Source organism: Prosopis cineraria, unplaced genomic scaffold (assembly GCF_029017545.1).
Source record: "Prosopis cineraria cultivar Desert tree isolate PC_DT_omini unplaced genomic scaffold, ASM2901754v1 PC6, whole genome shotgun sequence".
In the NCBI taxonomy this organism is placed as follows: Eukaryota; Viridiplantae; Streptophyta; class Magnoliopsida; order Fabales; family Fabaceae; genus Prosopis; species Prosopis cineraria.
In genome coordinates, this window is record NW_026555337.1 from 5,268,069 (window position 1) to 5,412,247 (window position 144,179).

The window sequence follows — 144,179 nt, forward strand, 5'->3', positions numbered from 1 at the left end:
GTTTTCTTAACGGTGATTCTTTCTCTAAAACCCTGAACACCCTAACTTGCTGCATCGCATACATTACATTTTGTTCAGAATGGCTAGGCTTGGTTTGATTTTTCTTCTGTTGGCTCAGATGTTGGTGCTTCAATCCGTGGCAGAGCTGAAGCCATTGCAGCTTAAAACCCAGACACAAGTTCAGCCTCATGAGAAGAACGGGCATGAAGTAGCAGAGCAGCCAGTCTCTGGGAGTAAGGTTTCGTCGGAGTATGAAGGAGCGGAAGCTCCCGAGTATAGGAGGCTCGGGAAGCATCGTTCCACTGACAAGTCCGTGGCGGGTGGTGGTGTCATAATAGGTGGTCTTGTTACTGCTATTTTCGCTGCTGTTTTTTGCTACATTCGGGTCACTAGGAAAAGGGATCCTAGTTACTGAATGTTCATTTACGAGTGTTTTTCAATTTCCAGTTCATCTAGGAAAGTGAAACGGAAAGATTGAGATTGTAGTTACAGTGTAAGTGCGACTATGATAATTATTTATGAGTATATAGTCAATATGATTATTAGATTGGAGCTCCCTGTTTCTCTGAATTTTCCTCCCTCCTTGATTCCTTTTGTTTTGTTTGGAATCACTTTGGATCACTGCCTCGTCCTGTCCTGTCTTAAAAAAACGAAAAAAGGGGGATGTGGCTAATATACCAAAACTAGTTGAAACCTCGTCCGTGTTTTTCTACAAGACGGTAAACCTGTGTTTTCCGTCAAGTAGTTTTTTTTTTCCCCGAATCTTTTTGTTTTATTTTGCCTTCTCCATTCTTGTCATAAAACTGCCTCAAGACTTAAAGAATAAGAATCAAACTGCAAAGCTTCAAGTCATGATTATGCGTTGTGCCTCAATTTCATTGGCTCCCGCGAAGCATGTTTCTAGTCATGAAACTTAATGAAAGTAAAAATTTTAAGGGGAAGCATGTAACATACTTTCAATACCAAAACAGCCAAAAGTAATTAAAAATAATTTTACTGGGTCTACAACAAATTTTAAAGAGCAAGTTCAAGAATTCCTGGTCTAATAAGATGGCCCGTCAGATATTTCAAATCTGTGGGGCTCAGAGCTGCACGAGGTTTGGTTAAAAGTTGGGAACTTGATACTTTTACCAGAAAAAAAAAATTGGAAACTTGATTTGCCTTTTGGTAGTTGGAAACCTAACACTAGTACTCTCTCGTTTCTTAAATGTAAGAATTAATTGAAAGGTTAATTTTGATTTTAAATGAAAAAATTCAAATTCATTTTATCTTCTGGATTTATTATCTTTTCCCCAAACTACTACCAGAAGAACAAAGAAATGTAACAATAATTCAAATGTAACCATGTATTTTCCTGAGGTATTTTGGAGAAATCCAACCACATTTTTACTATTGACTAATTCATTCAACTTCTTTAATTTATATGAATTTTCACTAAATCTATAAAAATTAATCAACTAGCAGCTCTATTTAGCATTGGGATGAGAGTATAATGTTACAGAGTTGACATATCATCAAATATCAAACCATGAATTTTTTTTTCTGGGGTAACAAATGCGGCTGAGCCCACTTAAAAGAAAACATTAATACACAAGACAAGGGTCCAAAACCCCACAACGTCTTGATACAACAAAGAGACAATCTCCTTTAGAGATGTCTCAATAATATTAAAGTTATCAGCACTATCTACACTCTTCTTAGTAGGCCAATCAACACGTTTGTTGCCTTCATGAAGCATATGCTTAACCAAAATTTCAATATCACTCTCCAAAGCGTTAACTCCATGTTTGATTTGCCAATAATCAGATTGTCATGAGTTGAGGACGGCTTGAAGTTGTTGGCAGATAGTTGTTGAGTCACTCTCTACAATCAATTTCTTAAAATTCAAATCTTTTGCAATGACGAGACCATGATAGATGCTCTAAAGCCCAATTTCTAGGGGAGAACGGCGGCCCATAAAACCAGCAATCCACATCCTTTGCTCATTGCAAAATAGCCCCGCACATTTTGCATGTCCAAGCTGACCTTGCACCGACCCATCCACATTTAGTTTTGTTCATCCACAAGGTGGGCATTCCCACTTAGCCTCGACTTGAGACAATGAAAGACCAGTAGAGACAGTCTCTGTCAAGCAATTATAAAATAATCTTGCATTAGCTAGTAATTTGTTTAACCAAATGATTCGATCATTATGATGTTTCTACAAACCAAAGCATGAACTTAATATCAACTAACACCAACATTATGAGTTTACAGGACTTGCAGTGAGAATAAATAAAACGAATCATTACTTCAATGTCAAAACAGCAGAGTCTGGCTGCTTAATGAAAATGATTCCACTACTTGATAACCACCATTTCCTCCGTCCTTAACAACTATATCACTTCTTATTTTTTTCTACAAAAACAAATACCATTATCTGCTTTCTTCCCGAACTTGTAATTCATCTGAAAGGGTTTTAATCAGTTAAATGTCTCACTTCACCAGAGGGGCCGTGCCCAGCAGATGGCACATTACACCACATCCCAATTTACACAATAACGGCATATCTTAAACATCAAATTAGTATTCGTAATTTATATATTTTAGATTCAACCAATGAAGCTTAAAACTTATCAGTAATTCCTTTGATGGGGATGGGGGTAAAACATCATGCTCAAGAGCAATAGAACACGAATACATCTTCCCCAGCAGCTAACCATGATAGACACCCAAGATCCTATTACGGAAAAGCTGAGAACTTACAAGCCCCAAACAACTGACAAAGTAAATTAAGACATGCAACCCGATCTAATACAACAGCCCGTCTAGATCTAGATCTAGATCTAGTTGTAGGCAAGGGCATAGTCCGTACAATATGCAATCTCTTTTAGCACCACTTCCAAATGTGAAAAACTTTACATGAATCTAGTCTACACTAACCGCTGGAAACAGTAGTAATACCTAATGCAGGAGCGCTTCATTCAATTTAAAGCATCATCGAATTTACAGGGGTATAACCAACGAATGAAATGTAGAGTACTTGAAAATAAAAAATTTAACCAATGGTCATCAAGAATTTCTTGTTTTCATAATAATACTCGTCCTTTTTAATCGAATAAGAGTAACATTATTTGAGCTAATGAATCTTGAATTCCTAAACAAGCCCGCAATCTCCTTCACCTCATCATCCCCACATTCCTCAACTACAAGCACACATACCCCCCCGGCCTCAACCGCCCTTTCCATCTCGGACGCAAATCGTGATGGGAACAATGCCTCGGCAAAATGGGCAGTGAAAGCAAAATCAAACGAATTGGTAAAGAAGGGCAGGTTATGCGGATCAGCCCGAGCCACCAGTGGCGGTGATTCGATCAACTCGACTCCAGTAACGTCGAGCACGCCCATGTTGGTGAGAGCCCTGACCTCGTGTCCGGCTCCGGCGGAAACACAGAGGGCTCTGGAATTCTTCTGGAGAAGACCTAGATCTTGAATGGATATGAAGAATTTAACATAGGAATCGACCTTCTTGAGCCATTCTCTGGAGGACCAGAGGCGTTTGTTCTTCTTGTCGATGGGAACGTAGACACGAGGGGAGAAATCGCAGGAAGATTTGGGGAATCGGAGGTGAGGCTTGGAGGGTGCGTCTGGAGGAACACAGGTGTCAGGGGTTTGAAGGAAGAGAAGGAGAACGGTGAAGGAAGCAACGGTGATGCAAGCCCATGAGAGGTTCCTCAGAGAAACCTGTATTTGCCTATCCATTTCCCCCATCGGATGTTTCTATTGCATCGTCTTCACTCTTACCTTCAAAGGTCATGAAAAGCGATTGGACCGAAGGCTTATGGAATGTTCGAAAGTATACAATGAAATGAAAAGGAACAATCGCTACTGGAATGGAATGCGCTATTGGAATGGAACGGAAAGGAACGACCGCTAATGGAATGGAATATGCTAATGGAATGGAATGTGATGAAATAGGATGGAGTGAAATGAAAGGAAATATTTTGAAATTATTTAAAATTATTTTTATTTTATTATTTTGAGTTCTGTAGAATATATTTTAAGAATAAAAAAATAATAAAAATAAATATTTTTTTATTTTTTTAATTTTTAGAACAATAATCACAAAATACTTAAAAGTTGTTTTTATTTTTCTATTTTTCAGAATAATATTTTATTTTTTTATTTTTTAAAATACTTTTTAAAAATACATTACCAATCGAATTTTTTTATTTTTTTTGTTTTGGAAAACAGAAAACTGTTCTCAGGACAAGTTTCTAAACACTTTTATTGTTTGAGAGTTTTATTAACAAAATAAATAATTTTATTTAATTATTATTTAAGAATAAATATAAAATTAATATATTTGAATAAGATATAATTATATTTTTTAATTTTAAGATAAAGGGGAGTAGAAGAAAGAGAGGGAGTGAGAAAGATAAAGATAATTTTGTAAATAATATTTATATCATATCATTTCATTCTTTACCTTTCAAATTAAGAGGTTAAAAAAATGAGTTTAGAATGACAAGTGATGGTTTAAAAAGTCTCTCCAAGTCATTCCATCCTCTTTTAAATTTTTCTTTTAAATAATGGCACAAAGCTTCTAACCATTTTATTTCACTTCATCTTAAAAAAAACTCATAAACATTACTTTAATTTTAGATGCAGGCAAGGGATTATGAAGGCAATGCCATATTAAAATGAGACCAAAAGTTAAGCCATAAAAAAAGTGATAAATGCATCTGCATTTCGTGATGAGTATCGAATTCTCATTAGAATAAGCAATAATTTTAACCCTTTATTTCAGTTTTATTTGATCTTGTGGTTCATTTAAATTAATTTTTTTAAATTTTTTTAATATTATATTTAATAAAATAAAAAATAGAAAAATTTTAATATTAAATTTGGATTATTTAGAGTATGTTTTAATGATCAATTTATAAATTTTTTATATTTTTTAATATTAAACTAGGTCATCTAAATTATATCTGAACTGTATAGAGTTTATCTGTGTAGTCAGATAGTAAAATTGTAAATTTTTTAATATTAAATTGAATTACTAGATTAAATATGTACTGGTCAGATTGGTAATAAACAGATATATTAAAATTTAAAACTTTTTATATCAATAAATATAATATTAAAAATATTTTAAAAAATTAATTTAAATGAATGGCAAAGATTAAATAAGGCTGAAATGAAAGGTTAGAATTGCTCTTGGTCTTGATGAGCATGCAGTACAATTCTATGATAAATATTTTTATTTTTTTTGGATTACCTACCTGATATCTAGAGTTTTGTCTTGACTAAACCAAATTCGACCTATACAAAACTTGAGTTCTTGCTTAAACAAACTTGAGCCGTTGTCCACTCGGATCAACCCTCATTAATATAAAAAAAAAAAGTGATAAATATTAAATACAGCACGAGATGAAGAGTCTGCAAATGAATTGTTACAAAAAGGGGGGGGGGGGGGGGAAGAGGGCATGGATACTTTTGGGCTTCAGGCGACATAGAATGGGCAATTGAGCAAACTTTGACTTTATCCATATTTCGGCCACGGCCACAACTTGGACTAGAACAATGTGGGTCGAACCTTTATTAAATAGGTTCCACATGCCAGGTCAGCTCTTTGAAAGCTTACCGTTTCCGGAAGAATTTTAAGCTCCTGAATCCAAATCGGTCAACATAATTTTTTTAAGAATAAATATTATTAAAATGTTAAGATTAATTATTTATGTTATTATGTTTGCATTAGTGAGAATTTAAATTTAAATTTGACTTAAATTCATTATTTAAATACATAAAATTTAATAAATTCAGATTTGATCCAAATCCTAGTTAATTTTAAACACCTGTCCTATTCACATGTCATACAAGTAGGATAATTCTTTTTTATTGGTGGAATTTTATTATATAAATATATGTTTTAAATGTGATATTTTAAATTTAAAATCTATACCTAAAGTCATCTATGCAAACTTCAACTAACAGGATTGCCTGAATTTCAATAACAACTTGAATTATTTACAATGAGACTTCTAGTCACAACCACGATGCAAAATTAAATATATTCAGGCGTATAAAAATCTATCTATTATTGAATGAGTTGAACTTCGCCGATGACAAATTGCCTGAGCGGGAATGCTACCTTTTTACAAATTTGAGGTCCAATGTTTGAACCTTGACACTTGGGTGTTAGAGTTGTGTGTTTAATTGATCCCTTCAAAAGAAAAAAAAATGAGTTGAACTGGGGGTTCATTTTTTTTCCAATTAAAATAAATGACAAAAAAGAGGTTACATGCGGTTTGACTTGTCGGCCAAGAAGGGCTACTTTGATTTTTGAAATATAGTGTTTCCATGAAAGTTCCAAGCACACTTGCATTGAACTCCATTCACTATAAGATTTATGCTTCAAATCGTACGAAAGATTCAATTTCATGTACTGTAGTGTTTTACAGCTGTGTTTTGTTCATACCCTGTTATGGAGTAGCCAGCTTTTATTCTAACAAATTTCAAGTTCCTTCGTTAAGAGATCGATTATTTCTCATAATTCAGAACAAACATGAATAGTTATTGAAGCTGAAGATCGGAGTGTAGAGCATATTTTCATATATCATGATTCACAATGATCAGATAAAGCTCTGACAAGAAGGAAAATGAAACTAGGAAACAAGAGAAACAATGAATATTGAAGAATCATTTGGAAGAGAAGTGATCGAGTTCATCTTGGAGAGCCTGTTGGAGCCAAACCCAAGAGTGATTCATCAAATCAGGGCTTAATCTGAACATGAGGACGCAGAACTCCATCTGAGACAGAGCACCGTCGCCGTCGAGATCGCCTTCCTTCATCATGCTCAATAGCTCATCCTCCTTCAAGTCCTGAAGACCCAGAAGAGCAGAGTTTCTCCTCAAGCTGTCCAGAGTGATCACTCCTCTGTCTTTGTCCATCAGCAACTCAAACCCATTACACAGCTCCTTTATCAGACCTTCTCCTCCAAGCTTATTTGCCATCACAGGCAGCAAGTCTTCAAACCCAATCTTCCCCGCCATGGACGACTCTCTCTGGAAGGTGTTGTTATAGGAATAATGTGTAGAGAGATTTTGTGTTGGTCAATTTGCGGGTGAAGGCCGGAAGGTGGTGAGTGATATATAAATAGAACAAGGCATGGGAAAGAGGGGTCTAATTAACGTCTCAGGAAGGGTTTCAACTTTCAAGGAAGGAGAGAAAAGTAGAGTCAGTCCATGAACGTAAGTTTATTTATTAGCTGATGACAGACTTTTGATTCGTATTCGCCACACATGATGGCAATTGCCTCCCTCCTTCCGAGAAGCTTGTCAGGCTAACAGCCCTCCTATAAAAGCTCACGTACGTAATTGCATTCCTTTTATCTAAGCAAAAATTCATTAATTTATATTCCTTTCATTCTTATATATAATTTTTTTATTTTTAAATATAAAAAATTATTAATATATTTTTTAATGAATAGACTATTATATTTTTATTAAATTAAAAATAAAAAATATAAGTATTCTCATTAATTTATTTTGAGAAAAGAGATTTTTTTTATTTATAATAATTAGGGGCAAAATTAAAAAATTATTGTGCTTTTAATTAAATAACTAAATTTTATTAAATTATATAATTGAGTTAAAAACATCTTATATATAAAAATGGTAGAGTAAGTAAGGTTTTTTTTTGCCAACATTAATTTATAAGTAAGTTAAAAGATTAAAATTCTACCAAAAAGATATATTAAAATCACCATAATTTATAAAATGAAGCCGGCATGATATTTATGGATGAATGCTTAATTTTTTTTAAATAAATTGACGGAGTGTTTTACTCATCCACTCTCTTTTCCCCAAGATACATAAAATATTCCTAGTTGCACACCACATCATGTATACCCCGTGTCTGTGACAGTTGACTTTGAGCTGTTAAGACCTTTGGCAACAGCATAACAATGCTTTTGTTGTGGTCCGGAAAAAAAAAAAAAAAAAAAGCCAACAAGAAGAAAGCGGAATTGCCGATTGCGGGTACAAAAATGTGAACACTCACGGGGACCAAAAAGGACCTGGTCAAGGAATTGTCAAATGCTTAGTTGGGAGGGAAATTGCGAATTTCTTCTCTACTGGAAACACCCAACCACTTTCCCCTCAACTACTTGTTAAAGCTAACATACAACATTCCACACAAATCTCTCTCCCTCTCTCTCTGGCCTCCATTGTGATCTTCCTCCCTGCTATAGTGTCGGGAATAATTATAAATAATGTGACTTACGCAATATGAACACAAAGCTCCGCATCACATTACCATCTATGAAGGGGCATGCACCTTCCCTACACCTATCATGATTTGACACGTTAAAAGAGATGAAGGACGGTGACATATTTAGGAAACCCAATTACGGCATCACTCTAAATTTATGGGCAACTTCCACACTTGATACCCAACAGTATTCAAATCACCTTGTTATACTTGGAGTTATAAATAATTACCGAGTTTAAAAATTTTATTTAAATAAAAGTTTGAATTTTAAAAATTATTATTTTTTAAATAATTAAGTTTGAGGACCTGACCTTAATAAACCTTATGAAAAATAGTATGGGCCTGGGTGGCCCTTCAAGCTTTAATAAGCTTGAAGCAATCAAATATTATTACTCAGTGATTGATCATTTGAATTACTACAAGAAAGTTAATAATATCAAGTAAAAATTGTATTCTATTTTTGATCAATACAAAGATATAAGTGAATCTTTAATTAATCTTATATCAAGTTCAACTTTAATACAAAGTCAAATAAGCACAAGTAGAAGGATGGCAGAGAAGAAAAAGGAGCCGATCATGTCTTAGACTCAACTTTATAGTGCAAATTTTCATTTGTGTAATTCACTTTATCTCATGGTTGTTGGTTTATAATTGCTTGTTTGATACTTTTAGATTTTTTTAAATGTAGAATTTTCTTAATTTCAAAAGTAGGGATGTTTCTTCTATTGAAAAATCTAAATTAGATTATTATTTAAAAAAAGTTTTCTTTGATGGCTATCAGTTTCCAAAATTAGATATATTGCATTAGTAGAAGACTCATCAACAAATATTTCTCAATCTTTCAAGAATGACATGCGATATTTTAAGTACTCTGATCATTACAATAGCTAGAAAATCATCTTTTAGTATGGGCTCTCATGTTTTAACAAAATATTATTTTCACCCCTTCCAAACAATGTGCAAGCATTAATTTGTACTCGCAATTGGTTAAATGGTTTTATATCATTTTATAGTAATTTTTATATTTTGTCTTTTGATACATACATACATACATTTAATTGATAATGATACAATTTATTTAATATTTATTGTAGGTGATGAAGAAGAAGTTGTAGAGATAATTGACATTAAATCTCTACCTCCGTCTTCAATAAGTTGACCTTCATTTGAAGGATTTAGTATTTTATTTTTTGCTGATGATGAGGAGAATTTAAATTTACATTGATTTTTATTTTAAATTAAATTTTAAAATATTTTATTTAAATTAAAATATTAAATTTTTTAAAAAAAGAGGGCCAAAGGGCTTGGCTTTGAGCCTTTTAAATAGGGATCAAGCCTTAAAATTATATATATAAGGGCCCTGAGTCCTTTTATATCTTGTGTTGCAATTGCTGCAAATAAAGCTTTTTCTTTGCATACAAGTTAGGGGATTTACATTTATGGATTTCAAGTTTGGGAAGGGTTTCTCTTAGTAGACGAGAAGATGCCCTGTCCTTCCTCATGTGGGTGATGGAGAAAACAACTACAGTTAAATAATGTATTCGCAATTATTAAACGATAATTTTGAGTGGAATCTGGGTAACAATAGCAGACCAAGGCAAGTAATAATATGCTTTATGGTACCTTGTCTTCTTGAATAAGAGGACACCATGAATGAAGCTCGCACTTCATCAAGCTTCCATGTCCGACAGATCTCATTTCAATCTTTTATAAATACTTGTTCCAGCCTTTCAAGAACTTGACATACAGAGAGGGTGTGCTTGTAGATACTTAAAAGTTTTTAACCTCATGTGTTGACGTTAAATTGCAAGATCAGAGCATTTTTCGAAAGCTCCCAGGAGACTGGCACGGAGGCCAACTTGACATTTTCATCTATGTGGAGAATAATAAACGATGTCTATCAGGATCAAATTAAGAAAATCCTTGTATGTATTATCGTGAATCAAAACGAGGCTTAGATCTTGACGTAACATTTATCGTTATGCAATTTTAGGATATGTTTGGATAATTCACTTTTAACTTTTAAGAAGTGCTTTCTTATTTTTTAAATGTGGGATGTTGTTTGGAAAAAAAAAAAGGAAATAAAAGTGCGCTCTTAAAGTACTTTCAAAATGTCATGGAAAATGAATTTGGTGAACAGAAGAGGCTAAAGCTTTTGAAAAGTTAAATATTATTTGATCATGTTATTCTAAAGTTAATTTATTATTCTTTTATTTAAAAAACATTGTTAATTCAATAAAAAAATATAATAATCATTTATAGGGTTAATGAATATCTTAGACTCTAAACTATTATTTAAATAGTATTTTAAATTCTAAACTTTGAAATTCTAGAATAATGAAAAATTGGAAACTCAATTAGGGCAAATTACCCCTCAGCCATGTATCAGTACAATGTTGATCATTATGGATAAGATGGTTTGATCAAAAGTTGCCCAATTGAAATGCCACATGTGAAAGTTGTGTCAGGCAATGTTTTAAAATTCAGACCAGACATCAAATTAAAAAGAGTAATGGGTTATGATTCTCATAGTTTAATTGGTTACATTAGTAGTTGAACCGATAATATAAAAATTAAATAAAAATATTATGAGTAAATTAGTCTAATTTTTTTTGTTGCTTTGAATCGGGTTAATCCACTCTACTTTTCGGGGTCAAATCCTATTCTCTTAAAACCGCTTGGGTCAATGCAGGTTCAAATGCAAAAGTGGTCCAAATGGTTAAACCAAGCCATTTTGTTGACCGATGGACAGTCGAACCGTCTGATCTAGTCTAGGTTTCAAAACACTGGTGTTAGGACACATTAGGTTTGATTGGGCCTTACAAAGTTAAAAGTAATGACAGTTATATATAACTTAACGATGAAGGATAATTTGCTCAAAATTTATAAATTTAAGAGAATTTTTGCTCATTTTAAGAGTTTATGGTTTGGAGTGCTATTAGACTAATAGTCTAGGATTCAAGATCTCATTAACCCTCATTTAAATAATAATAATAATAATAATAATAATAATAATGGATCAAGTTTTTAGTATTATAGATTGAATAATTAATCATATCAATTTTTACCATTGGTGTATATTCAACTATTTATAAATTTTTTGTCCAATATATCAAATTTATATTTCATACTTTTATTATTTAATATATCAAATTTATGTTATTTAAAGTTATTACTAACTGACAAAAGGTTTATCCACTTGGTTAAATTTTTTTGAATAAAAATTGAAATAAATTTATCATATATATATTTTTTGAATCATGTTAATTTTCAATATTAATGTATGTTAAGATATTTATTATATAATTTTTTTAATATATCAAACTATATATTTTTTATTTTTATTATTTAGAAAATCAACTTTTATGCTATTTAAAATTTTTATCACATTTTTTAAATATTTTAAAGGGTTAATGAGTGAATAAAACTCTGAACTATTGCTTAAAAATCATCCTAGATCATAAACTCTTGAAATATACAAAATAATTTTAAACTTTTAAATGTATAGCAAAACAAACCATGACCGCTAATTTTTTAACACTATTACTGTTCATATAGAATTGTTTAGGGTTTGTTTTTCTATAAATTTAACTCTAATTGTTATAATACCAATGTAAACAGTAATAATGTTAAAAATTTGGCAGTCAGGGTTTATTTTACTATAAATTTAAAAATTTAAAATTTATTTTATATATTTTAAGAGTTTAGGGTTTAGGGTAATTTTTGAGTAAGAGTTTAGGATTCTATTCACTCATTAACCCTATTTTAAATATATTACATTTGTATTATAAAATTATAAATTATCATAAATTAATATTCTTTTTGATAATTGTACATTCAAAAATATATTTTTTAATTTATCAAATTAATATTTTAAAAAATATATTTAAATATAAATTTTGTTATAATAATTAAGTTTTATTAAATTAATTTTTGTTAAATAAATTTTTGACAAACAAAAAAACAAACACGTACTTAATTCTTAATGTTTGTCACGCCCTTGAATGGTTAGCACTTGAAGCGATTAATTTAATAGGATTTTAGGTAAGTGATTACTATGAGAACAAGCATCTAAGAGACTAGAATGATACTTTAATCACTGCAAAATCCCATAAATGGGTTACCAATAGCACCGTCTCACCATTTTTACTTGGTCAAAACTACGGACGAAGAAGCCAATGTAATTACAGCTTTGAAGGCAAAGACATGAAATGGGTCAAAACGTTGTGGGACAAATTGGCTAAGACCTTTCTCATCATAGGCACGTGAGCATTGTGACAATTTCTGGTTTCCAATTGAATTGAGACAGGAAATTCATCAGTGATTACCTCATCAGCTTGGTCAAAAGCCATCCTAAATACAGGCAGATGACAATGAAAGGGGCGAGAAAAAGATATATTTTAGGGTAAGAAATTTAAGAATCGCAAGTCCTATCTATATTGATCATATATAGCTGGAACACGGGGGCATCACTAACATGGAAGTTGCGCTTAAATAAAGAAGAAGAAACAATATGAGAAGTAACATTGAAAATTCCAAAAAGGAAACCTCTGGATATAATTCATAAATTTTGTCATAACTAAAATTCAAATTAGCTCATTTTCTTCAGTCATCAAATCTCTTTCTTGGATTAGATATCCACATACAAGGATGAAACAAAAGACCATCAACGTTACATTTGGAAGGTTATTAATACAAGATTCAATTGAAAACAAAAATTCAACGCTAAACAAAACCTTGCAGGAATTCTGGGAACAATATTTAGGATAGATAAGCTACCTACCTTTTTCTAAAGTGACAGTCAATTCATTATGTGAACAAGATTCCATTTTACTGGTAGTAGAAGCTCTGCTAGAAGGGCATCTTCTAACAACAAAGGCTGGCTGCTTGGGAGTAGGAAGAGTACTTGAATCACTTCCAAGCATGAAAACTACATTGGACATGGTGGGACGGTCATTTGGATCTTCCTGTACGCATAGCAATCCAACATTCACGCACTTCAAATATTCATCAGTTTTGCCTGTCTGAGATAGTGTCTGATCCATAAAATCCAGCGCTCTTCCTACTTTCCATAAATGCCACGCCTGAAATTCAAGTTCAAGTGTAGATTGAAATTTGTCATCAAGCACGTGATGCTGTACAGATTCTGTTTAGGAAGAATCCTTCTATGGTGCCACAACTGAGAATTCAATTAGAGTGAGATACCTTGCTCAGTGATGGACTGAGCAAAATTTAACCTTCATAGCCGAAATTTTACAAACTGCCACATTTTCTTTTTGTTATCGGTGAAACTACCTTTGTATTAAACCAAACATTCTCTTCAGTCAAATGCAACAAGCAACTGAGAAAACTTGAACAAGAAGGTTCTTCTTTGTATATTTATAATCTATATCTAACTCCATTTGTACAAGTGACTCATTTTTGCTCATGTATGGAAGTTGAGATCGACACATTCGAATGACTTCAGTTAAGTTGAATCTTCTGAATTGCACCACTATTTTGAAGTATTTCAATTTCAACTAACGAAATAACCAAGCAGAAAAGAAAAGAAAACAAGATCCCTACAACAAAAGGATAGGAAATGGGGGGAAATGCTCCATGCGTTTCAATTTACAAGAATACAGAAAATCAACAATCTAATACTGTCAGTTGAAAAGAGTTATGTTTCCCTTAATCAACAAAGGAATAATTATATAACACCTCTATTGTCACCCCCCCACACACACAATACTTCTACCGTTTTGCTCTTCATCAACACCCCAATTGCAGTGATAGTGGTAAAGACGACTTAAGAATACAGTGGTTGGATATGACACATTCTTCATAATGATTCTTTAATCTAAATTTGCATGCAGTCTTTGATTTCAGTTATAATGGGATGGTTCAAGGACACGGAAAAAATTTGAATGCAGCAACTGACAGAAGGGTTATATCATTAATAACTAAATCATGTGGCATGTTATAGAATTTCAGCATTTGTTTGAGTGGGACCTAACATTATTCAATGCGTCTCATACTAATTGCATGGTTAGTTATAGCACCGGTTCCACCAGTGGCATTGTAGAACCATCCAACAAAATGAGGAGGGAAAAAGAGTATGAAAACTTTGTATACTCACATAGCCTAAAAGACTCAATTCATGATCTGCCTGGTAAAATCCTGTGTTCCTTTTTCCACTAAGAATCTCAAGTACCACCACGCCAAAGCTAAACACATCAGACTTGACTGAAAAAAATCCATCAAGTGCATATTCTGGAGACATGTAGCCACTGCATTCCAAAAAAAAAAAACGAGAAGTGCGTGCGTGTGCATGTGTGTGTATATATTAGTTGGAGCAAATCCAGAAGATGGCTGCAACCATTTGTAAAGTAGAAGGAACTACTGCTGCAATCTACTAAAATGGCACACAATTATGCATTTTCATGAAACTTACTAAGTTCCAACCACTCTGTTTGTGTTTGCTGCTGTTTCTTTTCCTCCAAAGATCCTAGCTAAGCCAAAATCAGAGATTTTAGGATTCATTTCTTCATCTAGTAGAATATTGCTTGTTTTCAAGTCTCTATGAATGATTCTTAGCCTTGAGTCTTGATGAAGGTAAAGAAGCCCTCGAGCAATCCCCAAAATAATCTTGAAACGCTTGCCCCAATCTAATACAACACATGATTTCCGGTCTTGGATACCACAGAACAATTGGGAGCATGGCTTTCCATGTTAGTGCTTGTCCAACAAGAATTTCCAAATACAAAAAGTAAGTTAAAAAAAAAATTAGAATGTGTGAAGAAATCTTACCAAATATGAAAAAATCTAGACTTCTATTTGGCATATATTCATACACTAACATCTTTTCATCTCCTTCAACACAATAACCGAGAAGCCTAACCAAGTTTCGATGTTGAAGCTTGGCAATCAACACAACTTCATTTTTGAACTCTTCTAAGCCTTGTCCAGAGCAACTCGAGAGTCTCTTCACAGCTATCTCTTGTCCTCCTTGAAACTTCCCCTGATAGTTTATCGAACATGGTCCTTTCTCATCAATAATGCGTTTAATATGAAAAATCAAAGGGTATTAGAGAAAACTTATCATCACCTTGTAGACAGGACCGAATCCTCCTTGTCCAAGCTTGTTTGCACTTGAAAAGTTAGTGGTAGCGTCAAGTATGCTTTCCAAATGAAAATGTGGGATGTCTATGGCATGTCCATCATCTTCTTTGAACCTACCCGATTCAATCAAATCTTTGACATATCTCTCACTGTCATACAGACTCCTTGCTGAATTTTTCTTAATATACACCTTGATTTCTGAAGTTAAACAGATGAACTATGTGTTTTAGTAACAGAAAAGTTGTTGAATTAACGTTAAATATCAAGAATGTTAACAGCAAAGGAAAGGAATGACAAAATCTTATTGCACAAGTATATCAAGGTACAGATGAGGATATATATGTATATAGGTCCCTTGGCCTTCAACTAACAGCTTCTAACCACCATAACTAGTACCTACTATTATTACCACACAACAGAGAAAAACCTTCCCCCCCTAGAGATTCAGAGGAAATTGATTTACCTTTTGCCTTGGTCAGCCTTCTCCTCCGAAAGTAAACATAGGTTACAGTACTTGATGGGAGAATTAACACACTCACAATAGTGAAAGTGACTGCAATAATCAAAGGAACAGACAAACGCCTGCCTGTTTGATTGCTATGGCTGCCTTCTGCAAAGAGTTGTAAAGGGCACTTCTTACAGAAAGAAACACAAAATCATTTTTCTTTCATGGTAGTGAATTTATAACACAAACTTATTCTAATTACAAAATCGATGGTCAAGTTGGATTCTCGTGTCATCCACATTTGATTTAAAAACACCTAAAAAGTTGCAATGCTGAATTGAATCCAGATTTGGGATCATGCTGTGACAATATTGACAACTCTTTGAAATGAAACCAAAGCTGAAATTCGCTTACTAACTGTTAAAGCCAGGCAAGAAAAGGTACATATTTTTTCAGAACTGAGTTCCCACAGGTAATATTAGGCCGCTAAATTACATAAATAAAGCCATTCAGTAATTCACCAAGTCCTTACCAAAGGTACAATTTAAAATCAAGCCATCCCAAAGAAAGTTTGTTTTGCAAAGACATCTCTTTTCCCCATCTCTGGAAGTATTGCAAATTGAGTTTGGCCAGTCCTTACAGTCTGAAAAAGAACGACAAAGCGGCTCTAATGGTGGATCCCAGCTCATTTCTATTTCCCCACCAAGTTTGGCAGGAGCAATAGGATTAAGGGTGCTTGGTTCAGCGTTACACCTGCCAGTTAGATGAAAAGGAGATGACTGGTTTGGACGCAGAAGCTTGTCCCTCAAACTTTGACCCTCACAATCAATTATGTCTCTGCTGCGAATCATGAATTTTTGCGTTTCAGGTGTTATGCTTATCACTTGATAAGCGCCCCCAGGAGTTTCAAAGCTAAGCTCTCCTGTAGTGACGTTACAGTGGAAACTGAGGTACATGGGATCGCCACAACGTGCTCCTGTGCTAAGTGGATATGGAATGAAGTTTGTACCACAAGTCCTACAGGTCCTGCAATTGGATGCTGCAAAAAGAGAACTCCGGCGGTTTAGAAAATAGTATTACTCAAAATAACATGGTAAATGAAAATCAATTTGCTTACTTTATTCATTGATGAAGTTGGTATACATTCAGCGTACATGAGTGGAGAATAAACTGAATACATACAACTAACTACCAGACTAACTAATTAAGTTAAAATAACTAATACAACTACTAATAGAAACAATCATTTCCAATCATCAGTTAATCTTCCATTTTGCGTGCCATAACTAACAATTTTATGACCCCTTTTTTTCTCCTGAAGCTTGCTATATTACAGGGTGATTCAACCCTTATTCTGTCTGATTTTCTCTTTAAAAAAAAAACAAGAAAAAGAAAACAGCAAGATAAAACGGAGCCAAAACCTTGAAGAAAGGAATATGAACCTTCTTTTCTATCAGCCGTCAAATAAGAGCCAGCTAAATAGCAGAGAATTTAAGAGGGGAATAAAGAAAAGTTTTACCTATATCATAATATGCCACGCGCACATGGAGATCACATCCATGCTCATACTCCTCTTGAAGATTGTTCAAGTCTTCAGTCCAAATCCAGCACACTGCATCACCACTAGCACCCCGCCCTGTGATTGCAGGATCTTGATATGAATATGCATAGCATTGGCAATTGTTAAGACATTCTAAATTGCATTCCATTTCATTCTTAGCATTAAATTGAGCATCCGGGCTCCCTACTTTCATCATTTTTAAACTCAAAAATGTGTCACTCTCAGCGTTCTCTCTGCACACATTTGTTTTCCTGCTGCATCCACCAGAGAAGTCACCGGAATCCCAATTTTCCGGAGAGTTCGGCGAGAACCCTGGTAAACACTTGCACATAGAATCATACTTACTATTGCAGCTGCCAAAGGTACCACAAGCATTATACACGCTGCATCTATCTCGTGGCTCTGCCCAAACCAAGGACCAAACTTTCTGTGAATCCATCTTCAAATACTGAAGCTGACCAGAGTAAGTCATAACCAGCCTTGTGTCGCCATACAGAGATGAAGTCAGAAAGGGTACAGAGTTATTTGGAGATATTCTCTGGGTGAAATTCGACAGCAAGTAAGATATTACAGAAGACATTTCACCTGACCCAGAAAACGTACCGGTCGCACTGCTTATCCAATACCTGATAGATCTTTTCCATATGATATATTGGTTCTCTCCTTGATCTTGCCGAAATGAGAAGTTCCCTGGCGCTGGATCATCATGACTTCTCCAAGAAGTAAGCACAAAATTCTCATCCATTTTCATGCCTGGGAGAAATGTATCTGTTGGATTTGCAAAACTCTGCCAGACGATCTTCACCGAGTGACTTCCTTGTTCTTCATCACTCATGATAAGATTTCCATTATCCATTAGCTTAGCAGTCCTGTGCTCTGACGATGACATTTCAAGATTTGTACCCCAGTAAGATCTCCGACTTCCATCCAAAACTCTGAGATTGCCGTCCTCAGCTATGATAAGAACACCACCAGCATCAGAAAGCGGATTGTCTCGGTTAGCAACCCACACAACTGTGGGTGGATTTGACTCGTAGTACCATATTCCCACATATTTTCCACCACCAGAGCTTCCATTAAGGGTGAAGAATCCTAGTTCAAATCTTTCTCCAGCGGAAATAAGAGTATCCCCTTCCCTTTCACTCAAGGAATTGTTAATGCTTATGGTATCCCTAGCAGAGCAATGCATAAAAGTGAAAAACAATGCATGCAAAAAGAATACTGGCAGCATGTGATTTGCAGACTGGTTGAGCATTATTTTCCTTCTGATCTTTATCCCTGTGTTTCCCATAGGACAGACTGCAAAAAGCTAGTTTTGCTTTCTCAAGTACTGGGTAGTGATGACTGATCTTCCAATTTTCAGAGTTACCCTACTAATTGAAATAAGGAACCTTCCTGTCTCCGGAAACCCTCTTTATGCATGTCCTAACATAAGAATGTCACTTTAGTAAAGTTTTGTTAGGGGGCAATAGTAGGCTTTAGGACTTCATTGGTTGAGCAATTGACGCATATTTGGGTCGGATGTTTTTAGAATCCACTCAAAGTGTCTGACATTTAAAATGTCGTCCAAATCACACTAGGGGAAATGATGCGCTTTAATTAAATATGCATGATTTTGGAGGTAGTTCAACAAACTGTCATGTTTAGGGCCATATGAAATCCGTGTCCAAAACCACGTCATAAGTATTTACTTGAAGTTGAAACTAAGAATGTTCAACGTTTTTCCCCCAGGAACTTTACCAGGAATACTGGTGTTATCCGTCCCTTATCAGAAGGCACAAAGCCATCTTAGGTCAAATATAGCCCGGTTCCCTGCGAGCAATGAGCATAACCGGTAGCAGGGAAGCCGAAAGTCTGTCGTTGGTCTATCTGCTAGTGCCATGCTATAGTAATTCGTAGTGTGATTGGTACGTTATGGCCAAAGTTAAATAATTGATGGAAAAGGCGAGCTGAGTAGTGCTGTCAAGGTCACCCCATTCTGTCAATTTTATCCTCCTTTATATGGGCCCCCTTGGCTTACTTTTTTGTTCATCCTGTTTGAGCTTTTAAAGAAATTGAGCGGGGTTATCTTTAATCAAGCATTGTATGACTCTTGGCTTACTGCTTATATGATGTAATAATCAAGTAATTGTCCATGTACAGCCTTGATAAGTGTGGTTGATGGATGTGGTCTTCATGACGCAAACAGACCAATACCAGCCTGCCTAGTCGCTCTGCCATTAGAAAGGGGTCATGAAAGGAAAGAAAACAGTCATCCAATCCTAGTAAATAATGTTGCAACAACCTCTTAAATAAACATGATCTCTCAAAAGCAATTAAACTAATGTTATGTTTGAAGGCGTAAGGATTTAGATTTAAATTAAATTTATTATTTAGATTTATGAAAATTTATGGATCTGATCCAAACTTAAATTTATAAATTTTAATTCACATTCAATCACCCTCTGCCATCACCACTTGATAATCCATCCGCGATATGTTTACCTTCGTCATCCGGCACTAAATGTTGTTGTTAATTAGAAATGGTCTAGTACCAACTGCCACTATAACCCATGACTAGACTGCCAGTATTGGCCAGGATCAGACTGCCAGTGCCAGTACCGACCAGAACCAAACTACCTACTTCAGTTAGGACCAAATCATTGACTTTGACAAGAACTGGATAGCCAATGTCATCCAATTTGCCTTTAAATTCAAACATAGGATTTAAAATTTAAAATTTTACTTAAGATTTAAATAAAACATTTAATATTATAATTTAAAATTTTTTATATCATCAGAATAAAGAATTTTAAATTTATGAATTTCAAATCTAAATTCTTAACTTAAATCCACTCATTTAAACACAACCTAAGTTAATTGTAAGAAAATATTTACATAAGTGTCTCAAATAATGAAATAAATTTGGACATGATTTATTTCTAGCACACACACAATAATAATTAACTTAATTTAATTATTTTTATAGAGCAACCACATCTAAACTTCTATTAGGTTACTTGCAATTTGGACAAGCAAGTCATGCATTTCTTTAGAGATAGATGGATAGATAGAAGGCATGTGGATCCTACCAAAACTGTGGGACCTAGGGAGGCGTACATTTACATTTGCCCTCCCTCCTGTGTAAGTGTGACGTAGGGTACCAATTGGGTAAACAGTCTTTGACATTTGAAAAGTAATTTTGAACTTTTTTAATATTAAAAGTTGTCCTAAAAAATTTTAGCTAAACAAAATGGCTTTTGAGATAGAGATTAAAATACAGTTTGGCAGTGAATTTTGAAACTCTATTATAAGTTGGATTTCAAATGTTAGATGTGAATTGGGCATTTAATGATGAGAATAAACTTATACTTATTTTTTTAATTTATCATGCTGATTTTTGTTTTTAACTTTCGTCATAGAATTCACTTCATAGTCCTCAAATTCTCTTTCATCCCTATTTCTCTCACCACCATCTCCATTCCTTAGATTGAATTTCTCCCATCTCCATCTCCTCACCGCCGGTGCTCCCTCATCCGGTAATGAATGTTAAACTACTATTTATTATATAATTTTTTTTATTGAACTACTATTTATTACATAATTTTTTTTCAACATATTAAACTTCATATTTCTATTCTTATTATTTAACATATTAAATTTTATGTTATTTTAATTTTTTCACATTTTTTAACATTTCTAATATATTTTATTTTTATAACAAAAATTACAATCCATCATAAATCAATATCCTTTTTAATGTATATTCAAAAGCACAAATTATTATCAATTTATTAAATTAACCTTTTAAAAAATATCTAAATATAAATTTTATTATAACAACTAACTTTTGCTGAAATAACTTTTGCCCAATAAACTTTCAATAAATATATTTTTGGCAAATTAAAAACTAAATACACATTTTGTTCTGCCCATCTATTGCGGAGAATTAAGTTGGCTCACCTTGTCAGGAACACTGAACATTTACCGTGACAAGCTTGAGCTATTTTAAGATCAATGTCTCTCCAGGTTCTTAAAAAAGAGAGCTCGGAGCTCAAGGCATGGCCGGCCATAGACTTTGAACTCTAACCAAGATTTTGGAATGACATTGTAGGCAACAGTCAAAAAACACGATCAGATAAAAAGAATAATATTCATTCATTGAACACTCTTATTATAATGAAGCATCTTATATAATTAGATTTGCATCTAATTGTAAATTGTTGGTGTCAAGTCGTTTACTATTTCTAGCAATCATGCGAGGTTTCTTGCCTTACCCTATGGTCTAAACCAATTAAACGAGAGTTTTTACATATCCAAGTTCCTCCTAGTAATGATTTCTCCAAGGGCATCATCTTCTGGACAATGTTTGGAAGATAAATACACAAGCTGATAAACTGAAGTAAATTTTGTTCTTTCCAAAGTAAAACTAAAGTCAGGCCTTCCCTGGTCCAGTGTTTACTACCCCGCCTGTCTTGGTTGACCCACATAGGTTGACTTGTAATTCTTCTCTCATGAACGCACAAATGATCAGCTGATAAAAGTAGAATAGCACCAATCAAAAAAGTACTAAAAGACAATATATACGAAGATGAAAGAAAACGTCTTGGATTTGGATTTTATGCTCGTGAGATCTAGAAGCACTTTAAGCGGATCATAAATCTTACCCAGATGTTTAACATCTAGTAGCCAGCCGCATTATTTTTCAATCATAGTGCAATTGTCACGAGATCAATCCTATTTACGGCCAGCCGACACAGCTCAAGCCTCGAGCAAAGGCACTACACTGGGTTACTTTTGACGTTTCATGACATTTTTGTCTTGTTTAGTTACCTGACAAACTCCTCTTTACTATCATATACCTTCAATTAGGATGAGATATATCATATAACAGCCAATAGTGAATATCTTTATATGATAAACCTCCTAAATTATGTGTGTGGCCAACTGATTCATGAATTTTCAACCTACGAAATTTCTGCTAGATCCTCATATTTCTGTTAGCTGAAGCGTGGTTTCAACTTCCACCGGAAAGAGAGAGACGCACTAATATGCGTATGGCTTAGTAAAATGGAAGGTAAAGAGTTGTCCAAGTCATATATGCTATTCACAAATATGGAGTTTCAACTAAAATTGACACGTAAGACATTCAGATGAAGGAATTGAAGGCAAGGAGGATAGTTGCAAAATATCAGATAAAAATCCAACCCAGGAACTTTGAGTCATCATAAAACCCAAAAATTTTCCATTTTTAGATAACGATATTTGGGGAGGAGTGAGTTCCATAAGAAGGACCGAAATGGTTATAACTGTCATTTGAGCATTTTAGAAACACCAAGAGTTCAAATCAACCTTCTTAATGTAGGAAAATCTTCTGTCAAGCTTTTATATCTTGAGGATTCGACACGAAGAATAAGACGCAGTGGCCAGAAAAAAAAAAGGGGGCGGAGAACAAATGTAATAAAAAAAGGGAACGATGCCAGGTCATGCTGCATCATTAGTGACACATCGTGGCAAAATTAAAGCCCCATTCGGAGTGGCGAACAGCGGAACGGTAAATAGTCAAAGTCGTCGAGCTCTTCCCAATATTTGACTGATGTTTCCATCTACGTTACGTTGTTCTCCAATTCTGTGGAAAACAATAGAAGCGTACAAAATTGGATTCTATCAAATTTCGACGCAACAAAATCAATGATTACCTTTCTGTCTCAGTTGTGCGTCGGAAGGCTGAATTGAGACTTTTTATCGATGTAAATTTGGACTTTTTCCCTATGGTTTGTGAATTGCGATGAGCTCGAAGCCGCTGGCCATTTGAAAACTACGCGTTCCGCGCACCACCGAAAATGGCGGTCGCTATCCCTTGAAAAAGCAAGCATTTTTCACCTTAATCAAACACGAGTGAATCTGCTCGTCGACTTATATTTTTGTTATTAGACTGGCTCACAAATCATCCAAAATGGTCCTGAATGAACTACCAGTGACCTCGATCGATTTCCGAATGGATCACGCAAAGGAGATCAAATTAAGGGTGTGTTCTAGTCTCGACTTTTGAGAAATAGAGTATTTGGAATATGGGATGTTATTTGAGAAAAAAAAAAAAGAAGATAAAAGTTTATCATAAAAGTGTTTTAAAAATGTTATTAAAAATAAATTTAGTAGATGTAAGAGGATGTAATTTTTAAAAAGTGAATTTCACAAGTGAGAATATGAGATATTAATTGATCATATTATCTCAAGTTTAATTTATTATTTTTTATTTAAAAAATTGTTAATTCATTAAAACTATAATCATCATTTAAACACTAATACTAATAATAATAATATTTAGATATTAAGTTTTTAGCATTTCAGATTAAATAATTAATCATGTTAATTTTTAACATTGATGTATATTCAACCATTTATAAAATTTTTCTCCAATAGATCAAATTTATATTTTATACTTTTATTATTTAATATATCAAATTTTATGTTATTTAAAATTTAGTTAAATATAACTTTTAATTTTTTTATTTTACTCGCATTTTGTTTTTGACCCTTACACTTTTTTTGATATTTTAGATTCATATATTTTATTTTTTATTATTTTTGGTCTCTCTAAGAGTAAAATATAGAGATTCTGAAAGGACTTAAAACAATACAAAATTAAAAATATAGGGACTAGAACACCCAAAAAAAAAATATAAAGATTAAAAGCAAAATGTGAATAAAGTACTGGTATCAAAAGTTATATTTATCCTTAAAATTTGTATTAAGCAGCAAAGATTTGTCCAATTGATTAAACTTTTTTAATAAAAAAATTTATCATGTATATTTCTTTAATCATTTTAATTTTCAATATTAAAAAATATTAAACTATTTATTATATGATTTTTTTTAATATATCAAACTTTATTTTTTTATTTCTATTATTTAACATATCAAATTTTATGTCATTTAAAATTTTTATTATATTTTTTAAATATTTTATATTTGTATAATAAAAATTATAAATTATCATAAATTAATATTTTTGTGGTAATTGTGTATTTAAAAACATATTTCACTCTAATAATTCAAATAACTTTTAGCTTATCAAATTAACTTTTAAAAAAATATATCTAAACATAAATTTTATTATAACAACTAATTTTCATTAGATTAACGTTTATCAAATAAACTTTTAATAAATTAACTTTTGACTAACAAAAAATCAAAACACAAATTAAATTTGTTAACTCAAAGATATACTCCGTAATAAATAAGAAACAAGGAGAGAAGAAAATTACACAAACTAATTTTGAGTCTCGCTACCAATCTTTTTGAAAAGCTTAAAGTCCGTTTGGTTGCTAGTTAGAGTAAAAATAAAATGGATTAAAAATATAAAAATAAAAAGTGAAATGATTGAAATATGAAATGAAAATGGGTCAACCATATTTCTAACGAGAAAGAATAATTGAATTCATAAGATTGAGGTAATAATTTATGAAGGGTGTAGTGATTATCACATCCATAATATTATTAAATTTTATCATATTTATCATTTACCATGAGAAAAAGGATAATTTAATTATTTTTATTTTAAATTTTTTAATCCATTCCATTCTCAATTTCTCACCCTCTTTACCAGCCAAATGAATTTCATTTGGGTGAGAGAAAAAAATACGAAGGAAATAAAATCAAGGGAGAGAATTCCTTAAAAAAATTACTATTTTTACAAAATTTTTCTCCTAGATTTTCTTCTCACTTTTCTCTCCATCCAAGCAATTTTCATGTTAATAATGTTTTATAGGTTTTACATCAGCTCACTCCCAATTTATTATTGGGAAAATCACAATTAAGGATCCCTAAAGATAATTAATTACATTGCAGGACCAAATAATTTTAATATTACTTTACAAAATCAAAAGACCTAAATATAATTAAAATTTATTGTGAAAAGATAAAACTTTCCCTCATGTATTTTTATTGTAATGGAAAAATTAATTGTTATTAAAATAGAAATGAAACTCATTTTTTAATGGAGACTTGTTTACTAGATTATAATAATTTTTCTGCCAAATTTATATTTTGTTGTTGTTAATGAATGAATTGATTGTTATTAGAATAAAAATGAAACCCTTTTTTTAAATGAAAACTTGTTCACTGAATCACTACATTTATTCTTCTCCATCACCAAGTTAATTTCTTAAAGTTATTAATTCAAGAATTGGTTGTTAGAATGGAAATGAGACTATTTTTTTTCAATAGAGATTTATTCATCAAATCACAACATTTATTCCTTTCTATCACTAAGTTAATTTTTTCTCCTTGTTAATAAAAAAATTAATTGTTGTTAAAATGTAAATATAACTTTTTTTTTAACAAAGAATTATTGTTAAAAGAGTATATAATATATATATGAAAGATATTTTTGTCTTTTTATAATAAAAGTAGGGTAATATTAAAATCATTTAATTCTGTACCGGAATTAATTGTCTCTAGGGTCCTTCATCGTTGTGAAGTTCCCTTTATTATTTCAGCTAACCTAAATCTTACGTGTACAGAACATTCAACACACGATTAGGCACAGGCAAACTGAAGGGTTTTCTCACAAGCTAACGCATAACTTACCAAAGACTATAATCTTTTCAACAGTGTCAGGAATGCTCTAGGTAAATCGCTCTCCTCAGAATGCTCTTCAGACATTTTCAGTGTACTCGAGCATATTTTGTTCACTGTTTATTTTTCTCCATGTCTTCGATCCCTCTTTTAATATTTTTCACAATGATGACGGTTTGAGTCAAAATTCTTCCATAATTTTTTGATCTTCAAAGTTCTTTTTCCTTTCACATAGACAATGTTTATTTCCCCATAGCTAGGTTCCTCATGAATGATGGAGCATCTGCAGAGCAGCTCTCATATTGCAGGTTTGTTCCTGGCTCACTTGAAGAAGCAGCTTAATCAGAAATACTCTCCTCACAAAATAGCGTTGGTTTTGCAGGACTTGGGAAGCCTGCAATTACACTGCCAACTGTCGAGCATTATCATAACTTTTGACACGGTAGGCCTTTCTCTGGCCTCAATTTGCAGACCAGAGAAATTGATTGGCTTTTATCATTGCAAGTTTCTCTCACAGATTAGTCTTATCTATTAAGATAAGATATTGATAGAAATTCTGTCTAGTTTTTGTCTTCCTCTCCATGCCTGATACAACATTTGATAGAAATTCTGTGAATGGACAGGACCAAATTACATCAGCAACAGAACAACACAAGACGCCCGCATCACCCGATAGGCTAAAATATGATGAGTTCTTTCTAATGATGATTTTAAGTAGAACTACACCAAAAGTGAAAAGGTCAGATTTAACAGGCAAAAATCAATCTATTGCCAACTCTGGACAAATATATTCAGCATAAAAAAAGTTTGTTTGAAAAAGGAATCTTTCGTTTATAGTAGTATATCCTTATGTGTTGTCAAAATAAAAGCTAGAATTATAGAGGCAGTTGAAGGTGGTGATGGTGAACGTTGATTTGATATTCGCATTGATTAAAAGAGAAAATTTCTTAAAAGAACAAACAAGAAGTAGCTCATGGCCCCTGTAGAACTGAGTGCTGTTTCAGACAAGCCTTCACGGCACTAAACATTCTGAATTGCTGGTAAGTTTTTTGACTAACCAGTAGAAGCCATCATTTATGGAACTTCTCAAGCACTATTGACCTTCTTGATAGGTACTCTCAACTGGAATACTTCCTTCAGGTTTACTGGAAGAAGTAGAGCTAGAAAGGCCTCTTGTCTTAAAAAAGGTTGGTTGCTTTGGAGTTGGGAGGCTTGCAGTCTCGCTTTCAAGCATTATCACTATTTGTGACATGGTGGGCCTTTCTCTTGGTTCATCTTGTACGCACAATAAACTCACTTGCACACACCTAATGAATTGATTTAACATCGCAGCTTTCACTCAAAGATGGACCATTACATCCAACAACTTATTATCTGTCCATAGCCTCCATGCCTGCATATTCATGCTCATAAACACCATAATGCAAAAGAACAATAAGCTAAGAGAGGAACGGGATGAAACTTACATAGCCCAAGAGATTGGAAATTAAACTTGCTTCGATTGAAAGAATTTCATGTTCCTTTTTCCACTGATAATTTCAAGTACCACTACGTTGAAACTGAAAACATCTTTTTTTATTGAAAGTAATCCATCAAATGCATGCCCTAGAGTCATATAGCCATTATGAAATAAAAAGTAAAAAAATGTAACTTCCTTTCTTGTAAATGAAGTTAAGGGTCAGTTTCATTATAATTAAATAGATATCTCAAACTAAGTTCCAACTATTCTCTCCATGTTGGCTTCAATTTCTTTGTTTTTAAATATTTTAACCAAACCAAAATTGAAGCATCGAGAAAAATATTACTCATTTTTAAGTCTCTGTGAATTACTCTTAATTTAGAATCTTGTTAAAGATATAACATCCCTCGAGCAACTCAAGAATTATATCAAACTGCAACTGCCAACTAAACTCAGACTTTGTGTAGTATTTGTATCAACATTTTCGTTTTCCTTAAGTCCATCAAGCTTATGCAATGCATAGAAAGCATTAAAAGAATTTGGATCTAGTGATCATTTAGGGAGATGATCATATAAGAACCATGCTCATCTTCCTCATACAATCTAGATTTGGTTTAATTTTTTATTAACTGTTAGAAGATCATGTTTTTCTTTCTGTTATTTCTTGTAAAATAACAGATATCAAAATTTGATCAAATATATAATTTAAAACGTCTAAAGTCTAATTTAGATGGTTTATGTTAAAGATAAGTATAATGCTTATCCTTAGATGTGCACCAAATCCTACAAGATCCTAAAGCAACATCAAATCCAAATATTATCAAAAATTAACGCATCTGAAACCTGACCGAACAAGAATGTGTCCAAGCTCTTGTTTGGCAAGTATTCATAAAGTAAGATTTTTTCATATCCTGTTATGCCATAGCCCACAGTCTGACGAGGTTTCGATGCTATTGTTTGGATGTCAAAATAACTTCATTCTTGAATTCCTTTGAACCTTGTGAGGAAACATTTGAAAGCCTCTTTGCTGCAATATAATGTTCTCCTGGTAATATACCCAAAAGAAAAAGAATATCTCCAAAAGCCATCAGCGAAAATTAAATAGTCAAGCAAGATGAGTCAATTACCCTGTAAACAGGGCCATAACCTCCTCGTCCAAGCTTGTTTGCATCTGAAAAGTTATCTATAGCAGCTAATATGGTTTCAAAATCACAATATGGTACCTCAATGCCTTCAGTATCATTTTCTTCTAATTCTTGCAAGTCTATCAAATCTTTCACTTGTATTTCACTGTCATACATGTGCCCTCGAATTCTCTGAACTCTTCCCCTGTCTGAGTAATAGGAAGAGAGATGTATATTATAACTTATGTTGCTTACAGAGAAGGAGTGAGCAAGCAATCCATAATGCATAACTAAATATATTACCTTTCTTATGGACCATTTTCGTTTTCCATAGATAGGCAAAAACAACCATGCATGCCACGAAAGCCAAACTTAAGAGAGTCACCACAAGAATTATCGTGAGAGGCTCTTTTTTTTCTTCCAGATGGCTCTGGTGACGTGGAAGGGACACCAGCAAAATAAAAATTGATATTGATCAGAGCAATGAAAAACTAGGACTAGAGAGTTGCAAGAGGAACAAAATACAAAAGACTACCTAACTGAGCTGCAATTTGAGTTGAGTTGTTTCAGTAATAGTTTTTATTACAAAGACACCTTTGTTTTCCATCCTTTGAATCATTGTTGCAGGTTGAATGGGGCCAATTGATGCAGTCTACAAAGTTATGACAGAGAGGTTCTATTGGTGGTAGCCAACTAACCTCTATTTCCTCTTGACCCTGGCAAATTAGCACCAGTTGGTTACAATAAATGGTGAGTCAAGCTGAACTCCTTGGTTCTCTTTATCATCACTGATGTATGGACCTTGAATTTGGATCAACTTCCGATCATCTGGATTTATTTTAGCCAACGCGATTCGGTCCAAGTTCAGGCATCGTGAAGTTAACCTCGCCTGTTGATTTGTAGCAATTTAACTTGAAGTACAAGGGATCTCCACAATTTGGCCCAGTGCTCAGTGGATATGGAACTATTGTTGTGCCACAAGGTTCACGGGTTCTGGCGTTTGATGCTACACAAGTGAGAATTTATGAGTATTCCACTTTAGTTTTTGGTGTTTGTAAATCATGCATCTTTTGGGAACAAAAAAGAACATGAGGAAAAACAAATATGTTAATTTTTTCAGTTTACTTTATGCGAACTTCTTTTTCGAAAGTTCATCTAAACATCTTCCAATTTTGATATTTAACGGAATTTGAAGCATGCAGTGATAACATTAGCTTTTGAACCACAATTATGAAATTAAGCATGGTGCATACCACGCACATTCTTTTTTAACACCAAAACAGACAAATAAATAAATCTGACCTTTGTCTGAAATGAGTAACCGACAGAAAAAGAAATGCCTTTTTGAGGGGAATGTTCTTGAAGAGTGGGTAAATCCCGAGCCCAGATAATTCTAGTATTATACGAATATGCCTGGCATTTAGGGCACGTGTCCAGGCATGCAAATTGGCAGTCTGCTTCGCTTTCTACTGCGACTTGCGTGTCCGAGGTTCCAATTTCAATCTTCGTTAAGTTTAAGAATGCAATGTCTTTTCTTTCACACGATGTTGTGTTCTTTAAACAGCTCTCCAGAGGAATTATCTGGTAATGACTTCAGATGAAATCCAGGCAAACACTTGCAGACAGGGAGATTTAGATCATTGCAGCTACAAAAGCTCCCGCAAGCGTCGTGTATCTTACCCTACTGTCCAGACGGTCCAGGGATGCTCTCAGCAGCGTCTGCGTCTCCCTCAGCGTCCCAAATCTCAGCCCTTTAATAAATATCCAATGTGCTGTATTTTGCCACGTCATCTCACATAAAAAAGTTTTGTTTTTTATTTTATTTTCTATTTTCAAAATTTGTTCTAAAAATTTTTTTAAATAAATTTTTATTAAATAAATCAAGTCAGAGTTTGAATAAGTCAGACCATAAATATTTACTTACGATCTAATTTATTCTGTAAATTTTTTAAATAATTTTTTAATAAATAATCATGTCAGCATTTAAATAAGTCAGATTGTAAGCATTTCTTTAGAGTTTAACTTATTCTTTAAATTTTTTTAAACAAATTTTTATTAAATAAGTCAAATTAAATTTGAATAAGTTAGATTATAAATTTTTTTGTAAAAATTGAAGGGTAATTGTTTTGAATGAGTTTTGAAAATAAAAAATAAAATAAAAAATAAAATTATTTTTATGTAAAATGATGTGACAAAATATTAGATATTTATTGAAAGGCTTGGATTTGGGATGCCGAGGGTGACGTTGGTGAAAGGATGTGCATCCGACGGTTCACTCAAGCCCGCCGACCATTCACTACCGAGACTATTGTCGTACCTGTGTAATCCATGATTAGCCTTGTTAGATTATATAAGACTTCCAGGTTTGTATAGTGAAAGAATTTCATCCAAGGACTGTAGAAGTAATTTATCTTTAAGTGATTTTTAAAAAATTTTAAAATATTAGTTCAGTTTTATGAGACTAAACTAAAAATAAATTAAAAATAAAAAAATTAAAATACTCTCAATTTATATATATATATATATATATAAACTACCACTATTGTTGTCAGTAACCGAAGTTTTGTCGGCAACAATAGCCACTGGAACTCAACCTCTGGTTGAACCATCATCATCGAAGCTTCGATCACCAGCTGGACCACTGTCGGCGATGGCTGGAAAATTATGAGAATTAATTTCTCAAAGGTAGTCAAATTAGGTGTAGAATCCAAGACTCCTTAGTTCACCAAAAAATTTTGGATCACTAAACCATTCAACCCATTCAATTATACAATGTATAATATATATATATATATATATATATAATGAGCCTTATTTTTAAACCACTTGATAATTATGTTACTTATTAATCGCGTAACTTTACTTGTTAATAACTTAAAAAGATTTGTTAATTATTTAACTTTTCCTATTAACCCCACGACTCTTACAATAGAAATAAATTACTTGTTAATCATGTAACTATACTTGTTAATACCTCAACGAGACTTGTCAATTACTTAACTCTCCTTATTAAGTTCATGACTCCTACAACAAAGTTGCATTACTTGTTAATCACGTAACTATCATTGTTAATACCTTAATAGGATTAATTAATTACTTGACTTTACTTGTCAAATTTATGACTGCTTCAACTAAACTGCATTACTTATTAATCATGTAACTTTACTTGTTAATTATGTAATAATATTTGTTAATTACCTAGCTTGACTTGTTAATTCCATAACAAGACTTGTTTAACTATTGTTTCGAAAAAAATAACTAAATTTTTTAATTACATAACTTTACTTGTTAATACCTCAACAATACTTATTAATTATCTATTGTTACTTTTTAAATGAATATATAATTTACATAAAAAATTAAATTTGTCAAATAACGAAAACAATGATAGTCAAGTCTCATTTATCAGTATTAAACATACTTGTTAAAATATATTAGGCTTTAATTGTATAATATTTTTCAAACCTCTAGTATGATCAATATTCATCAAACTAGGGCTTTAATTGTATAAAAATTTTCACACCTCTAACTTTAATTATATAACATTTTTCAAACCTCTAATCTGATCAGTATTCATCAAACTAATGCTTTAATAGTACAAGAGTTTACATACCTCTAGCTTCATTGTGTAAGATTTTTCAAACATCTAGTCTAATTAGTATTTAAAGCTAGTGGTTTTCTTTCTTTTTTTTTAATATTGAACTGAGAGCATTTTAATTTTTTTTACTTTTAACTTATCTTCAGTTTAGTTTTATAGGACTAAACTGATATTTTAAATTTTTTTTTAAAAATTATCCGAAAATAAGTTGCTTTTGCCGTCTTTAAATGAAATTGTGCCTTGCATAATTCATAACTAGACTCGTGACGTTGTTAAGTTATTTTTATTCTTCAATTTGGATGGCCTCGTGACACTATTCTTCAACTGGGGGGCTCTGAGTGAAGTTTGTCAACAACAGGCTCGATACCGTCCGAAGTTTGCCAGGGAAGTTGGACTTGGTCTTTCAGAATGATAGAGCTGTTGTCCCCTGCTCGAGCAAGCCGAAGCGCCCAGATGATGGATCATCGAACCTTCTCCAATATGTCAGCTTTATGTTTTTATCCATCTATCTTCTGTTATCATAGTAAACTATAATAGATTTTTACTGTTTTTCAAATCATTTTCTTAAAAAAAAAATTTAACCATAAATTTTTTAAAAGCATGTTTTTAAAATAATTAACAACATAAAAATTTTTTTTAATCATATTTTTATTTTAGCTCTTTTTTTAAATTTTATGAAATTATGTTAGATTTTTTATTTATTTCTTTACATTTTATAAAAGTTTATATAATAATGAATTATAGGATGTGAGAAAAGAGACAATCAACCCAACGAAGTAACATATACATAAAATATATGCATCTAATACATAAAACACATGTATCTTCTATTATTATAGTAAAGTATAATAGATTTTTATTGTAAATGTACAGTAAAATTAAAATGACTGTAAATTTACAGTAAAAAGGAATTATACATAATATTTTTACTTCTTTTCAAATCATTTTTTAAAAATATTTTTAATCATGAATTTTTAAAAATAATTAACAACATAAAAAAATTAATCATATTTTTACTTTAGCTCTTTTTTTGAAGTTTATGAAATTATGTTAGATTTTTTATTTTTAATTTTTTTATTGACTTATAACTATGCATGATGGATATGGCGGTAAATTTTGAGGTATAATATGTTGTTAAAATTTTTAATTTTCATGGGGTTATAAATTACTAAATATGTTTTCGCATAATTGTTAAAATTTTATATTCTTAATATGTAAAATAAAAAAATTATAAAATAAAATAAGTTATTTCTTACATTTCTAACATGCAATTGATAATAAATTTTAAATTGCACCTTGTTATTAATATTTTTAAAAAATATGCATGAAGTTAAAAAATTAAAAAAAATATGATAGTAGGTGTTATTTAAATTTTTGGCATCATTTTAATCTATTATTTGTATTATGATGAGTTTGATTTTAAAAAAGGGGGAAAATATAATTGAAAGCTTTTAATTGATTTTTTTTTCTTCTTATGTTTTCTATTTGGTAAAATGTCATAATTTTCTTTGTCTAAATTTTTAAATTAAATTTAACATCTCTTGTTCCTTCCCTTTTTTTCTCTCAAACTGCATAGAAGATCAATGTCCTCAATGCATTATATGGGATCTAACATATTTTATTGTTTAATTATCATCGTTCAAGTGATATATATATATATATATATATATTTGCTTTCTTATGTTTTTTCAATTTTATAAAAATTTATATAACAATAGACTAAAATATGTAAAATAAAAAATAATTAACTGGGTTAACATATACGTAACATATATACATGTAATACGTAAAATTAAGATTTTAAAAACTAAATCGGTTATTAAACTAGACGAGACGTTATTCACTAATTAATAATTTAACCATGATCGAACCGTGATGTTATGTCTAATTTAATATTTTTAAATAATAATAACACTTATAAAAGTATGAAAAAGGTAACATATAATTATAAAAATGACATTTAAATTGAAAATAAAAATATTTATTTAAAACTAAAGGAAATTTATAAATCATGTTATATAATTTATCTTTTAATTTGTTTAAAAAATGAAAGTATGTATTTAGCATGATTCATCCTATTTATTTCGTAATGTAAAAGGCACTTAATAACATTAAATTGAATTTCTTTTCTAAAAAAGATTTTGCATTGACACGAAAATCAATTAATTTTCCCCTCCTCAATTGCTTTTCCGCTTCCGCTTCCATTCTTTAATTTTAAATTTAATATTATTAAAAATTCAAGGCAGCACGTGCTCTGAGAAACATCATTATTTATTTTATACTCAAAGACAATACATCCATTGTGTTACATTCTTTCTAAACAACCCTCGTCTTCCTCCTTTCTTTTTCACTCAGTCGCGGCGTCGGTCGTCGCCATGAGTCTCCAAGCAGGTTGAAGATTTTCGCGAGATCTAACTATTTTTATTGTGGATCTGACACTCCAGTAACTGCAGAAGCACGGCTAGGATGATGGTTCGCTGCAAAATAACTTTTTTGTTTTTCCTTTGCATCTCCTTCGTTCCCTGCTTTTTATCCCCCTTTTTTTCTGGCTTCTCCTCTTTTTTTTTTTTTTTCCGATTTAATGCTTGAACCGGTAAGTCAGCAAACCGTTCGGTTTTCACGGTTTTTTCAGTTTGTTGACCCGTTCAATCCCTTCCCAGTTTTTCCGCCTTGGCCAGACCAAACCAGTGATTGATTTCCAATTGAACTGACCGGTTCAGTCCAACTTCTAAAACATTGCGTAAAATACATGTAATTGTAGAAAATACCTGAAGAATAAATAAATTAAAAAAATAAAATAGCAAATTGACATAAGAAAATCACTTTAAATGAAATAAGGTATAAATTTTATTTTCTTAAGCACCTAATTTTTTTTTAATAAACCAAACTACCCATTAAAATTTTGATTGTTTCATTTTCTTTCCTTATTATTGAAAATTTTTAGCAATAGCTTCTTCTTCATTTATTAAAAGAGAGACCTATTTCTTTCATATATCATCTTATATAGTAGACTCTCTTAAGTCACAATATAATTGCATTTACATGCTTTAGATATTATAATCATCCTGAAATAATATATAATAAGTAACTAATATTAAATAAATAAGAAAATAATAGAGGTTGAATATTCTAGTAAACAAATTGAAGGAATAATTGTATTAATATACAATAAACTAATATTTTTAAAATTATAATATATCATATATGATGAAATCTTTCTCATGCATCGCGCAAGGATGAATTCTAATTTTTATGAATGGTAGAAATGCATCCGTTGGGATGGGATGCAAGGGACTAGGGCATGACACCTCTTAACTTTTTAATTTTTTTCATAAATTATAAGAGTTATATATTTTAACTCTTAAATTAGTATATCATATAAACCTCAAGACATTAAATAAAATTCTTATTTCAATTCTATACATAATGTTATACATGTTGACAGTCCAACTATTTTGATAGCTTGAGAATATATTTATCATAAAATTTACTTATATTCGACAAGTAAATATTACACTTGTTATTAAAACATTGACATCATTTAATTTTACTTTTATTTTATATTTAATGAAAAAAATTATAAAAATTATTACTCACACTCTTTTTCAAGTGTTTCAACAATAATCCTAAAATATATTAAATGCTATATACTTGATTTACCATAAAATCAATTCTCCAAAAATTAAGAAGTTATAATTAATACATATTCTTCTAAAAACTAAATTACTTTATTTCCATAATAACCAAGCAATTAAAATTTTTTATATCAACAGTTTTATTAAGATAAAATTAGATCCCATCAACATAAAAAATTTATGACAATTGAATACTGTTACCATATTGATATATTTATTTATTATAATTATTAATTGAAAAATTAAATAATAAATTCAATAATTACTACTATAAAAAATATTTTTATCATCATTTTTTTAAACCTTTTAAAGTCACTATTGAAGGGTTATAATATTTAGGGAACATAGAAAGTTAGACTATTCAAGTCACTTTTAAAAATGATATGGTTAAGAAAAATAAACATCACTTTTTAAGGAAAAGTGATGCGGAAATGCCCCTTTCCACGGGCGACGTAGCTAATGCCTAATGAAGTTTTCAAGTCACTTTATTAAGAAACAGATGTAAAACAATCTGACATCTTTTTTAAAAAAATAAGGGCAATTTTTTTTATCGGCCTCAATCCAAACAAAAAACCTTATATTACTAAAAATAAATGGAGAAAAATAATAACTTGTCACAAAGTTTTTTTTTAAAAAAAATTAGTATACAACCACCGATAATCAAAACCAACAAAAGAAAAATATATTTTATGAATACAACCTATAATCAAAACACAAAAAAATAATAAAGGATTGACAAATACAACATAATCACATGTTGGATTTCTCTTCCCTCTCAAAAGCCCCAAGAAAGGAAAAAAGTTTATGCTCCACCAGCTTTTTTCTAACTTACTAATTCTTTGAGTAAAAGTTTTGTTCATATGTCCATCCAACACAATAATCAAGAACAATGAACATAAATTTTCACTAGAAGATAGGCTGACAAGTGTAACTTACTGTCCTAGGCAGATTATAGATAATCACAAAACTCATGATATTTGCTAGAGCAAATATCTTTTTAAATTATAGATTATAGTCAAATAAAAGTTCCTACTGTATGTGACACATTGAGAGCCACTTGCTTATATTTCCTAAGCATGTTTCTTTCCACAATCCATCCATCTTTCCCCTTTCTTGTTCAATTTGTGAGAACATATTACAACATTACTTGGCAGTTATTATCCTGCTAAATTCCTCTCAAGATGATGAAGACCACCAACACAGAAAAATAAAGCTAGTCAATGAAATTGTGATTGCTCAATGATGTCCAAATCAAAGCAACTATCCTTATCAGTTTAGAACAGATTTATATATATGGTCTCTATCTTGGAATAGAGGATTCTAGAATTTTAGTGAAAGGACAAACAAATAAGAGAAAAATTTGATCTAACCCAGATTTTAGTTTCGAGCAAGCAAAATTGACACCATAAGGCAAGCTTTAGGATGTTTTCTTGAATCTGAAGCTCCTTTTTAATCACAGGCAAAGATCTCTACTCTTAATTTTTTAATTAATAAATCCAACCTGTTTTTTTTTTTTTCTGCAAATAAAAGAGTGAGAACAACTACAATCCCAAATGATAACTTATAGAAGACTAACCTGGATGCAAGCACTATAAGGCACCCCACAAATGCTACATAACAACTTCTCGCGGTCCTGCTCATAAAGAATTTAGGACACTAAAAAGAAATAAAGTTACATACTGTTTGTGGGCACTAATTCCTCATATTAATAGTCAAGAGACTTAAACATCAAAACAAGTACAAAATATTTATGAAATAAAAAAGCAGCAACAATTTTAGGGAAAAGATAATCAATGTTGACAGTACCAAAAGAGACATAAAAACGACACACAAAGGCCTACCTTGCTGATTCTACTTTTCCCATCAATAGGCTCCATCCGCTTGACATCAGCTAGGCGATGAACTGATAAAGTAGCAGGGCTTACCAGCTGATCACTTACTATAGGCATTGGCTCACTTATTAATTATTTATTAGCGGCAAATATGCTTTAGTTCTGAGAAAAAGCATCATAAAAACTTTAAGGAGATCATACCATCATTCTACATTTGTCAATGCAGAAACAGATTGTTCTCATATTCCTACAAAAACTCACATTTAGTAAGCGATAGATACAATTAGATTATGATTTAAAGATCAAGAAAAAACAAAGTCTTTTCCCTTCAGCAAATAGAAAGGGGGCAAGTAAAATAGGAATTTCATGTAGCAAAAATCACACATGAATAGAAAACTAGTAGATACTCAAAAACGTTAGAAATAAGAATTGTACCTCATCCATGTGACACACATTGCACTTATATCGAGGTCAAACCAATCAATATAAACCTGCCTATAACCAACAGGCAGATCACATAGTGCATCTCAGTTAAAGTCTTTTAGAAGGTAAAAAAGAAGCAACTTTAGGAATGGGAAAACCAAACATATCAGTTCCTGATTTAAATCATTAAATCATTTAATAAGCATCTGATAGAGTTTCTTAAATTCAATAAAATTTTAGATTCAAATGATGTATTTAAATCATTTAATGCTCATGAGATAGTTGAAATTTTCACCAATTTAATGATAGTTTATGTTAAGAAAGAAATTGATAAAAAGTTTATTATAGGCCTGATAACTAATTATTTTTATATCATGAAATATCAATAAACAAAATTTAAAGAATGAAGGTATATATTTATTTTTATTATATATTTATAAAATTGAATATAAATATATATGTTAAAATATTTATATTATATTGGCGATATATATATATATATATATATTTTATCTCAGCCTTCTAATAAAATTTTTCGCTGCTCTAGTTGGATGTTCAAACTTCAAAGCTTTGCTATATCAATTAGGTTTCCTGAATCCATGAGCTTCACTACATAGTTTAAGGATAAAGACCATATAGTCCCAAAGACTACTAGCTTTTCGTTGATGTCTGAAACTATAAGATTTTCATTGTCTGTGATTTGAAAAAAAGTTTAATATGTAATTTGAATTTTAAACTATAATCTAAAAGTAATTTAAACCCTATACTATTAATTGATACATTTTAAATTCTAAACAATTAAAATTGATGCATTCTCACTCCCATTGTTAGTTTGACATTAATGATCATTATTTTTTAAACATACAGTACATAGAGAATGCAGGCTCTATCATGCTTAAAAAGTAAAGGCCTTTAGTTTTAAATTAATAGTGGGGTGAGGATGCACCAATTTTTAATTGTTTATTGTTCAAAATGTCTCAATTAACAACATAGGATTTAAATCACTCTTAGAGTTATCCTATACCACCGCCCAAGGCAGTAACCCGCGGTACCATATTCCCGAGTACTTGGTTGGAATCTTATTGAGGGGAAAAGAAACCCAGCTCAAATTTGCCTCCATCTGAAACAAGGGTCTCATTGCCACTAAGCTTTTCTCCAGGCTTTAAAGTATCAAGAGCCAAATGTAGTGCAGAAAAGCAAAGCAGCCAGTTTGCGGAGAGAAGAGAACCACTGCAACAGTTCTCACGTTACTTGATGATGAATCTCATTATGATCCTCTTCTTTTCTTTTTAACCCTTTTTTCTGGGTATAGGAGAACTGCTGGGGGGAAGTGGAGAGGAAGAATAAAAAAGCTTATTCGCATTAATTTGGGGATGAAATTTCAATGTTGGGAACAACCGATCAAGTGCTGACAAATTGCATAGTCCTACCAAATTATATTTATGGTTATGTGATGGACTTATATTGGATGGAAATAATATTGACGTGTCAAAAGAAAGATGACTTGTATCCCTTCTCATAAGTAAATATAGGTAGAGGAAAAAAAATTAAAAAAAACAAAATAAATAAATATTTTATATATTTATGTTTTTATCATCAGACAATACGCAGATAGTTTTTAACTGTATAAAGAATATTTTATAATCAGTCATTTATTAACCTTAAATAAATCAACTCAACTGCAGAAGTTTTGGAAATGGATAATTCACTAGTTGGCCTGGGTTGGTTTGTTTTGTTTTTTCATGTTCTTCGCTTTCTTTTCTGTTCTGGCCTTTGCTCGTTTGTCGTTTTCGCAGCGTGGTGTCTTTGTTGATTGTTTCTCCTTGTCCTCTTTTGATGATGTTTAATGGAACTTCCACTTGATCACCCAACCAGAAAAAACTGAAACTTTTGTGCCATTCTACTTTGTTAAATTCTGATGGTAAAACAGATGCAGACTAATAATTGTAAAGTTTTTTTTAACATTCTTTTGACAACAAATTTTTTGTGGAATTTGAATTGAGAATCTGTCTCACACACCAATTTTTCCTTGTCTTCCGTTTTTTTTTAGTTTATATAATTTAAAAAATAATTAATAGTCAAAATATGTAAGAGTTGATATTAAAATTTGGATACACAGTCTTCCTTTTTTTTAAAAAAAAAAAGATAAGCAAATAAATAAATATCTACCCTCTCAAATAGTGGACTTTTATACTAGAGAGTACGAGTTTCACAAAGTGTCATATCTTTTATTTGTCCTTTTTGGAGTGATGATAGTACCTTAGTCTTCATATCTTTCACCCCTCAGGTGACATTATCACGTGAAATTCTTCTTGATACTTTACAAAAATTCCTCTTATACTTGATAGACAAAAGCTAATATGGTTAGTTGTTTGACTTGCATGGCATATTGGAATTCAGGTTTATTCTGCTGGTTTAATTGGAGAAGAAGATGAAGTAGAAACCCCTCTCCTCACCAAAAGGGGGAAAACGGTTGGTTCTTGCTTTACAGCCCAGTAGGACTAAAATCTCTCTCCTACAACACATTGTCACAATGTCTGACATGGTGGGCCTACCACTTCCATCATTCTGTATATAAGTCTGCACGGCTAACAAATTGATTTATATCACTACAAAATTTTATACTACTCTTTAGTCTCAAATGCTTGTCCATTTGATGAAGGCACCTACATAAGCTAGTTCGCTAGAATATCAGCAGGATTTATTGAATATGATGATCACAGCACCCTCTTAGATCAAAGCACTTCCCTTGTTTCACTTTTAAAATTATCAATATAATCACAAATTGCATTAACATGAGGAGTGTAATAAAGATAACTACCATTCTGAAAAGTAATCAGAAGAATAGCAAAAAATGAATATAACATTTATTTGATATATGTATGTATAGTGCTTCAAATAGTCATTCTCTTACAAGAGCAGATATCCAATAAGTTCAATGAAAAGTTGCTTTTAGGTTTTCTAATAGGATTCAATCCAATGCGCGTTGAACACATCATGCACTACCGACTCTCTTGATAGGAACTATCAGTTGGAAGAATTCCTTCAGGTTTACTAGAAGAAGTAGAGCTTGAAAGGCCCCTGGCACTGGTCATAAAAAAGGTTGGTTGCTTTGGGGTTGGGAGGCTTGCAATCTCACTTTCAAGCATTATCAAAACTTGTGACATGGTGGGTCTGTCTCCTGGTTCATCTTGTACACACAATAGACTAACTTGTGCACACTTAACAAATTGGTTTGCATTGCAACTTCCACTTAGAGATTGATCCATCAAATCCAACAAGTTATTCTTTGTCCATAGTCTCCATGCCTGCATATTCATTCACATAAACAGGGAATCACCATAATGCAAAAGAACATTAAGCCAAGAGAGGGACAAGATGAAACATACAAAACCAAGTAGGCTGGAAGCTTGCTTGGATTGAAAGAATCCTGTGTTCTTTCTTCCGCTAATAATTTCAAGCATTATTACCCCAAAACTAAAAACATCTGATTTAATTGAGAAAAGTCCATCCAATGCATACTCTGGAGCCATATATCCACTACAAAATGTAAAAGAAAACAAAATCATAATGTTTCTTGCTGTAAACATGCTTGAAGATTAATATTCAATAAGGTAAAGACTCATCAAGCTTACTAAGTTCCAACTATTCTCTCAGTATTAGCCTCTGTCTCCTTGCTACCAAATATTTTTGCGAGTCCAAAGTCTGAAATTTTTGGTTGCATATCCTCATTTAAAAGAATATTACTTGTTTTCAAATCTCTATGAATCACCTTCAACCTAGAGTCTTGGTGAAGATATAATATCCCTCTAGCAACTCCTAGAATTATGTCAAATCGCATTGGCCAATCCAAAATCATTCTTTGTGTACGATCTGCACCAACATTTTCTTTTTCTTTAATTTCATCAAACTTGTGTCATGCTTGAAGCTATAGAGAGTTAAGCGTTGTAACTTACCAAATAAGAATGTGTCCAAGCTCTTGTTTGACATGTATTCATAAAGTAATATCTTTTCTTCTCCAGTTATGCAGTAGCCCCGAAGTCTGACAAGGTTTCGATGTTGAAGTTTGGATATCAAAACAACTTCATTCTTGAATTCCTTCAATCCTTGCGAAGAAACACTTGAAAGCCTCTTTACTGCAATATCTTGACCTCCTGGAAGCTTGCCCTGTAAGAAAAATTATCCATATAGTATATGTCTGTAGTTTAGAAATCAATTAAGAAAGTGGAACTAAATCAATCACCTTGTAGACAGGTCCATAACCCCCACGTCCAAGCTTGTTCACATCTGAGAAGTTATCTGTGGCTAACAGGATGCTATCAAAATCCAAATACGGCACCTCTATCCCTTCACTGTCGTTTTCCTCTAATCTCTCGACATCCAACAAATCTTTGAGATATCTCTCACTGTCGTGTAGGCTCTTCCTTGTTCTTTGAATTTTTCCCTTTTCTGAACACGTATAATACATGCAAACATAAACGCATAATAGAATTTAAGACTTATGATTATAATCTTAACAGTCAGATCATGTTGAATGCTTAGATGTTAGTAAGCAAAAAATGTATTACCTTGCTTAAAGGCTACTTTTCTTCTCCAAAGATAAGTAGGTACAACGCAAGCCAAGAAAATCAAGCTTGAAAATATCGCTGCTAATATCAAAATTTTAGACCTGATTCTTGAAGACACTATTGACAAAGAAATGTATTAGCTTCTACACAAGATATTGAGGAATGCCATTGAAATTGTAAAACCAACGTGTACTTCATTTGCGGGCGCACTAATAATAGTAATAATATTTTCTCGAGCATTTTGGACTGTTAGAGAATCATAATATATTAAAGCTTGACAGCAATCTGAGTACAGAATAGTTAGCCTGACAGCATTAAGTTGCGTCTTGTCAACAGTAGTTAAACTTTCTATGTCTCCATCTATTACACTTGCATATACTGTAAGATTGATGAGAATACTATCAAGACATTCTTTTATACACAGAGACACATATTTATTGCCTCAATATCTAGTCATTCCTATCATTCATTTATTGTTCACGGTTTCTTCTCTAAATAAAAAATGGTGAAAGGTTCAATATTTGTAAAACCAAAGTAAAAAAGCGCACTAGATTCCTTAGCCTCGTATGGAAGCCAAATCTCTATGAATTGAGGCTTGCCATAAGCGTACCGTTCCTTTGTTACTTCTATATCGTCTAGGCGTTATATATATTCAGTAAATTAAACTGAATGGTTGTCATTGGCTCAAAAGGCTAAAATACTCTAGAAATTAGGCATGCTTACTGAGTTCGTATCACTTGGCTCAAACCAAGTAGAGGAATAGTCAAATATGAAAGAATTTAAATACAAACAACAAAGAAGGTTACTCTAATCATATAACTAGGAATTCAATTATATCAATTTTCGGCAAGACAAGACAATTAGGAATTTCAATACTAACAACAAAGAAGGTATCACTAGTTATGATCCTCCACATCAATCTCCTACTCCCAACAATCTTGAAGCCTCCTTGTTTTTGGCCACAAATCCTAATGCTTCCCTACTTGCTAATTCCTGTCCAGGTTACGCTCAAATCATTTTTATGGCTTGGTACACTTGAACAGCTCCCACTTGAGTATATACAGGTACTCTAACATGGAGAATCTAGATAATAATATAAAAAGCCTAACATATCATGACATTTATAAGTTTTTATTTTATTTTATTTTATCTGATCATAACATCTATAAGTTACAAGCAATGCAAGGGCTCATTTCTGTAATTCACATTACCCACACAAACAGGGGTGCAGTGCATGGAGAATGTGCAAAGCCTTTACCTGGCTTACAGCTTAAATCGTTGCCATTCCATCGATAGTTTTTAGCACAGAGGCATCTTCCAACTCCATATCTGGCAGGATTGCAAGTTGAATGAGACCAAGCATTGCAGTCGAGGGAGTTATTACAGGGAGGTTCTTGTGGGGGTAACCAACTAATCATTACCTCGCCTTCACCATCACACTGTTTAGTCACACTAAATGACGGATCAAGCCGGCTCGCAAGATTGCTAGCAGCGCAAGAAGACGAATCCCCGAATTGGATAGAGAACGTTCTCGAGACTGGATCAATGTAATTAATTCTATAACTATCTTTTTCTGTATAATTATCTTTTCTCACCATGAAGTTAACATTCCCGGTTGACAAGTCACAGTTGAAATTGAAGTAAGCGGGATCCCCACAACTTAGCTCAGTGCTCAGCGGATAAGGAATTGTGTCTGTACCGCAAGGTTTGCAAGTTCTTGCTGTTGATTCTGTGCCAGTTTCGTGTTAGACAATCTAAGACAGAATAGATTAAGTAAAGCAAGAATCTTTTTGCTGAGATTATATGGTGATGATTTATAAGTACCTATATCTTGTTTATTTACCAAGACAGAAAGATCAAGGCCCTGATCAGGAGACTTATGAAGAGTAGGTAAAACAGAAGTCCAAATGAAACACGCGTTACTACTGCGATCGGCACTTCTTGATGCATTGTATGAATAAGCCGTGCAACGGAGGCAATCACTAAGGCACTCAGATTGGCACTCTGTTGCATTCGCTGCGTCGACTTGTTTGTCTGGGTTTCTTACTTTCACCTTCTTCAGGTCTATGAATGTTGTCGTGTTTTCCCCACATGATGTTTTATTCCTGATACAGCCTTTGTATACTTCTCCAGGCACAGAAGACTGAATCTGATTCTCCTCCGGCGCCAACTCAGGAAAGAATCCAGGCAAACATTTACAGACAAATTGCTTGTTCTTGATATTGCAACTGCGGAATTTCCCGCAGATGTTAAATACCTTGCACTGGTGATCGGGTTCATGCCACTCTAGCGACCATCCCTGGGCAAGCTCATCCCATTTCAGAAGGCTTATCTCTCCTGTATAATTCATCACTAGCCTTGTATTAACATAATTCGAAGGACGTAAAATACTTGGCCTGCTTTCATTTGCAAAAGTAACATTTTTTGAAGTGAAGTTAGTCAGCAGAAAACTTATCTTGCTGAGCAGTACTTCTGGACCGAAATTTGGATGTGTTTCGCTTGCCCAGTAAACTTGGGTCTGGTTTCTGTATATTTGATAGGGATTGTTCCCTGTTTTTCCCATTGCGAATGCGAAGTCCCCACTCCCTGGATCATCAGAAGCTTTCCAAGAAGTCAAGACTAAATCTTTATCCATTTTCATGCCCACCAGGAATGTGTCCGTCGGGTGTTCGAAGCTTTGCCAGTAGGTCACTTGAAATTGATCGTCTCCTAGAATTAAGTTCCCAGAATCCATAAGCTTCACTGTCGAGTTAGCGATAGAAGATGCATGACCGGGTCTGATTCTGGAAGACCAATAACGTGTCCCCTCTGTATCTAATACAATGAGATTTCCATCTTGGGAAATTTGAAAATTTCCAGCTTTTGAAGCTGGGATGGGATTGTCCCTGTTAGCAACCCAGACAACTGTATGTTGTTCTAACCTATGATACCTTATTCCAAGGTATTTGCCGTTTGAGCTTGCATCAAGGGTGAAGAAACCCAGTTCAAAGCTTTTTCCAACTGAAACGAGCTTGGAATGTTCACTGTCAATTAAGTTTTCACCGATCTTCAAAACATATCTAGCTAAGCAGGGCGGAGCAAGCCATAGTAAAAAAGCATAAAGTAGAACAACAGTTATCATGTTAATACGCAGGAGACAAGAGAAGATTATTCACTTTCTAATCCTTCTTCTGGCTACCGTTGTAAGAAACTCCGATCGAAGCAAGCTACACGCATGTGAGAGCGTAGATTGAAACACAATTGTTACGCCACTTTTGTCTTACCTCCCTGTTACCTCTTCTATCTCTCGTTTGTAAGGATTTTTTTTTTTTTTTGTGTGGCGGTGAGCTGATCTTTCTATCTATCTTTCTTTGTTTTTTATATGACTTTGATTATGATTCTTCTTTTGCTTGTATCATGAAACAAATAGATCAAAAAAAAAAAAGAAATCTATGGAAGTAGATAAAGTATTTGTGACGTGGAGAGAGTATGTAATTGCTAGCATGCAAGTCAAGGTCGTCGGGCCTCGTTTACTCGTGAAAATCCACCATGTCTTGCGTCCGTGGCGTTTGTATTTATCTTGGTGGGGACGTTTTAGACGCGTCCAGTTTCGGTGCTCAGCAGTATTCATCATAAAAAAATATTTGGACCATTTTTTATCTAAATGGTTTAGATTTTTTTAATTTTAATTTTCATTTTATAAAAATATTTTTAGTTTTTTAATTTTAATTTTATAAAAATAAAATTAATAATTTTTTGATAAATATTTTCATCATCAATTTTGATAGTATTAATTCAATTTGAGACTCTACGTATTGCTGAGCACCACATTACTCATCATAAAAAAGCATCTGAACCATCCAGATTTTCATCTAGATGGTTCAAATTTTTTCAATTTTAATTTTAATTTTATAAAAATAAAATTTATAAATTTTTTGATAAATATATTTATCATCAATCTAGATAGTACTGATTAAATTTGAATGGGTCAATTTAATATTATAATTTTTATAAATTAACTATCTGAATGTACTCTAAACAGTCCAGATTCAACATTAAATTTTTATCTACAAGACCTAGATTTAAAATTTTTATTTTTATTTTATATTTATTAAAATAAAAACTTATTAAAAAATTTAATATTAAATTTGTCTTGTCCAAAGTACATTTAGATAATCAATTTATAAAAATTATAATATTGAATTGAATTACGTAGAGTCTCAAATTGAATTAATACTATCAAAATTGATGAAGAAAATATTTATCAAAAAATTATTAATTTTATTTTTATAAAATTAAAATTAAAATTAAAAAAATCTGTACCATTTAGATGAAAATTTGGATGGCTCAAATGCTTTTTTATAATGAGTACCACTGTTGAGCACCGCGACCGGACGCCGTTTTAGACAGAAGCATTAATAATGGACTAACAATAAGTGCTCAACTTCAATGCTCATCATAGCATCACACTGATGAGCATATGGTAGTCATTAATGTGACAAAATTTGAATTATTTAAATTTAAATCTGAACTATTCAAATTTTGATTTGGATAGTAAGTATTATTTTAAATTTTTATTTTACTCCTTTCATTAAAAAATATAAAATATTTTTAATTAAATATTATTTTTAATAAAGTAATTATTTATCTTTAAATCAATAATATCCTTTCATATTTATTCGTATTTAATAATGTGTTTCACTTTAAAAAAATATAAAGTCATAAGGGCATTTTTTTAAAAAATATAATAATTACACCTTAAAAAACTTACAATGTCTTACATTTTTTAACATCTAATTCCTTAAAAAATATTTTTAATAAAAGGCGTATATTTATTACAATAAAATTTTATAAAAATTATAAAATATTATGAAAAAATTTATAATGTTTTTGTTATCAATGTGATCTAAATTTAATTTAAAGTGTTCAATTTAATATTAAATTTTTTATAAATTTTTATTTTGATAAATATACTATTTAAAATTAAAATATGTAAAACTGGCATTTTTTAAAAAATTACAAGTTAAAAATTTTAAATCTAGATTGTGTAGGTACATGTAAATAATCAATATATAAAAATTATAAAAATTAAAAATTAAATTAGATCCTTCAAATTAATGGACTAACAATAAGTGCTCAACTTCAACGCTCATCATAGCGTCACACTGATGAGCATATGGTACTCATTAATGTGATAAAATTTGAATTATTTAAATTTAAATCTGAACTATTCAGATTTTGATTTAGATAATAAGTATTGTTTTAGATTTTTATTTTACTCTTTTCATTAAAAAATATAAAGTATTTTTAATTAAATATTATTCCTAATAAAGTAATTACTTATCTTTAAATCAATAATATCCTTTCATATTTATTCGTATTTAATAAAGTATTTCACTTTTAAAAAAATATAAAGTCATAAGGGTATTTTTTTTAAAAAAAATAATAATTACACCTTAAAAGATACAATGTCTTACATTTCTTAACATCCAACCCCTTAAAAAATACTTTATATTTTTTAATAAAGAGAGTATATTTATTACAATAAAATTTTATAAAAATTATAAAATATTATGAAAAAATTTATAATTTTTTTGTTATCAATCTGATCTAAATTTAATTTAAAGTGTTCAATTTAATTGTATAAATTTTTATTTTGATAAATATACTATTTAAAATTAAAATATATAAAACTGGCATTTTTTAAAAAATTACAAGTTAAAAATTTTAAATATAGATTGTGTAGGTACATGTAAATAATCAATATATAAAAATTATAAAAATTTAAAATTAAATTAGACCCTTCAAATTAATTTTAAATCAGATTGACGATAAACAAATTTTTTTATAATTTTTATAAATTTTTATTTTAATAAATGTAAAATAATACTTTAAATATAAGGGTTTACGTTTCTTGCGATGAATGACGCATGATACTCTTGTCCAGTTTATCATGAAAATAATAGATCATCAAATCCAACAGATCTAAGAATTCAGAACAAGTATAAAATAAAATAAAATTTCTCTGCAATTAATTTGGAGATAAAATATTTATTGCAATATAAAGAGGCAAACTATTAGCGTAGGTTACGAGCAAGGGTAGAGTCAAAAAATTTTACTGGTAGCCAAAATGAAAAAGCATACATGATAATTGAAATAAAATTAAATTTATATATAACACTAATATGAAATAAATATATTAATTTATAAATTTATATTTAATTTTACACACACATATATATAATAAAAATAAATATATATCTTCATTTTTAAAATTTTGTTCATTAATTTTTTTATGGCATGAGAACAATTAATTATTATATTTATGATAAAATTTTTAAAAATTTTATTTTTAATATAAACTGTCATTAAATTGACAAAAATTTTATCTTCTCTATAAACATTAAATAATTAATTTAAATACACTTTTAGGATTTAAAATTCTGTTCAATATAAAAAAATTCTATTACTTACCTATTGAATTTATCATTTAATTTTGTCAATTGATATAATATTTATTTAATATATTTTGAAAATTTTTGTTGCTATGCTTTATAAAGTTTGATAGTAATAATTCTTATATTTTTTAAAATATAAAATAAAAGTAAAATAAAATGATATCAATGTTTTAAGAGCAATTATAATGTTATCTTGTTGAAAATAAGTAAATTTTGTAATAACTATATCCTTAAACTATTACAACAGTTGTACTATTATAAAATTGAAATGAAAATTCTATTTAGTATTTTAAAGCTTCTATAATGTATTAACTTAAAAAATTAAAAATATATAATTCTTACATTTTATTAAAATAAATTAAAATGTTAGGGAGCTATAACCTCTGCTCATCCTCTTGTCTCCACACCTGATTACAATGTAGATGTTATACTGAAAAAAATATATTCTGGTGCGAAGAATGCCTTGCACATAATTAAAAATGGTTGTCTTCGAATTGGGATTCTCTTTCCTGCACACTCCTGTTTGTGATTGTTAGGATCGGCTGCAGCGCTTCTCTCAGTGCTCTGATGATGAATCCCATCATGATCTCCTCCGCGTTTTTCTATGCATTCTGCACTGCAAACAAAATATTTGAACCATGTGTGAATTTTTTGACCTTTTACTTTACATGTCAAAAAAACAGAGAACCTTATACATTTATTCAATTAATTAAGTATGTATAATCTTGAAACGCCATGATAAGTTTTTACAAATTAAGATGATCAACTAAGTCTAATACCTTTACTTAACTCATCGATTAAAAATTTTTAATAAATAAAATTGGGAGGGAGTGTAATTTATAAAAATGTTAGTATTTATGCACTAATTTACAATAGAGGATACAATTCAAAGAGGTGGCTTAAAATAAAAAGAAAAACAATACAATTCAAATAAAGGACGGGTTGGTTGGCGTTTGGTAAGCAAGGCCAAGATCGTTGACTCAAGGTCTGGCCATTCCTCACTGGGTCCGCCTGGCCCTTGGTCTTCGCTTTCTTTTCTACTCTTCGTTTTCGTGATCTTCGTCTTTTGTTCCTAGCTCGATTCTCGCGTCATTGTGATAGAGAAATTTTGTACCAAGAATAATATAATATTGGGAGATTTTTTTTTTTTAATATAATACAAGAGCTTAAATCAAGCCCTGGCACCAGGCATGCCCTTGTTCAATAAACGAAAAAGACAATCTGAGGGTAAACTAATAGTATAAAAACCGCGCTACATGACCAGAACTTGTTGAGCAAGATGGTGGGTAGCTGCGTTTGCAGTACGCGGGAAGTGTGAAAGTTGCAAGGTCCAATCTCGCCTCCTAAGATTAACGATCTCTGCTAGAATGTCTTTATTAGGATTAGCGCTAATGTCTGTGCATGAACTTAATCTTATGGCTTCCGCGGAGTTCAATTGGAGTTTCACATTTCGAAAGCCCATCTCCCAAACAAAGTGTAGGCCGTGGAGAATTCCCAAGAGTTCTGACAAAAGACTATCTCCTTCGTTCATGCTATGGATAAATCCTACCAAAAAATTTTCTGTGCGGTCCCTAACTATCCCTCCACATCCTGACTTTCTTATTAGAGTTGAAAAACAAACGAACCTAACCCAGATGAGTTTGGCCAAGTTCAAGCTTTTAAGCTTGATTTTTTTAAAATATTTTACTTTTTAAAACCCGACCCTTTTATATATAAAGTTCAGGGTCAGGCCCGTAAGCGCTTTTTTTTTTGAATTTTTAAAAATTAAATTTTTAATTATAATATTTCATATGTTTTTAAAAATACAAATTATAATGTTTAAAAATTAAAAATAAATAATAAAAATTGTAAGTTTAAAGTATAAACATATATTCTAAAGTTTAAGAAAAAATAAAAACGAGTCTAAAGAAGTCACCCGAGCCTTTTTTTCAGGGCCTATCAGGGCCAAACTTAAAAACTTAATTTCTTTAAAAAATGTCATTTTTTTAAAACCCAAATTCCTATAAAAACAGGTTTAAACTGACAGTCATTCAAGTCCAGCTTTTATTCTTGACTCTATGTATCAGAGTAAGCTCCATCAACACAAATTGAGACCCAATCATGCTCTAGTGAAGTCCACGTCTAATAGTTATTGCCGAATTGCCCCGCTCCAATTTATACCCGACGCCTTCCTTCTAGCACCAGTCAAAGACTTGTAAATACCATTGGCTTTTGCTCAAAGGGCTTTGTTAAACTTGAATTTTCCTTCAAAAACTCTTTCATTTCTCCTCTTCCAGATAAGCCAGCGCACAACAGTGAATAAAGCTAGCCTGTCCACAAAAGCACTGTTACCCTTCCACTTAAGGTTGCGCTTGATATAAGCTTCTTTCATGAAGTTAAAGAAATCATCTCGTTTCTCTAGGTCCACTATATTAGTCCAGAGAGACCTTGAGCTAGGACAATCTCGTAAAACGTGATAATTTTGGGAGAATTAGGATTAGGTTGCTCGTCACACAATTTTTTTCCGCCCTAACTCACAAACACAATTGTGTATCAAAAAATTCATTGACAACTAATACCATAAATTAGCTTTCAGCTTTTGAGAGAATATTTGAAGATTCGACTGAAAACATCTTAGCTTGGTTTTGGCCCTAACTTAAATTTTTTAACAAAATATGAAAATAATTTTATTAACTAGCAAAATATTAGATGTAGTAATTTAGGCCAAGCTCAACTAGATAACTCAAATAAACTAAAAAAAGCTTAAGGCCAAATTTAAGAGTTTAAAAAATTTTATTTACTTTAAGCTTATTTGATTCTCCCGAAAAAATTTAAGCTAAGCCCGAATATTTAAATTTATTTTTTATTATTCATAAAATAAGAGACAAATTGAAAATATAATTTTTTAAAAAAATTAAAATTAGGTAAAAATAAAATAATATAATATTTAATAATTCAAGTGTTCTAGCCAGCCTGAAAACCCAAGAGGTTAGGGTTGGGCTTATATATATGAGCTTTTTTTACATGTTTGGGTATTTTAAGTTCGATTCGAATTAAGCTTGAGCCACTCGAATGGCTGGCTCTACAAAAAATATAATTATAATTACTTACAATAGCTTTTTTATAAAACAAATATTAGAATTTAAAGTATTAATTTTTTTACATTATATATAATTAACAATTATTCATTATTTTCATATGACATAGAGTTAAAAACTTCAATTTTTAAAAATATTAGGAAATTGAGATCATAAAAAATATCCGGACATAAAAGTAACATAACACATAAAAATATTAAAATATTAAGTGAAATAACACTATAAAATAATTAAATTTTACAAAAAAATTGATGAAAAACAAAATACAAATATTTTTTTAAGTTGGGGCTAGCCAACTTCTCCTAGCAAAGTGCTAGGCTATAGTTAGGCAAACGAGTTATAAACTAACTAGCGAATTAGCCTATACAAATGAGGGTTTGTGTAGGTTAGGTTGAGCTAACCTACCAGGGATTAAAAAAACTTAATCCAACCTGCACACTAGTGGGCTAAGGTCAATTCACAAAATGTAATTTTGATTTTCTTTTTTTTTTGGCTTGGAATGATTTAAAGTTTATAATCAACATATCATATCATATATATGTGTATGTATGTATGTATTCAAATTAAATCACTCCTCTAAATCTTATTTGATAAATCCCACATAATAGGCTTTATTTTATTACTAGTCTTAAATAAACTCAAGTTATTTTGGCCAAGGCCATTGCATCAAATCCAATTTTTCTAATGCCAATAAAAATCTAAAATGGCCTGTTATGCATTCTTAAAAGGCCATTGCACTTAAAAAAATTTAGAATCCAAACCTTTTTGACTTGGATATCCTATTGAAAGTAAATTTGAATAATACAAATAAAATTGAGAAAAAAAAAGAAATAAAGATGAAATTGATAAAGGAAAAATAATTATACTATGAAATAAAGAGAAAATTAGTAAGGAAAAGGAATAACAAGATAAGAAAAATTGGAAAAGGAAACGAGACATTTTATTCACTTAGAGATCTAATGCTTTGTATATGGCCTCTATCTAGGCCTTCAATTATTAAAATCTAACCCTAATGTTATAAAGGAATAAAGAAAATATAATAGTATAGCATGTAATTTTTGAAAGTTATAAGGCATTAACCATGAGAAAACTCCTCATAAGTCATCCATTAGAAGGTTATGAAAAATGAAGAATCCTAAGTATTAGAAGTTACAAACATCTACTCATATAATCATATAATACTCATAACAATTAAAAATATTTTCAGTATCACAAAATATTTAAATGTAATTTTGATATTATTTTTACTTGGTTTTCATGGATTATGTATTAAATAGAAAAAGGAAACCAAAATATTAAAAATATTTTGCTAAATTTTTAATATTAATCATCTTCTCTCCCAAAATTATCTTTTCCATTGAGAAAGAATATCTAGACATAAACCCATATTAACTTTTTCAACAAATTCATATTCGTAATTTCAATCAATAGATATTCCAAGATCAACAAATAATGAATATTTAAAATATTTTTAAAAAAACTTATAAATCATAAATTCACAGACTGTAGCAGAAATTTCATTTATAAATTGTAAGAAAGATTTATATTATCATTGAAATATAAAAAATATATTTAAAAGTTATAAATTATAAATTTAAAAAATATTGTTATAATTGTAGATTTATAAGATGATACATTGCAATTGAAAAGATTAATTTTTTTTTTCAAAGCTAGCCTGTTTAATCTCTTAATTTTGCAAGTTGAACTTGCCTAGGACATTTAAAAAAATTAATTTTTTAACCCAACCAGCCGCAAAGTAAACTCATTTTTTAACTCCATGCCATACCCTATTAGCTCAGGCAAGATTAGACTGATCGGGTTGCTGAGCCATTTGTACGGACCTTGATGTAATTTTGCAGTGACCTTGGGCAAACTCCGAAGCCAAAAGAGTAAATAACCCAATTCGATCACATAATGTCCTATAACACACGGCGTGATTGAGTTCGGTTTAATAACAAGGATTTTGAATCAGTCAAACATGAGTTATCAATGCACAACAATAAAAATTAAAATAACTCATCATCGAGCAGGAAAAAAATGAGGGGGGAAATTAGAAGGGAAAATTCTTTAAAAATAGTGAAAAAAAATTATTATTCTTGAAAAAAAAAATGCTCATAATTTTCTCATTTCTCTTTTTTTTCCCCCTTTTTTCTCTATACAGACCAAGCCATTCGTTGCCCAAAAAGTGTGAAGTCCAGTGCCTCCCAATTTGATAATGTTTTCTTTTTCGAGCTCACTGTGAGGTCCAATGCCTCTCCAGCGACGAAGTGTTAGTTTTCCTAGTCTCACTCGTTACCCATCGATATCTTTCCCTTTTAAATCTTTTTTTTTTTTTTAGGTTTGCTCGATTTTTACTCATACTCTTTGTTGTTTAGAATCTTTTTTTTTTTTGGCTAAAAATAAGTACGTCTCAATATGCCATTTATTTCTAAACCAAAAATTATATGATACGTTAGATCCACCATCAAATTTCAATAATTTTCCTAGCCCGCAAAAAAATATATTTTTTGTTAATATTTTAATTTCACGAAAAAATTCAATAAAAATATCAATGAAGTGTGGCATGATTTTGTCCCCAAATTATATCGACTTTAAGCTTCCTCCCCACTTCACACTTCCCTTGTTAGAATAAATTTCAACCATTCAAATATTTTATAAAATAGATTTTCTTTCTATTTTTTTCCTTTAATCCTAATCTGTTCACATCAAAATTTTAGCAATGTGAATTTCTCGTTTAATTTCTGGAGAACAATAAACAATATAAGAAACATATGTTTTTATTATTATTTTATTTTCAAAATATATTTACAAAACGTCATGAATAAAATAAAAATAGTTTTAAATAAACCTTTGCTCTCCCATTTGCAGCATAAAATTTCAGTGATGTCAACAGCTGGCAAATTACGTAACCTGCCAAATTATGATGGATTCAATAATATGGACTCATGTAAGATCAAAAATCTTCACGCGTCAAAAGAAAGATGACTTTTATTTTGCCCCACGATGAGTAAAATTTCTTAGTATTTTTTACCAGCAAGTTAAATTTCTTACAGGTCAATAGAGATATGGGGAGAAAAAATATTTTATCTCTATCCTAAATCCTAAGCATAAGACACTGTCTATAAATCATTTATATTCCTTAATACGAGTCTTTTTACAAAATATTTGAAGCATTTATGATTTTTTTCTTAAACTCTTCATTAAAAGTAAGATTTTTTATTATATATGTAAAAGAGAGAGAACCTCATATATTATTTAATTAAGTATGATTTCGAAACGTTAGATTAATTTTTTAAAATTAAGATTATCAACTAATTTTGATAACATTGCTTAACTCTTCAATTAAAAATGTTTTACGAATAAAATTGGGAGGGAGTGTAATTTATATAAATGTTACTCTCTCAACTCTAAATTATAAGACAATTTGAGAAAAATAAAATTTTATTAATTAATCTCTCTATTAAAAAATATAAAATATTTTTTGAGAAGTTAAATGTTCAAAAATATAAGGTATTTTTAGTCTTTTAAGGTGTAATTATTACCTTTTTTTTTAAAGTGCCCTATTGATAGTAATTTTATATTTATTATGGGATAGTTAATAGAGGTAAAATAAAAAAGATAGAGTTATTTTGAAAGTAGGTGAGAATTTTATTGAGGGGTGAGATTCAGTTAAAAATATTTTATATTTTTAAATAGAGGGAGTATATTTTTTTAACATTACACTTCAAGTGAAGAGAGAATTGAAATGATATTCACATAATTTAAGAAAATTAATTAACTATAATAATTATACCTAAAATTTAAAAAATTAGACTAAAGCCTGTATTAATCAATATAAGTATGTATTAATTATTTTTAATTAATATAAATATCAGGAGTAATTTAAAAAATTTATGACAATTTTTTATTGAGATATGTGATTCTACTTATAAAAAATACAAATCAAAAGTGATAATTTCTCTAACAAATAAAAAAAAGAGAGTAATGATTAAGTGTGTGCATGCATTCTTAAAAATTATAATTTTATTTTTAAAAATAAATTTAGAAAGTGTTATTCTTGTATTTTATTAATATATGTGATCTTATATTAAATTATCTTATAATTTAAAATGAAAAAAGCATTATTTATTTACTATAGAGAATACAATTCAAAGAGGTGACTTAGAAAAAAAGGATAATGATAAATAAGATCTTGTAAAAATATTACTTTAAATTAATATTTTTTAAATATTAATGTTATCAAATTTTAATACTATTTTTATAGTATTTTAGTATTAAAATTTTTAATTTAAAAATAATATTCTTATAAGTTTTGACTTGTCATTCTATCTGAAAAATACAATTCAAGGTGGACGGGGGACTTGGTAGTTGGCAGTTGGCACTTGGCAGGCAAAGTCTGGGCAGTGCCCTCAAGGTCCCGCCACTGCTCGCTCACTTGGTCGTCGTCTTCTTTTTTTTTTGAATGAAAAGACACGGACAAAACCGTGTAAGGGTTACAAAAGTCAGACATATCAGAGTCTAAAATATTCCTACATCCCATAAGCGGAATATTATAGATAGAGAGATCGTAGTGGTCATGCAAAGATTCCCGTGCGAGCATATCAGCACAATTGTTTGCCTCTCTAAAAACGTGGTCAAAAGTAATCATCCAGCTTCTTATAATAAGCTCCCTTATTTTCTTGATGGTTGCCGCAAAGGATGGCTATCAGAGAAATTATGTTGAATAAGAGAAAAGGCTTCCATAAAGTCAGTGTATAAGTTAATCTTGGTAAGGTTAGCATTCCAACCAATCTAAAGACCTTCTAAAATGCTGATAATTCAGCTGTAGTACAGGGTTGATATCCAAGAAATTTAGAGAAATCGATAATCTAATTTCCTTTTTCATCGTGGATGACTCCACCACAAGTTGCAACTCCGAGAGAGTTAATAGAACCGTCAACATCAAGCCTACCATCCTTCCTTTGGAGGATGCCATTTAGACTCAAATCAAAGTCTATTGTTATTTAAAATATTCATTCTTGATAGAAGCCCATATCAGTTATGATTTGTTCAACTTTTCGATGATCTTTGTCTTTTGCCTGATTCCCGTGACATGCATGCGTTTTTTTTTTTTTTGTGGTACATAACATGCATGACATGCATATGTTTATTCGTGTCTCAGGGCAGAGAAATTTTGCACCAAGAATAATATAATGGGAGAATCTCATCCGGCCATCCAATATACTCCTCTCAATTTTTTTATAAATTATTTTTATCAATTTTATTAATATTAATATAATAAAAATATAAAAATAAAATAATTAAAATTTTAAATATAAATTTCAAGTAAAATTAAAAGATAAATGAACAATATAATATTAATTTTTTTATCCGTCTTGCTCTTACTTTTTAAAGATAGTTTGGAAATTTCAATTTCAAACAAAACAATCTCATCAATTAATGACTTACAAAGTGAATCAGATTATGCTTCTAAAAAGTAATTAATATATATAGGATTGAAGGAGTATTCTAAAAGTATTTTACTTGTCCAACGATTTTTTTTTTTGGCAAATATGTTTTAGGGGGAAAAGACACAATAATCCTCTATGAGAAAAGACAACAAGTACAAGTTTAAATTTTTACAATTGCATGTTGACGAATTCACAACTCTAAGTTTACATATTAATAGGTAATTATCTATTATGAATGAAATTTTGTTTAGAGTTAACGTGTTCGTCTTAGCCAATTTAATAAATTTACAATTTAAACTTTAAATATTTACAAATACATGGTCATCTATTCATAAGTCAAGGTTTAGAATTTATAATTTTATATATTTAAAGACAAGGTTCATCGATAGTAAGTTTAAATTTTTTTCAACTACATTTTCACCAACTCACAAATTTATATTCACATATTAATAAATAATTGTTCATTGATATTGAAATTCTTTTTTCATAACAAGTTTAGATTTTTATAACTAAATGCTCACAAATTTCAACTTTAAATTTACATGCAACAGGTAATTATTTATTTATAGTAAATGTAAAATTTTTTTGCCTCACTAAGACAATTGTATCTTTTTTTCTCAAAACTTATTTGTTAAAAAAACCTTTAAGCCTATAGAATAATTTCAAAATGTATTGGGCCCTATTTGTAATGTTTTCTTCCTTGGAAGCCTTAGGTGAGATTCTTTCAAATATAATTTCAGGAGAATTGGGCAAAGGCATCTTGCGATATAATTAAACATTACAAGATTCATTTACATTTAAATATCATAAAATCTCGAAGATTCAACAAAAAACATCTTGATTGTGACAAAAATTATATAAGTCCCAGTGATTTCGTTGTTTTGTTTTTTTAACTGTTACCACGTCCATCTTAGTCAAGGAGAATCATATATAATTGAAAACCTTTAAAAAAAATAATATAAAGACTTTAAAATTGTAAGTTTCTCAAAGTTCAGTCGTAAAAAATACTTGATATTTTTTGAGGGTTTGTATTTACTATCACCCTCCAGTTAATTATAGTACGTTTGAGTTATTGTGCCGCCGCCCACTTCGGAGTCATTATCGTTTCCATCTTTTGGAAGGGACATTATGCTTTGTAATTAGATTAGTGGTGTGTGAGAAAAGATATTTAATGCTCCTGGGATCATAATATTTTTTTTTAAAAAAACTTATTTACTATTTCTATATATTTGAGATATTTGCTTTTAATTAAATCAAGACTTGTAAATTTTTTATAAATTATTTATTTTATAACAAATTCTTGTTATTAATATTATTAACACAGTAAAATTTATTTATCTTAAATATATTAAGTATATAAAGTAAAGCAATTAAGTTTTAAATTATTTTATAACAGCCAAATATTAGTTTTTTTTTTCTTTCTGTTTTTTTTTGAATACATAAGACCTAAAATAGTACAAGATAGCTTGAGAAATAAAAGGTCTAAGAGTAAGGCATGGAGGCCTCAGGCCAAAATCGAGCAACAGAAGCTGCTGGATCCTATCAGGGGATTTAACAAAAATATGCGGCGAGTGTTGTCCAGTGTAATGCAATTTAGATATAAATTGCGGGGAGTCTCGTGCAGTCGTGTCCAGTGAGTTACTTCGGCTCCCCAAACTTCCACGAGGGGAGTCCTGAACTTCTGATCACTTGGACCCCCTTGATTACAGTTGAAAAACAGACGGGCTCTCGATTCTTATGAGCCTGGGTTGGATTTTTCATTTTTTCATTCTTTTTTTAAAATTTAATTTTTATTTAAAGAGTTTAAGGTTGACCCTTAAGTTTTATTTTAAAAAATTTAAAATAAAATTACATTATAAAGTAATTAAAATATTTTAAAATTAAAATAAATTTATAATTTTCTGGAGATTAAACAACACATATTTAGAAGTCTAGTAAAAAAATTTAATTGATTAAAAAAATTTATTTTTATAAATACACAAATATAATAATTATAAAAAAATAAAAAATATTAAAAATTTTATATTATACACTAATATTTATTAAATTATATTAAATTAATTTTAAAATAAAGTAAAATTAATAATAATATAAAGTGTGCAGGAGCTTCAGGTGAGCAAGTCCTTCTTGATTTTAAATACGTGTTCTATCAAAAAAAAATTAATAATAATATAACAACGTTTTAAGAGCTGCTCGATCTTAAGCCCTTTTTTATAGGATTTATTAGTGTTGGACTTGAAAGCTCAGTTACTTTAAAAAAAATTAATTTATAAAGTCTGAATTTTTATTTAAATAAAACTTTTAAACTCAATTTTTATTTTCAACTCTATCCTCCTTTGCGATGTGACGGGTGGTATCTCTCCTATAAACGGAAGCAATCGCTTCCATGGAATCCGAAGAGATTTGGATTTTCTTGTAACCCTTTTGTTTTACAGATCTGGAGCCCATCCCAACCTTGATGGCTGAAATTTCCGTTTCCATGACACTATCATATCCAAGACTTCGTGCAAACTGCAAAGCCCAATTACAACACCCAATTCCATCACATAATGTCCCATAATCTATGGCGTGGCTTGAGTCCGGTTTACTAACAAGGTCTTCGATTCAATCAAGCATGGCTTATGAATACACAATAATAAAAATTAAAATAATTCATCCTTGTATGGGAAGAAAAATAGAAATTAGAAAAAAAATATTTAAAATGATAAAAAATATTATTCTTCCTTTTTTATTTGGGGGAATTACATTAAAATTTCATATAAAAAATGAACTATTTCAAGATTTATTAGTAATTGAACTAAGGCCATTAATAAAATAATCCTATAGTAGTGAATTTCCTTATATGAAACTTGTATGTATTCTTTTTATTTAATATTAATTATTAAATTTAATTTTATTCAACGAGAGACTTTGTATATCCTTTAAGGTCTATTTACAATCAGACAATTAACACTTCCTCAGCTACAAAAGGTGTGAAGGCTGCGTGAAATTGTAGTTTTCATAGTCTCACTAGTTACCCATCATACCTTGCCATTTTAAATCATTTCATTTTGTTAAGTTTTCTGAATTGAATGAGGTTCAAAATGACCTTTTGTAACCGTATTAGGGCTAGCAAAAGAGAAAAGCAAGGAGAAGAAAGAGGTGTAAAAAAAATAACTTTTTTTTTTGTTTGGATAAAGTGAGAAAAATAAGAGGAAGAATAAATTTGGAGGAATATAATACGTGAGACTCACATATTTTTATTTCTGATTTCTCTTTTCAAATATGAAAAGATTTTAGAGAGAAAAGTAAATTTTTATATTCACTCACAAGTCTTCATTTATTGCTAGTTGCCTCCCTCCATTTTTTACCTTATTTTATTTTATTTAGTGAACAATTTATAATAAAAATTATATAAAAATATGTTAAAATATTAAATTGTATTAGATATAAATATCTTTCTATAATAATAGTGTTATTATTATTTATATAAAATTAATAATTTTATCATCCTCTCATTTTTTCTTGCTCGCCCAGGCATATAGCGAGAAAATTACATCCATTCAATTTTTTCTTCTCTTCATTTTGTCTCCTCACATTTTCTACTCTCCCTGCATTATCTTGTGAGCCCAGCACAGCATAGATGATTACTCTTTCAAAATTAAATTATCATAAAGCAACGTGTGAAGCCTAGCCCTCTTAAAGGTACAAGGTGTTGGCTGATAAAGGTAGTGTAAAATTATGAGCGTCTTCAAATTACATTTTAATAGTACTTTCAGCAAAAGCCATCAATTTCTCCTTCTCACAAAGGTTGTCTTGACTTTTTTGTGTAAATGTTGAAAGCTAAATCCAAATGCGGTATCCAAACATGTTATTAAAGTTTTACTTAATATTTTTTTTTCTGTTTGGAATCATTTTAATTTTATTTTTTTGGCTAAAAATAAGTTCGTCTCAATATGGCATTTATTTCTAAACCAAAAATTAAATGATACCAGTAGATCCACCATCAAATTTCAATAATTTCCTTATTCTGGAAAAAAGCTAAATTATTTTACTACCTTTTAATTTCACAACAAAAAAATCAATAAAAATATCAATGAAGAGGGACATGATGTTACCCCCAAATTATATGGACTTTAAGCCTCACTTATTAGAATAAATTTCAACCACTCAAATATTTTATAAAATAGATATTCTTTCTTTCTTTTACTATAGTCCTAATCTGTTGACATCAAAATTTGTTTCCATATTTTACCAACAACCTTACAAAATAATAAATTCAAAGGGTCCAGATTTAACCTAACGAATGGGATGAGAAGTGAAGTGAAGAGGAGGTGGAGGAGCTTGGACAAGCCTTCACAGTTGTGTATATTCATAGGAGGCACTAACGACCTTCTTGGTAGGTGCTCTCGGTTGAAAGAATTCCTTCAGGTTTGCTGGAAGAAGAAGCTGAGCCAGAAAAGCCTCTTGTGATAAAGAAAGATGGTTGCTTTGGAGTTGGCAGGCTTGTAATCTCGCTTTCAAGCATTATCACTGCCTGTGACATGGTGGGCCTGTCTCTTGGTTCATCTTGCACGCACAATAGGCTCATTTGTGCACACTTTACGAATTGGTGTGCATTGCAACTTTCATTCAAAGACCGGTCCATTAAATCCATCAACTTGTTCTCTGTCCATAGTCTCCACGCCTGCATATTCATTCACGTAAAACAATTTCATGCATAGTGACAACAACATATGTAAATAACAACCTATCATTGAAATTAAATTATAGATATACAGCGTAATTGTTCCATATGATTTTCATGTTTTGGTGAAGTTCGATGTTTTTTTTCATTTTTAACACAATAGACATTTCTGCCCCTCTCTCTATGTATAGCCAAGCAAACAATTGTTCGTCTTTGACTCTTCATCAAATTTACAACACAGAAATCTCTTTCCACTATTGTCATTGCCATGGTTAAATTAAGGCTAATTGCAAACATGCCAATAGACATATACAAATATACTTCCCATTTTTACAAGCTTTTTATACAACTGTGTGTGGCCTTTCAATTACTCAAATCAATCAAAATCAATTATTAAATAAAAATGTTAAAATATAAATATTTGGTGTATAAAATAGATAATTAATCATGAATAATATCACTAAGTCTATTAGAGACAATTAACACGCCCGCCCACGCAAACCTTGTGGCTTGGGGGGTGACAGTGTTTTGCTTTCACATGTCAAGCCACAAATCGAATTCAGGCACTCTCAATTGGCAACACACCCACACCCACACGTTATTGAGAAAAAATATAATCGTTAATCCTTATAGTTTTATAGAGTTTTGTTTGAATTGAAAAATAAAATCACACAATCTTTCTAAAATTACAGGAGTTGAAAATATTAAAAAAACTATACAAACTAAAAACAAAATTTGATGAAGTTATAAAGATCAAAGATTATATTTTTTCAAAAAATTATTAAGGAATGGGAGGCAAAGTAGTGGGGGTAATTGTCCCCATTCTTCACAACATAGATCCATCAATGAATCACCATAATGCAAACGATCAAAGATGCTGAGAGAGAGAATAAGAAGGTACATACATAACCTAAAAGGCTGGAAGCTTGTTTGGATTGAAAGAATCCTGTATTTTTCTTTCCACTGATTATTTCAAGAATTACTACACCAAAACTAAAAACATCTGATTTGATTGAGAATAATCCATCCAATGCATATTCTGGAGCCATATATCCACTGTAAAATAAAAGTTAAAAAAACAAAAGAAAAATGTAACTTATTTCATAAATGAATCAAGGTTCAATTCTATTATAATCAAATAGAAATTTTGAACTTACTAAGTTCCAACTATTCTCTCAGTGTTAGCCTCAATTTCTTTGTTTCCAAATATTCTAGCCAAACCAAAGTCTGAAATTTTTGGTTGCATCTCCTCGTCTAGAAGAATGTTGCTGGTTTTTAAATCTCTATGAATAACTCTCAATCTAGAATCTTGATGAAGATATAACATTCCTCGAGCAACTCCTAGAATTATGTTAAACCGCAACTGCCAATCTAATATCAGATTTCGCGTACGATCTGCATCAATATTTTCATTTTTCGCAAGTTCTTTGAGCCTTTGTTATGCATTGAAAGCATTAAGAATTTGGGTTTGATTTTTGACCATTTAAGAAGATGGGCACTGGTTGCTCATCTACATCTAAGTAGGTGATGAGCGCATGCTCATCCAAATTTGTTTTCTGTTTTCATTTTACTTTTAAATTAAAATCATTATGTTTTTAGTTGACATGGTTCGTGCATTATGTTTCTTCCTAAATCAGATTTAAATCCAGACTGAATATTATAAAGCTTATTCATTGAGAAAATGAACATTATTAAGTCTAGTTTAAATTAATGCATTTGAAAACTAACCGAACAAGAATGCGTCTAAACTCTTATTTGGCATGTATTCGTAAAGTAAGATTTTTTCCTCTCCCGTCATGCAGTAGCCCCGAAGTCTGACAAGGTTTCGATGCTGTAGCTTCGATATCAAAACAACTTCATTCTTGAATTCCTTCAAACCTTGCGATGAAACATTTGAAAGCCTCTTTACTGCTATATGCTGTTCGCCGGATAATATACCCTAAAGAAAAAGAATATATCTCCATAAGCCATCATTCGAAATTAAGCTAGCAAGCAATATGTGTCAATTACCTTGTAAACAGGTCCGTAACCTCCTCGTCCTAGCTTGTTGGCATCTGAAAAGTTATCTGTAGCAGCCAGTATGGTTTCAAAATCATACTGCGGTACCTCTATGCCTTCGTTGTCTTTTTCTTCTAGCTCTTCCAAGTATATCAAATCTTTCACTTGTCTCCCACTGTCATACATCCGCCCTCGATTTCTCTGAACTCTTCCCCTTTCTTAGTAACAAGAAGAGAAATGTATATTATTGATTGTGTTGCTTGCAGAGAAAGAGTTAGCAAGCAATTCATAATGCATAACTAAAAATATTACCTTTCTTTCGTGCTATTCTCTTTTTCCATAGATAAGCAAAAACAACCATGCAAGTTATGAAAGCCACGCTTAAGAGAGTTGCCACAATAATTACTGTGAGTGATTTTCTTCTTCCAGATGGCTCGTGTAAGGTGGAAAGGACACCTGTAAAAGAGAATTGGTAACGATCGAAATGTTAAAAAAATTAGGACCAGCAAATACGCTGCCGGAGGTACGTAATATTATAAAAGGTAAGTACCTGGGGTGCAATTTAAAGTTGAATTGTTCCAGTAATAGTTCGTATTACAAAGGCACCTTGGTTTTCCATCTTTCGAATCATTGTTGCAGGTCGAATGCGGCCAGTCGTTGCAGTCTGTCATGCTATGGCAGAGAGGTTCTGATGGTGGTAACCAACTAACCTCTATTTCCTTTATACCAAAGCACCAGTCGGTTACGTTAAAGGGTAAGTCAACCTTAACCTTTTGTCTTTGATCTTTGCCATCACAGAAGTTGAACTCATTAGTTTGGATTCGCAACTTCCGATTATCTGAGTCTATTTTAGACACCCGAAGAAGCCCAAGTTCAGACATATTGAAGCTAACCTCGCCTGTTTTTGTTGTGTTGTCGCATTTGAGCTTGAAGTACAAGGGATCCCCACAATCTTGCCCAGTGCTTAGTGGATATGGAATTATTGTTGTGCCGCAAGGTTCACAGGTTTTGGCAATTGATGCTGCATAAATTAATACAATTGATGAACATTCCATTTTAGTTTTTGGTGTTTGTAAATCATACATCGTTTGGAAACAAGGAAAGAAAAAGAAGGAAAAGTAAAACTATATATTTAATATTTGACGGTGATTGAAGCACACGGTAACTGCGTCCTTTTTAATTTGAACCTCGATTATCGAAGTAATCGTGGAACATCATACCACATAAACACTGCTATAATTTTTTTAAAAAAAAAAATATCTTCAGGCCGGAAAAAAAAGGGGGGGTGGAAATCTGACCCATGTCTGAAACCTGTAGGCGGACGGAAAGAGAAATGCCATATTTAGGGGAATCTTCTGTAAGAGTAGGTAAATCCTGAGTCCAGATCAAGCAAACAGGATTCCGAACCGATAATCTAGTATTATACGAATAAGCCTGGCATCGAGAGCAGTCGTTGAGACACACAGATTGGCACTCTGCTTCATTTCCTGCTGCAACTGGTTTACCCGAGCTTCCCACTTCAACCATCGTCAAGTTTAAAAATGTAATGTCTTTTCCTCCACACGATGTAGATTTTCTGACACACCCATTATCCTGTTCTCCGGAGGAATTTTTAGTTGGCAAAGGATCGAATCCGGGCAAACACTTACAGACAGGGCGATTCTGATCATTGCAGATGCTAAAACTCCCACACGCATTGTATATTTTGCACTCTGTAGGTTCGCTAAACGCCGCTGACCATCCACTTTCGAGATTATCATCGTTGTACCTCTGCAATTCGATCTTCCCTGTATAGTTCATGACTAGCCTTGGATGATCAGTCAACGGCTGTTGCTGAGAGGAGTTTGTCAACAATCTCAATAATGACAGGGGGATTGGCTCTGAAGGTTTCCAGAAAAGTTGGCGCTGATTTTTCCAAATTGTAAAGCTGTTGCTCCCTGTTTGAGCAAGCTGAAAGGTGTAGTTCCCCGGGGATGGGTCATCAGAGCTTCTCCAAGATGTCAAGTTCATGTTTTTATCCATTTTCATGGAAGGCAGAAATGTGTCCGTTGGATGTTCAAAGCTCTGCCAGCGATTATTTGTTCTGACCTCGTCATCTATGAGTACCAGGTTTCCTGAGTCCATAAGCTTCACTGTACGGTTTAAGGATGAAGATCCCTCGAGCCCGGAAGACCAGTAGCCTTTTCCATTGGAGTCTGATACTCGGAGGTTTCCATCGTCTGCGATTTGAAAAGATGCCATGGAGTCTGGAACAGGGGGTCCCTGTTCGCAACCCATACCACCGTTCGTGGCTGTACTTGTGACTCGTTGTACCATATTCCTAAGTACTTTGTTGAATCTTGTCGTGGGGAGAAGAAACCCAGTATAAATTTGCCTTCCTTTGAAACAAGGGTGGCATCACCAGTAATCTCTTCGCCAGGCTCTAAAGTATCTTGAGCCAGATGTAGCTGAGAAAAACACAGCAACCAGCCAGTGAAAGAGAACAGAACGACAATGACAGCTCTCATATTACTTGATGATGAATCTCGTTATCATGATCCTTTTCTTCCTTTTGGTATGATTGAATCCGATGGAAACAGTGGTTGTAGCTCTATGAACCTTGAAAGGTAAACGAGTATCTGTGTGTTTGTATGTGTGTTTATTAATTGCAAGTGAAAGCAAACTAATTTCAATCCTGTTTGGATTGTAGCTGCAACTTGATTTCAAATTGACTAAAGCAACATTTTATGTAAGGGATAGTCTACGCTGGAGGCCTTCAGCTCTGCAAGCGTGTTTCTTTTCTTGTTCTCTTCCATTTGGAGAAAATAAATTAAGAGATGGGAACGGATGCTCTCAAATTGCATACAAAATGGCATATTATAATTTATATAATATTTGTTTGCGTTAAAAGAATCCAATGCGAAAGAAGGATCGAACAAGTGGCCACTGGCCAGGTGACAGGCCAAGTAAGGTCGTCGCGTGCCTTTCCCCTCCGGTCGTCGCTTTTACTTTTTCTTGTCTCGTGTCAGCATCAATAATCAATATGATCATAAAAAACAAATCATCGCTTTCATCAGCATCATTATATCACGTCCAGAGTAAATCACACGGGATTCATTTTTTTACTTTTTTCTCTAATGACTTTTAAAAAAAGATTGTTTAATTTTTAGATATATTATGTGTATTTTTCTTTCAAAAAACTTTTGATACGATTCTTACTTTAAGATTTTTAGGGCTATTTGAATATTTGTCCCTATTTCAATAACACCTTATTTTTTCTATGCATATGAATAAAGTTTTTTTTTTATAACTAAAACTGGAAATATATCATTTCACAGCAAAATATAAAAACAGTAGAGAACTACGAATCAACATTACCAACCTCCTCTCTACTATAAGTGGGTGATTAAAAGAATTAAAGTCAGAAATTTGATCACCAACTGACAGAGCCAAAAATTAGCTTCCCATTTAACATGCCAATTCCTATTTAAAAGTCTTCTAGTTGAGTCAAATAATATTAAAAGAAATGATGGCCACAAAAACCACAAAAAAGGCATGGATCTATAAACTATAAGTTTGCACTTTGCACAACCACCCAAAAAAAAAACTCTCCATCTATACTACTCCCTTTTATTTAAAATATAAGCGGTTTTTAAAAGTAATTTGTATACCAATAAAATCTCTATTATCACAAACATATATATATATATATATATATTTTTACTCTTAATCTTAATTATCAATATACTCTCTGATGACTGAGAGATTACATTTATATAAATATTTAAGTTAATAAATATAAGGCATATAATGACATATATATATATATATATTAAATTATTTATATTCTGAATTAAAATTAGTTGGAAAAACTGTTTATATTTAAAATAAAAGGAGTATAACCGTTCAACCGGCAAATTGGCTTTCATACTATAAAAAAAAAAATTATTTCTCACAATACTACACTTTCAATAATATTTACCTGAATACTACAAATTTAAAAGTTGGCTTGATTAGCACCGAGTTTCAATTTTTTTTTTGTCAAAAACGTACATAGAATCTCAAGCCAAGTTCTATTTAATATAAAACAAAAATTATCTGACCTATCATCTCTCTCTTCAGCCATTTTTTTTTGTCAGACATAGATTAATTTTAAAAAAATTAAATACACATCTCATCTCCTCTCTTTTCAGCCAAGTTCTAATCAATTATCTAGGCAAAATTTAAATTATACAATCATTATTCTAATATCATTAACTTCGTTAAAGACTAAATAATCAATTGAAGTCCCTAATCAATTGAAATTGAAATGTTAATGTCTAATACAACATTAGACGCTTGGATTAACCGAACAAATCACCATAAATCTCTAAAATCATTAAATGAGATGTTCTGAGTGATACTAAATCATCATAAGTAAAAATAATAAAATTGCTAACATATTTTAGGTTATACCATGAGTGATGCTAAATTATCATGGATCTCTAAAATTGTCAATCAGGATATTATGAATGACACAAAGTTATTATAACATCTCTATTTTTACTCTTCAAATCTAAATAAAAAATTTATAATCATATAAATATTAAAGAAATTGTGTTTATTAAAATACACTAGTAGAGTTTAATTTTTAAGATGTTAAGAAAGTACTATAAAAATTGCATAATATGTGTGTGGGGGGAGGGTTTATAGATTATTAATTTTTGAAAAGAAAAGAACGAAGAAGATTTGAAAAAAAAAACAAAGAGGAAAGAGAGAATGCATATCAAAATGTGGAGCCAATTAACTTATTTTATTATTTCAATCCCATTTCTTTTTCTGCACGCATCACTTCCTCTTTCTTTCTTCCTGTCTTCCTCTCACTCAGTGCATGATGATAAACTAAGACAGAGAGTGAGCAAAATTTTAAAGATGGGGTTCCATAATAAATACCTTGAGTATGATTTCAAACGTTTTCAGACTATATAAATGTTCTAAATATTTTTTTTAATCACATACTTTCTTTCGTTTTTGATTTCTTGATGATAAAAAACCTACGGTTTGATGTAGTTTTAGTTTTAAGAGACTTCAAGTGATTATTTAGTTTTTAATAAGTTAATAATGTTGGAATAATGATTGTATAATTTAAATTTTACCTAAATAATTGATTAGAACTTAGCTGAAAAGAGAGTTGATAAGATATATATTTAATTTTTTTAAAATTAAATAGAACTTGACTTGATAGAAGCCAAGTTCTATATCTGATAAAAAAAAATTGACTGAAGAGAGAGATGATGGGACAGATGTTTGTTTTTATGTTAAATAAAACTTGGCTTGATAGAAGTCAAGTTCTATGTACGTTTTTGACAAAAAAAAAAAGTGAAACTCGGTACTAATCAGGCTAATTTTTAAATTTATAGTATTTAAATAAATATTATTGAAAGTGTAGTATTGTGAGAAATAAATTTTTTTTATATAGCATGAAAGTTAATTTGCCCCGTTCAACCCATTTCAAATACGTTTGAATAACCTTGAAAAAGGAAAGAGAAAAGGAAAGAAAAAGACGTGGCGCAAAATTAGGCCCGGTGGTCCTGTCTCTTGAGCCGGAACCAATAGACCACCTACTTAGTGTGTTTGGATAGCGGTTTTAATCAATTATTTGAAGAAAAAATTGATTAAAAACCAAAATTATCCAAACAGTTATAAAATAGGTTAATTATTTTTAGGCCAAAAATTGATTTTTTCCAGAAGCTGGGAATCCGAGCTTTTGTCGAAAAGCTAACAAAAAAGCATTGGAGAAAATTACAAAAAAAAAATTCAAGAAAAAATTGCAAAAAAATACATAATTTAATAAAAATAAAACTAAACTCTCTTTTCTTCTCTTTTTTTTTAAATAAAATTCAAACTTTGTATCCTTAAAAAAGTTATTAGCATAAGTTCCTGTCAATCATCACACTTCACTCAGCACTTATTATAAGACTAATTCAAATAAAACATTAATTAGTAGAAAAAAATTAATTTAAAATTTAGAGTCATGACAAAGATTGTTGCAAAAATCTAGAGAGAGAGATTTTGCATCATTTGTGACATTGCTACATTTTCTATATTGTCAAAATTTTAAGGCGGTGCTTAAGGTCTTCGTCAAATATGGCTCATATTATAATATCATTAGAGATTAATTTATATATTATCATTTTTATTAGTTTTTATAAAATTAATGTTTGATATTTAAGAATTAAATATTTTTCTTTTATTAAATTTATTTGAACTAAAATATATTGAGTTATTTATTTGCGTAAATTTTTATAAATAATTAGACATGTAATTTAAATAATATATTTTACTTCTTAAATAAAATTTAACAAATTTAATAATATTATATACGAATATATTAATAATTGAATTTTGAAAATCAATGTCATTTATAATAATTTATATAGCTAAAATTAATTCTGATTAAATTATCTAAACATCTTTAATTCTGTCAAAATTAATTTTAAAAAAATGGTATGCAAATAGATTACTTTATAACATAATTAATTATAATTAAAATCTATCATTTAATCAATTATTTTTATAATTTATTATACCTAACTAAAATTCAAATGGATACTAAATATTTTTCGGTTCTTGCGTTGCCTCTATTAAAATGGCCCAGTTTTTCTTTGACCAAAAAAAAAAAAAACCAGTGATTCAGCTGGCGTCCTGGCTCCCCTCCCACCTAAAGTAACGACATTATTTTGGGTAGAAGTTACAGTTTGATATTTTGCCAACTAAATGTGTGTTTGGATTGATTGAATAATCGATCCTAAACCCACAAAACCATAGTTTTCTATTTTTTTTTTTTAAAAGGACCCCAATACCCTCTCTTGTTTGTTAATCGATTTTGGACTTTGAACTCCATTTTTAAAAAAGCTGACAGCACACCTACATTTGCGTATTAATTATATCTTTTGCTGAATCAATTGTATGTAAAAAATTTGAACAATTCAAATATACCCCTATGTTTGGCTTGTGAATTTTGAAGTGAAGCACCTCCATATATTTTTCCTTACATGAATGCATGCGAAGTCCTCTCTATTGATAATTGCTATTTGTTTGATCCGTAAAGTGTAAATACTTATATACATTTTCCCCTTTATCATACTGCCAAACTATTTTTTTAATTATATATTGGGAGATTCGTTTTTATATATTTTCCCTCTTAATGTTTTTTCTAGTATTTAATATTTTTTTTTACTTTTGTTTTTATGCCAACCGAACATTACAATATAATGCAATTTAAATATTAAATGAATCATTATTATATATTTATTTGTTAAATATATGAAAAAGGATTTAATAATATTATATGCAACTTTATTGATATTTACACTAAAAAGCTCATGTCTTTTATGGTAATTTGTGCATTTAAAACTGACTCAAATTAAATCATTTAAACATTTTCAATTATGTTAAAATTAAATTCAAAGAAACAATATTTAAACATAATTATAATATAATACAATCAATTATAATTAAAATTAATTATATTAATTAATTTTATTATAATTAATTATATTCAACTAAAATTCAAACTCAAAAAAGTTGAAGAGATTCCTATCAAAGAAGAACTGAGAGATATGCTTCCCCTTTATTAATATCAAAACAAATATAAAAATATATTCAGCTGCGTTATTTACCCTTTTTTTTTCACCTGACACTGCAATTCAGTGCTTACCATTCGTAAATTCGTACATATTTTTTATTTCCCTAATCCAATAAATTATAAATGCGCATCTATTGTGGGTCTGGATCCTCTCAAATTCCCGTCCCTCGATGGTGAGAAAATCCTGACCCTGCTTGTGATGATAATTCAAGATGATTTTTTTAATCATTTTTTATTTTCAAAACTTGTTCAAAATATTATTTTTTAGAATTTTTTTAATATATTTTTGTTAAATAAGTCAGACTAGAGTTTAAATAAGTCAGATGTAAGTCCCTACAAGCCTATTCTATAGATTTTTTCAAAAAACATAAATATAAAACAAGACATACAGTCTGATTTATTCAAATTATGACTTAATTTATTTAATAAAAACACATTCAAAAAATTACTCCGTAGTTTTTTGAACAAGTTTGGAAAATAAAAAAATGATTAAAAAATCAGCTCAAATCATCATCATGAAAATGTATTATAAAGTAGTGAAATAAAGTGTAAAAAATATTTTTAAAATTAAATTATTTTAATATGAGATGATGTGGCAAAATATAAGACATTAAATATAGAGTGAAGGGCCAGGATTTTCTTGCTGCTTAAGGACGCTGAGAGATGAGAATCTGAGAGGATCCAATTCCCATCTATTATCGAACATACAAATCTGAAGTCCAAGGTGAAAAGCTAAACCCGTTTTTAGGGGAAATAAAGAAATTATTTTTTCCAAGTGGATGTATCTGAGATTCAAATAAATCGAAACATTATTGGTTTTCTTTGAATGTTTTTTTTTTTTTGTTGGGGGGGGGGGTAATTGAGTTCTTGCAATTCTGTATTTTGTGGCAAGGCTGTGCAAAAGCTTGAAGATTCAGTTCAATCCAATTCATCTCGACGCAACGTGATGTAGTCAGATCTTAAAAAAAATGTCTCGATGCATAAAAAAGCGAAAGATCCGACAAGGAACTGAAATGTCAAACCTTCCCAAAGAATTTTTTAATATATCCATATGTATATATAACGTCTTCAATTTTTTTAATTGTATTCAAGTTATTGGGAAACATATCAGGTCAGTTGTTTCACTTGTTTGAATAAGGATTTGCATACTTTCCAAAGCGTCCCAGCACAAAAGTTGGTCTGCAAGATCATGTCATTAGTTGTTTTGCTGTTGCAAATAAGCTTTCATAAATTTTAAGTATGGAGATTTTGTTACCAAGAGCCTTACCAAAAGAATTCTAACTTGAATACTTTTTTGTTATTAAAGATTGTCATGGATTTATTATCATTTAGTTTTAATTTTGTGATAGGCTTTGCATGGTTATAAATATTTTTATTGTCTCAATTGAATTTATTAAGTTAAATGCATTATCTCTCACAAAGAGTACCCCAAAAAAAAAAAATTGAGGTACTAGATTACTTAGGCTAATTTTTCAATCATATAAACCAAGTCTAATCCAGCATAACCCAACCCAACCTCTAGTTCTTTTTGAACTAAATCAAACCATAAACTGTCTAATCCAACCATTTTCATGAAAAACATTAGACTTTATGTTAGGTTGAAATACTGTCTGATTTGGCTAATGTGCAGCCCTATTTTTAGTATATTCTCCGTGGTTATACGCTTCAAATCAAGCATGGTAACTAATTTTATACTCTCTCGAAATTGATATAATTAATTCTCTCTTTGTGTATTTGTTTTGATTCATTAGTTATTACAGCCATTAAGAGAATATCCAGCATTTTTATTTGATTAATGATAACAATATCCGAATATACTTAGAATATATCCCAAGTCCCTTCGGGGACACAAGATATTCAGCATAAAATTTTCTTCTGATATATTTGAAATATATTGGATTGGATTTTCTAACAATATTTTAATGAGAGTAATCTTTATTATTTGAGTAAATGCGTGCGCGTTAGTTTATAGAATATGAGATTCCTTTTGAACATAACCGCGAGTTTATAATTGATTTGGTAAAAGTAATTGATAAAGTTTAGGGCCGGTAATATACGCATAAATAAGAAAAATGCTAACAAGAATCATTAAAAAAAAATATAAATGCAGTGCATGAAAAAGAAACGGGGAAAGCAAAAATTGAAGCATGATTTAGGTCTATTAAGGGCCTGCTTGTTTAATATTAAAAAAATGATTTTTGGATAATTTTAGAGATTTTACAAAAGGATATTTATTTTATAAAAATTTTATAAAAAATAGACATTATCTTATGTTTAATTATAGTAATAAAAAGTGATTATTAATTAACTGTTTTTAAATTTTTATTATATATTCCTTAATTTTTAGTTTATAACAACAATTTATTATTATATTATTTTAAAATTTTGTGATATCTTCGTGTATCTTATTTCTTTAAAACACTCTATCTTGTCTATCGTAATAGATAATTTTTAGAGCATATTCTTAAGATAATTAGAAATCTCAAATTTTGATTATTAGTTTAGACAAACATCACAAAAGCTCATAAAATATATTTTTTCAAAAAGCACTTAATTTTTTTTATGACATATTTTTTTTATAAAACAAATAGGCCCTGAACATTATTATAACATATACATATTACTCACTAAATAGTTAAATTTACATGACAATCTTTGAATGATTTCAAATGCCAAAAGCATGAAAAAAATTTCAGGAAAATCATTCAGCATATATACATGCATAAGTTCTTAAGCTTATAGCCTTGGACAAATCAAAATAGTTTAAGTGTTTGGGTATGCACAAACTGTCTTTACAAATATGTATTGAAAATGATAGGTTTTTATCAAAAAAAATATTTGAGAATAAAATTATGATATTGATTTTACATTTAACTTATCGATTGAGCATTTAGTAACCAGTGATTATAAAATCACTATACTAAGTTTATTTTATAACCATACATATAAAAATTATATATACTATAATAATACATCTAGTGATTCAATCAAGAGCAAGATCTACTTGAAAAAAATATTCACAACAATCACATCTGAAAAATTAATATATTATCTTGAAGCACAATAATTCAAAATTGATGTTGTCATCAATGAGACTAAACATGTGGTGTAATCTTTTTTTTCTTAACCAAGTTTTTGTCCCATTGAGTTTTCTGATAAAATTTTTAATGAGGTAGCATTGGATAGCATGCAACTGAATGATGTGCTCTTTTTTTAAAGTTTTTTTCTCATAGAATTTTTTCTAATTGAAGTTTTTAATTAGGCACATTTTTACATAATAGACATCCAAAGGGAAGTATTATGAATATTAGAAGTATGGATGTCCATGTCACTCAATTTTTTTATTTTCTCCCATGAAATCCTTATCATCATAAGTGTTGATTATTTTTTATATGTTAATATCATTCGTTTAACTCTTGATATAAGCTTATACTTATAAATAAGATAGGGCTGTGCAATGGACTCGATCAACCTGGTCTTGCCTAAGCTAGTTGGTGGTCAGACTTCAAGCCTAGCACCAAATTGGGGTCAATCCCAACCTTGCACTGTACATTGTATTTTCTTTTCAATTTTTTAAAAAAGTTAATATTTTATAATGCCTTTTCACTTAATTTTTTTTACGTATTATATTGATTTTTATGTTCCCTAATCCTCATGCATATTTTTGTTGTAATTTCAATGTTTCTAATCTTTTTAAATATTTAAAATTGATTCTTTACTTCATATCAAGTAAAAAGAATGAATAATCATTAATTATATAAAATTTTAAAAAATATTACTTTAAATTCTAACATTATTTTTATATTTTAATTTTTTAAAAAAATAAAATTCGAGCATCAGGCCAAAAGCTGACCTGAACCTTCAAGTAACTAGATATCAAAATATATACTTTGAATTTTATGCTTATTCAAATTAGCCAAAATATTTAAAACTTTTTAATTTTTTTCTTTATTTTGAAGCAATTTTAATTTTTAACTTAAAATTTTTCAAACAACGTAAACACAACAACACACCTTAAAATACTTGAGTGAAATAAAAAAAATGAATCAATATTAATATCAAAATCTAATTTAATGACCAACTCTTATTTGTCTTCTTTAGTAACATAAGGCTACCTGGCCCAAAAAAAAAAAAATACGATAAGGCTGGCTAGAAAATAAAAATTTGTTTTATTAATAAGGTGCAAGCCGCTTTGATGAGTGAAATTGAGGGCCTGTCTGATTGAAAAAAAGGGGAAGAAAAAGGAAAAATTCTACTCCCTTTTCTTCATTTTCAAAAATAAAAAATATATTTTTATTATACAATAATTAATATATTTTTAAATTGTTATTTTTTATTTTTTTAAACAAGTGTAATTATGAAATTTTTAATAAAATATTTAATAATAAGGATAATTATTTTATATACTTATAACTACCAGTTTAAATATTTATAACTATATTTTATTAAATAATTTTAAAAATGTAAAAGTAAAATTCTCTCTTTATATATATATATATATATGTATGTATGTATGTATGTATGTATGTATGTATGTATGTATGTATTTATTTTTGCTTCCCCTCCTCTTCTAAATTAAATAAAATAATATTAAAACAGTCCTCCACCCTCCAATGCAAACCTTCTCCAACCATCCAACCCTGAGGGTGTGGAGTGCGAGATTAAGAACAATTGCAAGTGAGGATACAACTAAGAGGGAGATCGTGAGTGACACTGAGATTATGTTTGGTATAATGAAAGAGTTTTTAATGAAATCGAAATTAAAATCAGAATCGAAATTGAAATTGAAATTGGAACTGAAATAGAATTGAATTTAAAAGTGTGTTTGGTATGATGATAAAATCCTGATATAATTTTAATAAAATACAAGTACTTAAAATAAGAAAAGACTAAAGTGTCCTTTTTAAAATTAAAAAAATTATATTGGAGAAGAGAGAAAGGACAAGCTGGAGAAAGGGAACCATGGAATCGAATTTCATGATGCATGTGATGGAATTAGATTCTGTCAAATTTTTTTGAATCCAAATTCTAAAGAACCGTAATTATTGCATGTCAAACACACATGTTAACAGATTCTATATTTCTATGTTTAATTTTATTTTTTTCTTTATGATTTCAAGCTACCAAACAAGACCTGAGAGCGATTACAATTGGAGTGAATGGAGAAGATGCGACTGAGAGATCAATTGGCAGTGTCGAGGTCGCGCGGCGACTGGAGAGACAAATGCAGAGGCACACAGCAACAACTACCAAGACTAAGACGCTTCTTAATCAGATCTGGTGAGCATTGAGCAAAGAAGAAATAAGAAGGACGAAGGCAGCCAACGGTGATGATGACCATTGTTAGTTCCTTCTTGTTTGGAAAGAAAAAAAAAATACAAACCAGTTTGAGCTTGTCCGAATTTTATCAGATTTATTCGAGCTTAACAAGCTCGATTTAAAAGTTTTTTTTGTTAAATGCTAAGGTGGGCTTTAAGATTTTTTTTTATCACCTCTAATTAAAATAAGATTAAAATATATTTTTCGCTCTCTGTTAAATATCTTATTTATTAGTGCCCAAGCTTGCTTGAAAGAAAATATAAGAACAAAAATATACTTTAATTCAATAAAATATTACAAAGCTGAATGCAGGGCGGTCTTTCCAAAGTTGAATGCAGGTCTCAGTTGCAGGAGGAGAGCGTGGGAATCAAACGGTGGGGGATGGAGGGAAGCGACTCGCGATCGAGAGCGGGAACAGGGTCAGAAACAGAATGGCCAAAATCGCGTGGGGAAAGCAACCCAAACCCAGAGTGACCAGTTGGCAAAGGATGAATCAGAGGGAAACACGTAAGCAAGAGATGCGGAGGTTGACACGTAGGCGGCAGAAATGTCCTAGGCCATGGGAGGGAGGGCTGAGGAAACATGGGGGAGACTATAGGCAACGCAACAGATAGACCAAGAATCACGTTGGATGAGAAGCACACACGTGGCATCACCATCCACCACAAAGAGCTGCACACTGCCCAACTCTCCAACTCCCACTGTCAAATCGCTATCAAAAGTCATGGCGCCTTTTTTATTTTTTTATTTTTTAAAAAAACATAACTTTTAAACCCCAATACTCTATTTATGTTTTATTATAAATTTTTATATTTTTTTACATTTTAAATTTTTAAATTTTTATTTTTTAATATTTTATGTTTATCTAAAGTTTTTATATTTTATTCATTTAAAAATTTAAAATATTAAAAAAATAAAAATCTCTAATAAAATATGAGTAAAATGTAAGTATTAAAAGTTACAATTTTTATAATTTCATAAACATATGTTAAAAACATACAATTAAAAAATAATGTAGCTATTTAATTATATTTAATTATAGGTAAATTTTAAAAAAATTTAAAATTTTAATTTAGTTTAAGGGATAAAAATTAAAAAAATTTTATTTATAAAAAAATTAAAATATTTTTTATACAAAATCACTCATTGTCAATTTTTTACTCCACTTATTAACTTATTAATATAATTTATAAAATTACACGAACTGATATATTAATAATTATATAAAACTTGATATCAATTATTCAATTATAAGTAGCAATATTATTTATTAAATTATTAAATTTACTTAAATTTACAAATATTAATTATAAATTACTGACAGATTTTATAATTTATTGACATTATTTATACATTACTGACAGGTCTTATAATTAATTGATGTTAGTAAATTAAAATATAAAATTAATAAATTAATAACTAATATTTTTAATTGTCTGACAAACGAATATAATTTACAAGTGACAATGATAAATTAACAAGCGACGTAAAAAAATTAACAATGAATGATTATGTGTAATAAGTGGGGAATATTTTCATTTCTTTATTATTGAAATTCTTTTAACTTTTTTCTAAAATGAACTAAAATTTTAAAATTTTGTTAAACTTACTTATAATTAAATAGTTACTGTAGTACTTAATTGAAATTCTCCATAACATATATTAATCAAACTAAATAGTACAACGAACCGGTTCCGCGAACATAAATAGCAACAACCTTCAAATTGAGATCACATCTGGAGGTTGCTCAAAGATATTAAAATTACACCATGGACCACGAGAATGGGGCATAATTCTACTTCAGGTACACCAACAGTCCAACACCGGCAGGGCCCTTCCGAAGTAAAATATGATTGTCAGATGCAGCCATGCAAATACTCAATAGAGTTGATAGTATGAATTAATTTGTGGCTCTTGCGTTGGCCCACAATGGATTGCAGAATTCATAAGGTTAATTGGCATGATTTGCATCCTGCACAAGCAAAATTACAACGAGTTGGTGGGTTCACGAGCCAATTTATTAATAAAAATGGTTTAATTTTAAAAATTATGAACTTATTTTTTATTAGCTTTTTATGGTAAAAAAAAACAATCATATTCTCTCTAAAAATTAATTATCCAAATAATAATAAAAGTTGTTCAAATCAAGTCATGCTTACGTCATCACTTAAATATAAATTTATTCAATTTGTGATCATTTCATTCTTTAATTTTTTTTACATAACTGATCAATATTATATATATATATATATATTAATAAAAACACAACTTTTGCCTAATAAGTTGCTTTAGTTTGTTTAAGGTAATATTTGAATTGACTTTCATTACTTTCACAATATTTGACCCAAATGTTACACTAATTGAATATAAAAAATTTGTCCATTTGCGAATATATACATGAATTCTTTTCTATAATCCATTCTACTTTTTAAATATTACATTATACAATTAATACCCCAAAAAAATTAAATTATAAAAATAAATTAACTTAACTAATTTTTCAAATATTTGTAAATTAATTATCTAACTTTTATATTTAAGACCAAATGAAGTATTACTTGCATATGATTATCTTTTTTTATGTGTATTTAATATTTTTATTAATAAGTTAACTATAATTAGTGGAACCAAGTTATCCTAAAGAAAGGCCAAGTTTCATTACTCAATGCTATTAGGACCTTTTAAATTTTTTCTGACTCGTAATTTTTTTGATACACATCACAACCCCAACAACTTCTACCTTTATATAATCTATATAATATATGTCTATGTTTGTTTATTGTCTAACCCCTCTTTGTAGACTAAAAACGTATAAGCATCTGCCATTTTTGTAATGTATACATTTTTTCACATAGCAATTGTTATAAAAAGTTGAGAATTCAGATAAATTAATTTTTTTAATATGTTGAATATATAATTTTTTATATTATTTATTTGATAAGTTTTTCCTATACTATTTATATTTATTATGATTAATATGATAGATTTAAATTTTTTTATATTATTTGTTTGACAAGGTTTTCTTATATTATTTATATTTTTATGTAATTTGTTCTCTCAGATTTGTAATGCAATAAACTCAAATAAACAATTAATTAGTATAAATATTAAAAATATAGAAGATTGTATATTAATTTTAAAAATTTGACCCCCTTTACATTTATAATAATTCTATCCCTGATTGTTCTATAAAAAAATTAACCACGTGTCTACATTTGCAATTAAGAGAAATTTAATGTGCAACATATTAATGATTAAATATTAGGATTTTACTAAAAAAATATTAACTTTGATATAAAATTTGAAAAAAAATAAAAAAATAACTTAATTAGATAAAGTGTTAGGCTTTAAGCAGATAAAAGAAAGAAAATGCACTTCAAATTTTGATCACAATACTAACACTGCTAACTAGAATAGAGAAATAAAATTAAAAAAAAAAAGAACTTTAAAGTATGAATGAGAGAGCATAGAAAATGAAGTAAGGATAATAAGTGCATGAATAAAATATTAGAACATTAGGTAAATAAAAACAAACAACAATATATTCAATCTCGCTAACACAAAAATAAAATGAAAAGAGCAGTTATTACCTCCGAATATATTGAAGAAGCCTCATAATATCTAGTCTCAATCTCGCTGCCGGTTTCTTTATATTTTCAATCCTTTATATAGCCAATAAAATACACACACATAAATTTTTTAATCCCACGTGTGAACAGAAAAAGCTAGGGAGTTACTTGACAAATAAAAAAGACTTAACAAAGCAATCACAATGAGACAAAAAGCAGAGATTAGGAAGAAAATATCACATAAGTAATAATAAGTTGAAATCGTTCAGATAGTGAACGATTTTATTTTCAATGAAATAAAAAAATAATTTGGCTCTAAAATTATTTTAGGCAAGAATGATTTTTTCAGAAGTTCAAATTTATTCTTCATTTGAATAATTTTTGATAGAGTATTTTGGTTAATACTCTTCATGGTATAGCATTTAGACAATCTCTTTTATTGTGTATAGTATTTTGGTAAAAAAGCTGCTATTATATAAATGAAGTAGAGTATAATAAAATATTTTATTTAACCTCATCTTGATCACATTTAAATTATATTATATCACTATTTAAATACATGTGCAATGTATTTTTATTGTTTTCTGTTATAATTTAAATTTAAATTAAGTAAATGTAAAAGTGTTAAGCACTTAGATTGTAATTCTACTTGCTTTGAATGCTTTATTATAAACTCAATTTTATTTTTTCATATATTTTTTAAATAAACTAGTTAGTCCATTTGCAGGTCCAAGTTACACAAGGCAAGTTAAAACCGCCTTATATTTAAGTGAATCCATTTTCTCCAATTCAACCCGTACTTTTTTGCAAGTTCCATATTACCGACCCTGCTACTCAGCTTTTTCATTGAGCCATCCCACTTTGGTCCTCAGCTCCTCTGTTGAGATGAGAGAATATTTGAGCCAGTCATATTAAATTTAAATATTTTAAATATAAGTATTTAAATATTTATTTTTATTAATATAAATTTATAAAAAGTATAAAATATTTTAATAAATATATTTATGAACAATTTCAACAATACAAATTCAATTTGAATTGTTTAAATTTAAGGTGAAAGGTTAATTTAATATTAATTTTTTTATAATTTTTACATGTTGACTATTTAGATATTCATTGAATAGTGCAAGTTTAAAATTGTTAACTTAATTTGTTTAGAAGTACATGTTAGAAAATTATCTTTATTTTTAATACTGTATTTACTAAAATAAAAATTACAAAAATTTTGCTATTAAATTCATACTATTTCAGAATATATCTAAATAACTAATTAACAAAAAAATAGATATTAAATTAAACTATTTAAATTAAATTTATAATATCTGGATTAGTTGGTGATCAACAAATTCATCGAAAAGTTTTACCATTTTACCATTTTTATAAATTTTATTTTGATGAGAATAAAAATGAAAACCTTTGAATTCGACGGTCCAAATCTTGTCATTACCCGGGCGGAGGAGGGAGGACTCAGTCGAAAGAAGCTGAGTCCCAGATGCGGGAGGAGAGCGTGTGAATCAAATAGTGGGGATGGAGGGAAGCGGGGAGAGGGTGAGAAAGAGGAGGAGGAAAATCGCGTAGGGGAAGCATCTCAGAGTGAACACGTAAGGAAACGGGGAAGAGGAAAATGCGGAGGACGCCACGTAGGCGGCAGAAATATCCCAGGCCATGGCAAGAGCATACATAGACCACAGAAAGCATGAGGTTAGGATGAGGAGCACACACGTGGCACACCGCCCACCACAAAACCACTGCTCCGTTGCTTTTCCTCGTTACGGTTCTCTCCCATCGCGCTGCCTTACCCCCCGTACCCCCCTGGTCAAATCGCAATTATAACCCCCCCTTTCTTTTCCTCTCCACATTGCCCTTTTTCACCCACACAGTAATAATTTTAAATATTTAAAAATAATCATCAGCATAATCCCCCCCCCCCACGGACACACACATTATAACATATATAAAATGTATACAAAATGCTATTCCGAAATCCTAAATAATGTAATTCATTTTTATAGGCTTTTATGAAAGCAAAATCAATAAACAAAATGAGTCTTTCTGAATCTTTCTCCATGTAAATAATCATTATTGTTAATTGATTTATTATTTTATTAAGGAAACAAAAAAAAAAATCGAAGCTGTTCACGTATAAAATACATTCAAAAATTATTTCCTTAAACAATTATTTTAAATTATTACGATCATAATTAAAGACTGATATTGTAAAAAGTGAATTAGAATATTATTTTAAACAATTTTTTCCCCTTTTGATATGCCAATTGGAGTTTGCAATTTGCCTGTTGAATATGGGGCAGAATAACCCACAGGCTACAAGTTTGTATAGCTTGTTTTAAACATGCAATCTCACTCTACTTCATTTTCTGTTCATCTAAACCTCACAAGATCATAAGACATTTTTTTTAAAAACATTATTCTTTCATTTAAAAATATAAAATATTATTAATTAAATTTTATTCTTAATAAATTAGTTACCTATTATCTTTATATTTATTACTATTAAATATTTTACAATAAATATAAAGTCATTCATTAATAGAGGTATTTTTTTAAAAAGATAATGATTACATCTTAAAAAAATAAAAATGTCTTATATTTTTGAATGGAGGGAGTATTATATTAAAAAATATAATATATTTTTAGCCTTTTAAATATAATTAATAAATTTTTTTAATCTCTACTTCAATGGATATAATTAATAAAAATTTTTAATTAAAAATTTTTATTAAATAAAGATAAACATGAAAAGATTATGTATTTTTAAAAACAATTGAATGATTAATTAGAAAGTAAATTCAATTAAAACAAGTATTTCATACTATTGAATGAAGAGGCTATTTGTGTGTCAATTTGTAGTTATTATTCTCTTATAGCTTTATTATGAAATACCTTTTCAAAAAGATGAAGGCTCTTTATTACAACTTACAAGTTATTTAATGAGATATTAATTAACTTTATTTGGTATTATTTTTATTTAAATTATTAATTATAAAAATGTAATGTAAATATAAAAAAATCATTTAAAAATGGGTCAAATAAAAAATATTTTATTTTCAAATAAATTAATAATTTAATCACATTTCTAATTTCAATTAGATGATTATAGGCGTTTTGTAATGGGAATAAGAGAGTAGTGCTTGTTCAGATATAGGACACCACTCCACGATCCCTCTGCTGCCCTCTGCTGCACTTTGGAGAAGGTTTGGACCATTTATATTTAAACCAGATGGTTCAAATTTAATGTTTTAATTTTATAATTTTAAAACAAAATTTTATAAAAATTATAAAAAATTAATATATTTGATCACCAATATTGATAGTATATATTTAATATTGATGATTCAAATTTAATATTATAGATTTTTATTTTTTTATAAATTGATAATTCAAATATAATTTAGATAGTATTTATTCAATATTAAATTATTTTATAATTATGATAAATTTTTATTTTAGAAATACAATATTTTAAATAAATATAATCCTCTAAAGTGAAATTTTCAAAAAATATTTTTTAAAATTACAGGTTAAAGATTTTTAAATCTGCACTGTTTAGAATATATTTGAATAATTAATTTATAAAAATTTTAACATTTAATTTAAATAATTTATATTAAATATTGACTGCATAGTGATCATACTAGTTAAATTTTTATGAATTTGATAAATTTGCATTTTAATGAATATAAAATAAAAATAGAAATTAAAACATCTAGACCACCCCGAACTTCTCCAAATGCAGTGACAAGGGAGGGACGGTGGAGCGGGTAACCGAGTCCATTTATATAAGAGTTTTTGAAATTCAAATATCTTTCAGCATCTACATCAAGTGATTAATTTTTCTGAGTTAATTAGCACTCAATTCGTACATATCTATCCCAAAAATTCATTGAATCTAATCCCAAAAACTGAAGGAAGTATACACGTATGTTCACTAATAAGTTTGGTGTAATTTTTTGTAAGTTTTCTTTTTTAAAGTGTTCTTTCTTATTTATTATTTCATATAAAATAATTCTTTTTATTCTTAAAAAGGCATAATTTGCATAAATCTACAGATCTGAATTTTAGAAGATTTAAATATTTTATTATATATTTAAATTTTTTATATGATGCAATAATCTTAACAATTGATAGGAGTAGCAACTATTGCCGCTGCTATAAAGTTGGGGTCAATTCCGGGGTTTCACGGAAAATCGCCTCTTTTTTTTTTCCCCTTCTTTTGAATGTTGGTATAAAAAAGAAGCGAGGTTTAGATAAGAGATCGCGCAAAAATAGAATAACAGAAGCCCGGTCCAGTTTTGACACGACTAGAAGATGAAGAAATGTGAGCTGTGCAGGACTCCGGCGAGGATCTACTGTGAATCTGACCAGGCTAGTTTATGTTGGGATTGCGATGCCAAGGTTCACGGAGCTAATTTCTTGGTAGCCAGGCACTCCAGGATCCTTCTATGCCATGCGTGCCAGTCTCCAACGCCATGGAAAGCCTCCGGTTCTGTTCTCGGAAACACCGTTTCTGTTTGCCGGAACTGTGACAGTGGAATGAACTTGAGTGGCGAGGACGGCGAGGAAAGCGAAGGCGGCAATGACACTGAAATAAACACAGAAGACGATGACGACGATGCCATGTTTGACGGAAACGACGACGCCGATGGCGATGAGGTGGGAGGTGATGAGGATGCAGATCAACAAATAGTCCGTTGGTCCTCCACGACGTCCCCACCGCCTGCAAGTTCTTCGAGCAGCGATGAGTCTAGTAACGACAATAGAAATGTCTGCGAATCAAGAAGAACAGTTTCCTTGAAACGAAGGAGTGAAAATGCGTCCGATCATAATTTCCAGGTTCTTCTCATTTTCTCTTTTGTTTTTACTCAAGCTTTTGATTCCGTTATATTTCTAGATTTATCTTCACCTTTGAGTTTTGAAATTGATTGTTTTGGCTTCTGTAAACAATGACTTTGGTCTGAACGATCAGGATCCAACTGATGGCGGGTAAGAAGACCGAGTTCCCGAAGAAGAGGTTGGTGGTGACCATGACGGGCGCCGCTGTGAAGCACGAGAAGGTGTGTCGGCGTCGCATTCGGCGTCTACGTACTGATCGCTGTAGAGATTATCGGCCGAAACAGTTAAGGTTGATCCAGGAGGGGTTTGTTCCGGAGAGGCGAGCCTAATGGAACTCGTACTATTGGATATTATTTTATGAGTTTTTGATAATTGGTCCTTGATTAACTTATTAATTGTACTATTGTTGATCAGACTTCTTATTTCATGCTTTTGAAAATAAAATTTGTCGTTGTGACGTTGACAGTGACATTTACCAGATATTTTTTCGGACTACAGTTACGGAATTACCAGATTTTCGTAATTTTTTGGCGAACTACCGTTTAGTATCCATTATCCAACATGCTGTGGATAAGTGCAACGATTAATTAAAGGGCTGTGTTTCCAAAAGATATTTGTAATTTTTTTTAATACTTGACGGGATCTGCTAGCAAACATGTGGCTATGGGAGCTTCCTGCACTTCTGATTGATTAATTTTATAATAGAGTACGGATTGATCTACATAAAGATATGGATACCTTCATCTGTGCGAGATCTTTATATCACTTCTCCTTAGGATAAATCATGAGTGGGCCCTGCGTACTGTTGAAGTTGGGGACAAATTCAGCTTTAAAAATTACCACCAACAATGCCATTAAACGAGGGAGGAGGGACCCAAGAATATGGAGAATGGCCACCATCTGCTTTGCTATTTGTGTGTTCCACAGTAGACTAGCCCAAAACAATGGCTAAATGGTGCTCCCAAATATCATAATATTGACTGTCTTTAGCTTGAAGTAGATGCGATAGTTAGTTAACGACTTAGGAGAGGCTTCTTGGGTCGACCAGCAAGGAGATTGGCAAATTGCATCAAAGGCTTCATGAAGAAGCTCAAATCTTTACATTTTCGCTGTTTTTTTTTTGAAGGAAAATTCTTTTTTGCATCTGGAGTTTTTAAAGAAAACATTGAGCAAACATCTTAAATGAATAAAATTGATCACGAGATGAGTTATATGATAAAATAAAATCCCAATATTATCAACTTTAACCGATTTTAAATATAGACAATGACAAACTAGTATGTTGAGTTATTGAACAAGGGGCGAGCGTGAGCGTGACCATGTTTTAAAATGGGTAGTTTTCATATACACACACGAGAAAAATCAAGATCAAAGCAAATGGGGAAGTGAAAACGAAAGAGAATTGGGTGGAAAGTCTTAGAATAAGTAGTAAAGGGGAAAATTAAAGGCAGGGTGGTATGGTGGTGCGCAGACTGGTTCTTGTGGTGGAGAATTGTCAGGGAACGTAAAGACGAGGACGAATGTATGGCTTGCTTTGTTGTTTGTGTGGTTGCGATGGTTCCGTATGCTTTTTTCCTCAGTTCCTCAATGCCCTGAGAATGACGCCACATAACCACACTTTACTCTTCATTTGTATTGTACTGTAGACTGTAGTTGTATTCGTCCTACTTATGTCTTTCCTTTATTTATTTTTTGTTTCTTTCCTCTCTGCTCCGAATTCTTGTTTGCCTTGTAGTTGCCCACATGCGTGACCATGTCCTATTATTCCGCTTTGAATAATTGGGGTTCATCTCAATTCCTGGTATTTAATCTTTCTCTGTGACCCGTCCTCGGCCTCCAAATTACCTTGTTTTTTTTAATAATTGTTAATCATAGTACAAGGTTTCATTTTTGTGCTCTCATCCCTAAAACCTGTGGGCTGCCTCTCATAATTGATCGCCCACCAATGACTTCATTAATAATAAACACCCCAAGTTCCGATTCCTGGCTATCCCTATCCCCACACGTCTGTGGCCTGTTCCGGACCTTCAGATATATTTCGTTTTTTTTTAAATAACTACAAAAATCCATATAATTATATTCAAAATGATTTCGAAAGGGTGGGTTAACTTAGAGAATATAACATTTTTCCCCCCTTCCGGTCAAGGACGAAGTCAAAATTTAAAAATAAAAGAGATCAAAATTAAAAAATATATGTATTATAAAATTTTCATAAATTTTAAAAAATTGAAAGTATGTGATATCTATATAACACAAAGAAAATTTTAAAAAATTAGGAGAGTCACAGCTATTGCTGATCCCCCTCACTCTGCCACTGCTTCCGGCATAACTTCATCGGTTATCTGAAAGGGAATATACTTATGGTGTTCTTGGGGCCATCGAATATACTCGCTAGAACCTGGAAGGAAGGATTTGATTGTGACTGAAGTTCAAGAATACTTTTTTATTATTATTATTATTATTATTATTATTATTATTATTATTATTTGAATTTATTAAAAGTAGATAAAAAATATTTTTGTTTTTGTAGAAATGGAGACACACACACACACACACGCATTACACACCCACACAGTCCATTGAGGCGACGACGGAAGCAAAGACCTAGCTGGTCAGTAAGGAGCATTTACTCATCGTCGATAATCGGTAAGCAGCATTCGCTCGCCACGCAAGTCTCTCGTAATACAACAGCGTGTATATTTTACTGTTTTATTTATAAGAATTTTTATTTCAACATTTTTCACTTGTTCTAGAACAATTAATAAATTTCTAACTTTATCCCTATTTTTTATTAAATATACATCACTAAACAATATATATTTCCTGTCACTAATATTTAATGAAGAGTTAAAAACATTATGATAAAAATTTAATTACATGACTTATAAACAGAACAAAAAAGTTATTTGCTCCCTAACTTATAAAATAATGTTGATACACAGATTTATTCGGTTAATATATATTATCCATTAAGATTTACTTCTTGTCCAAATTATAAGTACTTTTTGAAAAAAATTCACATACCAATAAAGTCTTAATTCTTATAAAAATATGTGTGTGTTGTTTTTCCTTTTAATTAGTCTCAATTATTAATGTACTCTATGATAAGTAAGAGATATATTTATACAAATATTTAGGTTAATAAATATAAGGAAAAAATAATTTTTTTTACGTAGACTTTATATTTTAAACTAAGATTAGCTGAGAAAAAAACTCATATTTTGTACTAGAGAAATATTCTATTAAGATTTGGAGAATGTTTTATATTCATTAAATATTATTAAAATATTTATTAGTTATTATTAGCTTCATCAATGTATTGTAAGCTTTTCACATTAGTTGAATACAACACTGTTCCAGTCTCCGAGTCTTTCTCTCTCAACTTCTCTCATGTTACCATAGCAATTGACGGGGGTGCTTCTGTACACATGGGAAGATTCGATGCTAGCATTCTAGTTTCTCTCTTTGCTTTGTAAATTTGTCATAAAACTATGTCTGACTACGTACCCTTCTTTGTCGGTGTTTGCTGTTATTGGTTTATGTTCTGCGGATTTTCATTGTCGTTTTTGGAAGATTGATCTAATCACTACAATATTCTTGCCATTCCAAGTGGTAGTTGAAGCTGTGTACTTAATTTTCATGCATGACAAATTCTATTAACCATCCGAAATCTTCTAAAAATCAACAATCAGAGCAAGGGTGTAGTTTTTTTAGGAAATCAATTAATAAGAAGAATTTAAGAAAATGCACAGTTGATGAAGAAGATGACAAGGAGGATTCAAAAAAAGAAAGCTTTTTGTTACATGTTTGAAAAGAATAGGTAAAGCCTGGCAATAAGTAATACTTTTCTGTCTGAAGACAGCATAGCTCACGTAACATTACAGAGGCACAGGAGGTGATACGTTCCATGCGATCTATTATTCTTTGCGGATGACATATTGCTCTTTGCCGAGGCCTCTCTAACCCAGCAACTGTTATTAAACAATGTTTAGATGTGTTTTGTAAGAGTTCTGGCATGAGGGTGAACTTTTATGAGACAAAATGTACTTCTTTGATAATGTGAACCACTGTCATTGAGAGGAGTTTAGTTTGTATTTGGGGTTTACAAGAAAGAATGACTTGGGCAAATACTTGGGAGTTCCACTTCATAGTAAGGGGATAAACAAGAAGTCCTTCAATGATTAGTAGATAAAGTTCGTAAATGTCTTTCGAATTAGAAAGCTTCTTCCTTATGTATGGTGGGGAGGGTGACGTTAACAACTATAGTCACATCTACCATTCCTAGTTATATGATGTAGACATCCTTTCCACCTGCTAGTACATGTGACACTTGATAAATTAAATTAGAATTTTATATGGGAAAATACGAAAGGAAGCTGCAAGACTTATTGGGTCTCATGGGATCATGAATGTGAGAGTAATAAGCATGAAGGCTTGGGACTCGGGCACATTCGAATGCAGAATCTAGCTTACATGATGAAGCAAGGGTGGAATCTAATAAATAAGCAGGATGAATTTTTTGTTTGTGTCATTAGAGCAAAGTATAAGTGTGGGGATGATATACTTCCTAACATTCAACAAAAGTGGTCTGCTTTTAATGTTTGGCAAGGAATTAAAGGTGTTTGGGATAAGACAAAGGAGGGAGTTGAGTAGGTTAATAACACACAGTGTTAGATGGAAGTAGAAGACTGGTGGCAAATTTTCTGTTAAATTAGTTTATAGTGCCATTCATAAGCCTAAGCAGAACAAAATAGAATCTAGAAGGCTTGAGTACCATAGAGATGCAGGACATTTGCTTGGCTTACTTGGCATAATAAACTAGCAATGAATATGGAAAGGCATAGGAGAAGGATGACTACTAATGTGATATGCTTCTAGTGTAAGTCAAACACTGAAGATTTGTTACATGTCCTTCATGATTGTCTTGACACAATGGAGCTTTAGAGGACTATTGTATAACCTAACAAGAGATTGGTATTTTTCTCTATGGATCTAAAGTAATGGTTACTTTGGAATTTCAAAGTAAGTGCAAATACTGCTTGTGAGGATTGACCACTCTTTTCATAATCATATACTGGCTTTCATGGAAAAGAAGGAATGTGCGTATGTTTAAAGGGAAGCAGACTTTCAATGAAGGTGTGGTTGTACAAGCAGCAACTATCTAGTCAAGTATGAGTGAGGTCATTTCACGAGTGGCTAAAGTCAATTGGTATGATCAACAATCACATATGTGCTTGGGAAGCTCTTCCAGAAAGGTAGACCCTTGCTAATATGGATGGCTTTTCATGCCTATAAGTAATAAGGGAGGTTGTGGGGGAGTAATGTGAGATCATCACGGGAACTTTATCCCAGGGTTTATGTTGAGCTTGATTGAAATTAATAGTCTGAGCACAAAATTATGGGCCATATTAATGGGAATTAAGGCATCTTGGGATTTAGGTTTTTGTTAGATCATGATTGCTTCAGACTTATTAAATTCATTGATCTTTGAACGAAGGAGATGTTGAACTTCACCTGGATAAGAAACTCTTTGAGGAGATTCATGCTTTCATACAACGTGATGGGGACATATCAATTACTCATACTGTGAGAAGGGCCAACAAAGTGGTTGACTACTTAGCAAGGAAAGCACTGCAAACTTGGATTGGATTACACCAGTTTAGTGTCATAGATGAGATTAATTCGCTTATAGTTTACGACTCTATAGGCATAAGTAGCTTTTAAGCTACTCTCTTTTGATAAAAAAAAGTTATACTTTTCCACTAGCCCTAAAAAAAGAACTGCATCTTAGGTATAAAAGGAGCCTAAAGTAGCCATTTCATTTTAAATCTTCAGATGAGATTCAAGTTCAACATGACAACAAAGCAATTGTGACTCTTAAGATTGAAACCAAGTTTTCAAAAGATACTTAAGCTATTCATGAAAGAGCCCTTAAGCAAACAAATGATAGATTGAAGGGTAAAGGAACAAGTTTTAGAGAAGAAAAATTATACAAGGGCTTCAATAGCTACAAAGATTACAAGGTTGGCTTTTGTCAAGAATAAACAATTGCTATTGAAACAAGCTGGTAGGGTGAGGGGTCATCTTAGGGCATTAACTCATATAAGAGTTTTAAAAAAATTTGATTGTCATCTAGACATATTTAAGGATTACAAAGAGACTAGTTATTATAGGTATGGTAATTCGTTTAAGTTTATACATGATCGAGGAGATTATAGGAAGCTAAGAAAGCTGAGAGAATGAGCTTGGTTGCATGAGAGGATTCAAATGAAGAGGATGCTAATTTGATGGAGAAGATGATAATGATTCATCACTATTTACATGTTTCATATGTAAGAATCCCTTTATGGAACCTGTTGTAACAAACTGCAAGCACTAATTCTGCGAGCATTGTGCATTGAAGTTCAATTATTATGCAAATAATAATAAATGTTTTGCATTCAATAAGCCTACACTTGGAATTTTTAATGTGGCTAACTAGATATGCAATAAGATGGTCGGAGGGGGTAAATAATTGTCACTCATTACTGTTATGGATCTCTTTGCACAATGGAAGTTATCTTGCTGCTTTCAATTTTGTTGAGATAAAGATTTATTCTCTCAATATATATTATTCATTAAGATTTAGAAAATATTTTATATTCATTGGATATTATTACAATATTCATTAGTTGTTATTAGGTACATTTATATATTGTATGTCCTTTATATCAATAGAGCATGTGTAATATCCTGCAAATTCACCCTATAATGATAAACCTAATTGAGGATAATTAAGTAGGATTTATGTAGTGTGTGGTTAGAGGGGACTAATAAGTGGTTTTAATTAGAATTTTAGGTATAATTTAGGTTTAAAGTGAAATTAGGTCACTTAGGGATCAAAAAGTAGAGAAAAACAAATAGAAAAGCCTATGGGCCATATGCCATGACACGTGTGTTATACACTGCAGTGCATAGGGCCAAGAAACATGCGATTGCTTTCTTTGTACCACATGCCACGGAGCATGGGGACAGGCCCCATGGTGCATGGTATGCATTCTGCAAAATTTAATTGTGAATTCTACGAATCAATATCCAAAAACAAAGGAGTGGGAGAGAAAACGAAAAGAATAAAGAGGGCTCTACTAGGGCACAATTTTAGAAAAAATTTAAGAGGGTTTGGAACTTCAAATCACTTAAGGTAAGATTCCTAAACCCTTTCCTCACTTTCTCTTTCATTTTCTCAAAGATTTGAGTTAGTGTTTGAATGGGGATGATGATTTTCGGTCCACATAGAGTTAAGATTCCTAATCCATTGACTTAAATAAAGTTAAGGAAGTTATTTAGATACTTAAACCTAACATTAATGGTTTTAGAGATTGTTAGTTGGTGAATATCATTAATGTTCGAAAATGGGCATTAAATCTAAAATTTACAAAAGTTGTTGAGCCATTAATGACAGAGGAATAAGGATGCTGGGTATTTTAGAAGTGAAAATGTGAGAGTAGAAATGTATTTTTGATAATATTAATGAGTTTAGAATTGATTAATTATAGATTAAGCATTTGGGCACCTTGAAATTTAAGCTTGGAAACTAGTTATTAAGGGGTAAACCTTTGATTGAGGTAACCAAGTGAACCCTACTTTATATGATTGTTTGTTAATTGATTGTTAATTGTGAAATGTGCATATTGGCATATATGATTTGACTTTAAATGTGAAAGCATGTTATGGGCCTTCATAATTGTTTGAATTGTGAATGTGCGTTAAGTTTTATTTTGACTTGAAATGTGGAATTAGAGTCAAAATGATTTTTAAAATTATGAACATGTATATACTTTAGGATGAGAAATGTGATGTATGCAATGTGATGATTGTTTTATTAATGAAGAAATTGATGATTTAGTAAAGTGAAGGACAGTTGTGAAAATATTATGAATGCTCATTGGGTAACATATTTATCGTAAGCCCAGTGTGTTAGTATTAAATAAATACAGTTGTGAAATGAGTGAGTATCATCATTGTATGATCAGTTGGTTGGAGTTCGCTTAAGGAAAAGAGTAGAAAAATTCATATGGTATTTTGGCTGCCTTTCGGTATAAGAGGGTATAGCCTTGTCTTATAATTTTTTAAGGAACTGTCTATAGTTTGTTGAGAGACTAGAACATAGTTATCTCCACTAGTTTTTCAAGGAGTTTAACTTAGGATATATGACACCACAAAGATTCGAGGGTAGAGAAAACCATAGTTTGATAGTTAATCTTGTGATTTTTGGTTGGGCTATACCTCACAATCGGTGAGTTTGGATAGTCCAGTCACACGAATAGAGCCCTGTTTAATATTATAGCCCATGATTTTAGTCAAAAAAAAAGAAAGATATAAGGATGGTTTGATCATGCATATGTGTTTATATGACGTGTCACGTGGTTGTTTAAGTTTATGACAAGTCTTGATAATAAATTAGGTCATGGTCACATGTTTATGTGTCTTGTGGCAATGTATATGTAATTTGAAATTAAAATTATGTACATGAATTAAATGAGGAATGAAAATTTGGTGTTACATATGATAGTGCTTATGTTTTGAGAAAATCAACTTCAATTATGTATCTTTATTCAATTGATATACAACTATATATGGTAGGTGTACCTTGATTACTGAGTAGTTAAACTCTTCCCTCTCTTTCAATATCAACTTAATTATGTATCTTTATTCAATTGACAACTATATATGGTAGGTAGACCTTGGCTATTGGGTAGTTAAACTCACCCCTTTCTTTCAATATTTTTCAGGCTCTAACTTTGGTGTAGAAGAAGGAAAGGCTTTGGAAGCTTAGGAATTGGTGAAATTCCTACTGTAAAGCCTCCCCATTCCATTTATTTTGTGTAATGTATTGGATATTGTCAATTAGGATATATTTTTGCATGTACTTGCACTATTTTGTTTTGAATGATCTTTAGGATGTATTTTAGGCTCTGGATTGTTGACTGTAAGTTGTTCAAGTGTTTATTAAGGTCAAAATACTAGTATAAGTATAGAGTCGCTATTTTGGTTTAAATTGCAAGTGTTAAATGGATTATGCAATGCTAAAACCTCCCCTTTTATTTTTGATATTAAGAGGTTAAGGAGTGAAATTTTATATGCTTGGAATTATATGCGTGTGGTGTCTTATAGAGGGAGTCCTATAAGTGTTATTTAGGTGTTATGAATAGTTTTTAGCATAAGTAGGGGGTTTTAAACATACCTATAGTTGTGAAAAGTAGGAAAATATATTTGGATGACTAAATTCCTCATGTGAATTAATTTCGAAGTAAAACTCATGTCATTAGCTAGTTTATGAAAAGATCTTTTCGTAGACATCTAGATTATTTCATTTGGACATCAGAGGGAGAATTGGAGCATGCCAAAAGTTGCCAAGATTTGTTGTCAAATGACAGCAAAAATGCTATCATAAATGTGTAACATGTTGTGGCGTGTGGCACAAAGAGTCAGAAGCCATGACACATCTTGCACAAGCCGCGATGCACTACTCTGTTTTTCAGCGTGTGATATTTTTCAATTATTTTTGAATCTTTTTGACTTCTCTGAGGTATCTTACGCTTCTGAAACATCATTTCACTCTAATTAAAGGTTTGATGAGTGATTTTAATTTATTTTAAAACTATGAAAAACTTGAGAATCTATTTCTACAAATTTCAAACTTGGTGATCTCTTGTGGATTAATCCCTTAATTATATTAAATTTTGGAGTTAATTATGATTAGATAATGAAAATATTTCAACATGACACTTTTTCAAGTACCTTTTCCTTCTCTCCTAACTTCTTTCATAGTATCAAAACCCGACTAATCAAGTTTATAGTTTGTTCGGGCTAGAGCTTTGTTTTGTATAGCAAAGTTTTAGCTCTCCCTTCCTCTTTATTTTGCTTTCAATATTTTGATGGTTTAATTTGAGATTTGGCTTAATGATTCATCCTTTCAAGAATCACTTCTGACTTTTCCATCCAATGGTCCATTTTTTTAAAAATCACAATCTTTTTTGAATTTGTTATATAAGAATATATTTTTATTATTTGTACTTTTTTTTTATATTTACATTGATGATGTTGATAAAAACAATTTACAAATAAGATTAAGAAAGTATTCATTTTGTGGACCCACGCCAAACTCAAAAGCAAGAGGGGAACAAAACCTTATTAGCTAGCTGCTTCCGTAAGTCAGGGTGAATCAGTTTCTTATAGAGAGGTCATAGGTATCAAGATTCTGCTGCAGGATGGTATCATGTGCCACCAGCCATTGCAGAAACAAAGGTGATTATTGCAGGGTTGAATGTTTACCGATAGGCAGGAATGGAGTAAAGTCGCTGTTTTTACTGACCGCAGAGGCTCTAAATCTTATAGAGAGATTTATTTATTTATTTATTTATTTCGCCCAACACTTTTTTGGGATCTGATTGACGAAGTAAATAAACTATTTTTAATTCATTGGCAACTTTGGCTTGATTTTGCACTAGCAAACAAATGTTCAAAATCTCAGCTAGATTATTTCTGCATATCCCTCTTTAGCTTTTTACCTTTCATCAACCCAACTTTATTGTTAGAGGATAACAGTTCAGGTTAGTTTACCAGAAAGGGCATGTATATGATGAACTTGTTTTAATCAGCGGACAGAATTTCCTACTCGCCTAAACCTCCAAGTGCATGCCCAAATGCCCATGGAATGGTATGTACACTATAATTGCAGCTACAATTCCATAAAACATTCTATAAATGAGTACAACAGTACGTTTAGACCTGGATTTCTTACACAGATTATTATTTAGATGGCACAATCGATTTATATAAATCAGTGTAATTGATACAATCCAGTAAAGAGGTAAAGGCGAGAAGAGAGCCTAAAAGTACACATGAACATCAAAATTGATCATCAATAATTTCTTTTTATAAAAAATGAACTCGGATTGTAGGTAACCTTTCCCAACAGCTTAGGAAAGAGCTATGGATTTGCCACACAATTGCTCCAATTCATCTTCCAAGACTTTGTACAACTTTGCTTTGTTCCGCCTATAAATCCAAGCTTTACCTTCCAGATCCCAATCAAACCTAGATGGACCACGACAAACAGAGATAAAATCCATTACGCAAGCGTCCAAGAGATAATGGAACATTTATGGAAAAAGCTAAAATGATTAAAATATATTTGATGTAGACAAGAAAACACATTTTTCAGTTGAGAACCCACACCAGTCCAAACTAGCTATATTAGAGAGATAATATGCCCGTGATAAGAATAAAACTTTCCTTGATATGAATCTGACAATTGTGTAGAGGACCAAAATACCTTGACTTCAGTAAAAGGTAATTCAGCAGAGAGCCATAGGTTAAGTTTTCCCACCATTAAATGCTTTCTCAAGATTCTCAGTCTAATACTTAAATTTAGACTTTTAACAGATAGAAATAAAGCCTGAAGACATGGGAATAGCAAAGGCCTCTAAGACATAACTACATAATTTAAATCACTATAATCAATCACCATGTCACTGAGAGCTAACTTAGTGCTATACTTAAGTAATTCCCAGAAAAGAAAAAGGACACATGATGATTGTAAGACACCATCTCTTTCAAAAGTGCATGAACAAGTTTGTCTATGCATGTTCTAGGGCGGATGAAGTATTCAAATCTCCACATACAGGGGCTACAACCGCAGCTATCTCATCAAAATTATAAGACATACCACTCACCACAAACATCAAATATCCCTGCCCTCAGTTTGCAAACGAAAATGAAAAAATTTTCTCCTTAAGGGGGAAAAAAAAGAGTAAATGGGTTCTTTCATAAAAGCTGCACTTTGTTTACTTATTTCAAATCATATACGCCGGAAATTTCCAAAATAGCAGAGAGGAGATTTTAAACCAATTAGAACTCCTCCTCCGTCCTCTTCTACACTGAAAAAGTAAGACCAATGAGTAGTCAAAGGGCATCAATTTCAAAGTTGAAAGCTATCCAGCTTCCAGAGTGCTGTAGCCTGCACATTATAATTTATGCAAACTTTCTAAGACCATCTTTTAATAGAATCTGGCATTTATTCCACAAATATTGGTATTCAGCCATAACAGAACAACTCAGCATGTAAAATAACGCACAGCTAGCATGCTTTTCACAAGACAGAATGAGCTATTCGCATGTAATCTAAATTACAAATATTCAAGACAAAATAGCACCCCTGCATAGAACATTCTGAACAGAAGACAACCGATAGGCATGAATGAATACCTGACGGAGAAGACAGCCATATTTGTCTATTTGGTGTTTGTTTGTTTACTACATAGGTGCCCAGATCCCCCAGTTTTACTGTCAACACATCACTCTGGAAAATGCAAGGACTTATTAAAACAAATGGTTCATGCTCCAAACAAGAAATTCACTTCTTGAAACTAGTAGGGAAATTGTCAAAAAGACCAACACCAACAATTATAAATAAAAATTGGCTCAATAAAATTATTAATAAAAAAGGCTTTAAGAAATATAATTTTAGAAAAACAAATAACAAAATTTAATTTCAGTTATCAAATTGTAAACTTGACAATTTGACTAGCTACAAATACTGCAAAACAACATCAATTTGTAGTTTAAAAATCTATCAAAATTGTATTGTCTTTCTGAATAAATAATTGATTATCCATTTTTCTGTTATCAAGAGTCCAGACAATTGTCCTTACCCCATAGTCTATATCAAATCCATCAACTTCAACAGAATCTCCATAGCCTTGGCAATCAACAAGGCAAAATTAGATGATAAGTGCCTAAGTGTAAATATCATGTTTCCGTTACAGCTATAGCTTATTTTCCAAAGAGATAAGTATAAGAAAAGATGTTAGGATAAATCAACTCAAAAATTTGTAGTAGATGTCAATGTTATGATTAAACAACAGCTAGAGGTACCTCGAGTTTCTCTTGCAGGTCATGTATTGCATTATTTGCCAGTCTGTGGAATTCATCCTCCTGCAGTATAGAACTGCATCCACATCAATCATTAACAAAAATTTATTTCCCTATTATAATAAAGGGATGCCACCAATGTTGTTAAGTTAGTAAATTATATAACTTCTTGCATAAAATAAGAAAGATAAACCAATTCAATAACAGCCGTGGCAGCATAGGCAATTGGGTACTGAAATTTAACCAAGCAACTTAACCATGATGTTGATGCTGTTAACTGACTACAGATGAACTAAACAAACAGAAAATTCCGTTAAATCTGAAATTTCAAACAAACTACTTCTTCCCCTTCCTTTCTTTGGTTTGGGGATCAAATAGGGAGGAAAGTATGAACCAAGTTAAAAAAAAAAAAAAAAACGGAGACTTCATACCGGTAATCAATAGCAGCCGGGCCTTCAACGCTCAAACTGCGAGAGCAATAGCTCCTACAAGAGGTTGAAGGAGGAGGCAGATGGATATTCTCCAAGAAAAGCAGAATTTGAACGCCTTTAAAGGAAGAAGGCGAGACCCATAGACCAAAGAGTAGGAATTTGAAGAAGGGAATGCTAGCGACGGCTTCACAGACCTTGAGAGCCGTCTCAACAAAAGCAGCTTCGAAGCCATGGCTTTAATTTCTGGAAAAGGTTCTGCCTTGCGTCCCTGATTAATTAGGCCTACTTTTAAGGTTTCAAAGGCCTTAAATAGGCGTTAAGCTTATTAAAGCCTACAATAACATCACAATCCGATTAAAATACAAGAACAATATTTTAATCAATACATTAAGTGCAATCTGGTTGAAAACGACAAGAAGAAATCAACCAAAGGTACAACAGACCAATTTAATAAATAAAAGTTCTTGATTAGCAAAGCCAGATTCAACAGTGTTCTGGTTCTTGTTACTTGCCATCTTACCTAGACCAGAGGTTGGGAAGAAAACTTAAAACCGAAGCATGCACAGATAGTGAACAGAGAATAAAACTTAGACGAGGAAATGATAAAACAACGAATAAAGCAAAGAAGAGGAGAATTCAGAACAACAAATAACACACAGCAGAGACCAGCCAGAACAGCGATTAAGACTTAAATGGGTGGAATTCAAATGAGGAAGAACCTGATTCAGTAGAACAAGCAAGAAGCACGAAGAACTGAAGTCTGCCTGATGGAGTCTAGCAAGTAACAGATCCGGCCGACGAGCGACAACGAAGAACTTTTATCTAATGTCAGCCGTCCAGAGTGATCGAAGAACTGATTCCGCCGTCGGAGATGAAGGAGCCGCTGGACGAAGATCTCAACGAAGATGAAGAAGCCGCGGGGCGAAATCTCAACGAAGATGAAGGAGTTGTCGGAGACGGAGAAGATCCCAGATTCTCGACGAAGACGTAGGGGCCACTGGAGCCTGGACGCTGGCGGAGGTGGTGTCGACGTGTCGTGCTGGGCTTGACACTTCAGAGTCTTCACGTTTACCGTTCGATTATATGCTACGTTTTTAAATTAATAAAGGATTAAAGCGTAAAAATGTCTAGAATCTTTTGACGCGGAAGGTGCAAGTATTCTAAACTTTTCTTTAAAACGATATGGTTCTGAAACTTTACCCCGCCATTCATTTGAACTAACTTCTGATTGTTAGATGTTATTTTGACAAATGATTTCACACTTGTCATTCTCTCCTCTCTTTGAACTTTTTTCCCTCCTCCTCAATCGAGCTCCTTGTTTGAAGATCACTTTGTTCCTCAATCAAACTTCTGCCGTCAGCTTCCAATGACCACAAGGAGCTCATGATGGCTAATATCGCGCCTTACCTCAGTTTTGAAGTTTTTCATGATGGCTAATATCGTGCATTACCTCAGCTTGAGTTTTCGATTCATTTGAGTCTGTTGCGTTTAAACCTTCCTCCCTCCCTTCTTAATTCTTCTTCTTCTTCTCCCTTCTCCGCCCCTTCTTTCAAACTCGAATATGAAAGCCAAGATGCTATCCTCTATAATTTGCCACTCCAACCTTCCTCAATTTACCGTCTCTTCAGGTCTTTGCATGTTAGGATGTTTACATTATAGACTTGTCCTCCTTTGATGGGCCTCAAATTTTTAACTGATTCAGTCAAGCCTATAAGTCCTATGGCTTTTTCTACGCCGTTTCAATTAATTCATGTTAATCTTGATGCGCATGTGTGCGCCAGTGTGCTTTGTTCAGCTAAAATTCAAGGAATCTGCAAGTGATTAACCATGGGGTGGACTTAGAGGCGGTGAAGAAAATGTCAGAGGTGGCGTATGAGTTCTTCAGGTTGCCAGTGGAGGAGAAGATGAAATTGATGTTGTGAAAGGAGAGAACGCCGATCCGCTTAAGGCCTTGGAAAGAGTACAAAGGAAGAGTCACGTACAGGTCGAGCTTCTTTCTCCGATCCCAAAACCTGTGGCAAAAGAGAAAGAAAAAACTCACAGAAAGAGAAGCCTAAGATTAAGGAGAAGAAAGAAGAGGTTTTTTTACTTTTTCCCCCTTATTAACATTTCAGCCCCCTTTATTTAGAAGAAAGAAGATGAGACCAAGAGACACATATAGAGAATGAAAGGTGTGTGAGAAGTCACAATTTTTTTCCCAAGTTCCTTTTATTCACACTACTTTCGCTTGTCATGCAAATCAAATAATGGTCTTCTGTGTAACATCGTAGAATTTAATCTGAGTTCAATTAATTAGTTATTAGGTTTAATGAGTTAATTGAGTTAACTAAATGTTAATTAAGAAGTTTGGTTGGCCATTTGAACTTATTAAAACCTGTAAGGGTTTTAAAATAGGACCTGGGAAATTATTGCGCTGTTTTGAGTTCAAATTATCTAAGTACACGTATATACCACTACAACTCATCTGGCAAATGGTGGTTGGTTGTGATCTTGTTTCCTAGATAGAGTTTCTTCACATTCTGAATCTGCGAAAAAAGAAATAAAAAAGTATGTCCGTTATAGAGGGATTAATTGCGAAGCTTCGCACCATGACTTTGCACGATCTTAGCTGGAGTTTCATAGCAGCCATGGATTACAGCTTGAAGGCCTTTCATCCTCTCAAAGTCAAGGGCCACCAACAGGAACAGAGAAGTGTCAACCCATGAACCACCTCCTTTGCATGGTGACTTCAGAGAGGATGCCATTTGCATTTTGCAATAGCTAAGGTTTTATTGAGAGCTTTCTTACAAACAAGGCTTGAAAACTCAAAATCTCACATGCCATTCAGACGCTAGCCGCTGTCAGTCCTGACCTTTTTGGGTGGTCCGTTTTTTATTTTATGGGAAGACTCTTAAATTTACAAAAAGCAAAAGGACTCATGTACCATGTGCCCTGGAGAAAATGACAGTCCTGATGAAATTTGCCCCAGCCACCCAAAAAATTAAGAAAGCAAATTAGATGATCGCCATGAACATCTCAGTTTTTCTTTTTTAATGAGAAGTTGAATACTATTGTATTCAAAGACAAATATTACAAAGTACAGGGAAAGGGAGATACCTCTTCATCATTCTCCATCTCAGGAACAGATCAAAAAAGGTGGAGGAGAAAATTTCAGTATTTGACCCCCAAACATGGGGTTTGAAATCCAATCCCTAACAACCCCCCCCCCAAAAAAAAAACCCGCCTCAATGCACATCAGCTTCAGTATTTTGTGGTGAAAGCCGTGATAGTGATTGCAGTGCGTTTTCCCTCAAGAAATCCATTAATATCACTTTGTCTTTTCCCAACCAATCTTCCAACTTGTTCCTCTATCACTATCTTATTTAATGCACTACAAGGGAAACCGATTCAAGTTGTATTTCTTGTATTCGGCCATTATTAAAAAACAAACACATGTTAAGAGATACGAGTAAAATTTATATATAAAATTTTAAATAAGACCCGTCAACCTCACCTGATAACTTTTGGATATTATTCTGATAAGAATTTTAGTGGACACTAGTATTTAATTAACAGCATGACGAACTGACGATTGAGAAGCAGAAAATAATTTGCCACCGGGATGCCGCTGCCAGCCCCGTCTGCAAAAGTCAAATATGTCGCCTTATAATTTACCAAAAGCAAGAATGTGTGGTTTGACTCCGTGCCACGATGTTCACATGGCATGACTTCAAAACTCAGACACGACCACGGAAGTGCCTTCTATAAAATGACCAATAAGCACCGTAAAGAACAGTGTAGAGAAATAAATAATACCTGCACCTCGAAACATGGTCGACATCAATATATTAAGCCGTCGGTGGCCAAGACATTCATTAATCGCCTAAGAACGACATTGAAATGGCTTGCCCTTAGAGGCCTTTAGTCTTAATGACAATATGTTGACAACTCGGCGACAATTTTAATCCGCACGGCACAGCCTCTGCTCATAAATCCTGGAGTTGATGGCCACAAGGGCATAACAGTCAATATATTATTCCATGAGTCCACCTCGACCAGGTCACACCTCTTCCCCGGCAATAAAACATATCGGATCTGTCTCATTTCCTTTGCTTCTGTGAAGCCGTGGCCAAGATGGAGAACCTACGGTGTTTTCTCTTTGTTCTTCTCCTCTGTTTCTTTTTTCACACCATTCCTTCGCTGGCAGCTGATACCATCTCTGCGAATCAAACTCTTTCTGGGGATCAAACTATCATCTCATCTGGTGGTGTCTTCGAATTGGGTTTCTTCAAGCCAGGTAATTCCTCAAACTACTACATAGGCATCTGGTATAAAAAGGTCTCTCAACAGACCATTGTTTGGGTGGCTAACAGAGACAACCCGGTCTCTGATAAAAACTCCGCCAAATTAGTTATATCAAACGGAAATTTGGTTCTCTTCAATGAGTCCCGAATTCCAGTTTGGTCGACAAACTTGAATGCCACCTCCTCAGACTCTGCCGTTGCTATACTCCAGGATTCTGGGAATCTTGTCCTAAAAGACAAGCCGGAATCTTCAGAAAACATATGGCAAAGTTTTGATAACCCATCCGACACGTGGCTTCCTGGTGGTAAAATTAAACTCGACACTAAAACAAAGCAGCCTCAATATCTCACTTCCTGGAAGAACAAAGAAGATCCTGCGACGGGTCTCTTCTCTCTGGAGCTTGACCCGAAAGGGACCACCTCGTACTTGATTCTTTGGAACAAGTCTGAAGAGTATTGGACTAGCGGTCCTTGGAACGGCCAAATTTTTAGCTTGGTCCCTGAAATGAGGGCGAATTTCTTATACAATTTCACCTTTGTTTCGAACGAGAACGAGAGCTATTTCACTTACTCCATGTATAACTCTTCTATTATATCTCGTTTCGTGATGGATATCTCGGGACAGATCCAGCAACTCTCGTGGCTAGAAAGCACGAAGCAGTGGAATTTGTTTTGGTCTCAACCAAGACAACAATGTGAGGTTTATGCATTTTGTGGCTCATTTGGGACCTGCAATGAGAATTCCCTGCCATTTTGTACTTGCTCGACTGGTTTCAAGCCAAAGTCACAAACTGATTGGGATCTTGAGGATCACTCGGGTGGGTGTGTGAGGAAAACCAAGTTGCAGTGTGAGAATCCGAGTTCATCTAATAGAGAGAAAGACAGGTTTTTGGCAATGCCAAACGTGGCCTTACCTAAACACTCACAATCTGTGGGAGTAGGGAATGTTGGTGAATGCGAATCCACGTGCTTGAAAAATTGCTCTTGCGCTGCTTATGCTTATAACAGTAATGGGTGTTCTGTTTGGAATGGAGATTTACTAAGTCTGCAGCAACTTTCTCAAGATGACAGTAATGGTGAAACTTTATATCTAAAACTTGCAGCTTCTGAGTTTTCTGATACTAAACAGAAAAATGGGGAAACTATTGGTATTGTGGTGGGCATTGTAGGGGGTTTAGGGGTTCTCCTGGCCATTCTGCTGTTTGTGATAATCAGGAGAAGGAGAAGAATTGTTGGAAAAGGAAAATCGGTAGAGGGTTCATTGATGGCATTTGGGTACAGAGATTTACAAAATGCAACCAAGAATTTCTCCGAAAAGCTAGGAGGAGGAGGTTTTGGTTCTGTTTTCAAAGGCACATTACCGGATTCTAGTGTCATAGCAGTGAAGAAGCTTGAAAGCATAAGCCAAGGTGAGAAACAGTTCCGATCAGAAGTCAGTACTATAGGTACAGTCCAACATGTTAATCTTGTTCGTCTTCGTGGGTTCTGCTCTGAAGGCAACAGAAAGCTTCTGGTTTATGATTACATGCCAAATGGCTCATTGGATGCCCATCTGTTTCAAGAAAAAAACTCCAAGAAATTGGAATGGAAACTAAGGTACAACATTGCTCAAGGAGTAGCCAGGGGACTAACTTATCTCCATGAGAAGTGCAGAGACTGCATCATACACTGTGACATAAAGCCTGAAAACATTCTTTTAGATTCTGATCTTTGCCCAAAAGTTGCAGACTTTGGCCTTGCAAAGCTCGTTGGAAGGGATTTCAGTAGGGTTCTCACAACCATGAGAGGGACAAGAGGTTATCTTGCCCCAGAGTGGATTTCTGGTGTGGCTATCACAGCAAAAGCTGATGTTTATAGCTATGGAATGATGCTTTTTGAATTTGTGTCAGGTAGGAGGAATTCAGAGGCATCTGAAGATGGTCAAGTTAAGTTCTTTCCGACATGGGCTGCAAATGTAGTGATTCAAGGAGGTGATGTTCTTGACCTTTTGGATCCTGCATTGGAGCGAAATGCAGACATTGAGGAGCTGACTAGGATAATAAAACTTGCTTCATGGTGCGTACAAGATGAAGAGAGTCACAGGCCATCAATGGGACAGATAGTTCAAATACTTGAGGGGGTCTTGGATTTGAATTTGCCTCCTGTTCCAAGATCACTCCGAGTGTTTGTTGAAAACCAGGAGAACATTGTTTTCTTCACTGACTCAAGCTCCAACCAGAGTTCACAGGCAAGAAGCAACACCTCAGCAGTATCTGCGCAAGCCAAAAGCAACATCTCATCAGCAAGCTCCAAGTCCTCAAAAGAAAATTAGGGGGATTATATGCCTCGCTTTCTCTGTATGCTGATGAATCTCATTATAATGTGTGGTTGTATCTCCTTACCACGTCAAGATCTTGTATTATATATTTGAATTAGAATGATCTGATCTACTGCGGCTTTTTCTCTGTTTATGTAATATGATATAGTGATATGGCTAATAATAGAAACGAGATGTGAATTACTGGTTTTGGATTTTGTAAATGCTATTTTAATTAATGACCTCTTGTTTCTTCTATTTGAGCCTAAATAAAGTGCATGAGAGCGAAGTAAGATTTGGATTCAGTGACTGTACTTAATATAGATATTGAGTGCTTATACCATCTGAGTTGTTTAAATCTAAATCAACGATTTAAATAAATTCACTCATTCATTAATTTTAAATGATGTATAAATTCATAAGCACAATGGCGTCTTGCAATCCATGTAGCCGACCCCACCTAGTGGAATAAAGGCTTGTTGTTGTTGTTGTTGTTGTTGATGTATAAATTCATAACCATTGATCTTGATTTTAATGGTTCAGATGGTACAAGCATTTAATGCCTGTATTCTGTATTAAATATAGTCACTGAATTCAAATCCGAGCGGAACATAGATGTGCAGCTATTCTTCCGGCTTTTGGGGATCATTACCTTAGACTTACGATTTGACTGTATTTTGAGTATTTGAGATGCTTGCTGCAATATTTTAACTCCGTCTTCTCTGTTGCTAGAAGAGACCAAAACAGAAAGACACTTTCCACTGTAAGATAAAACTGACGTGAATAGTGTAATCACTCGCGCACGCGCGCACGTTTTACTGCACTATTATTACCTGACATAGTTTTAAATGGCTTAAGAGTAGGAAGGTGCACAGCACCACCATGAAAATCACAAAAATTAAGAATGACGAATGCTTTGCATGCTCTTCCATGAGATGCCTTCATTACGAGTGGAATTTTCAAATTGAATTTTCATATTGCATTCGTAGAAAATAACACAAAAAAATATGGTTATCGCAAGTTTTACATCCTATAATTATATACATAATGATATGATGTCATAAAGTTGAGGTTAACGTGGAGTGGGTGGCCTGCCATCTTAAATAACCTTAGAAAAGTGGTAAGCCCTCTCCAGTAGACCCACCTCTGTTATGGCCTCTTTACTTGGATTCAATCTCTGCATTAACATGTATTAATATGCTTTGGCTTTTCTTTTTTTATTTTTGTGTAAATAATCAACAACAAAGACGTTTCTATTTTATACTTAACCGAACTTATAGTGGGATCTATTTTATAAATATCCCAAAGCAACGCTTCTTTGCAAAAACTTTTTTAATTTTCGGAAGTCTTTTAACAGATGTTTGGCTTTCTAGCAATTCTCGTCCTCATCCTTTTGTTCATAACTTTGCCTCCTAGTATATTATATTTCAAATGACACGCGTAGTTCAATATTTTTATCCACGTTAATCTTATATATATCACTGCATCAAAATAGTGTTTTCCTCATTCTAAATTCGAGAGAAAATAATGCTTAAAATTTCATGAGAAATGTTCTCATGCATAAAATTTGAGAGAATTCCTAATGAAAGCAGAAGTTGGGAGAATTTCTCCCAAAAATAGTGTCGACTTACACGTCTGACTTGATTGAGATTATGAAGATAAAAATGACAAAGTGATTATAACATTGATGGAAAGTGGAGAGGAGAGAAAAAAGACTGAAAACTTAGACGGGCATACACTTGGCTCTACTTAGGATGATCAAGATTTGAGAGGTCGTCTATGGGATAAATTAAAAGCAATATATGATTAAATAGTCACACACAAAGAAACAAAAAAACAAAAAAGATTTACGCGGAGCAGCAGCCATATGGCACGGCGTCTTAAATAAAGAAAGCCTCTCTCTATGGGTCTTCTTTTAAAAACAGAAGCACCTTCCCAACGCTCCTACGTGCCACTTCCTTAGCTCCTCCTTTAAATTAAATATGTTCAATCCTTACTTGCACTTCGCTTTTTATTCTTTTTTGTGAAAAAGACCTTGTTTATTATTGTGGCAACTATTTGGTTAATTGATAGCGTCTGACTGTCCCAAAAGCAATGCTTCTTTCTTTGCCTTTCTAATTTCGTGGCCTCTTTTTCTAATCCTTACTTTCACTTTGGTCTTTTGGGCAGCAATGATACATCTCATGAAAATTGCTGTGGATTATATTAATTATATTAGATTGTCCAAGTGTTGAATAGATTAGCTAGGGCCTATGTGGGAAGTCTCCCAACAAATAAAATTGTGCTTAATAATTGATATGTTGTAAAAGACAAGAAAATTATAACCTTAAACTTTCAAGTTTGAAGATAAGATGTGATATTATTTCATTACTTTTTGTTGGTTTCTCCTTGCATGACATATATTAATAGTTTTATAATTCCCTCTGGTAATACACTTTTATATATTTAAACAAAAAATTATCAATTGATAAGCTTGAAATATTTACTGTTTTTCTATAATACCATCATTCAAATATGAACAATTAGCTCTCGCATAAAATTTAACGCAGCCGTCTAATTAGAAATTTAATCACATATGGCCAAAATTAAAAATGAATTTTATAATTTGGACAAAAAATCTAATCATATAGCTGGGAGTAAAATAGTATATTTATCTGATCTTATTTAGAAGTAACTTTCAAAATATTTTAACAAAAGTAAAGAAAAACTTAAAACTCATATTTCAACTATATCTCTATTAAATATACAAACTTTAATATGATAAAATGAAAAAATTGTGATGAAAAATATTTAATGATGTGGCTTATAAATGGATTAAAAAATTTATTCTCTCTCTATCTTACAAACAAGACCATAAGGAGTACTTCCTATTGGCCCTATCATAAAACTCATCATCATCATATTCTTTAATACAAGACGCACTCTGTCTAATGAACTTTGTAAATCTATATCGAGTCTTGATGATAAAAATTGGAGGGAATATAAATTACAATCATACCAATGATAGGATGTGTAAAAAAAAATGAGGTCAGATATTAATTAACTGATGAAGCAAAAGTTGTCCAAAATTCTGACTGGTCTGTGATTATTATTTAAAAAAATATATATTAATTCAAAGTCCTTAAATCATTTACTATTCCATCCATCTCAAATTACAAGTTAACTTTAAATTTATTTTATCATTTTAAAATATGAAACAATTTGATAAAAATAAAGGTTCAGCAGTGATATTTTTCAAATATTATATTTCAGATGTAGAGAGAATTAAAATGATTTTAGTGTGATAATTAAATCTGTAGGTGTAAACTTATATTAAATGAATGACATTTTTAAAATTTTATACTTTTATTTTAAAAAGTAATTTTATAATATATTATTATTAAATTTTATTATATATATATATATATATATATATTCTTGTAGCAAATTGTTTTGTAATTTAGGATGGTGGACTATTAATAAGTAATAACCTACGCTTAGTGAAGTAAACTTAACTCCAAAGTTAGCAAAATTCTCAACAGTTGTCATATTTCTGTGTCCATTTAGCTCAAAAGAAACGTGATGGACATGCAATCAGCTGTCCCGCAAAAGTAAATTCACACACACACACACACACACACCAAATCATAATATAAAATATTTTTTAAAAGTCTTATTTAATTTAAAATAAGAATATTAAATAACTTTTATAATTATTTTTTGAACTACATTCCTACTTTATTTATTACTTTTTTTAAAAAAATAATACATTAAAATTTTAATTATCATTATCATGATATTTATATAGGATATTTAATCAAAGTATAATTAAAAAATATAATTTTTTAAGAAATTAATATTTTGATTATTAACATTTTTTATAGCTGTAAATTAGTTATTCATGTCTTATGTTTTAGTTCGAAGGACCTCCAATCTTATTACAGGATATTTTCTAAAAGAGTTTTTGTATTTTTAATATAAGATACTTGATAGAATGTTAATTATATTTTTTAATATTATTTTTATTTAAAATTATTTATCATAAGAGAGAATGTGACATAAATTTAAAATATTTTTCATTTAAGTAGAAGTAAAATTAAAAATTTATTTTATTTTTAGATAAAGTTAATATTCCAACTACCTCTTCTTGATTTATGTAAAATGGTTGAAGATGACTTATAATAAAAAGAAAAGAAAATACATATTGTGGCAAGATTTCATTATTAATGGTGTTTGCTCAATTAATTGCGATGTTGTTTAATTTATTTAAAGCTAATCCATCCCCTCTCAAGTAGCAATGGTTCAGTAATAAAGTGAAGTAGACACCCATGCGTTCCTTATTTAAACTACATTTTGTGCCCAAATACGATCCACATGATTGTTTGTCTTTTGCTTTATACAAGCTTTATTCTTAGAAAATGGCCAATACTCTCCCTCTCTCCCTCACACACATTATATTCCTTGTCTTCATGTTTCTCTCTTTTTGATTGGTTTGGAGCCACCACACCAAATTAACTTTATTGACGGCCCCATCACTTTATTGTTTAGCAAAATTATGAAGCGACAAGCCAAGTATATGGGTGTGGGGAATCTAGAATGCCACAAACCCCATGCCCTAAGAAAAGGAATTCACCAACACTTGAAAATCTTCCCCAGCTGTCAAAACTACTCCTCATGGACCATCGTATATGTAATACTACCCTCCTCAACTCTAAACGATTTACTTATTTTATGATTTAATTCGTGAATTTTATTTTTAGTATATGAAGATAAACTTAAATTTAAAATAGTAGTTAGATTTTGAGTTGAATTTTAAATGCTTATTTAACCCAAAATAAAGATATATATTAACATACTTTCTTGAAAAAATATATATCTTTAATTGAAAAATAGTATTATTTTTAAATTATTCTAGCCAGATTCAGATTTCCATAGATTTTTTTTTTCTTTTTTACTAAAGACAAGATCATACATCAGATATGATATGAGATCTTGGAGGAGAAAACATACTTGAATTGATACACCGGTTGGGTTACCAGGTTACTGTGCAGAAACAAAGTTATAATAGAACTTGAGTTAGAAACATACGGCAAATGTACTTGCAAAGAAGAAGAGCGACTGAGAAAAATACAAGAGAGTATACATCTCGAGCCAATGACCTCAAGCATATTACACTTACGGATCCAAACCTTCATCATATTTCTGATTTAGTCCCACTGCTTATATATTAAGACCAATACACTGAGAGTGAATAACCCAACATTAGATATATATCATATAATAACGGTTTAAGTGTTAATTCATGTGATATTCTGTCCAAACTCCAGACATTAGCATCACGTGATCATTTTCCTCTCTTGCTTTTGGGTACAGCAGCAGCATGTGATTTTAATGTATGCGCGTTCAATTTCTATTCCTCCCTGACAACTCTTAAATTAAAACGCTGATGATTCCCTTAAAAAAAAAATCTTATTAAATCTATGCTAAGATTTTTGTCCTGCTGGTAACAGACTTGAGAAAGAGTCTCAAAACAGATTTAATAATAAAGAGGTCAACTTTTTTTGTGGAGAAAACAAAGCTTTATAAACAAAAAAAAAAAATCAGACCTTTTGAAAAAGAAGCAACTTTTTGTGGGCATTATTACTCACTAGCATTACTCATTTAAAAAGCAATAGGAGGAGGACAAGCGTCGTAGGAAATGTCAAAAGGGGGCTTAACTAAACTCATTTTAATTACACCATCCCTGCCTGTTCTTTCCATTTCTCCAAAATTGCCCATCAACCTCCTCCATGACCATTTATTATCAATCAGCCCGCCCATAAGCCACTAGTACTCTTACAGGTAAGTCCTAGCAATTCATTGACTCAATAAGCTCAAGGCGCTTTAACTTAATTTAATTTTGGATCTTCACTGCGTAAATTTTAGTTTCATTAAATTCCCCACTTAGTTCAGCTATTTTGTTGTTGCCCTGACCCATGGGTATTACTCTCCCCCTTCCAAATATAAAACATGTATTTTTAAAATTTTCACATCTATGGAAATTAAATTTGGCAAGAAGGGTTAGTATTTCTAGATATGATAAATCAAAATTTAAATTCTTATTAAGAGAGGTGGTCAAATTTAGTATCAAAAAATAATTACCTCCAATAAGAAGACATTTGTAAGCAAAAAAAAAAAATCATACTCCAATATATGAAGGATTTTACGATTTTTAAGAAGGAATGAATTAATATAATTTTTACTCAAATGCTTTAATGAAAATTTATTAAAATTAATTTTAGAATTTTCCCTCGGCAACATTTGATTAATTGTCAGTATTAAATGAGGGTAAACTTAGAAGAAAATTTTAAATTTTAACTACCTTAGTTATTATTTTTAATTTATGTATTTTAATTAAAAACACCTTGTATTTAAAATGAAGGCATACCACTATCATCCATCAATTAGAACAACCGAAATTTTTTAAATTTGCTCATCATCTTTTTATTGCTCATATATTGAAGGCAATCACATCTAAAGTACAGTCGATCATTGAATCTTCTCATTTAATTATGTTGAAATATGTGCAAGTGTTTAATATAATTGTATTAAATAAATTAGCTGAATTGTTATATTGAAAGATGATGAAAGAAGATAAATATTATTACGTCCTATTGTTTTGAAATTTTAACAAGATTTATAATATTCCTCTGATTCTATTAATATTTATTTGATACTATTTATTGGGTATTCAATTATTATTATGTCTATTTTTCTCTGCTTGTCATTATTAAATGTTGAGAAGGTTATTAAATATTAAATTATTTTATTTTTACAGTATATATATTTAATAAAAATAAAATTAGATTTTTTTTTGAAATTTTAAACAAACTTAATAAGATTTAAATTTTTTACTGATTTCAATAAAAATATAAAAATGATTCATAAATATTAAGTAAATTTTACCCAAAAAGGAATGGACAAATATTTGTTCCTATAATTTTAGGGATAGTTTCACTTAAGTATCATGGAAGAGAGATACATTTACCCGTGAGATTCAAAAAAATAAAAATTCGAAAATTCTCTACAAGATTTCAAGACTCAACATAAATAAAATGGGTAGTTAAAAAAAAATTTGATACCTTTTTTGCAAAATTAACAAGTATCTAGTTATTACATAACTTTACTTGTAAATTTATTTTTACAATATTTGTTAAATAATTAATTAGTTAATTCTGTGATTCCATAATCTTAAAAATGTTGCTTATTAATTTCATAAGTTTTCTTATTAATTTGTCAACATGATTTGTTAATTACCCAACTTGACTTATAAATCATTTATAATATTTGTTTACTCAATTTGATTGAAAAACATTATTATTAATTGTTAATTTGCTTACTTCATTTGTTAATTTACTGAAATTAATTATAAATTATGTGACTTTACCTGTCAATAATCATACTAATGTCAAACGTTAATTATTCAAGTTTTACTTACTAATTTATTAATATCAGTTATAAATTATATGATTTGTCAATAATCATATTGGTTCAATCATCTTGTTCTAAATGCAAAATTATTAGTTATTGATTCTCTAACTTTACTCATCCATTTACCAATATCAATTATCAATCATTTTTTCTTTCTTTTACAAAAAGGTATTTTGATTTTTTAGCCCCTCATTTTATTTTAATTTAATCTATAAATCTTGTAGAGAATTTTCAAATTTTTTTGAAAACCAACAGATAAATATCTCTCCACCTTCATCTTAAATTGAAATTCTTCCATAATTTTAAAAATGTACTCCCTCTTATTCAAAATATAAAATATTTTTAATTATAATTTGAATATTAATAAAATTTAATTATATCCTTATTTTTAATTATAAATATCAAAATTTTTTTTTTACTCTTTTCCCAACTGACAATAATAAATTAAATGAGATAGATAATAATTTTTAATAAAGTATTATAATATGAGAAAGCATAAATTTTCTTATAAACTAATAAAATTTTAGCTATCATGAAGAATAAGAAAAATATAATAAATATTAATGAGGTTATACAATAAACTAAGTTAATAAATACAAGAAAAAAATAAAAAAAATTCAAAATTTACTATGTCATATTTTCAATCAAGATGAGGTGAAAAAATTATCGTATAATTTGAACAGGAGGGAGTACTATTTTATCCTCGAGTGATATAAACCAAGTTTCCTAACTTTTAAACGTCATTTATTATTAAACAAAAAGCAGCATTGGATTTGAAAGACCGGGAACTTAAAGACGATCACTGTGCTCATTAAATTGGAGTCGAAATTTTTTCAACAAATTAATTAGACAGGCAACAACCAAACCTCTGTAGTCTTTACAGAGAGGAATTTCATTAACTACACTGGGTTAATTCTAAGTGTTAGATTTTTGTCAGAATCTTCAAAGATGGAACCTATTCTTGGGGATGTTACTCTCTGATCTGATGTGATCCCTCCCTCCGCCGAACGCCAGAAACTACACAGCCAGAGAAATTTATGCCTCTCCCTTTGTACTTCAATAAAGAACCTTCCAGGACCTGATTCATCAACCACAATACACACTGCTTTCACATCAAATTTAATGCCCTTTATTGTCGCCGTCCCTTGTGATTCCCGTTCTTCCCTTCTTTAATTTCCTCTCTGTTTTCTGCCTCAGGTATCTTGCTCTCAGAACAGAGTAAGAGTAGAGCCAGACTGATGTCAACATAATGCCCAGAATCTTACCCCAAAATACCGTAAGCATTAAGCTTAAGAGAAGCGTATATATTCCGGAGCAGTTCAACTTGGTTCGCTTCTTCTCTAATGGGTCTCGGCGGCTTCTTTTTCTGGGTTTTGCTTCCGAGGGGCAAGACTCGGACTTGCGTAAAAACTTTGAGTCCGATGAAAACCGAGAGTCGGGGTTTATATCTTGAATACTACTGATCTCCAGTGACGCTTGGCTCCATATGGATCTGTCATCGCCGGTCGACGAGGTTTCCTCCGTGCATGTCGTCGAATAACTGCCCTCTGATTCAAAAGAATCCCGGCGGGAGCGGTTTTTGCGATGAGATCTTCGACTCTGTAAGCCAGACAAACATAACCGAATCAGACAAACGATCAAACAAAGATTCTTTTTTTTTTTGGGGCAAAAAACACAGCAAGTAACAAAGCGAAATTACTAACCAGGATGGTTTCGAAGACCATGGCTTTGATGAGGCGAAAAAGCTTGCGTTTGGGGGGCAGGGAACTGTGTGGGTTATGGATTTCATCCTTATGGGGAGCAGAATCAGAGGAGAAACGACAAGCAGGGGAGGGATGAGAAGGAACGGGAGAGTCAAGCATGACGTCGAGATCGACGACAGGGCGAAAACAAAGGAAGAACTTGTTCTTGGAAGAGTTGGTCATGGCGGGGAAAGGAGTGAGAGAAAGAGTTGAGGGTATGGAAGGGGAGGGAAGCGAGGAAGGAGAGGGAGAGAGTGGTGATTGTGGTAGGAGAAGGCCGGCAAGCAAGTCCGTTTGAAGAGGAAGCGGCCCTTTGTATTTATAGAATGTTTGGATTGTACGTGTCCCGCTTTCCCCCTTGTGCCGCTTTCTCCCTTCTCCAATGGTCACCCGCTTCTCGCTAGTCTTTCCCCCTTGGCAAAATATTTTTTATTAAAAAAGTTTTACTATTTTATTTCAAACAAATGGCATTTTTAATTACCCATCTCAATTTATAATCACATTTTAAAAAATTATAAATACAAATTTTAAAAATACACCCCATTTAATATAATTTTATTTTTAGAACATTAAATAAAAAAAATAGAACATGATACAGAGAGAAGGTTGATATTGAAATAAGGATAATTAATAAATATTATTTTTGTTGAGAGTATCTTATAAACTAGGTTAGAGGAAGTAAAACACACCCATAAAGAAAAATATTTAGATCGTTAAGAATTTAAATTTTTTTCAACTTTGCTCTTTTCAATACTACTATTTAAAATTAGGGTAAATGAGTAAATTATTTTTTAAACTTTAAATTTAATAGTATTATAGACTCTAAATTTTTTTATTATGTAAATTATTTTCTCAACTTTTAAAAATAATGCAACCTAGCACCTGTTGTTGGCAAAATTAATCTTAACTATTAGTTGATTAGAAAATGATATCGAAATTTATGACTAAATTTTTTTTATCATTTTCTGTAATTTTTTATTCTTTTATTATATTTTTTATTCTTTTTATAATTTTAGGGTCATTTTCTTTTATTTTATGGTCAAATAATAATTTTATTAAGGATAGAGATTAGATTGTACTATTGTCAAAAATTGAAAGAACAATTTTCTCAACAAATGAGTTCAGGATTTTATATGCTACTAGACCTAAAATTTATAAAGTAATTTTCTTATTTATCCTAAAAATTATAAGGTATTTTTCTTGAAGTATCATTTAAAAAAAATAGAATTGAGATGTAATTAATTAGGTTTTTCTATTTGAGCGAATTTATTATATTAAATAAAAATAAATATATAAACTATTATAATTTTAAATGTTATTAACTAACTCATAATGTAACACACCAAAAATTTTTTTTAAAATAATTTAACTCAATCATAGTTGGGTTACAGCCACCCAACACATTTTTATATCAATAATTTTAATATAAAATATTTTATAATTGGCTTCAACTCACACACTATAACATTTCGGATAAATTTTTACCTCCCACATGCCATTAGGCTAAATCACATTTGTCCATCTTTATACTCCCAACAAGTAAAATAAGCAATTTAATAAATTTTCAACACAAGCCAGTTATTTGACCTTATAATCATGCCATTTTAACCAATCCAAAGTAAACCAAATATTAAAATTACAGTCATCCAAATTGTACCAAAAATAAAAATAGTTTGAAAGGCATGGTTACATTTATATATTCATATAATTGACAATAAACAAAAAGCCCTATTATTGGCAATATAACACATTATAAATCATAAATTAAATACCAAAAGAGATAGTGGATCTATACCACTAAGCTTCTGGGACTCCTCCACGTGTCACTCGTGGCTCTTCTCCTGAAAATTGTTAACCACATAATGAGACTCAAAAGTCTCAGTAACCAAAGCCAATTTATGATGTGTATACAAACAGTTAAGTGTGTGCTTACTAAGTGAGAATTAAAAATAATATAATTCCAACAAATATAAAAAATATTATAATACACACAAACAACCATCCTTATATCCCTCCATTAACCTTAAGCCGTAGCCCTCACTCGGTGCTAAATTACCCGGCCAAAGGTAGATTAGCCCGAGCCCTTACAAACCACCTATTGAGTTCCAATAGGGGCATACCACGTGGCACATAAATACAACAATAATAGCAAGTCTCCCAACACCTCCCATAATAATCAAATAAATTTATAATAATATTGTACAATTATATAATATTACAAAATTTATAATTTTCTCAATAATCACCCAATTAACATGAAGTAACACTAATCATAAATTAAAAGCATGGTTACCTCGTGGCTTTTTCAATAAATTATTCCTTAAAATTTCTCTCTCACCACAATCTTCACCAGTAATACAATCTATAAATAACATATTATTTATAAATATTAGTTTCAATTTTTGAAACTAATAAAATAATTCTAATAATAGAATTAAAAATATAACATAATTTCTAATCTCAATCTTAATACAAATCTAGAGTCAATACTATTAAGTAAAATTTTTAACTCCTCTTTTAATTATCAATAAATATTAATAATCTAAAAATCAACTTCTAAACTAATTTTTATTATCAAAATTTTCTTTTTATTTCATAAATTCATACCTAAAATATTCAAAAATTAAAAATTGAGTCTCTAGCTTAGAATCATAATCCTATAACCATAATAATTCATTTCTCATCCCAAATAATCATCTAAACCTCAATAAATCAACATATATTTTCAGATCTAGTTTAGAATTTGATCCATAAGCCACAGATTCAAAGATCATCAATAAATTTATACTCTAGAATATTTATTATACTACTGACAACTTCAAAAATTATATTTATTCAACATAAATTCATCCCTCTTCCAGATCTTAAATTTTCTACCACTACAAACTCAGAAACCAAAGAAGAAGGATGACTAAGAAAAAATTTTAGAACACTTACTTAGTCTTGAAAAGCTTAAAATCACACCCTAAATATCCTATTAAAAATTCTTACCTTAAAACCCAGCACCGGTGAACTTGGCTCACAGATGCTCTCTCTGCCTCAGCTCACGCACGAAAGAAGGAATGAAGAAATGAAGGAACAGGTGAGTTTTTATAAAAATTCAGTGGGTCCCACATTTTTTTAAAATTATTTCCTCTCTCTTCTTCTTCTTCTTTTTTTATTATTTTATTTTACTGTTGATGCGGCGGCCGAAAGCGTTCACATTTTCTTCCTTCTTCTTCCTTTTTTTTTGCATACCTTTTCCCTTTTTTATTATAATAATAATTTAATAATTTTTTTATTATTTTTTTAATTAATTAATTTTTTTAATAAATTTTTTTTAAAATTTTTTTAATTTAGAATTATATCCTAAATTAGATTTAATAATCATTTTCTACTAATTTTCTTACCTCTAAATATTATTATTTATTTTTTTTAAATTTCTATTAACCCAAATTAACTATTAAAATTTAAATTGGGATGTTACAATTCTCCCCTCCTTTTAAAAATTTTGTCCTCAAAATTTGAAATTAGTAACTATTAACTACTTACTTAATCAAAAAGACGAGGATAATCACGTCGCATACTGTCCTCGGTCTCCCACGTAGCATCACCTGGAGTCATGCCCTTCCAAATTACTTTAACCAATCTAATGGTCTTGTTTCTTAATTGCTTGTCCTTGTAATCAACAATCCTTTCTGGTTCAGCTCTGAATGTCAAATTCTCCCTGAGTTCAATCTCCTCGGGTTCAATTATATGGGAAGAATCCGGTTGATACTTCTTCAGTTGTGATACATGGAATACATTGTGTATACCAGCAATTTGGGGTGGTAATGCTACTTGGTACGCTATTGGTCCAACTCGTTTTAAGATCTCAAAAGGCCCCATAAACCTTGGTGTCAATTTCTTAGCCTTAATAGCTCTTCCAACACCAGTTACTCGAGAGATTTTCAAAAATGCATGGTCACTTACTTCAAACTCAAGTGGTCTTCTCCTCTTCTCTGCATAACTCTTTTGTCTACTTTGAGCTGTGAGTAATTTTTGCTTAATTAAAGCAATCTTTTGGGTAGTCTCATCAATAATGTCTGGCCCCAAAACAGTTCTCTCACTTAATTCTGTCCAACACAGTGGCGATCTACATTTTCTTCCATACAATGCCTCATAAGGTGCCATCTGAATGCTAGAATGAAAACTATTATTGTAGGCAAATTCAGCTAATGGCAAATGACTATCCCAATTACCTCTAAGCTCAATGGCACAAGCTCTTAACATGTCTTCAAGAGTTTGTATGGTTCGTTCCGTTTGCCCATCGGTCTGGGGGTGGTAAGCGGTGCTAAAACTCAGACGAGTACCCATGGCTTCCTGTAATGATTTCCAAAAGTTTGATGTGAATCTCGGATCACGATCAGATACGATATTTGTTGGCACTCCATGCAATCTCACCACTTCTCTTATATAGATTTCAGTTAATTTCTCAAGAGAATACGTGATATTGGTAGCAAGAAAATGAGCTGATTTGGTGAGTCGATCTACGATTACCCATATAGTATCATGACCAGAAGATGTTCTAGGCAATCCTGTAATGAAGTCCATAGAAATGCTGTCCCATTTCCACTCTGGAATATCAAGAGACTGTAGCATTCCGGCTGGTTTCTGATGCTCAATTTTGACTTTCTGGCAAGTCAAACAATGAGTTACATGTTCAGTTACATCTCTCTTCATTCTTGGCCACCACCAACCACGTCTTAAGTCATTATACATCTTAGTTGCTCCTGGATGAATGATATATCTACTCTGATGAGCCTCCTCAAGTAGGATATTTTTCAATCGAGTATTATTAGGCACACACACTCTACCTTTATATCTTATGACATCATCATCGGTCACATCAAAATGTTCAGCCTTTCCAATCCCAATCTCTACCCTAATCTTATTCAAATAATCATCCTTCTGTTGCGCAATTCTGATTTCTTTCCAAAAATTATTCTCAAATTTAGTAATGTGTAGAGCAACCAAACGATTCTCGACTACTTCTACATTTACTGCATGGAAACTACTCTATAATTCATGTTCTCTGACCATCATGTGAGCAGTATGCACAAGCTTCCTGCTCAGAGCATCAGCAACTACGTTAGCTTTCCCTGGATGATACTTTAACTCAAAGTCATAATCCTTCAAAAACTCAATCCATCTGCGTTGTCTCATGTTGAGCTCCTTTTGATCAAACAAATATTTTAAACTTTTATGATCACTGAAGACCTCAAAAGAAGAACCATAAAGATAGTGCCTCCAAATCTTCAAGGCAAATACCACAGCAGCAAGCTCCAAGTCATGAGTAGGGTAATTTTCCTCATGAGGTCTCAACTGTCGAGAGGCATAAGCCACTACTCGATCCTCCTGCATCAATACACAACCTAAACCTTTCTTAGAAGCATCAGTATACAAGGTATAAGGAGCAGTTGGAATAGGTAAGGTGAGTACTGGTGTGGTGGTCAACCTCTTTTTTAGCTCCTGGAAGGCAACTTCACACTCGTTCGTCCAAATAAATGGAGCATCTTTCCTGGTCAGCTTAGTCAAGGGCATTGCAATTTGTGAAAAACCCTTAATGAAATGACGATAGTAGCCTGCAAGACCTAAGAAACTCCTAATCTCTGTCACACTTTGAGGTTGTTCCCATTTCATCACTACATCTATCTTACTAGGGTCCACCGCTACCCCTTCTTCTGAAACAACATGGCCTAAGAATTTAACTTCTTTAAGCCAAAAATCACATTTGCTCAACTTGGCATAGAGCTTGTGCTCTCTTAATATCTCCAAAACAATTTTAAGATGTCTAGCATGGTCCACCTCATCCCGAGAATAAATAAGTATGTCATCAATAAAGACTACAACAAATTCATCGAGATAAGGCCTGAAGATTCGATTCATATAATCCATGAAGACAGCTGGGGCATTTGTTAACCCAAACGGCATCACTAGGAACTCATAGTGCCCATATCTAGTCCTAAAAGCAGTTTTAGGGATATCCTCTGCTTTAACCCTCAATTGATGATACCTGATCTTAGATCAATCTTAGAAAACACTGCTGAATTGACTAATTGGTCTAACAAATCATTAATTCGAGGTAAGGGGTACTTGTTCTTGATGGTTACCTTATTCAATTATCTATAATCAATACACAATCTAAGGCTTCCATCTTTCTTTTTCACTAACAGTACCGGTGACCCCCATGGTGATACACTCGGTCTGATAAACCCCTTCTCTAACAACTCTTCAATTTGTCTCTTCAACTCAGCTAACTCCGATGGAGACATTCTATAGGGTGCCTTAAAAATAGGCCCCGTACCAGGTACGAGCTCAATTGAGAACTCAACCTCTCGTTCTGAAGGCAAACCGATCACTTCAGTAGGAAAGACGTCAGGGAATTCTCTCACACTGGAATCTGATCTACACCTTCTTCAATCTCTGCCTTGATTGAGAAGAAAATCATAAAAGCTTGACAGCCCTTTCTTATACACTGTTCTACTTGAGCTGCAGACAACAACATAGGACTTTGGGACTCTACAGGGGTTACAGTAAGAGCTGAGAGTGACACACTCTTTTTCTGACAATCAAGTACAGCTCCATTTGCAGAAAACTAATCTATCCCCACAATAACATCAATCCCAGACAAAGACAAACAAATGAGGTCTATGGTGGTCTTTCAACCCTCATACTCAACCTCTACATTTAGACATGCCTTAGCAGTCCTTACAGTCAAACCAGCAGGAGTAGAAATCTTTACATCAAAAGGTAAGGTACACACAGGTAATTTACATCTTTTCATACATTCATCAGACACAAAAGAGTGTGTAGCACCCGAATCAAACAAAGCACAAACATCATTATCAAGGATTCGGATTATACCTCGGATAGCATTAGGGTTGTTAGTAGCCTCTGGCCCAGAGAGGGCATACACTCGTGCTGGTACTGTAGGTCTCTGATCATTACCCTTATTTTGATTTTGATAGCAGAATCGGGCAATATGACCAGGCTTCTGGCAGATGTAACAAACCCAACAATCACCAGAATGAAACTTCCTACACTTACTGCATGCTTGATTACTAGCAGCACCAGAAGTAGGATTAAAGGTAGCTGAGCTCCTGTAGGACCCTTGACTCCCACTCTGATTCCCTCTGTAGCTCTGGACCTTATGATAGTAGCCCTTCTTCTTTTGATTTCTAAAGCCTCCAAAGATTTGACTGCTCCTCTTCTCTACTCCACCAATGGGTCTGGTGTGGATAGGGGGCTTCTCATGAGGTTCTTTACTCCTCTCTCTATCAGCTTCTAATCTAGCCTCTCTCTTCCTCCGAGAAACTATTCGAAGCTTATTGCACATCTCACTGAATGTCTTGATCTCAAAAGGGGCTAACTGTTCCCTTAGATCAGGCCTCGCCTTCTCTAGTAATTGTTCAGCCATCCACTCTGTATCTTCATGTTTTTGGAGATAAGTGGAGTATTTAGATAATTCTGAGAATTGTTCAATAAATTCATCCTCATCTAGATCACCCTGGCGGAATGCATAAAACTCAGCCTCCTTTTCTGCTCTCAGTGCAGTAGGAAAATAATTCTCGAACAATATGGCTTTAAAATCTTCCCAAGTAAGAGAGGAATCATCCTTCGGTCCTGATATTTCCCACCATTTCTTAGCACTCTTCTGTAGTAAGAATATTTCCAGCTGCACCTTTTGATTAGAAGTGCACACAACCATACGAAAAATACTCTCCAATTGATCTATCCATTCTTCAACCACCGCCGGCTTAAGATTTCCATCGAAAGTAGGAGGATTAAACTTATGAAAAGTACTCCAAATCTTTGTGATCGTGGATGTCTGTTGCTCAGAGTGGAGACTCATATTCTTTGAACTAGTCTCATGGTGAGAATAGGGAGATGAGCCTTCATCAGCAGATTGGCTCGCATTGAATACCTTGGTATGGCTTCCTTCTTGTTGGCCATTTCCCTCTCGGTTGGAATTCTCCTTATATTGTCTTAAAGTGGCCAACTCTTCTTCTTGTCTCTTCATACGGTCACTAAGATTATATAGTAGATCCATCATTTGCCTCATGGTTGGCTCATCCTGCCTTAGTTGTGACTGTATGGGCTTACCCTGCCCCATTTGTTGCTGTGTGGGCTCCAGTTGTGGAAGTGAAGGTATGTCATTTCCTATTGGCTCTATAGAATCACCGGCAATTTCGCCACCTCTCCTAGTTTTGGACACCATCTCTCCCCTCGTAAAGGATGGAAGTCACATAATTAAGTTAACACTAATCTCAAGACAAGAAAAAATAATGGAGAAGTATTATGATTTAATAATGTATATTGCCAATAAACTAGGTTAATGTATAACAATTTCATAATTTATAAGAATTTAAAATATGTAGCTTTGATACCAAAATTTGTAACACACCAAAAATTTTTTTTAAATAATTTAACTCAACCATAGTTGGGTTACAGCCACCCAACACATTTTTATATCAATAATTTCAATATAAAATATTTTATAATTGGCTTCAACTCACACACTATAATATTTCGAATAAATTTTTACCTCCCACATGCCATTAGGCTAAATCACATTTGTCCATCCTTATACTCCCAACAAGTAAAATAAGCAATTTAATAAATTTTCAACACAAGCCAGTTATTTGGCCTTATAATCATGCCATTTTAACCAATCCAAAGTAAACCAAATATTAAAATTACAGTCATCCAAATTGTACCAAAAATAGAAATAGTTTGAAAGGCATGATTACATTTATATATTCATATAATTGACAATAAACAAAAGGCCCTATTATTGGTAATATAACACATTATAAATCATAAATTAAATACCCAAAGGAGACAGTGGATCTATACCACTAAGCCTCTGGGACTCCTCCACGTGTCACTCGTGGCTCTTCTCCTGAAAATTATTAACCACATAATGAGACTCAAAAGTCCCAGTAACCAAAGCCAATTTATGATTGTGTATACAAACAGTTAAGTGTGTGCTTACTAAGTGAGAATTAAAAATAATATAATTCCAACAAATATAAAAAATATTACAATACACACAAAAAACCATCCTTATATCCCTCCATTAACCTCGAGCCGTAGCCCGCACTCGGTGCTAAATTACCCGGCCAAAGGTAGATTAGCCCGAGCCCTTACAAACCACCTATTGAGCTCCAATAGGGGCATACCACGTGGCACATAAATACAACAACAATAGCAAGTCTCCCAACACCTCCCACAATAATCAAATAAATTTATAATAATATTGCACAATTATATAATATTACAAAATTTATAATTTTCTCAATAATCACCCAATTAATATGAAGTAACACTAATCATAAATTAAAAGCATGGTTACCTCGTGGCTTTTTCAATAAATTATTCCTTAAAATTTCTCTCTCTGTTAACCTCTAGAAGTTCATGTTATTTCATCACATTTTCCTTAGATTTTAATCGGTTTTAGTTCAATTGTATATGTTTTTATTGCCCAAATTAGGAAAATGTGCATTTTGTTTTGGGCTTGTGTTCTTGGCTTTAATTTGATATTTTTAGCCTAATTTCATGTTATTTTGATTAGAAGCGTTTCTGGATATTTTTTAGAAGGCGTTTGGATGAAGAAATCAAAAGCTAATTGAATTATTTTCGTTAGCTGTAAAAACAGTACAAAACTACCAAAGTCGTCTCAAAGTCGTGACTTTCGTTCGCGACTTTCGTCGCTGTCAGAAAAACGCTGCGTTTCATTTATTAGAAATTAGTTGGCTAGGACACATATAAGCTGAGAGCTCGATTCAGAACGCATTCTTCAGACTTTTTGACACTTTTGGAGCTTGGTTGTGCTAGGGTTTGGGCATTGAAAGAGTTGGGATCAAGAGATTGAAGCTTTGAAGACATTTGGAGCTCATTTTCTTTGGTTTTTCTATTCCTCTTCCCTTTCCTCTCTTGTAATCTGAAATGAGTCCACTTATTTTGTATATTTATAGCTTGTGGATGATTATGAGTAGCTAAACCCTTTGTTCTAGGATTATTTGGAACCCTTGTATGGATTAACACCATATTTCTCCTCTCTTTTTGTGATTAATGATATATATGTGTTTATTTTACTCTTTCCTTAATGTTTCTACTTGATTGGCCACCATTTAGATGTTGGGTTCACTTAATTGATGCTTGAGAGGGCTAGGTTGAGTGTAGAACTTGGGTAAAATTGTGTAAGAACTTGATATTTGCATGTTGAATGGATGGTTTTGCTAGTAAGATAGAGATATACTTGCTAGCCTTGCATAGCCACATTAGGGTTGGTGTTTAAAATTGAGTTTTATTAATTGTAACAAGAGATTGGGCAATTAATTTAACTAAACACTTGTTCATGACTTGAGAGAGCTTGTCCAAGTATTTTTAGAACCCTAGGTTAGCACTTATTTTCATTAAAAGCATTTATGAGAGGAGGTAATTTTGGTGTTATGAAATGTAAGGGGGACAATTAATCCTAGGTCTCAATTTGTGTTGGAAGTTTGTGAATCACTCACTTTTTTTTATTTTCTAGTGTTAGTTTCATTTGAAAAATCATTTTCACCTAACTTTGTGTAGCTCAACTTGATCGAATTTACTTAGTCTTTTGCTTGATTATAGTTTTTAAACAAATCCTCGAGGGAACGATACTTTACTCATTTTATATTACTTGCTACGACCCGTGCACTTGCGGTGAGCAACACTCTCACCACAATCTTCACCAGTAATACAATCTATAAATAACATATTATTTATAAATATTAGTTTCAATTTTTGAAACTAATAAAATAATTCTAATAATAGAATTAAAAATATAACATAATTTCTAATCTCAATCTTAATACAAATCTAGAGTCAATACTATTAAGTAAAATTTTTAACTCCTCTTTTAATTATCAATAAACATTAATAATCTAAAAATCAACTTCTAAACTAATTTTTATTATCAAAATTTTCTTTTTATTTCATAAATTCATACCTAAAATATTCAAAAATTAAAAATTGAGTCTCTAGCTTAGAATCATAATCCTATAACCATAATAATTCATTTCTCATCCCAAATAATCATCTAAACCTCAATAAATCAACATATATTTTCAGATCTAGTTTAGAATTTGATTCATAAGCCACAGATTCAAAGATCATCAATAAATTTATACTCTAGAATATTTATTATACTACTGACAACTTCAAAAATTATATTTATTCAACATAAATTCATCCCTCTTCCAGATCTTAAATTTTCTACCACTACAAACTCAGAAACCAAAGAAGAAGGATGACTAAGAAAAAATTTTAGAACACTTACTTAGTCTTGAAAAGCTTAAAATCACACCCTAAATATCCTATTAAAAATTCTTACCTTAAAACCCAGCACCGGTGAACTTGGCTCACAGATGCTCTCTCTGCCTCAGCTCACGCACGAAAGAAGGAATGAAGAAATGAAGGAACAGGTGAGTTTTTATAAAAATTCAGTGGGTCCCACATTTTTTTAAAATTATTTCCTCTCTCTTCTTCTTCTTCTTCTTTTATTATTTTATTTTACTGTTGATGCGGCGGCCGAAAGCGTTCACGTTTTCTTCCTTCTTCTTCCTTTTTTTTTTGCATACCTTTTCCCTTTTTTATTATAATAATAATTTAATAATATTTTTTTATTATTTTTTTTAATTAATTAATTTTTTAATAAATTTTTTTTAAATTTTTTTAATTTAGAATTATATCCTAAATTAGATTTAATAATCATTTTCTACTAATTTTCTTACCTCTAAATATTATTATTTATTTTTTTTAAATTTCTATTAATCTAAATTAACTATTAAAATTTAAATTGAGATGTTACACATAACGTAGTATAGAAAGTAAAGGGAAGACAGCTTAGCTAAATTGCTGTCTATAAAATGTCAGAATTCAAACCTTCAATCATTTACGAGAATTATTACTATTTACGTCAACTTGGCGGGTGATACTTAATTTATTATTATTTTGCTAACATTGACACACATTAAATTTTGTTTTTGTTTTGGCCAGCATTACATTTTAGTTCACAACAAGCAGTTGAAGTTAAAATCTAGTAAGAGCGAGACTCTGTCTAAACCTTTGGAGAACTGCTTACTTATTTACACTCACCCATTTTTAACTACTCATACTCTTTAATGTAAAGACTGGGAGTTTCCCAAATTTAACGTTTTGCTGGATTTGTAAATGGGTTTTGGCCTCTTGGGTCTCCACAAAGGACAATCAAACACCCACTAAAACCTAAAATTGCGTTTTGAGTTTCTCTCTTCAAAGTATGGATGGAATTGCTTGCTTTTTAATACATTTTAAATTGGTTGTTGATTTTTGACTGAAGTAAATATATGTTAAATATACAATTTTTTAAAAATTTAAACATCTTTTTCAAAGCGTTATACAAAGTCTAAATGTGTGAGGTTTACTTGAGTGGTGAATTTTAAATATCATATATCTATTTTACTTTCAGAGCAATAAAAAAGAACGTTGAGTAGTAGTTTGGGATCCAAAATTTAAATAAAACTTAGTCTTGTTTGTTTAAGATTGAGATATTTATTTCTAATTAAATTGAGATATAATTTTTTATATGTTATCTATTCAATAACAAACTCTTTTTGTTTTTTTAGCAAAATTCTATAGCAAATTTTTATTATTAAGAGAAGATTGGCCCATTAGTTGGAATATAGTTGCTGCCCAAGAAATATAGACCAATTTTTTTATATCTTTGATATACATCTATATACCATTGACAAACAGTCTTAATAACAAGATGGTAGCATAATTTACAAAATTTTTTTTTATTGATATACAATGAAAAATATTAAATTAGTTAAGATACAAAATATAAAAAATATTGGGGTATTATCTTGGACTCTTGGTTTGGTTTTATAATATAAGTTATATTTACAAAAACCCCTTATTAATTAATATTATTAATACTTTAAAATATAATTATTTTGATTTGATTATACAAAAATATATTAAGCATTTAAATCTAATACCCAAGTGTTCTCCTTAAAATTTAATATTGAATACTTTGAAAAGTTTTATTTATTAATTTTAAGAAAAATAATTTATAGAAAAAGTATTTAGAACTTTAAATCAAATTGTTAAGTGGGTGAAGGGAAAAAGGGGGCAACTTTGGAGAGAGTCCGTGGGGGACAGGTAGCAAAAAAATCATGTAACTTGGACTGTACCCTGATTGCTACTAGTATTGATAAGCAAGAGTGTTTTCTTTATTTTATCTTTTTTTTTTCCTTTTATATTTTTGTGGATAAGATAAAGATATCACAAGGATTCTGAATTGAATTAGTTGGTTGGTGGGGTTAGAACAGGTAGTTGGCAACAAATTTTTATATGCATTCCATTTCATATCAACAAATTGAAATTTCCCTACATTTGATTAATCTAAGTTTATATAATAAATTATGGCAATATGTATAAATACTAATATATGCAGAAGTGGATTGACTGGCCGAATATTAAAATCGGAGGTATCACCAAGTGTTTTGCATCGATGGGATTTGGTTCTCTTCAAGATACATAGCACACTAACTTGGATTCAATTTACATTATATATTCTTGTAATTATTAGTAAATAAATAAATAAATCATGCACTTATATTGATAAAATAATGACGAGAGACAATGTAATAATTTATTGAATTTCGATCTTTTATACATTTCTTCTTTTTTATCTATTGTTTGAGAAAGATATTAAAATAGAATGCGTGGAGCTTGTTATTTAAGTAGAACTAGTATGGAGCCAACCATTTACTGAGGTGAATATGTTGAATCTACATATCTCTATTTATATAGACAAGTAAAGTAATGTATGCATATCTGAAGAATCTGCTAGAGAATATATATATATATATATATATTATGCCTATTTTTTTGGAAAATGAATTAAAAAAATAAAAAAAAATGAAAGTCATAATAGCTCAATATGATCTTTTACTATTATATATAATGCTGCAAAGCAAAACATCCATTTATTCATGAATTCAGACGGGAGCTTAACAGAAAGGCAATCCAGTTTCACAAACATATTTGATTTTTTGGCAGACTTATTTTATCACAATTTCTCTTAAATTTCATTTCCGAATAAGTAACAATCAATAAATAAAAATTGTAGTAATATTGACTAAATTTAAATGGCCCAACTACTAATCAATAAATTTATTTTTCCTAAACATTTGCTGTCCAGTAAAGTAACTATATTTTTAGTTGAAAGAAAGCCATACACTCTAAAATCTTCTCTCATTTTGAATTGATCCAGTTTACTTGAAAATTTTTGGGAAGGAACTTATAGAACTCTCTCAACTTGAAAATATTTATCTTTTACTGAAAATAATAATTATCTTTCTATCGAGAGTATTTATTTCATATTATTTATTTAAAGATACTTTTTCTATTTTACTCTTAAAAGTATTAAAGTACTGTTTGCATATTAGTAAGGTATACTCCACACAAATAAGGGATAAATTTAGTAAATGATATCATATTTTTACATATTAAGTAAATTACATATATATATATAATAACCTTTAATGATAAATATTTTAAAATGAAAGGAATAGTATTTAAAAATTTAAATAAACTATATTTGCCAGAAAAAGGGTAACTGCCCCTACAGGATGATGTGGCATGATGAGACCCAAAGGTGCTTACGTGGTCCACTAGGGGACCGTGGTAACTGTCCCTGCAGGATGATGTGGCATGGTGAGGCCCAAAGGTGCTTATGTGGTCCACTAGGGGACAGTGGTAACTACTGTATTGACCATCGTTACTTTCTTTTATTTTCTTTCGTTTGGGGCCAAATTTTCTTTTGACAAAAGTTTTGGGACCAAATTGACCCTCGTTATTGCCAACACGGATTGTTTGTTTCTTTTTAACCGGGGAAAGTGACAATTGAGGATCTAAAGGTAATTAATTTCAATTAAAAATTATAAAATATTAAAATTTCAATTAAAAATCATGACCTTTATTTAAAATTAAAAAAATATATAAAATTTTACGAAAAAGCCCTCTATTAGATATTAAAATGTACACAAAACTGCTGAATTCACTGTTGTGACATGAAAATATTGTTAATATGAGTTGAGAAAATAAGAAACTATATTTAAGAATAAATTATTTTTTATTATAAAAGAAATTCATTTTTGAAACATTCTAAGGTCATTTATAAATGTATAAAAGTGATTCAGAAATTTACTAACTTCATTCATGAATATGAACTCAATAACTTGTCAAATTAAATCTCATGCTTGTTAATATATAGTTAGACCATTTAAAAAATAAAGAGATAACATTGTTGAAATCACTATTGTAACATATGAATATTGTTAATGTTGGATGAAAAAATAAGAAATCATGCTTGGGAATATATTATTTTTCAGTATGAAAAAAATACACTTTTAAAATGTTCTAAGGTCACCTATAAATATATAAAAGTAACTGGAAAATTTATTAAATTCATTTAGTGATTTTTTCCTTAGAGGCATTTAAGACAATTCATATTGTTTTAAATTCAAAGAAAGGTCTATGATTTTTAATTGAGATTTCAATATTTTGTGATCCTCAATTAAAATTAATGATCTTAAAAGATTTTTAATTATCATTTTCCCTTTCAATCGCCACTGGAGTCCTGGTGCTTTTGGCTTCCCTTCACCAATGACAAAATTGATCTTATCTGATTACGCGTAATATATACCCTCTTTTCTCGTAGGACAGAAAACAATGTTTTTTATTTTTATTTTTTGGGACCTGGGGACAGAAAACAACGTTGATGGCTATCGTACAAAAAAAGACCCAGTCAGCACTACGTTTACTCTTTTTTGTATTTTTTGTTTTGCCAGAACAACACTAGGTTTATTCACAAAACACAAAAGTGCAAATCTCAAGGAGAAACACGAGTTCGGACTTAGACAGCATTGATCTTCAGTCTGTTGAAATATGCCAAACAATTTCTAACTTGTGCTTCGCATGAAATTATTGGGTTCATTATTCTTTCCTTTTTGGCCACTGGCATTTGAACTCGTGATCCGTGCACTATGCAGTTCACATTGAAGAAGCGAGCCACAAAGTCATGCTATAAGATTGTACTCCATTATCAACATAACGTTAGAAATATGGCATTTTGAAAATAAAACACTAATTATTGTGGCTAACTTTGTACTATACTCATGTTTCGATTCATTGCATGCTACTTTTGTTGCTTTTCCTGTTAACTTTTGCGAACACTTTGCAGAAAAGTTTGCACATAACCCCTTTAATTCTTAAAGATTATAGCCATGTTCAATCTTGTTGTAAATATATGATACTTCGAACTAACTTATTAAAATTAAGGAAGCTAAGTGTTGTTAAATCATTGAAAATAAAATAACTTTTCTAATTTATCCCGATTTAAGAGTATAACTTTTAAAAAGAAAAATATCAGGAAGTAAATATGGGTGATGATTTTGAAAGATAACTAATACTCATCCTTTCATGGAAAGTGACTAATATAGGATTATCAAATCGTAAGACAAGATATCGAGTGAGTAGCTTTTGATTCAAACAAGAATTTTGGATCTCACTGTATATCAATATATTTCTTTCGAAAGATATGAAAGTCCAACAATTTTCCGCATCTTGATTAATAAGCCATTTAATATATTTTCTTTTATATATCATCAATTCATCATACATTTTTCTATTAATTTTAATTTGAAATCTTATAAATGCACTACCTTTGGTCCATCAATTACCTCGCAGATATAGTAACAAATCCAGTCTAAACTGATTAAACTCATTAAACGTGTAAATTTGATTTCTTTTAAAGAAAGAAATTGTCATTATTTCGTTAAATTAATGTACTTTATCCTCATTAATTTTCTAGATGTAAAGGCAGTTTGATTTTTGAGCAAGAAGGTATTAATGATTCAAACAATTTTTAAAATATCTTGTACCAAGGACCAGGCAAATATTTTAAAAGGAGGCTTATAAAAAGAACCAAAAGGAGTGATTAAAACTTTACAGGCAGTCACACACACTGTCAAATTTCACAACATTTGATCGATAAAATTAATTTAAATTTATATTGTGGGTAACGCTAATGTGTGTTTGGTATGATAATCCCTTTCGCACTGAAATATGGCACAACCACCAGCCTAAGCCCCCAAAGTCCAGATCGAATTAGTCACATTTTAATTTAATTCGATTGATGAGGACGTCATATATATGACTGCAACCTCTCAATCCCTCTCGTATTTAATGAAATAGGCATTTTAATGATACCACTTGTGATCTTTTACTGTGCTTGATATTCATATGTAACTGCATTTCCCAAGTTTTTTTGTTGTGCTCATCTGCTTGAGGAATCCAAATATTGCTTTTTATAAATAAAAAAAGAGAACAATATATAACGGTGGGAACATTTCATTTGATACAGTCGTAGAGGATGTTACTTTTAATTAATTATTCTAAGCAATGGTTTGGGGTATGATTTGTAGGGTATATAGTATAGATACGTAGAACAATTGATAAACGCAAACTTATGATTAAAGTTTGGTAATATCTGAAATCACATCATTATGTCTAATTTTAATTACACGCACATGAAGCACGAACTTATCTTTCTTTTATAATACATGGCAAGAATCCAGCATATATTCATGGTTAGCTAATAATGAATAAGAATGAACTGGCCTCCACCTCCTAAACTATTTCATGTGGAAAAAAAATTCAACACATGGGGCTACACATGTAAATATTAAAAATCTGTGGTTATTATTATAATCACATCCAAATAAAGCGGTCTATCTATGAAAGTTTTAAAGCTTAAAAGGTATAATTATTATAGAATTAATGTGTAAAAATCTGTCTAATATTTATAGTTTGTTGAGGAGCCAAATCATTAATATCATAACCTTAAATTTATAAATAGAGGTTATAGTTATTGGATTGACCAGGTTAGTTGGAATGTTCTCCAATATTCTCCTTGTTGGAAACATTCAAAAATTCCCTTCGGTAACAATGTGGAAAACATGCTTGTGAATTTGAAAATTGAATCAAAGTGATGGACTCAACTATTTAGGTATGCTTTTGCATTTAGGTTCTTCTGTTTTTCTAAATCAATATGGGATTATATTCAAGTTTAAGGATTTGGTTTAAATTAATTCTTTGGTTTTGAATATGAAGTCAATTGATCAGGAACCACCATTCCAACATTTCACTCAATTCTAGCATGCAATAGTGTCTTCCTTGTTGAACATACGTACGCTACTCTCCACTGTGCCTTATGTTACATGAGGCGGTTTTTATGATCTATTATCTAGTAGACTAACATAAGACAATTTTAAAAAAGTCAACAACATTAAAATCTCATTCTGCACAAATGTCCTTAGTAATTGTGTTGTAGAGGGATGATATAAGAAATAAATTACAATTTACAAATAGTTGGAATCATCTCAATGAATGAAGAAAAGTATCAAACAGCTGGCATGCTGTCAATTCAACTCCACTTTAGCGAGAAGAGATTAAAGCACATGCAAGATCAAGGGAAGTAGTTTCGTTCAAGTGGGCTCATGCCCATATTGAATTTTGCGAGCACCGAAAGGCTTCTAAGTTTAAACTCTGAACACAAAACAAGCTATCAAAGGCCCGTAAACATGTCCAATCGTATATAAGCAGAAAAATCCTTCTCTTTTTCGCCAAAGCCAGTCTTCAGTCTCCGTAGTTCCGCTCGTCTTCCCCACGACAATCACAAAATTGATATGATCTGGTTCGGCGAAACTTCACTTTTACTTTTCGCCAGAGATAAGGGCCCGTTTGGTTTTTCTGCATTTTATATTTAAAAAATAAAATTTTACTTTTAAAATGTTAAAAATTATTTGAATAAAATATTTTACAGAAAAGTACATCCTGAAAATATATCTAAACAGTGACTGAAAGTGAATTTGATAAACGTAACTATTTGAAATTTTTAAAAAGTGAATTTAAAAAGTAAGATGTTATTTGACCATACTACCCCAAGTTTAATTTCTTATTCCTTTATTTAAAAAAATTAATTTATTATCATTTCAATACTAATAATTAGATATCAAGTTTTTAGCATTATAAATTAAATAATTAATTATATTAATTTTTAGCATTAATGTGTAATAATAATTACAAATCTTTGTCATATTTTCTAAAATTACAAATTAAAAAAATATAAATAACTAGAAAATTAAGTTTTTAGCATTATAGATCAAATTTTATGTTATTTAAAATATTTATCATATTTTTTAAATATATTATATTTGTATAGTAAAAATTATAAATTATTATAAATTAATGTCCTTTTTGATAATTGTATATTCTAAAATACATTACATTATATAATCCAAATAACTCTCAATATACCAAACTAATTTTTAAAAAATATATTAAATATAAATTTTATTATAATAACTAATTTTTATTAAACTAATTTTTATTATATAAATATTTGATAAATTAAAAACTAAACACACACCCATTTTTTCTTAAAAGAAAGAGCTATTGGTTATACAAATAAAGGACAAGGTCAACAGAATGACCACCGCAAGCCAGGAATGCAGTCAAAAAATGTCCGCCAGAAAATTATTAGTTTGTAGTCTGACTTGCCGCCCCATTGCTCTACCAGACCCAGACTTCACCAGCCATGCCCAAGCCTTCTCTAAAATCACCAATAAGCATTTTCCTAATTTCTGCCTTAAAGTTTTATTTTAAAACCTTAATTTCCTTCGAGCTAATGAATTTTTCCATTACACTCAGAAAAAATCACCAATAAGCACACATAATGCGAATCGCCAAGTCAACACTTTTATTTTAGACAAACCAATCTTTTTTTGTAAGTTGGATTTTTTTCCCATTCAAAAGAAACCTATAAGAACACAATTAGATCCGACAACGATGGGTGGGACTGGTAGGCTATCCTTTTAGACCGTGCATCTTTCAAGGGCTGGAATTGAAAAAAAAAAAGAAAATTTTAATATAAAAAAGTTTTTCAATCCTATAAAAATAAGCTCGATTTACTTTTTAAATTTTTAAAATCTTTGTTATAACTTTGTTTATATAATTTACTTAAAATTTTAAATTAATACATGAGAATAATATAATTTATTAAATATTTATTTTAGGTCATGAATATAAAGTCAGTGAGGTTGTTGAAATAACATCCTCTCTAAATAGACTTTCATTTAATGGGTTTAGTGTTTTATTTTTGAATGAATATTGATGATAATAAAGATTAGAGAGTATGCATATTTAAATATTTGACTTAGGTATTTTGTAATTTACATATGTCTTGGTATAATTAGAAATTTTAATTTCAAAAATAAGAAAGTTATGTCCCGAAAACTGCGAATAAAAATAAAGGTTGAGAAAAATACTGATTTAGAATTAAAGGATTTATGGGCATGAGCCCTAGAGCTGGTTTTGCAAGGTCAGGGCTATAGAACCGGGCGCGCTTTCATTAGCACAACATTGTTGACTGCGATGGCATAAAGAATGGTCGTGCCCGTACAGGCCGAACCATTCATTGAACGCTATAACGATCAATAGGCTCTTGTTTCCTTTTTTTTGGGATTGCACAGCAAGTCACACACTCTTCCTTCAAATAAAATATCGTTATTTCTTATAAAAAAAAAAATATCTTAGTTCTTTATCTTAGCTGTTTCTGCTTGGCCATGGACAACATGAACGACCCATGGCCTTTTCTCTCTCTTCTTTTCCTCTGTTTCTTTTTTCACGCCATTCCTTCACTGGCAGCTGATACCATTTCTGCAAATCAAACTCTTTCTGGGGATCAAACTATCATCTCATCCGGTGGTGTCTTCGAATTGGGTTTCTTCAAGCCAGGCAATTCCCCAAACTACTACATAGGCATCTGGTATAAAAAGGTCTCTCAACAGGCCATTGTTTGGGTGGCAAACAGAGACAGCCCAGTCTCTGATAAAAACTCCGCCAAGTTGGTTATATCAAACGGCAATTTGGTTCTCTTAAACGAGTCCCAAATCCAAGTTTGGTCGACAAACTTGATTTCCACCACCTCTGGTTCTGCTGTGGCTATACTCCTGGATTCTGGGAATCTTGTCCTAAGAGATGAGGTAGAATCTTCAGAAAATTTATGGCAGAGTTTTGATAATCCGACCAACACATTTCTTCCTGGCGGTAAAATCAAACTCAACAATAAGACAAAACAGCCTCAATATCTCACTTCCTGGAGGAACAAAGAAGATCCTGCCTCTGGAGCTAGACCCGAAAGGAACCACTTCGTACCTGATTCTTTGGAACAAGTCTGAAGAGTATTGGACTAGCGGTTCTTGGAACGGCCAAATTTTTAGCTTGGTCCCTGAAATGAGGGCGAATTTCTTATACAATTACACCTTTGTTTCGAACGAGAACGAGAGCTATTTTACTTACTCCATGTATAACTCTTCTATTTTATCTCATCTGGTGATTGATATCTCGGGACAGATCCAGCAACTCTCGTGGCTAGAAAGCACGAATCAGTGGAATTTGTTTTGGTCTCAACCAAGGCAACAATGTGAGGTGTATGCTTTTTGTGGATCATTTGGGACCTGCAATGAGAATTCCCTGCCATTTTGTACTTGCCTGACTGGTTTCAAGCCAAAGTCACAAACTGATTGGGATCTAGAGGATCATTCAGGTGGGTGTGTGAGGAAAACCAAGTTGCAGTGTGAGAATCCGAGTTCATCTAATAGAGAGAAAGACAGGTTTTTGGCAATGCCAAACGTGGCCTTACCTAAACACTCACAATCTGTGGGAGTAGGAAATGCTGTTGAATGCGAATCCACGTGCTTAAAAAATTGCTCTTGCGTTGCTCATGCGTATGACAGTAATGGGTGTTCTGTTTGGAATGGAGATTTATTAAGTCTGCAGCAACTTTCCCAAGATGACAGTGATGGAGAAACGTTATTTCTAAAAGTTGCGGCTTCTGAGATTTCAGATGCTCCACACAAAAAGCAAGACATTATTGGTATTGTGGTAGGCTTGGTTGGAGGTCTAGGGGTTCTCCTAGCCATTTGCCTCTTTGTGATGATGAGAAGAAAAAAGAGAGTAGTTGGATTAGGAAGATCGGCCGTGGGTTCATCGGCGGCATTTGGGTACAGAGATCTACAAAATGCAACCAAGAATTTTTCTGAAAATCTAGGAGAAGGTTTTGGTTCTGTTTTCAAAGGTACGTTGTCGGATTCAAGTCCCATAGCAGTAAAGAATCTTGAAAACACAAGCCAAGGTGAGAAAAAGTTCATATCAGAAGTCAGCACCGTAGGCATAGTCCGACATGACAATCTTGTTCGTCTTCGTGGGTTCTGTGCCGAAGGTTCCAGAAAGCTTCTGGTTTATGATTACATGCCAAATGGTTCTTTGGATTCTTATCTGCTTCCGGATATAAACTCCAAGAAATTGGAGTAGAATGTGAGGTACCAAATAGCATTAGGAACAGCAAGAGGACTAAATTACCTCCACGAGAAGTGTAAAGACTGCATTATACATTGTGACGTAAAGCCAGAAAACATTCTTTTAGATTCTGATTTTTGTCCAAAAATTGCAGACTTTGGCCTCACAAAGCTAGTTGGGATGGAAATCAACAGAATCCTCACAGCCATGAGAGGGACAAGGGGTTATCTTGCCCCAGAGTGGATTTCTGGTGTGACTATCACACCAAAAATTGATGTTTACAGTTATGGAATGATGCTATTCGAATTGGTGTCAGGAAGAAGAAACTCTGAACCATTTAAAGATAGTCAAGTTAAGTTCTTTCCCACCTTGGCTGCGAATGTAGTAATTCAAGGAGGCGATGTTCTTGACCTTTTAGATCCTACATTAGAGCGGAATGCGGACGTTGAAGAGTTGACTAGGATAATAAAACTTGCTTCGTGGTGTGTACAAGATGCTGAGTCTAACAGGCCATCCATGTGTCAGATTATTCCAATTCTAGAGGGATTTCTGGATATGAATTTGCCTCCGATTCCAAGATCCCTCCTACTGTTTGCGGGCAGCTAGAACATTGTTTTCTTCAATTTTAATTAGAAAGTAGTATCTCATTAGCAAGCTCAAAGTCCTTCAGAGAAAATCATGCACGAGGATTGAGGATAGTATGGTTTGCTTTCTATCCATTATTAATGTATAATTATTTCCAAAGCCCCCTCTCAGGACTTTGAGACTTTCTGGATGGGCTAAATCATGAGAAGAGCCCTCTTGATTAATTCAATCACAATAATGTGAGGTAGCATCCTATGGCGGTGTCAAGATATATATACTGGGATTGATCTTCTATGGCTACTTCTCTATTTTTGTAATTTGCTGTGGTGGTATGGGAGATACCGTGAACTTGTTTGTAAAAGTTATGCTCAGGCGATCAGGAGTAGTTTCTCTGGAATATTTATTATTGCATATTTATTCTCCTTAATTTACAAGAAATTCTCTTGAGAAACAAAAAGTAGTATCAAGTGTTCTAATTGTTGCATATTTATTCTCCTTGATTTATAAGGAATTCATAACTTCAAGAACAGTTAAAAGTTAAAAAGCACTCCCCCACCACATTTTATGAAACATTTTTTTTTGATAAAATTGCAAATTCCAATAAAATTAATTATATAGATTTTGGAATCTTAATTTCTTTCAAGAGAAATATAAACTTTTTAAAATATGCTATATTTAATAAGAGGGAGAGAGAGAAAGGATGATATTTGAAGAGTGAAATAATGAGAAACAATTCTTTTATAAATTCAGTGTGTTATGTTATTTATGTTATTTATGTTCTATTCAATAAAATTGCACAAATTAAATCAAATAAAATTTTATATATCATTATTTTTAATGACTTTTTTAATAGAATGTCTCTTTAATTTATTGTCTTCTCTCTCTCATAGTGAATTGCATAATCAATTTATATTTATAGTTACTTGGCATGACATGTTTTTATTAAATAGATTATAAATGATATGATGTATCAATTCATGCAAGAATTTCTCAATGATAAAAAATATTTTTGAAATAAATTTTATTAGTGAAATATTTTTCTCCAGAGCATCTTATATTATAAAATATCAAACCATCCTAAAAAATGTCTTATAAAATAAAGTTGATGAAATATTTTCACCTGATTTGATCAAGAAATGTTTTCATCCGATAAAAAGAAAAAGTACAAGACCTCGTAACAATTAATGCAAGCGTTAATCTTATCACACGCCAATGTGGAATCGGTTTAATTAATTGAAAGTATTTTTTTAGCCAATTAATTGAAAGTATTCGCTCTCATGTTTCTTCATCAAGTTTTCTAATTGTTACATACTTATTCTCCTTAATTTATAAGAAATTCATAACATGAAAGGACAGAAAGTTCAAATTACTTCCCGTTCCATTTTAGAAGATATTTTTTTAAAGTAAAATTACAAATTCCAATAAATTAAAGATTAAATGACAAATTTGCCTATAAATCATAGTCCAGGATTGTCTAAGATAATGAACTTTTTTTCTGTGCAATATTTCATTTCAATTTTTTAAAATGATGTAATCTTATCCATATCATTAATAAATTATAACTTTAACTGTTAATTGACAACAAAATTACATAAAAGAAGCTCAAAAATTATAAAAAATGACCAAAAAATTGGGTCCTTTTCTATATTTTCTTTGTCCCATTATGTAATTTTTTAGTTTTTTTTGTAATTTTTAAATTAATTAACAGGTAAAATTAACTTTTATTAATGATAGGACCGGTATAGTATCATTTTTAAAAGTTAAAGAAAAACTTTACATAAAAATTAAGTTTAAAATTCTAGATATTTTAGAGTCCTAGTTTAAGGGTAAAATTGCCTTTTAATCCTAAAATCTATTACATAGATTTTTGAATTTTAATTTTTATTAGAGGAAACTTATCATCTTTGAAAAAACCATTGAGAGACTTATAATCAATTACCAATCTTTTTTTTTTCTCTTTCTTTTTCTAATCTCTTCTTAGCATACAATGCTTGGCAGCATCTAGTTGATATTGCCAAAATTGCCACCATACAATCTCCTCCTCCTAAACTAGTTGTAGATATTTAAGGAATAAAATAATGAGGAGTATTATTTAAAAAGGTTTCATTAATGAATTGTTTTCCCAAAACATCTTTTGTTATAAAATATCAAACCATTCTAAAAAATTATTTTATAAAATAGGATGGATGAAGTGTAATAAAAAGGAAAAGTAATACGTCGTAATAATTAATGTCAAGGCTTAGTCTCACCACACGCCAATGTGGAATCGACTCAATTAATTGAAAGCATTCACTCTCACAGTCTCTCTGTTTTTTTTTTCTTTGTTGTTTTTTGGGCCAGAAACTCTCACAGTGTCATGTTTTGCACGTTAACGTGTTTTAATATTTTCTTTGACTAATTATCCTATCCGCTTGGGACTAACTATATCCCCAAAAAGATTCTTTGATTTTTAAGAGTTGACTGACCCCATGCAACAAGGAGTTTACATGCACCTTTAACTTTTAAATAGGATCATCGAATTTGGTCAAAAATGAATCGGTTAGAAGAGAGGAGAGTATTTACTTGTAGGACGATCATTGGAGTAGTTTCATATAAATTAGTTTTAAATTTAGATGATAGTACTTTAATGAATCAATAATTGTGAAATTTTCTAAATGAAGAAAAATTAGTATATAATTGAATGAAGGGATTAGCATAAATAATTGAATCGAAATAAAATTTCTTCTAAAATCAAAGCAAGCTGTAGAAGAAAATGTAGACCGGCACGTGTTTGATAATTAATTAGCAACCTTAATTGGTCCAACCAAGAGCAATTAGGTTCCTTGTTTCCGTAGGTGGAATTTGAATTTCGAGACACATTTATTTTTCCAAGTGTTGTGATACACGTTTGATGGCTAATTGGGTTTTGTAAGTCAAACAAAAATCAACAATCTTATTAAAATTATGGATTCAGGTTTCCATGGTTGGAATAATTTATAATTATTAATATGTGAATTATTGTATTGGCTAATTATTTAATAAATTATGAGTTTAAACAAATTTGGTTTTGAATTAAATAATAAGTCCGCAACAAATTAGCCTTGGCCCTATTTGAAAATATGTTATATATATGAATCCTACAAGTTATCCTGTCAGGTGGATGTGTAATCTATATGGATCATCACAGAAGCTGTGGATTCTACAAAGTATTAAATTTATTGATTAATGTTCTAATTGATATACTTTTATCATCCATCCAATATCTCTATGAAAGCCGTTTTTTTTTTTTTGACCTGATGAAAGCCGTATTAAAACCACTGTATATTTTGGATCACAAACATTACAAACCAGGCTTTTCAGATCACAATTCTTCTAGAATACATTCGGTTATTAATATTAAATTAAATATAAGAAAAGAGACTTAAATTGTGTGACGTACATTGACAGAGAAGACAAATATTTATTTATCCACCGAACCTTTATTTAATTTGACGTTGAATCGCTTATGCGGACGAGAAGACACCCACACACACACATCCAGACTACCTGGTACATTGAATAAAGTATTTGTGTGGGTGAATTATGACTACCGACTGCAAATATTATATAATACTATCTGGTAATATAGAAGAGAATGTATTTCGACAAAATTTAATCATAAGAAAACGGTTTAGCTGTGACAATTTGATTGATCATTCAATATTTGACGGCATACCTAGCTACTTTAATTTACTCTATAGTACTATACATTTCGTAAATGAATATTTCTCCATTTAATTTGTTCCCAGCGAAGATTCTTTAAATGTTCAGAAAAAGTTTACCTCATTTAAGTAAAATCCAGAATTAAGAGCGACCATGAAAAGGAAAGTGTGATCTATATATGTATTAGTTTTATTATGGCATCCACTAAAATCACATCTTAATGATTAAAAAGTTGTTCAGAGAAAAGTTTTTTTACTCTTGATCCTGATAAAGTTTGAAAAAAAAAAATTTCAATATAAACTATCATTACATTGGCCAAGATTTTATCTTCCTCGTAAGTATTGAATAATTCAAATGTATTATTGGAATATAAAATTTTATTCAATATAAAAAGCTTTATTACTTGCTTATTGAATTTACTATTTAATTCTTTTAATTGATATGTTCTTCATTTAACATATTTTGAGATTTTTATTGTAGTGCTTTAAAAAGTTTGTTAGTGATAATTTTTATAAATATACTCATAAGTTAGAGTTTTCTCTCCTATCTCCAGAGCATAGAGTTTTCTCTCTGTATGGTCTGATAGTCACCCACTATGATGATTTGCAAGGAGTGCTTTTTCCTCCATTGAGTTCGCGTGCGCTTCATCGCCCACTATGGCTGAGCTTCCATGAGAGTGTTTTGTGTTTTACTTTCCTCACCTCCTCTTATTCTCTCCTCTATTTTCTTTTTCTTTGTTCTATTGTTCGTTCTCCAGGTGTCTTAGGAGACTAGGGTGTAATTAGGGTGCGATTATGCAAGGCGGTGAAGGGAGCTCTTGTAAAACAGAAATTTCATTTAGTTTGGAAGCATTCAACGACCGTTCCTATGCTAGCTGTAACGAAAATTCACAACTTATAATGACAATCACACTATTAACTGCAATTGTAAGTATTACCTTGTAGCGACAATTTGATCACAACTGTCGCTATATGTGTTCTGTTTTTTTAAAAAAAAAAATTTTGGTATGCTATACATCCTTAATTACAAAAACTTGCATTTATAGTACATAAACAGCAACTTCGAAGACAAGTTCATTCATATCTCTTGAATTTTTACATGTCTAATACAAATATCTATCTAATCATCTACTCTAATCTTAATTCTAAAAAGTAACTGGACCAAATATTCTATATATGTCCCCAACTCTTGTAAAATATGGCTCTAAACTATTAAAATGTTACAAATTTAAAAATATATACATGAATATTAATTCAAGTATAAGGTAAGCTATAAATAAATCATTTTTGAGAAATTATTATCTTCTCAAATGAGTAGGTAATACATTAAATGATAATTTCATATATAAAAATCATTATGTAATAACCACAATCTTCTGCTAAAAAAAAAACCACAATCAACATTTCTTGATTGTTGAGCACACTGTTAAAAAATTAAATCAATTCAATTAATAAATTAATAGTATAATATTTATTCTAATTCTAGAATATATTTAAAATGCTTACTTGTATATGCAACCACTTACAGCTTTTTTTTTTGTCAACTATATCCACTAACTTCCAATAATCAAGTAAGAATCTATTTATTAAATGTACACACTTAGAAAATATAAACTAGTCTATCTTTTGAAATTAAAAAAAAATTAACAACACAACAACTTACAAATTGACATTCCCCAGGCACTAAACCTCATTTGGCTAATTTCAACAAATGTCAATGGATAAATAACAATTATAATTCTAATTCATAACCAATTCAAGTTTTTTTTTTTCACAATCAAGCTATCAAATAATTACTAAATTAAAATATGAACCATTATTTTTTATTCTCAAATTTAAAAAAAATTGAAATCGAAACAGCTTAAAAATTGACATTTCCTGGGCACTCCTCATTTGTCCAATTTCAACACATCTAAATGGATAATCAACTATAGATAAAATCTACAATCAATTCAAGCTATTAAATAATTACCTAATTAAAATATGCACAACTATTTTATCTTTTGAAATTTTAGAAAAAAAAATTGATAGCATAGCAACTTATAAATTGACATTTTTTGGGTACTAAACCCTCATTTGTCCAATTTCAGCAAATCTCAATGAATAATCAATAATTATAAATAGAATCTATAATCAATTCAAGCTTCTTCTTTTTTTTTAACACATTGAAGCTATCAAATAATTACCCAATTAAAATAACAGAACAAGAGATAGAAAAAACCAAATTATCCTTATATCAAATGATATCATTTATATTAAAAAGAAATAAATAATTTGATAAAATATGTAAGGAGACAGAGCTGAACATGCTTAATGGGTGTTAAAAATTATGCCTAAAAATTTTATATCAAATTTATATTAAAAATAAATAATTATCTAATAAAAAAAATAGAAAAGAGAGCTAAACATGCACAAGGGTGTTAAAAATTAGGCCCAAAATTGATATTAAATTTATATTAAAAATAAATAATTAATATCATAAAAAATATAAGGAAAGAGGGCTGAACAAATAAGGACAAAAACTTTAAAAAAAATTAAAAGAATCAAAATACCTAGATTGATGCATGAAGGCGAGCTAAAGGCTGAAGAAAGAGCATGAGAACTAATGCGCGAGCTAACGGGGAAGAGGAGAAGCTGAAGGGCGGAGAGCAAGGAGTTGAGGGAGGAGAGAAATGAGCTAAAGAGGAGAAGGAGCTAAAGGCAAAGAGGGAGGAAGGAGCTGAAAGATGATTGAGCTACGAGCAGTTGATGAACCAATGATTGAGAGAAGAAGTTGATGATGGAGGGAGAGGAAGCTGAAGA

The 144,179-nt window shown here is 31.4% G+C and overlaps 9 protein-coding genes, 3 long non-coding RNA genes and 2 pseudogenes across 29 annotated transcripts in view; 6 read left to right on the forward strand and 8 right to left on the reverse strand.

The window, feature by feature from the left end:
- The window catches only part of LOC129312513 (uncharacterized), a 1,166-nt gene extending 596 nt beyond the window's left edge, over positions 1-570 (forward strand). Inside the window, exons 1-2 of the mRNA XM_054955156.1 lie at positions 1-12; positions 119-570. The exon at positions 1-12 is cut by the window's left edge and continues 596 nt beyond it. Coding sequence (XP_054811131.1) covers positions 1-12; positions 119-415 — 309 coding nt within the window. The 3' untranslated portion in view covers positions 416-570. The remainder of the gene's footprint in view (positions 13-118) is intronic.
- A 2,367-nt stretch (positions 571-2,937) lies between these two features.
- Positions 2,938-3,901, reverse strand: LOC129312512 (uncharacterized). Its single transcript, XM_054955154.1, has one exon. It carries the CDS (start codon positions 3,748-3,750, stop codon positions 3,052-3,054), a length of 699 nt encoding a protein of 232 aa, XP_054811129.1. The 5' UTR covers positions 3,751-3,901; the 3' UTR covers positions 2,938-3,051.
- Positions 3,902-6,532: 2,631 nt separating this feature from the next.
- On the reverse strand, positions 6,533-7,204 carry LOC129312514 (calcium-binding protein KRP1-like). Its single transcript, XM_054955157.1, has one exon. The coding sequence runs from the start codon at positions 7,033-7,035 to the stop codon at positions 6,682-6,684; it is 354 nt and encodes a 117-aa protein (XP_054811132.1). The 5' UTR covers positions 7,036-7,204; the 3' UTR covers positions 6,533-6,681.
- A 5,649-nt stretch (positions 7,205-12,853) lies between these two features.
- LOC129313310 (G-type lectin S-receptor-like serine/threonine-protein kinase At4g03230) lies at positions 12,854-18,945 on the reverse strand. 2 transcript variants are annotated; one of them, XM_054956268.1, is made up of 9 exons: positions 17,707-18,943; positions 17,320-17,436; positions 16,333-16,839; positions 15,819-15,965; positions 15,342-15,553; positions 15,044-15,254; positions 14,688-14,925; positions 14,373-14,523; positions 12,854-13,338 (listed from the first exon to the last, which is right to left on the reverse strand). In XM_054956268.1, the coding sequence occupies exons 1-9, from the start codon at positions 18,650-18,652 to the stop codon at positions 13,030-13,032; spliced, it is 2,838 nt and encodes a 945-aa protein (XP_054812243.1). In that variant the 5' UTR covers positions 18,653-18,943; the 3' UTR covers positions 12,854-13,029. The 2 variants fall into 2 exon arrangements, with proteins under 2 accessions (XP_054812243.1, XP_054812242.1); XM_054956267.1 differs by having other exon boundaries at positions 17,320-18,945.
- Positions 18,946-25,887: 6,942 nt separating this feature from the next.
- On the forward strand, positions 25,888-27,251 carry LOC129313314 (uncharacterized). The gene is made up of 3 exons (XR_008593890.1): positions 25,888-26,362; positions 26,544-26,960; positions 27,033-27,251. It is a non-coding gene; the product is annotated as an uncharacterized LOC129313314 (long non-coding RNA).
- LOC129313313 (uncharacterized) lies at positions 27,243-30,209 on the reverse strand. The gene is made up of 4 exons (XR_008593889.1): positions 29,806-30,209; positions 29,039-29,509; positions 28,807-28,933; positions 27,243-28,712 (listed from the first exon to the last, which is right to left on the reverse strand). It is a non-coding gene; the product is annotated as an uncharacterized LOC129313313 (long non-coding RNA).
- Positions 30,210-40,836: 10,627 nt separating this feature from the next.
- LOC129313311 (G-type lectin S-receptor-like serine/threonine-protein kinase At4g03230) lies at positions 40,837-45,880 on the reverse strand. 5 transcript variants are annotated; one of them, XM_054956270.1, is made up of 8 exons: positions 44,384-45,879; positions 43,818-44,288; positions 42,560-42,676; positions 42,235-42,440; positions 41,948-42,158; positions 41,627-41,864; positions 41,462-41,531; positions 40,837-41,299 (listed from the first exon to the last, which is right to left on the reverse strand). In XM_054956270.1, the coding sequence occupies exons 1-8, from the start codon at positions 45,678-45,680 to the stop codon at positions 40,994-40,996; spliced, it is 2,916 nt and encodes a 971-aa protein (XP_054812245.1). In that variant the 5' UTR covers positions 45,681-45,879; the 3' UTR covers positions 40,837-40,993. The 5 variants fall into 5 exon arrangements, 4 of the variants coding, with proteins under 4 accessions (XP_054812245.1, XP_054812244.1, XP_054812246.1 ...); XM_054956269.1 differs by having other exon boundaries at positions 41,381-41,531; positions 44,384-45,878; XM_054956271.1 differs by lacking the exon at positions 41,627-41,864 and having other exon boundaries at positions 41,121-41,299; positions 44,384-45,880.
- A 15,747-nt stretch (positions 45,881-61,627) lies between these two features.
- On the reverse strand, positions 61,628-66,880 carry LOC129313312 (G-type lectin S-receptor-like serine/threonine-protein kinase At4g03230). The gene is given in 9 exon segments (XM_054956273.1): positions 61,628-62,189; positions 63,095-63,245; positions 63,347-63,584; positions 63,918-64,128; positions 64,200-64,405; positions 64,500-64,643; positions 64,738-65,208; positions 65,486-66,445; positions 66,448-66,880. Coding segments are annotated over 9 exon segments (2,931 nt in total). The 5' UTR covers positions 66,695-66,880; the 3' UTR covers positions 61,628-61,886.
- An 18,044-nt stretch (positions 66,881-84,924) lies between these two features.
- LOC129314447 (zinc finger protein CONSTANS-LIKE 2-like) lies at positions 84,925-86,014 on the forward strand. Its single transcript, XM_054957885.1, has 2 exons — positions 84,925-85,532; positions 85,666-86,014. Exons 1-2 carry the CDS (start codon positions 85,008-85,010, stop codon positions 85,684-85,686), a joined length of 546 nt encoding a protein of 181 aa, XP_054813860.1. The 5' UTR covers positions 84,925-85,007; the 3' UTR covers positions 85,687-86,014.
- Positions 85,724-92,013, forward strand: LOC129313238 (zinc finger CCCH domain-containing protein 1-like; annotated as a pseudogene).
- Positions 92,014-96,295: 4,282 nt separating this feature from the next.
- Positions 96,296-100,026, reverse strand: LOC129313706 (uncharacterized). 13 transcript variants are annotated; one of them, XR_008594037.1, is made up of 6 exons: positions 99,598-100,025; positions 98,879-99,210; positions 98,641-98,739; positions 98,451-98,523; positions 98,228-98,274; positions 96,296-97,875 (listed from the first exon to the last, which is right to left on the reverse strand). It is a non-coding gene; the product is annotated as an uncharacterized LOC129313706 (long non-coding RNA). The 13 variants fall into 13 exon arrangements; XR_008594028.1 differs by having other exon boundaries at positions 98,451-98,739; XR_008594036.1 differs by lacking the exon at positions 98,641-98,739 and having other exon boundaries at positions 98,451-98,510; positions 99,598-100,023.
- A 2,673-nt stretch (positions 100,027-102,699) lies between these two features.
- LOC129314397 (G-type lectin S-receptor-like serine/threonine-protein kinase At2g19130) lies at positions 102,700-105,681 on the forward strand. Its single transcript, XM_054957837.1, has one exon. It carries the CDS (start codon positions 102,992-102,994, stop codon positions 105,470-105,472), a length of 2,481 nt encoding a protein of 826 aa, XP_054813812.1. The 5' UTR covers positions 102,700-102,991; the 3' UTR covers positions 105,473-105,681.
- An 8,041-nt stretch (positions 105,682-113,722) lies between these two features.
- Positions 113,723-114,923, reverse strand: LOC129314620 (uncharacterized). The gene is made up of 2 exons (XM_054958099.1): positions 114,610-114,923; positions 113,723-114,505 (listed from the first exon to the last, which is right to left on the reverse strand). Exons 1-2 carry the CDS (start codon positions 114,829-114,831, stop codon positions 114,026-114,028), a joined length of 702 nt encoding a protein of 233 aa, XP_054814074.1. The 5' UTR covers positions 114,832-114,923; the 3' UTR covers positions 113,723-114,025.
- Positions 114,924-135,386: 20,463 nt separating this feature from the next.
- On the forward strand, positions 135,387-138,113 carry LOC129314691 (G-type lectin S-receptor-like serine/threonine-protein kinase At2g19130; annotated as a pseudogene).
- Positions 138,114-144,179: the final 6,066 nt, after the last annotated feature.

Bases quoted from the DNA above. Each gene is read 5' to 3' on its own strand.
- LOC129312512 (XM_054955154.1), bottom strand. From the start codon at position 3,750: ATGGGGGAAATGGATAGGCAAATACAGGTTTCTCTGAGGAACCTCTCA.
- LOC129312514 (XM_054955157.1), bottom strand. From the start codon at position 7,035: ATGGCGGGGAAGATTGGGTTTGAAGACTTGCTGCCTGTGATGGCAAAT.
- LOC129313310 (XM_054956267.1), bottom strand. From the start codon at position 18,652: ATGGGAAACACAGGGATAAAGATCAGAAGGAAAATAATGCTCAACCAG. The intron at 15,255-15,341 runs GTGATGATAAGT...ATAAACTATCAG, and splicing joins GATTCGGTCCTGTCTACAAG to GGGAAGTTTCAAGGAGGACA. The intron at 14,524-14,687 runs GTAAGTTTCATG...TTTGGAATGCAG, and splicing joins AACAGAGTGGTTGGAACTTA to TGGCTACATGTCTCCAGAAT.
- LOC129313311 (XM_054956269.1), bottom strand. From the start codon at position 45,680: ATGATAACTGTTGTTCTACTTTATGCTTTTTTACTATGGCTTGCTCCG. The intron at 41,532-41,626 runs GTAAGCTTGATG...TACATTTTGTAG, and splicing joins GAGAGAATAGTTGGAACTTA to TGGATATATGGCTCCAGAGT. The intron at 41,300-41,380 runs GTATGTTTCATC...ATGAATATGCAG, and splicing joins CTTCCAGCCTACTTGGTTTT to GCATGGAGACTATGGACAAA.
- LOC129314447 (XM_054957885.1), top strand. From the start codon at position 85,008: ATGAAGAAATGTGAGCTGTGCAGGACTCCGGCGAGGATCTACTGTGAA. The intron at 85,533-85,665 runs GTTCTTCTCATT...CTGAACGATCAG, and splicing joins CGTCCGATCATAATTTCCAG to GATCCAACTGATGGCGGGTA.
- LOC129314397 (XM_054957837.1), top strand. From the start codon at position 102,992: ATGGAGAACCTACGGTGTTTTCTCTTTGTTCTTCTCCTCTGTTTCTTT.
- LOC129314620 (XM_054958099.1), bottom strand. From the start codon at position 114,831: ATGACCAACTCTTCCAAGAACAAGTTCTTCCTTTGTTTTCGCCCTGTC. The intron at 114,506-114,609 runs GTTAGTAATTTC...TCTGGCTTACAG, and splicing joins TGGTCTTCGAAACCATCCTG to AGTCGAAGATCTCATCGCAA.